General features: G+C 46.5%; 2 protein-coding genes across 4 annotated transcripts; both read left to right on the forward strand.

The window, feature by feature from the left end:
- The first annotated feature begins 68,512 nt into the window (after positions 1 to 68,512).
- On the forward strand, positions 68,513 to 95,074 carry XPNPEP2 (X-prolyl aminopeptidase 2). 2 transcript variants are annotated; one of them, XM_030306201.2, is made up of 21 exons: positions 68,513 to 68,835; positions 71,380 to 71,456; positions 73,048 to 73,158; positions 74,303 to 74,366; positions 75,298 to 75,402; positions 75,647 to 75,733; positions 76,652 to 76,798; positions 79,769 to 79,870; positions 80,541 to 80,622; positions 80,908 to 81,103; positions 81,742 to 81,831; positions 83,069 to 83,178; positions 83,936 to 84,013; positions 85,075 to 85,146; positions 87,402 to 87,462; positions 88,672 to 88,741; positions 89,258 to 89,362; positions 89,804 to 89,863; positions 90,358 to 90,434; positions 92,948 to 93,037; positions 93,652 to 95,074. In XM_030306201.2, exons 1-21 carry the CDS (start codon positions 68,787 to 68,789, stop codon positions 93,844 to 93,846), a joined length of 2,028 nt encoding a protein of 675 aa, XP_030162061.1. In that variant the 5' UTR covers positions 68,513 to 68,786; the 3' UTR covers positions 93,847 to 95,074. The 2 variants fall into 2 exon arrangements, with proteins under 2 accessions (XP_030162061.1, XP_030162062.1); XM_030306202.1 differs by lacking the exon at positions 73,048 to 73,158 and having other exon boundaries at positions 68,555 to 68,835.
- Positions 95,075 to 103,244: 8,170 nt separating this feature from the next.
- SASH3 (SAM and SH3 domain containing 3) lies at positions 103,245 to 118,142 on the forward strand. 2 transcript variants are annotated; one of them, XM_030305120.1, is made up of 8 exons: positions 103,245 to 103,454; positions 110,101 to 110,196; positions 110,911 to 111,057; positions 112,559 to 112,697; positions 113,931 to 114,079; positions 114,232 to 114,441; positions 114,592 to 114,742; positions 115,292 to 118,142. In XM_030305120.1, exons 1-8 carry the CDS (start codon positions 103,398 to 103,400, stop codon positions 115,480 to 115,482), a joined length of 1,140 nt encoding a protein of 379 aa, XP_030160980.1. In that variant the 5' UTR covers positions 103,245 to 103,397; the 3' UTR covers positions 115,483 to 118,142. The 2 variants fall into 2 exon arrangements, with proteins under 2 accessions (XP_030160980.1, XP_030160981.1); XM_030305121.1 differs by lacking the exon at positions 110,101 to 110,196.
- The last annotated feature ends 5,540 nt before the right edge of the window (positions 118,143 to 123,682 follow it).

A 123,682-nucleotide genomic window follows, 5' to 3' on the forward strand; every position in this document is an offset into this window, starting at 1 on the left:
CCCCAAGGCCCAGTGAGCCACTGAACCTTTCTACCTCTTACTTTGCTGGTTAATCTTATCTAGACTTATATCAGGTGGGATATTATCCAATCCCAAATCTGGCACCTTTTTGTGCTGAGCCAGAGCAAAGACTGTTGGGGACTAGGTGTAGAGTCTATGCCAGTTTGGTTATGGACGTGGAGCTCTGAGACAATGAGGTTAAAGTCAGGAGGATAATCTGGGTCAGTTTTGCTTCATCCCAAATCCAACTTTGTACCCCTAAAGTGATCAGAGTTTGGCACCAACCATCACATGGGTTCTAACCCTAGTCACAGACCGAGATTTTCTTGGTTTCTCTTTTCTTTGCCTTTCATACATTTCCTGAATGCATAAAGAGAGAGTATAATAGTGTACCAACCTTTAAAAAGTAACACTATGGGGGGAAAAAAGGAAGAAAAAGAAAAGCAGCCATTTTACAGAAAAATCCCATGTATTAGTTTCCCAAGACCATTGTAGCAAATTACCAAAAACTTGGTGCCTTAAAACAACAGAAATTTACTCTCTCTCAGTTCTGGAGGCCAGAAGTCTAAAATCACAAAGTCTTGGGGTGCCTGGATGGCTCAGTCAGTTAAGCATCTGACTCTTGGTTTCGGCTCAGGTCATGCTCTCGCCATTGGTGGGTTCAAGCCCCGCATCAGGCTCTGCGCTGACAGTGTGGAGCCTGCTTGGGATTCTGTCTCCCTGTCTCTGCACCTCCCCTGCTTGCTTGCTCTCTTTCTCAAAAATAAATAAATAAACATTTAAAAAATAAAATAAAATCACAAAGTCTCTGGGGGTGACTCTTTCCTTGCCTTTTTCAGCTTCCAATGTGTCTCCAGGCATCCTTGGATTGGGGCTGTATCATCCTCCCATAACCCTCTCCTCTTCTGTTGCAGTAACCTCCCTCTACCTCACTCTTTAAAGACACTTGTCGTTAAATTTAGGGCCCACCTGGATAATCTGGGATGATATCATTTTGAGATCACCAAGTTAGTTACATCTGGAAAGACCTTTTTCCAAATAAGATTACATTCACATGTTCCAGGGGTTAAGATGTAGACATATCTTTTGGGGGGTCACTTTTCAACCAACTATGCCCCACTACCTCCATTCACATCCCTGGCATGTGAACAGGTTGAACTTTCTGTCAATTTTACCTCTAAAGTCTGTACACTCATCTAGGTTTCTACTGCCCCAACCTCATTCAATCTTTATCATTTCTACACATCACTGTCCATAGCAGTGCTATGGTCATGATGGTCTTGCTCTTCTTGAAAACTTTCTGTGGGCTCTGAGGATCAAGGCCCAATTCTTGTCCATGGTCTGCAAGGCCCTGCATAATCTAGTCCCTGTCCCCCTTGCCAGACTCCTCTCTTACCTCTCACCCCCTTTCTGTCTGTAATTCCATGTCCGTTCCTGTCACAATGCCTTCCCAATGTTCTCCCTTCCTCTTGGAAAACTCTCTACCTCACCCTATCATCTCCTGACTGACACCCCTCATCCATCAGCTCAACTCTAAGGTCAACTAACTCTTTCTCAAGAGATGCTTTGTCTGGCCTCTCAGCTGTCCCTGTAATGGCATCTCTCATAGTTTGCAACTAGATTTGTGTTGCATCAGTGTCTCTCTGCCTCCCTCCCCAACTCAACTAGACTGAGCCCCACAAGGGCAAGGACTGCAGCTGTCTGGTTTCATCATTATGTCTTCAGCATTCAATCAGCGTCTGATGCATAATGGGTGTTCAGTCATTATTTGAATGAATATGTGAATGGATGAATGAGCAAATGAATGGATTAATCTGAACATTTGTGTTCTAATCCCTCAAGTTCCTCTCCTAAAAAATGAGAGAGGGGAGCCTGGGTGGCTCAGTCAGTTGAACATCTGGCTCTTGGTTTTGGCTCAGCTCATGATCTCACAGCTCATAAGTTCGAGCCCTGCATGGGGCTTTGTGCTCACAGCTCAGAGCCTGGAGCCTGCTTCAGATTCTGTGTCTCCCTCTCTCTCTGCCCGTCCCCAACTTGCACTCTGTCTCTCTCTCTCAAAAATAAATAAACATTAAAAAAATTTTAACATTTTTTTTAAAATGAGAGAAACAGTGTCTATCTCATGGTGTTGAGTAAGAATCAAAATGAAATAATGGAGAAGGGGCTTTATAAACCATGAGGTGCCTTAGTAATTTAAAGAATCATTATGATGTTGGCAGATGTAAGCAGCTTTTGGGGGGATGGGGAGGTGCACTGCACATGGTGTAGGTGCAGCTGGAGAAATGAAGGTGGAGATGAGGTATGATACTTGACATCTACATTCCTCTGAATAAGAAGGGTTTCTGTGGCTTTGCTGTGTAGGATAAAATTACAAGAACACTCAATTCTCCTGCTCCAGACTTGAAGCTCATAACTTATCACCCTCTGGGATCAAAAGAAAATGGTACTCTCCTCAGGTGTAAATGTTGCCTGGAGTCACCCTGGGCCTTTAGAGTTTTGATTGTCTTCCTTTAAAGCATTAAAGCATCTGCTCCAGGTGCGGGCTGAGGATAGGGTGACAGCCTCCTGGGCTGGGTCTATCTCCACCAGTGCTTCCCCACAAGGTGATCTATCAGCTGTAGCACATTTAAGGAGCTGCCCAGCTGACAAATGACTTTGAAGCATGCCCCTTGGCTTTTCATTCTTTACCTTCTTGGCTTTCACTACTAATGGGGCGGTGGGGGGGGCTGGGGTGGGTGGAGAGTATCACCCCCTTCCTTCTGCTCCTCTAGCACGTGCATCTAAAAGGCATCCCTGGAGGCTTGACATTTCAGGTCTTTAGTTTCTTACATTTGATTTCCCCAGACCCCATCAAATCATAATCTCCTTTCCTGCAGGGAAGGGACACTTCCACCTCTTCCTCCATATCCTCTTAGCTCCTTGCATTTGGGTCAAGAGACCGAAAAAGGCATTTCTCATTTCCATCTTGTCTTCCATTGTTTTCTCCCCTGGGATGTCTATGCATTCAAGGACCTGAGATACCTCACTGGTCTGGAATGTCCACAGCAAGCTGATCCTCTGAATCATAGACTTAAAGAAATTGGAAAAAGCAGAACTCATTAGGCTGTCATTTCCCGTTTCCTCCTCTACCCTGGATGTCTTCCCACTGGCTTGCCAGTGTGCTTCTGTCATTCCACTGGGCTTTGAGGCTCTGTCTACACCATCCCAGAAAGGTGAAGAACAAAGGCATGTCTCTGAATAATCCAAGCAAAATCTCCAGTTTGGTCCCAATGATTTGGACATCCTAGTATGAAGCACTATTTTGATACAAAGCTTCAAGACAATTCCCTCTAATAGGTATAACTGAAGCTGTAAAGGACCTTGCAAAGATCTACTCCTTTTTTGTTTATAGCTTTATCGAGGTATAATCGACATACAGGAACCTGCATACCTTGCATGCCGTGTACAAAAAGTGTACAATTTGCTAAGTTTTGACATATACGTACCCCCATGAAACCATCACCACCAAGTTTCCATGATTCCCTATAATTTCCTCTTGCCCCTTTGTAATACATCATTCCATCTACCCTCCAGTGCCCCATCCCCAGGTAACCACTGATGTGCTTTCTGTTACTATCTAGCTTGCATTTTTTAGAATTTTATATACATGGAATAATACAATATGCACTTTTTTCTTTTTGGCTGGCTTCTTTCACTCACCAAAAGTATTTTGAGATTCATTAATGTTGTTGTATGTATTAATAGTGTCATATGCATCAGTAGGTTGTTTCTAATTTTTGACTATTGCAAAAAATGCTATGAACACTCATGTATGTATGATGACTAATCATGTTTCATGTGCTGGTTGGCCATTTGTATATTTTCTTTGGAGATATGTCTGTTCAGATCCTTTGCCCATTTTTAGTTGAGATATTTGTCTTTTTATTGTTAAGTTGTAAGAATTCTTTATATATTGTGGAATAATATGTCTTCAATTCTATTGGGGATATGCCTGTAAGTATTTACCTGAGTCATATGGTAACTCTATTTTTAACCTTTTGAGGAACAACCAAACTATTTTCCAAATCAGCTGTACCATTTTATAATCCTACCAACAACATGTGAAGTTCCTATTTTTCTACCTCACCAATACTTGTTATTGTCTGTATTTTTTTAGCCATCTTAGTGATGTGAAGTGATACTGTGGTTTTGATTTGTATTTTCCTAATGACTACCAATATTGAGCATCTTTTTTAAAAAGTGTATTTATTTATTTTGAGAGAGACAGACACAGCAGGAAGGGGGGAGGGGCAGAGAGAAAGAGGGAGAGAGAGAATACCAAGCAGGCTCCATGCTGTCAGTATGGAGCAAGACACAGGGCTTAAACCCATGAACCATGAGATCATGACCTGAGCTGAAATCTAGAGTCAGATGCTTAACTGACTAAACCACCCAGGCACCCCAAGCATCTTTTTAAAAAAATGTTTAGGGGCACTTGGGTGGCTCAGTCAGTTAAGCTTCCTACTTCAGCTCAGGTCATGATCTCGTGGTCTGTGAGTTCGGGCCCCACGTCGGGCTCTGTGTTGACAGCCTAGTCACTGAGACACTGCTTCAGATTCTGTCTCCCTCTGTCTCTGCCTCTCCCCTGCTCACGCTCTGTCTCTCTCTCTCAAAAATAAGTAAAAACATTAAAAAATAAAATTAAAAAAATTTTTAAAAAATGTTTATTTATTCATTTTGAGTAGGGGGGAGAGGCAGAGAGAGAGAATCCCAAGCAGGCTCCATGCTGTCAGCACACAGCCAGACGCGGGGTTCGATATTATGAACTGTGAGATCATGACCTGAGCCAAAATCAAGAGTCAAATGCTTACCCAACTGAGCCACCTAGGTGCCCTTATATTGAGCATCTTTTAATGTGCTTTTAGGCCTTTTATCTTCTTTGAAAAAATATCCATCCAAATCCTTTGTCCATTTAAAAACTGATATATAACTTATATGACATAAAATTCACCATTTTAGGGGCACCTGGCTAGCTCAGTCGGTAGAGCATGCGACTCTTGATCTTGGGACAGTGAGTTCAAGCCCCATATTAGGTGTAGAGCTTTTTTTTTTTTTAAATCACCATTTTAATGTGTACAACTCAGTGGCTGTTAGTATAGTCACTAAGTTGTGCAACCATCACCAGTATCTAATTCTAGAACATTTCCACCACCCCAAAAAGAAACTCCATATCTATAAGCAATCAGTTCCAATTTGCCCCTTCTTCTACCTCCTGGCAACCACTAATCCGCTTCATATCTACATGGGTTTGCCTTTTCCATACATTTTATATAAATGGAATCCTATAATATACAACCTTCCATGAATGGCTTCTTTCACTTAGCATAAAGTTTCAAGGTTTGTCCATGTAGCAGCATGTTTCAGTATTTTTTTGTTTTTTATGGTTCAATAATATTCCATTGTATGGATATACTACATTCCTTAATCCATTCATCAGTTGTTGGACATTTGAATTGCTACCACTTTAGAGCTGTTATAAATAATGCTGCTATAAGCTTTATGTACAAATTTTTGTGTGAATATGTTTTCAATTCCCCCATGATGTATATACATAGGAATGGAATTGTTGGATGTTATGATAAATTTATGATCAACTTTGTGAAGAACTGCTAACGTGTTTTTGATAGCAGCTGCACCATTTTACATTCCCATCAGGAATGTAAGAATGTTCTAATCTCTCCACATCCTCCCTCAAACACTTAATGTAGGAGTGTTCTAACCTCTCCACATCCTCCCCCAACACTTATTTTCTATTTTTGTTTTTATTATAACCATTGTAGTAGGTGTGAAGTGGTAACTCATTGTGGTTTTGATTTGCATTTCCCTCATGACTAATCATGTTTCATGTGCTGGTTGGCCATTTGTATATTTTCTTTGGAGAATGTCTGTTCAGAGCCTTTGCCCATTTTTTACTTGAGGTATTTGTCTTTTGATTGTTAAGTTGTAAGCATTCTTTATATATTGTGGGATAGTAGAACGCTTATCAGACATATGATTTGCAAATATTTTCTTTCATTGTGTGCATTGTCTTTTCACTGTCTTAAGAGTGTCCTTTGATGCACAGAAATTTTTAATTTTGATGAAGTCTAATTTATCTATGTTTTTGTTGGTTGCTTTTGCTTTTGGTGTCGTACCTAAGAAACAATTGTTTAATACAAGGGCAGAGATTTACACTTATGTTTCCTTCTAAGAACTTTATACTGTTACTTCTTACATTTAGGTCTATGATCTATTTTGAATTAATTTCATACATGTTGTAAGAAAGGAGAGCAAGTTCATTCTTTTGCATATGGCTGTGCATTTGTTCCAGCACCATTTGTTGAAAATACTATTCTTTTTCCCATTGAATTATAAACAGTATTGTTTTAAAATTTCAGTTTCCAATTGTTTGTTCCTAGTATATAGAAATAAAATTGATATGCATGTATCAATCATGTATTCTGAAACATTGCTAAAGTTGCTTATTGGCTCTCATAGCTTTCTTATAGGTCCCATTAGATTTTCTAAGTAGATGATCATGTCAATTGCAATTAAAGTTGGTTTTACTTCTTCCTTTTCTATCTAGATGCTTTTTGTTTCATTTTCTTGACTTTTGCACTGGCTAGAACTTCTAGTAAAATGTTGAATAAGGGTAGACATCCTCATTTTGCTCCTGATCTTAGGGGGAAGGAATTCAGTAATAACATTAAATGTTATGTTACCTATAGGTTTTTCATGATACCATTCATCAAGATGAGGAAGTTTCCTTATTTTTCCAGCTTGCTGAGAGTTTGCCTTAGGAATGGATGCTGAATTTATTGAAATAAACATATGGTGGTTTTCTGGTTTTTTAAAATTTCTTAATATGGTGAATTCCATTGCTTGATTTTCTCATGGTAAATCAACCTTGTCTTGCTGGGATAAACCTCATTCAATCATGGATGTATTCTCCTCTTAATATATTGTTAGATTTTATTTATTAAATTGTTGTATCTATATTTATGAGAGATAGTAATCTGTAATTTTCTTGTTATATACTTTTCTGGTTTTGTTATCAGTGTAATGCTGATAACAAACATAGATACAAGTAATGGGGAAATATTCCATCATTTTCAAGGTTCCGGAAGACTTTGTATAGAATTGGTATTACTTCTTTAAATGTTTCACAGAATTCACCAGTGAAGTCATCTGGTCTTGAAGTTATCTTTGTAGTAAGGTGGTTAACTATAAATCCAATTTTCTTAATAGAGGGCTATTCACAATGCCTATTTCTTCTTGAGTGAGTTTTTGTATTTTATGTCTTCAAGAAAACTGTCCATTTCATCTAAGTTGTCGAGTTTATTGTCAGAAAGTTGTTCATGATATTCCCTTAGTATCCTTTTAAAATCTGTAGAATCTGTAGTTATATCACTTCTGTCATTCCTCATATTAGTAATTTGTGTCTTCTTTTTTCTTTTCCTGATTTTCCCTGGCTAGAGATTTATCAATTTTATTGATCTTCTCCAAGAACCAGCTTTGGGTTTCATTTATTTTCTCTATTGTTTATTTCTTTTCTAGTTCCTTGGTTTCTGCTCTGATCTTTATTATTTCCTTTCTTCTACTTACTTTGGGTTTAATTTGTTCATCTTTCTCTAGCCTCTTACAGTGAAAGCTGAAAATCATTGATTTGAGACCTTTCTTCTTCTCTAGTATAGGCATTTAGTGGCATCCCACAAATTCTGTTATGTTGTATTTTAATTTTCATCTATTTCAAAATATGTTCCAAATTTCCTTTTGATTTTTTTTTTGCCCCATGGATTATCTAGAAGTGTATAATTTAGTTTCCAGGTATTTGGTAAATTTCCACAGATCTTTCTGTTATTGGTTCATGATTTATTTTTTTAATTTATTTAATGCTTGTTTATTTATTTATTTATTTATTTATTTATTTTTAGCGTTTTATTTTATTTTTGAGACAAAGAGAGACAGAGCATGAACGGGGGAGGGTCAGAGAGAGGGAGACACAGAATCTGAAACAGGCTCCAGGCTCTGAGCTGTCAGCACAGAGCCCGACGCGGGGCTTAAACTCACGGACCGCGAGATCATGACCTGAGCCGAAGTCCGCCGCTTAACTGACTGAGCCACCCAGGCGCCCCAATGTTTATTTATTTTAAGAGAGACACAGAGAGTGAGCAGGGAAGGGGGAGAGAGTGAGGGAGACATTGAATCCAAAGCAGGCTCCAGGCTCTGAGCTGTCACCACAGAGCCTGATGTGGGGCCCAAACTCATAGACCAAGAGATCATGACCTGAGCTGAAGTCAGGTGCTCAACCGACTGAGCAACCCCGGTGCCCTGGTTCCTGATTTAAATTAATTGTAGTCATAGAATATTCTTTGTGTAACTTGGACTCTTAAAATTTTTGAGACTTGTTTTATGTCCCACAGTATGGCCTACCAGTCTTAGTAAATGTGCTTTATGCTCTTGAAAATGTGTTCTGCTCCCATTGAGTTGAGTGTTCTATAAATGTCAATTAGGTCAACTTGCTTGATAGTGTTATTCATATCTTCTGTATCCTTGCTGATTTTCTGCCTACTTTTTCTGTCTCTCTTATTGAGGGATGAGTGTGAACTCTATGACTACAATTGTGGGCTTTTCTGTTTCTGCTTGTGGTTCTGCTTGTGGTTCTGTCAGCTTTTGCTGCATGTATTTTGAAGCTCTATTAAGGGCATGAATATTTAGGATTGTTATATCGTCTTGTTGAATTGAGCCCTTTATCACTATGAAAGAACCTTCTTTTTTTTCTCATTTTTTAAATGTTTATTTTTTGAGAGAGAGAGAAACACAGACAGGGGTGAGTAGGGGAGGGGCAGAGAGAGATGGAAACATAGAATCTGAAGCACGCTCCAGGCGTGGAGCTGTCAGCACAGAGCCCGACATGGGGCTCGAACTCACGAACCTCAAGATCACGACCTGAGCTGAAGTCAGGTGCTTAACTGACTGAGCCATACAGATGCCCCAGAACCTTCTTTATCTCTGGTAATGATTTCTGCTTTAAAATATACTTCATCTCATATAGCAATTCCACATTTCTTTTTATTAGTGTTAACATGGCATATTTTTCCATACTTTTACTTTTTTAATGTATTTTTAACTGTATAGTTAAAATACTTTACTTGTGGGCAGCATATAATATAATTGGTTCTTGTTTTCTTATGCAATGTGACAACCTCTGCCCTTTATTTATGTAGTTAAACCATTTACATTTTATTTGATTATGGATATAGTTAGCTTTAAATCTATCATTTTGTTATTTGTTTTCTATTTTCCCCATCTGTTCTTTGTTTCATTTTTTCTTTTTTTCTGTCTTCTTTGAGACTAACTGGATTTTTTTCATTCCATTTTGTCTTATTTTTTGGTTTATCACCTATAACTCTTTGTTTCAGGTTTATAGTAAACATCTTTTTAAAAATTTTTTAAATTTATTTTGATAGAGAGAGAGAGACAGAATATGAGAGGGGGAGGGTCAGAGAGAAGGAGAGACACAGAATCCAAAGCAGGCTCCAGGCTCTGAGCTGTTAGCACAGAGCCCCACGTGGAGCTCGAACCCACAAACCATGAGATCATGACCAGAGCCGAACTGAGACGCTTAACTGACTGAGCCACTCAGCCACCCCTATAGTAAACATCTTTAACTTAATCAATCTTCAACTGATATATACCACGTCACATAAACAATAAAGACTTTACCATAGTACATGCCCTTTTCTCCCTTCCCAATCTTTGTGCCATTGTTGTCATAGGTTTTACATTTACATATGTTATAAAACACACACATGTTTTTTGCTTAAACAGTCTAGTATCAAAGATATTTATATAACTTTTAAAAATCTTCTGGATTTACCCATGTTGTTATGACTTTTAGTGCTCTTCCTTCCTTTGTGTAAATCTATGTTTTCATCTTCTTTCCATTTCTTGCAGTGTGGGTCTGCTTGTGATGAATTCTTTCAGCTTTTGTATGACTGAAATGTCTTTATTTGGCCTTCCTTTTTGAAAGATATTTTTGCCTAATATAGAATCCCTGGTTGACAGGTTTTTTTCTTTCAGTACTTTCAAACTTTTGCTCCGTAGCTTTCTCACTTGCATTGTTTACAATGAGAAATCTTATCTTTGTTTCTCTGTACATAACATGTCTTTTTTTCTCTAGCTGCTGTTAAAATATTCTCCTTAACACTGGCTTTGAACAATTCAATTATGATGTGCCTTGATGTGGTTTTCTTCAAGTTTCTTGAACTTGGACCTTTCTGAGCTCCTTGGATGTCTGGGTTTATAGTTTTCATTAAATTTGGAAATTTGGAGGGGGTATCATTTCTTTAAACATTTTTCTGTTCCCACCTGTCTCTTTTTCAGGGACTCAAATTATATTTATATTAGGCCACTTGAATTTTTCCTGTAGCTCAATGATGCTCTGTTCATTTCTTTTCATTCTCTTTTCTGAGTGTGTTTCATTTTGAGTCATTTCTATTGCTAAGTATTCAAGTTCACTAGTCTTTTTTTCCTGCAATGTCTAACCCGCCATTAATCCCATTGAAAGTATTTTTAACCCCATGTGTTGTAGTTTTCACCTTTATTGGTTTGATTCAGGCATTTAAAAACATCTTCCATTGTCTCCAATTTTGAACTTATGGATACAGTTACAATAATTGTTTTAGTATCCTTAATTACTAATTCTAACATCTATGTCAATTCTGGTTTGATTTCAATTAATTGATTTATCTACTCCTTATGGGCCATGGTTAACTGCTCTGTCCATGCCAAGTAATTTTTTTTTTTTTGGATGCCAGACATTATGAATTCTACCTTGCTGGGTTCTTTATATGCCTGTATTCCTTTACCAGTGCGATTTTGTTTGTCTGGACACATTCTTGGTCGTTACAACTGGGGAGTGCTATTGGTATCCAATAATTAGAGGCCAGGTATGATGGTAAACATGCTACAATGTTCAGGACAGCCCCCACAACAAAGAATTATCAAGCTCAAAATGTCAGTTGTTCTGAGGTTGAGAAACCCTGCTATAAATATTCTTGAACTTTATTCTGGGACTCAGTTAAGTTTCTTGGAAATTGTTTGATCCCTTTGGGTCCTGCTGTTAAGCTGTGTTAGATGAAACTAGAGTGGTGCTCAGTCTAGGGCTAATTATTCCCCAATACAGAGGCAAGACCCTTCTGTGTACTCTACCTAATGTCCCAATTTTAGCTGATTGGGAGCTGGTATTATTCTCAGCCCTGTGTGAATTCTGAGCACTGTTCACTCTAGTCATGTAATATGGTTCTCTCCCCAGTATCAGACAGTGTCCTCACAAATGCTCATGAACCTACACAGAGTCTGTTCCATCCCTTTTTCACCCCCAGTGCCCAGCTCATGTCAGGATGTCCTAGAGATACCTCAAAGTCACTCTTTCTGCTCTTACTCCTACCTCCAATCTACTCCTTTTGTATCTCAGGAAACGGTGCCAGTGCCCTAACCTTGAAATCCAAGACTCAACCTCCACTCCTGCCCCATCGTCACCCCGCCATTTAATCGGTCAATTTGGTTTTGCCAATGTCTCCTGCATTCTGTTCTTACTTTCCACATCCACCTTTTCTGCCCTAGCTTGGGCTATTATCATCATAGGAGGGCTCCAACTTGCACCTCCAGCATTCCCCACTACTCCTCCAACACACACCCCCACCCCGGTACCACAGAAGTCGTTACTACTTATCAAGCAGGCCAGGCCCTTTCACAACTCTACGCTTTTGCACATGGTATTCTTTTTGCCCGAGATACAGTTCTTCCCTTCTTTGTCAAGAAAACTCCTCGTCCTTCAAGAGCCAGCTCAAAAGTAACCTCTTCTGTCAAGCCCTGCCCTCTGTTCTACTGTGTCCTGTTCACACTTTGTTAACAAAGCTGATCACATCTGTTTACACTGCTGTCTATCTCTCCCACTAAATTCCCCCTAGGAATCTAGCAGTCCCTGTAGGTGCTTGCTATGGACAGAGTTGTGTCCCTCCTCCAAATTCCCATGTTGAATCTCTATCCCCCAATGTGACTGTATCTGGAGATAGGGTCTTTAGGAGGTAATTAAGGTTAAATGAGGTCATAAGGGTGGGCCCTAATCCCATAGGACTTGGGTCCTTACAAGAGGAAGAGATGTGTGAGAACACACTGGGAAAGTGGCTGTCTGCAGGCCAGGAAGAGAGGCCCACCAGAATCCGAGGATGCTGGCACCTTGATCTCGGACTTCCAGCCTCCAGACAGTAATAAAATAGATATCTGTTGTTTAAGCCACCGGGACCCTGGTATGTTGTTATAGAAGCCAGGCTGGCTACTACACTGCTTAATACATGGTGAATGCATTTTTGAATGAATGAGAAAGAATAAAATAGAAGAGGGAAGGATGGAATGAATGGGGAGAGAAGATGAAGAAAGCTAGAGACAACCAGAGAAGAATAAGAAAAATTAAGGAAGCAGGAGAAAGAAGGCAGAGGATGGACACGAGCTCATGAGGGATCCAAATAACCTGTGGAGACCATGTCCGTGCCCCGGAAGCCATTGCCAAGATGGAGGTGGCTGAGTACAGGCCCCAGGGCAGGGGAGGGGCTGAGCATCCAGGCACAAGATGTTACATAGACTACATGTATATATACATAACAATATCCCCCTAGAGGGACCAGGTGGTGCTTGTCTCAGAAGCTTGCGTCCCCCAGGAAAGGACCTGGCTCCTGGGGCTTTTGGAGGGAGGCCTGCGGGCTCTTTGGCTGGGCAACAGCTGGGTGCCCTTGCTTCCCCAGTCAAAGGTGGCTTGGGTCCACACGCAGCTGCAGGAGAGACCAGGAGAGTGTTTACCCAATGGCCCGAGTGTCCTGAGAGGACTCGGCTTTCAGTTACACAGCAAACAGCTGGCTCCGGACGGGCAGCGTCCTGGGCGCTGCGAACTGGCAGCTCCAGCGATGTTTAAGCCTCGACCATGAAAATGCCTCCTTCAGCCCCCGCCCTCCCCCGGCTTGGGGGGTGGGGTGTGTGCTCACTTACGAGCTGGGACCTGACAGGTGGCGTTTTTCAGGCGCCCGTTCTGAGGGAACACCCCCCACCCCCACCAAAACGAACACGAAGTTTTTTGTCGCCCGGGGCTTGTCGAATTGGTTTCAGATTCGGCCACCCGCTGCAGCAGACAGCGGCTGTCTTTCCAGTAAGAAGACATTTCCTGGCGGGGAAGCCGGACAGACAGGCGGCGGCGGCGGCGCAGAGCAGTGCCAGCCGCCCTGGAAGCGAGGGCCTCCGTCCGCCCCAGGAGGGCAGTGCAACGCCCGCCTCCCGGGGCCCGCGCCGCGGGATCCGCCCTCCTCGCCGCGCCACCAGCCCCAGGGGCCAGTCTCCGCCGCCCGCCGGGCAGGGGCGAGGGCACCGTGCCGCCGAGCCTGGCCCCTACCCCCGACGCTCCGCCCACCCGGCCCAGCCTGAAAGATCAGGGCTACCGGGCAAAACAGGACCCACAGTTAGAAACCAACCGAATAATAGACTTGGAACACATTTGAAGACTTTTTTTTTTTTTTTGCCGGGGTGGGGGGTTTGGAGGGATTTGGGGCGGGGCAGGGTAAGGGACTGGTGGAGAGAGTTGCAGGGAGCCGCTCATTGCGACCGGTCCCCCAGTGCAAGCTCAGTGCTTGCGATGCTAGCAATCCTCGCTAGGCCCAGCCGTTGGTCGGGTGCAGGGACGTGACAGGACCGCGAGGGCTGGTTCTTTATTCTATTGTTCCCGCTCATCAGAAAGGGCTCCCAGCAAACCCATTCTGCTAGTCCCAGCTTTCCCGCTTGCTTGGAGACCTCTGCTTTGCTGTTGCTATTCGGGACGGGGTTTTTTGTCCATGCTAAGACCTTATTTACAGTATCTACACTAGGATGTTGACCCCCCAGACTACCAAAACGCTGAGCCAGCCGTTAGGTGGGGACGTGTGGCAGAGTGGAGGAATGGAGATTTGCTCCTACCCAAGCAGCCACACACTTCCCCGGAAGCACCCCGAAGTTCACACTCTGCTGCCTGACTCCTTGGCAGTGCTTTTCAAACATTGTTACTTGGAGGAGACACTTGGGGTCCTTATTAAAATGCTTCTTCTTCTTCTTTTTTTAGAAAGAGAGCGTAAGACCCCGGGAGAGGGGCAGAGGGAGAGAGAAGGAGAGAATCTTAAGCATAGAGCCCAACGTAGGGCTCTAGCCCACGACCCTGGGATCATGACCTGAGCGGAAATCGAGGATCAGAAGCTGCAACCCACTGGGCCACTAAAATGCAGATTCTGATTTAGAAGATCTGGGCAGGGCCTGATGTTCTGCATTCTTCACGGGCTCCCAAGCGATGCCGCTGCTGCCTGTACCACACTTGGAGCCAGACCAAGGGGGTAGATCATTGCTTTTAACTGCAGCTGGGTATTAAAATCACCTGGGGAGCTTGAAACACTTGAACTTCACTAAAGCGAAAATCTTAAATGTTCTCACTACAAAAAAAAGGTGCCTGGGGCGCCTGGGTGGCGCAGTCGGTTAAGCGTCCGACTTCAGCCAGGTCACGATCTCGCGGTCCGTGAGTTCGAGCCCCGCGTCGGGCTCTGGGCCGATGGCTCAGAGCCTGGAGCCTGTTTCCGATTCTGTGTCTCCCTCTCTCTCTGCCCCTCCCCCGTTCATGCTCTGTCTCTCTCTGTCCCAAAAATAAATAAACGTTGAAAAAAAAAAAAAGGTGCCTATGTGAAGTTATGGATAAGTTAACTCAATTGTGTTATCATTTCACAATGTATACCTATATTAAATCATAAACCTTTACAAACATCATGTTGTACAACCTAAATATATACAATTTTTATTTCTCAATGGTACTGTGATAAAGCTGGGGGAAAACTAATTAGGCCAGGCCCCACCCCATGCTCCCCCCCCCCAGATAGTTTGATTTAATTGGTCTAGGGTAAGATTTGGGCTTTTTCTTAAGTAAGCTTTTCAGGTGATTTTTATGGGCAGCCGGGATTGGGAACCACTCACCCAAGCGGCTGTGAGGAGGGACATAGGCTGTAGCCAGGGACATTGATTTCATACTGGGCCCAACTGTATGGTTATGACCAAATTAAGAATTCATTTTGTGATCAATAAACATAATTGGTCTGTATGGTTTCAAATACTTCGTTTTACCTCACATTCAATCATCAAATATTTATTGAGGCATTGTATTGTACTGGGCACTGTGCTAGCTACTAAGGATTCAGCAGTGAATAAGATTGACATGGAGCTGACAGTCTAGTGTTATTATGGACAGTAATCAAATAATCACCAAAATAAATGGAAATGTACAATTGACTGAGCGCTAGGAAGGAAAGAATCTGATTTAATGTGTACATGGGGAGAGTAAGGGCAGGAAAATGAAAATTACTTACCTGCAATCTGGAGGATGAATTGTCACTAATAGGTGAAAAGGCTGGAAGGAAGAGAGAATGTTCTAGGCAGAGAGACTGACAGTTGGGCATGTGGCCAGAATGTAGTCAGGGTTGTCATGGGGCAAGATGAAGCATGAAAGGCAGAGAGGTACCTATGTAGATCACAGGTTCCCAGAAAATTAACATCCCCAGGGGACTTTTAAAAATATACCCATGCTTGGGTTCCAACCCTGAGGTTCAGTTTCACTGATCTGGGGTAAGAGTTGTGCACCCTACAGACCCTGGATAGGAGGGGTCAAGGCTGAGCTCTTCCATGAGTATTCAGAGGGTAGGCTTCTGTGCTGCAGATTAAAATTCAGATCTTGGTGCTCTGGATACCAACAGCATTAACACAGGTAGAGGAGTTGGCATTTTGTTTTCAAAATGAACATGCCTGCCTTTCATAGTGCCTAGACAGAAGGCCAGCGCCCACCTCAAGCTGCTAAACTGCTTAGGAGCAGGGTCAATATGTTCCTTAAAGAAACAGCTGTGGATCAGCTCAAGTGTTTGAACAAGTATGCAGATGAAGTTCCAGAATATTGGGTCTTGGAGTGTGAAAACACATTAGCTTGGACGGCTGGAGGATGTGATGTTTGAGTAGCATGGCCTTGAGGCTGGGGCTGGAGCTGAACCAGCATTTTAGCCAGAGGGAATGACAGAGGTGAAGGTAGGAAGGTGGGAGATGTGCAGCGCTCCCAGGGCACAGTGAGCAATCTAGTTTGGCCAGTAGGGGTGTTTGGAAGGAGTTTGAGACCCCACTGCCTGTTCTGATCACACTGGTCCTACCGCTCATTTGACAAACCACTTCATAAACACATCATAGGGTTAGAAGGTGAGACTGTTGGGAAGGGGGGCATTCCATCCAGGAATGACTAGAAAGGGCCTGCTCTGTCAGCCTGAGGCTCAAAGATGCAAATGTGTAGGCTCCCTTTGGAGGAAGTCACCTAGGAGGACTGGCACCACTTGCAACCAGACTGTGTGTACTATAATGTGGGGCTTGTGGCCTTTTTGTGTGTGCCACAGACCCCTTAGCAGTCTGGTGGAGCCTACAGTCCCCTTTTCAGACTAATGTTTTTAAGTGCATAAAATAAAACATAAAGGATTATGATTGAAATCAATTATGATGAAATACAGCTAACAACATATTTTTAAAATTTGTGCCTCATTACTAGCACGTGAAATAAGATCTAGCAGTAAGTCTTACAACAATTTCAAAATAGTCATGAGCATCTTGATATTTTAAGAGATCAAACTTCGCTCAACTGTGATATGAAAATATGTGTGAATTCTGTTGGGGGTCCTCTGGTATTCTGGTGCATTTTTGCCTGCATTCATGATTGAAAGAAGTGCTAAAATATAGTTTAACAAAGAGCAGATACAAGGGCGCCTGGGTGGCTCAGTCGGCTAGGCGTCTGACTCTTGATTTCTGCTCAGGTCATGATCTCACAGTTCCTGAGATGGAGCTCTGCGTTGGCCTCTGCGGTGACAGCACGGAGCCTGCTTCGGGTTCCCTCTGTCTCCGTCTCTTTCTGCCCCTTCCACGTGCACATTCTCTCTATGAAAACAATAAATAGACTTTTTTAAAAAAGAGAGCAGATATAAACATGCAATTTTCCCTGTCCAAGTTCATGAACCCTCTGAATTCCAATCACAGACCCCTTAGAAGGCTAGAGGCCCAGGTTAAGGACCCACAGATACCCATCTATGGGAATGGCCCTTTGCTTCAAGTTGCCTCACTGCAGCTCTCATTTTGGGGGCAAGGGGTGGAGCTGGAGATGTGGTTTCAGAATCAGCCTGCCATCCTGCCGTCTCTCCTCTACACTCTTAGAGCCTATGTCATTTGGTTTTCTTCTGTGGCAGGTGGAGGACTTTTCATCTCCAACAGTGTTCCTCTTTCCACACGTGTCAACTGCACATCTGCTGAGTGCAGGGCTCTGTGCTATGTCCCTCGCCACCAGAATCGGGGGCCACAGAGAGATAGCTATTAGTAATAATACCTACACTTGCCAAACACTTTTTAAATGCCAGGTACCTGCTGGCACTTCATTCACTCACTCATTCATTCATTCATTCATTCAATAAAGATTTACTGAGTGCCTGCTCTGTGCCAGGCACTGTTTAGGGGCTGTGGGGATGGCAGGGAATAAGACAGCTAAACTCCCAGCTGTCCTGAAGTGTACACTCTAGAGGGACGGACAAACTGTTATGCAGAGTAAATACGTAAATGACACAGTATGCCAGCTTGCTAGATGTGCTACGTGCTATGGAGAAAAGCGAAGCAGAGAAAGGGGAGAGGGAGTACCTCTTGGGAAAAGTGGGGGCAGTGTCAAACAGGGTGACCATGGAAAGTCTTACTGAGGAGGTGGGCATTTGGGACTAGACCTGAAGGAAGTGAGGGGTGAGCCTTCGCAGGGATTTGGAGGAAGAGCATTCTGGGCAGAGGGAACAGCTTTGCCAAGCCCCTGAGGCTGGAACACAGAGGAGGCCTGTGGGCTGGAGGAGAGGAGCGAGTGGAAGAGTGGTGGGAGAGGAGGGCAGAGGGGAGGTGAGAAGGCTTGAATGGAGCCACACACCCCCACCCCCGGGAGCGCTGCTACAAGACAGTAGCATTATTCCCATTGTCAAATGAGGGAACTATGGCTCAGAAAGCTCAGTGCCTTGAGTAGTGAGGGGCAGAGCGGAAACGTGGAGGCCTCACACCTCCCCCTCGCCTGGCTCCAGGCTCAGAGAAGGGTCAGCATGTTCTTTATTTCCTTCTGCTACTTCCAGGTTCTTGACAAAATATTGTCACCTCCCAAGGACCGAATGCTGCTCTGCGTACCCCGCCTCCTCACTGTAGCCACCAGCATCCACTTTACTTTGTGAGCACCTGCTATGTGTCAGGTACCTTTTCAGATGCAGAGAAGAAAATGATGAATAAGAAAAGTCCGCGCCTTGCTCCCATGGCGCTTTTTATTCTAGTGGGTGGGGGAGACAGATGAGTAGGAAAATAAAAAAAGAAAATATTTTTTACGAATAAGAGCCATGCAGAGAGAAGAGAGTGACAACTTTATAGAAGCTGACTAGAGAAGGCCTCTCTGAGAAGGTGACATTTAAGTTGAGATCTGGGGGAGAACATTCCAGGCAGAGGGAGGTATTGGGCTAAGGCAAAGGTGGGAAGGAGCTTGGCATGTTAGACAAACAGAAGGCAGAAGGACAGGGAGTGAGGCAGAGCACAGGAAACCAGGTCGGCAACACAGGGACCAGCTTGGGCAGGGCTCTGCAGGTCAGGAGCACAGAGAGTCCACTGCAGTGACAGAAGCAGGGGGAAGGACACAGTAAAGTTGATATTTTCAGATCCTGCTGACTTCCCTATAGAGAATGGATAGGTGGGAAAATCAGGGGATGGAGAAAAGGTGAAAAGATTTAGCATATGTTTGGAGATAAAGTCAACCAGACAGGCTGATAGATTGAACGTAGGACATGAAGGAAAGCGTGGATTCAAAGATGGCCTCTAACTTTTCGAGCCCCTTTTGGAGCAGCTGTGTGGATGGCAATGCCATTTGCAGAACTGAGGAAGGCTTTGGGGAAGTGGCTTTGGAGGAAGTTGTCAAGAGTTCTATTTTGAACACATTAGCCTGAGACAGTAATGTCAAATAGGCAGTTGGATTTGGGAATCTGCAGTTCTAGAGAGCAGTCTAAGCTGGAGACGGAGAGTCAGAAATACAGAAACATTGCCACTGTGTATATCCACCTGTGCCCAGCACAGTGCCTACCATGTGGTAGATGGTCTATTTTGGTTAGTTGGTTGAATGAATGAATGAATGAATGAAGTGTGTTCTTAGAGCTTTGGAATCAGACAGACTTTGGTTCAAATTTATTTGGTTCAAATAAATCCTGCTTCTGCTACTTACTAGCTTGACCTTGAACATGTTATTAAACCTTCTGGAACCCCAGCTTCCTTAGTTGTAGAATGGAGAGAGCAACAATACCTATTCCACAGCACTTACTGAATAAGCCATGAAAGGTGTTTAGCACAATCCCTGGTGCATAGTGAGCATTCAGTAAGTTGATGGCTGTTATAGTCAAAGCATGATGTAGGGCCCCAAGCGACTGGCTTGAAGGGACATTTCAGAAGGCAGTCCTAGGGGGCGCCTGGGTGGCTCAGTCAGTTGAGCATCCGACTTGATTTTGGCTCAGGTCATGATCTCAAGGTTCATGGGATGGAGCCCCGCCTTGAGCCCCAGGTCGTGCTCTGCCCTTACAGTGCGAGACTGCTTAGGATTCTCTTGCCCTGCCCCTCCCTCCCTCCCCTCTCAAAGTAAATAAATAAACGTGAAAAAAAAGAAAGAAGTCCCAGAGAGTGGATCAATATAGCTGGGCTGTCAGGTGACAGGCAGTAAGCCTGTGTGGTTAGGTGTTGTCCTATTCAGCCAAACTGTCTGGGTTCATAATCCTGGTTGAGCCACTTACTAGCTTACTTAAACTCTATGTGCCTTGGGGTTTTAAAAAGTTATTAATATTTAATCTCCAAAATAAGGATAATAATAGACCTACCTCACTGAGCTGTTGTGAAGGATTAAATGAGATAATCCATGGAAATGTTGAGAACAGTGCCTGGCTCGTACCAAGGGTTCAATAGGAAGAAGCTATTATCACAGGGACTCGGGAGGGAGGGAGCTGCAAATAGGCTTCAGCTGTGTCCTTGACCTCCCTCCAGAGAAAACCCTAGCTGACAGCAGAGCCCATTTCAAATAGCTCAGCCATCCTAAACTCTCTTCCTATTCTTCCTCGGCCACAGCCTTCCAGTTTTTGCAACTTTCTGAATGACGCGTGAGCCTTTGCCAGTGTTGGTGTGGAAAAGGCCAACTCCTCCACTTGAGGACCTGGAAACACAGCCCCCTTTCACTCCAGGGTAGGTGCCAGCCACAGGCTACAGGCAAAGGGAGTCCAGGTCCCTGAGCTGTCTGAAGTTGTGTAGGAGCAGAGAGAAATAACCAACTGCAACAGTCCCAGAGGGCCCCCGGGCTTCTCTTCTACTTAAATGCTCCCTTTGTTGCTAAGAAGCAAACCTATCCCATCCCCACTGGCACCAGCCTGCCCATTGTTTTCCTAAAAGACCATCCCAAGCCAAGATCTAGGACTACCTCTGCCTTACAGAAATGGCAGCCTGGAGATGCCATTGCAGTGGGAGTATCAAATAACCCAAATTCTCCACAGCTAAAGGCTCTAGAGCAGAGCCTGGGGTCAGGTGTCCTGGGTGGACCCATAAAGGGCCCAAAGGAAGTCACTGGAAGAACTTTGCCTGGCTTTTCCCCTGCACTCAGCTACCTATGCTGATTACTGCTCAAGGCCCTGACATCTGAGCAATGGGCACAAGGCTAATCTAATCTCAGCTCCATTTGAGCAAAGTGGTGAGCCTCATGGCTTTGTTCCAGAGGGGGGAAAGCATGAAATATCCCACCAGGAAGACAGAACAGAGATTTGATAAATAGCTGGTCCTTCAGGTACGTGGAGGTGGATATGTGTGAGGTACAAAAGGCCAGAAGCGCCCTCTCTCCAAACAGGAGGGGCCTGTTTGGTACTTTGCCACTTTCGGCTCTGAACCTGCTCAGTAGACTGCCTGCCTCTGAATTGCCCAACTCTCCCTCTTACTTCCTCCCCTTGTCAAGTATCTTCTCAGGGCCTCTCATCACCTCAGTGCTCACCTTTCACTTGGCTGAGAAAGAGGAAGAAGGTTTCCTCACCCCTGCCTTCAACTACACATGCTTCTCTCTAGAACCTTCTCTCAGCATGTCTTCTACTCAATTATTCTCCATTTGCTTAAAGATAACATTCTACCTTCTCTGAGACATATCACCACAGAGGAATTTTTAGAACTAGAAAGGTCTTTCTAAATCATTTCATCCTAATGTCTTGTTTTTACAAATAATGAAATCAGAGAGAAGTTTCTTGCCCAAGGCCACACAGCAAATTATTGGCAGGGATAGACCTAGGAACCCATTTCTCCCCACTCCCAAACCAGTGTTCTTTGCACAACAGTACTTTGCTTTCACCAACCTCATTTGTCACCAAGCCAAACCTTGTGACTTAAGACAATAGCACTCATTTTATTATGTCTCATGGTTTCTGCAGGTCAGGAATTGGGGAAGGGCTCAGCTGGGTGGTTCAGGCTCAGCATCCCTCTTAAGGCTGTGGTCAGAGAGTGACTGGAGCTGGAAGAGTAGGGGTGGGGAGGATGGGGCTGGAGCAGCTGGGAACAGCCAGGCATCTCTCTTTCCATGCAGTCTCAGAGTCTCTTCATGTGATCACTCCACGTGAGTTAGTTTGGGCTTCCTGATAGCATGGTGGCAGTGGAATGAATCACAGAGTGGCTCAAGGTTTCAAGAGTGAATGCTGCATGGGATGCCTGGGTGGCTCAGTTTGTTGAGCATCTGACTCTTGATTTCAGCTCAGGTCATGATCCCAGGGTCGTGGAATTGAGCCCCACATCCAGGTCCATGCTGGGTGAGGAGCCTGCTTGAGCTTCTATCTCCCTCTGTCCCTCCACAGTGTGTGCACACATGCATGTTCTCTCTCTCCCTCTCTCTTAAAAAAAAAAGTGTTCTGGCAAACAAGGTGGAAGCTGTAACCTTTTATGGCCTAGCCTCCAAAGTCACCTTAGCTTCACTTCTTCCATAATCATGAGCCTACCCACCTTTGACAATAAGGACCACAGCCCCTGTATCTCAATGGGGGCAGTGCCAAAGTCACATTGTGAGCAGTGCCTGATGGAGATGTTGTTGCAGCCATCTTTAAAAAATATTATCTGCCACCCCAGTCTTACTTCCCACTTTTCCCTCACATGAACCTTCTGCTTCAGCCAGCATGGCTCTTCAGTCCCTTCAGACAAGCCTTCTGCTGTCTTTTTGTTTGTTTGTTTTTTTTGTAGTTTGGCTACCACCAGGCCCCTGTCCAGGTTGCCCTCCTTTTTTGTCCAGTGTCTTCTTAAACTTTTTAAAATATTTATTTATTTATTTTGAGAGAGAGCATGAGGGACAGACAGAAAGAGAGAGAGAGAGAGAGAGAGAGAGAGAGAGAGAATCCCAAGCAGGCTTGGCACTGTCAGTGCAGAGCCCAACACAGGGCTCAATCTCATGAACTGTCAGATCATGACCTGAGCCAAAATCAAGAGTCAGGCATTTAACCTACTGAGCCACCCACGTGCCCCTCCAGTGTCTTCTTTAAAGTTCCCTAAAGACTCCCTTGAGCATCACAAGTAGCAGTTTTCACCCATTCAAGCCACACAGGCACTTGCATGTTCAATAGGCACCTGGTCAGGGCCAGTCTGACCAACAGCTGTGGGTTTCCTCAGCTGGGCCATAAACATCTGGATTCTGTTGGCTGATTCTCAGGTTCACATAGCTTCTGGACATAAAAGGTCAGACAGAGAGGAAATGTAGTACAGTGTCTCTTCTGAAGTGAGCCCAGGAACAAACCAGATTCTGAACACAAGGCCCTGGAAGTCTGAGGGAGGAGGGGAAATAAATAAAATGCATTGGCAAAAGCCTTTGGCTGGGAATCAGGAAATCAGGGTCCCTCCACCAGCTTTCTGGCCAATTTGATGTACACATGACCTGAGGCAAACCCCTTAATTCCTCAGTGGGCCTCAGTTTCCCCACTTCTGCAACATGAAACCTGGAGTTTGCCCTTTCTACTTTGTGATGAGCAGATAAAACATGGGAAGACCACTTGAGGGCAGAAAATACTTTTAAATGCCAATGATTCTGGTATTTGTTTATTTTATCAACTACCACTTCCTTCTTCACCAGCTTATAGACTCTAGGGAGTGGATGAGTTGGTGAGTGAATGGTTATGGATATTGGTCAACAGCCCTTCCCTAGACACATATGGTAGGATTTAGGAGGGCAGGGCTTTGCAATATGACAATTCCCCAATCTCTGAATGGCTCATGCTTGGCAGGAGCTGAGGCTGAGCCAAGGGCTCAATTAAGAGCTAACAATTTCACCCTGTCCTGCTCCAACACCCCACCCCAGCCTATTCACACTCCCATGGAGTGTGCTAGTGCCACGTCTGAAAGCAGGTACACCCTCTTCCCCCCAGTTAGAAAGTTAAGCTACTAATTAGCTGTGTGGCCTTGGGTGAATTCCTTCCCTTTTCTGAGCCTTGTTTCCTTAGAAAACAATGGTCTCATCACCACCCCCGCTGCTGGAGAAGAGTTTGATTATTTCTTGGCTTCATCATATCTATTGTGCAGGGGTGGCATGTGGTCTCTATGGAGCTGGAAAGCATTAAGTCAGAGCAGCCTTCATCAAACAATACATGGTTTCCCCAAAATAAAGGGTGCCCCCTAGGCTCCTTCACCTCATGGGACCTAAAAGAGCCAGCTGAGGCTGAGTGTGGGCCCAGGTGTGAGGAAACCAGAGAGGCCATTCTGATCGTGTGATGTGACTTTATCTAAATCAGAGAATCTCAAACCCTTGGAGCCAAAAAGCACTACCAAAATCCTCAAGCAGAGCAGTTGTCAGCCTGCAAAATAAACTGTCCCAGATGACAATCACATGGGGGACCCACTGCCACTCCAAGGTTTGGGACAATTCTCTGTCAGCTGAAACTTCCTCTCTCTTCCTCCTGTTCTAGAAAGCACACCACTTCTCTCAATTTATGAGAAGTACTTGCACATGTGCACAAAGGCTGGTGGTCACAGCATTGTTTGTAAGAGGGAGAAACTAAAAGCCACCTAAATATCCACCAGCAGGAGATTGCTTAAATAAATTATTGGATAGCCATAGTATGGAATGCTACGCAGAGATCTTTTTAAATGCAGCAGGCATAAATGTGTGGATATAGGAAATTACCCATGACATATAGTAAAGTGGAAAACACAAGCTGTGGAACAATATGTATGATACAATATATATTTATACACAACTATCTATTTCTATAGGTACGTTCATATGCATGTAATGTATGTACTGTATATACGTTAGAGTTGGAGATGGAGTATAGAGTTGGAGATATAGAGACACAGAGATTTATTATGAGGAATTGGCTCACATAATTATGGAGGCTGAGAAGTTCCACAATCTGCCATCTGCAAGCTGGAGACCCAAGAGGGCCAGTGGTATAATTCCAGTCTGAGTCCAAAGACCAGACGACGAGGGGAGCCCATTGATGGTCTAAGTCCAAATCTCAGGGCAGGAGAAGATGAATGTCCCAGCTCAAGCAGACAGGCAGAAAGGGAACAAATTGTCCCTTTCTCCACTTTTTGTTTTATTCAGGGTTTCAGTGGATTGGATGATACCCACCCACATAAGGAAGGGTGATTTACTTTGCCAAGTCCATCAGTTCAAACACCAATCTCATCTGGAAACACCTCCACAGACACACCCAGAAATAATGTTTAATCTGTGCACCCCATGGCCAGGTCAAGTTGACATATAAAGTTACCCATCACAGTAGGCAAGTACATGGATAAAAGCTTAGGATACCCAAAACCCTTAACAGTGATTACCTTCAGAAAAGGAACTGGGATGAGAAAGAAAGCTCAAGGAGTTTTTCCAAAATACCTGAATAGTCTGGATTTTTCCAACATGAATTGATTCATCCATTTATTTGCTAATTAAAATGCAATTTAGGGGCACCTGGCTGGCTCAGTCAGGGGAGCATGCAACTCTTGATCTCGGAATTTTGAGCTAGAGCGCCACGTTGGGTGTGGAGATTACTTAAAAATAAAATCTTTTAAAAAATTCAATTTAACAATAAAGCATATGAAAAGGGACACAGATTAGTGGTCGGGTTACAGGGGGTTACAGGGGGTTGGTTAGGGATGGCAGGAGGGAGGGATAGGTACAGCTCTGAAGGAGTAGCACCAGGGAGTTCTTTTAGGGTGGTGGTTATACAAATCTATACACGAGATAAAATTGCATAGAAGTATACCCACAAACATGCACACACATGAAGGCATGGAAAACCTCATGAAATCTGAATAAAGCCCAGCTACTGATATTGTACCAATGTCACTGAACTTCACTGGATTTGATATTGTGCTGTAGTTATGTACGATGTTATCATTGGAGACAGCTGTATGAAGGGTACACGGGACCCCTCTGTACTGTTTTTGCAACTTGTGAGTCTATAACTATTTGAAAATAAACAAGAAGGAAGAGGCACAGAGATCTTGTTGAATATTTTGAGGTGATGGAAATGTTTCCTGTCTTGAATGTGGTGCTGCTGGTTACATGTGTATACATTTGTTAAAACTTATTGAGCTGTAACATGTGACAGGATGAATTTTAATGTATGTAAATTATGCCTTAATAAGCCCAATTTTTATTTAAATGTTTATTTATTTATTTTGAGACACGGAGAGAGAGAGTGTGTGTGCATGTGCATGTGTGAGCAGGGGGAGGGGCAGGGAGAGAGGGAGAGAGAATCCCAAGCAGGTTCCATGCTATCACCACAGAGCCCAACACGAGGCTCACTCTCACAAACCATGAGATCATGACCTGAGCTGAAACTAAGAGTCAGATGCTTCAGTGACTGAGCCACCCAGGAGCCCCACTAAACCCAATTTTTATAAAAACCTCATACCAGAAGACAAATGGGTGACAGTGATACTGTTGTATCACTTACTAACTTATGAACACAAGGAAATCATTCACAAACTTTTACATTTTGTTGTTAATAAAAACTTACCCTCAACATGCTTCACAATAGCCAGAAATGCCTGTGCTGGGGTCCCCATCAGATGACCAGCCTCCTCCAGTGACGAGGGGTCCCTCAATACTGCAGCCGATACCAACTATAATAGAAAGTTCTGTGTAAGGCTACTGATCAGCTGTGTGGCCTTGGGTGGATTACTTCCTCTCTCTAGGCCTTGCTTTCCTTAGAAGCAAATGGACTAGATGACCTCTCAGGTCCCCTCTGGCTCTAACATTTGAGTTGTTAGACATTGGGATTTGCCTCCTTGTGACTATTGACCTGGTTCTGCCTCCCGGAGGCACCCAGAACTTGGCCCTGTGAGACATTAATAGCCAGCCCATCACACACTAGAGGTTGGCTCCCCTGCCCTGTACATTCATTATCTTCATAGCACATAGGCAGCATTGGGCAGGAACTAAGATCACAGGATCTGCAGTTAGGCAGCCTGGAGTCTGACCTTGGATTCTGCCACTTCCCAGAGCCTTAGCATACTATCTGTATAAAGGGACTAATAGTACCAACTTGAAGGGGAAGGGACATGGGAGTAAATGAGGTAATGTATATAAATTGGGCTGTGTTGTAGGTAGAGTAATGGCCTCCCAAAGATGTCCACATCCTAACTCCCAAAACCTGTGATTGTGTTAGGTTACATGGCGAGGGGGTATTACACTTGCTAATCAGCTGACTTTAAAAAAGGGTGATTAGGAAATTGTCCCAGATTGTGTAGATGGCCTCAATATAATCATGAGGGTCCCCATAAGTCAAAGAGGGAGGCAGGAAAGTCAGATCCAGAATTGATGAGACATGAGAAAGTTTCAATCAGCCAATGCTGCCTTTGAACATGGAAAGGCATCATAGGCCAAGAAATGTGGGCAGCTTCTAGAAGCCAGAATTGGTTAGGAAATGGATTCTCCCTTAGAGCCTCCAGAAGGAACACAGCCTTGCTGACACCTTAGTTTTAGCCCAGTGAGACCCGTTTTGGATTTCTGACCTCCAGAACTGCAAAAGGACACATCTGTGTTGTTTTAAGCCACTAAGTTTGTGGTATTGTTAGAATGGCAATAGGAAACTAACACAGGATGGCTATGACCCCCTCCTGACTGGTATGCCCATACCCACTCTTACCTCACTCCAATCTGTTCCTTATAATGCAGCCAAAATGATGTTTCCAAGACTCTTATTTAACCAAACCACATCTCTTAATACAACTCTTCTCCATGTTCTTCAAATGTGCCCCAGGACCTTTGAACCTGCTGTCCTGTTTATTTAAAAGGTGCCATGGTCCCCTGGGTAACATTTAGTTACCTTCATAAATTGGCTGAGAGATGAAAATGCCATTTCCTCCAGGCAGCCTGAGCTGGTCCCTGGTCTGGGTCAGGTTCTCTGGATAAGTGCCCTCAGAGCACATTACACACCTCTGCAGCACTTGTGGGTTTTAAAATAAATATATTTATTTATCTGCCTTGGGATGTATTGCCTACCTTTGCCCAGTAGACTATAAGCTTCCTAAGGGCAGGATCAGTATCTGTCTTACCTTGCCTAGCCAGTGTCTGGTACATGGGAAGCAGTTCATAAGTGGCGACATTTATCACTGTTTTATTTCTGAATCCTCATTGTTCTGGTCACCCCGAAAATACTTTCTAGTTTGCACTCCTCTTTATTTTTTTACATGTTTATTTATTTTGAGAGAGAGAGAGAAAAAGAGAGAGAGAGAGCACAAGCAGGGGAGGGGCAGAGAGAGAGGGAGAGAGAGAATCCTAAGCAGGCCCTGCACTGTCAGCACAGAGCCCAACGCAAGGCTCGATCCCACGAACACTGAGATCATGACCTGAGCCGAAATCAAGAGTTGAATGCTTAAGTGACTGAGCCACCCAGGCGCCCCCCCCCCGGCTGTCCTCTTTAAAATGTGGTGCCCCTACCTTGACCTAGTCCTCCAGGCGGCAAGAGCATCACAAAGTAGAAGTTGAATATGCTGTCCCTGCTTATTGAGGGTATCCCACTTCTATTAATGCAGCTGAAGTCTGTGTTCCTTTATTACTAACCCATCACACCCTCAGCTTGAGCTGAACCTGGGGCCATGAAGACCACCCATCTGCACATCCCAATATTTGTTTCCATCAGAACATGTGTAACTAAAATTTTGTGCTTTCCTCTCATCACCATGGGATTCCCTCCTCCAGCTTTGCAGTCCTTGTCCCGACCTGGCTAAATCTTCCTCAATCCCAAGTCAGCCATCCACCATATTAACTAGCCCTCTCAGCCTCATATCATCTGCACACCTGTACGATGTGGTCCTGTGCCTGCCTCCAAGTCCTGAATAACAACATGGAACAGGGCAAGGCTATGAACAGGGCCCTGGAAATGCGGCCAGAGGCCCCCTGGGCCTGCCATGCATTGCAGGGTATTGAATCAGTAACACACACCGTGCCTAGGTCAAGTCTTGGCTTTACTACTTTTGTGGCTGCGAACCTGAGAATAACAGTATATTTGTCTCCTAGGGCCACTGTAATGAGATACCACAAACTTCGTGGCTTGAAACAACAGAAATTTATTCCCTTACAGTTTTGGACGTTAGAAGTCCAAAACCAAGGTGTCTGCAGGGCACATGCCCCACTGAAGTCTCTTTGGAGGATCCTTCCTTGCCTCTTCCAGCTCCTGTTGAATCCTTGGCTTACAGTGGCATAACACCAATCTATGCCACATGGTTTTCTCTGTATGTATATCTGTGTGTCCTCTCCTGTTTTTATAAGGCTATCAGTCATTGAATTTAGGGCCCACCCTGCTCCAGTATGACTTTAACAAATTACATTTGCAAAGACCCTATGTTCAAATAAAGCCACATTCTGAAGTTCTGGGTGGACAGAAATTCTGGGGGAGACACTGTTCAACCTGTTATAGGTAGCAATACTTTCTCACAACCCCTTTGTGAGAACCCGGCAAGATGATAGACAGCAGGGCTTCTCAAACAGTGAAGTGCACACAAACAACATGGGGATCTTGTTAAAATGCAGATTCAGATTCAGCCAGCCTGGGGTGGGTCTGCATTTCTCACAAGCTCCCAGGTGATACCCTTGCTGCTTCTCAACGCTTTGAATAACAAGGATGTAGCTGTAAGAGAGCGTTTTAAAAACAGGCATCTATAGGCTTATTCCATTTCTTTTGTAATGACCTTTTCTCACGCTTTGGTTCCCCCCCCCACCTGGCTGTCCAGCAAACTGTAGAAGATAGAAAATACGTTTTCATTTGGGCTCCCCTCAAAAGCAGACTCAGAGACAAGGACTTGGGTCTAAGTAGTTTATTGGGGAGGTGGTCCTGTGAAGCACACATTTGGAAGTAGGGAAAGAGAAAAGGGAGAGAAGCCAGTGAAGGTCAACCTAAGCGTGGTCCCGGGGGCAACTAGGGCTCCATCCTGTTAGGGACTGGACAAAGCTGTGGAGACACTCTTCAGAACTGGCTCGATGGATGGCTGGAATGGGGTAGGGGGCCTAGGGCATTTTCCCACTGATTCCTGTTCCCCCAGGTTGCCCTGGGATCGAGTTCCTGTGTCCAGAGGGGCAAGCTCCCCAGGCACTAGAGCAAGCCTTCCCTCCAATGGAGAAGCTTCAGGCACTGGAGGTAGCACTCAGGGAAGTGCTGCAAACAGCCTCCTCCTGCAGCTGCAGGTGACCTCAGCTGGGCTGCGGGGAAGAGGGAGGTCACCATCATCTGCTTCAGAAGACTTCCAGCGTTGCATGTCATTTGTGTCTCTACCATTCTATTTTCAGTACATGAGCTACCCAAGCGAGCTCTCACTTACAATTAAGATTATGACTGTCATCCAACCCCAGCGGACACCTTTCCCACAAGGGTGTCTTCATGGGCGAATCTGTCGATGGCCTGCGGAAACCCATGAGTGCCTTGCCTCTCCTCCTGGGTCCTGCTTCTGCGAGGCTAAAACCATTTACACTGTGGGCATGCAGTAGGGAGCACTTGCCCCTGGGGTAGTGCAATTATGCTTCAGAGTTAGCTTAGGAAGGGAATACTTCCCTACCTTCACTAAATCCAATTGATCCCCACCCTTGACATTCAGTGTCAGGTTTCGTGCATACCACAACCCTACAAGCTAATTGCTCTGATTGTCTTCATTTTATAGCCAAGGAAACTGAAGGCCAGAAAAGCTAAGTCACCTGCTCAAGGTCACTCAGTAAGTAGCAGAAGTGGAATCCAAATACAGTATCTCTGATTCACTGCACTCTGTGGGTTCCATAGGTGAAACTAGGTAGTAGGCCCCAATGAGATTTAAATATAAATGCAAAGTACACTTCTATAACAGTTTATATGATGAGAGCAGTGAGAAGAATCACTTTTATTTGTACACAGCTTCTAGTCTTAGTATAATCCATGGGTCCATTAGGATGTGACTCTTTATTTTGAAAAATAAGTTATTGCAAGTAACATACATTTATTCCCTTTTATAAGTCTGTGTGTATTTACTTTTCTTTGTATTCACCAAGATAGATGGATTTCTTAAAGTTTATTTATTTATTTTAAGGGAAGGAGAGGCAGAGAGAGAGAGAGAATCCCAAACAGGCTCCACACTGTCAGCGCAGAGCCCAATATGGGGCTGGATCTCACAACTGTGAGGCCATGATCTGAGCTGAGATCAAGAGTCAGACACTTAACCAACTGAGCTACCCAGGTGCCCCTAGATGAAGTTTTCTTAGATAATTGGTAAATGAATAGAACCAGACTCTAATAAGCAAAAGATACCACAGAGAAATAAAATAAATATCCAATGACTTAACATCAGTTTAAAAAATTTCACCATAGGAGCGCCTCTGTGGCTCAGTAGGTTAAGCATCCGACTTTGGCTCAGGTAATGATCTCACAGCTTATGGGTTCTAGTCCCACATTGGGCTCTGTGCTAATAGCACAGATCCTGGAGCCTGCTTTGGATTCTGGGTCTCCCTTTCTCTCCACCCTTCCCCCCACCCACAGTCTGTCTCTCTCTCTCAAAATAAATAAACTTAATAATAATTTTTTTGTTTCACCATAGAATTTCCTCAACCAGTGATTTTTCACAGTGCATCAAATATAGGATTCCACTCCCACACACATTTCAGGAACACACTTATTCAGAAAATAAAAGAGCTACACCCTCCTGTATATTTGGGGCCATTGTCCCTCCCTTTCCAGGCTGTGAGCTCCCTGAGAGTGGGGATGGTATCTTCAGTGTATTGATTTCTCTGCACATCACATGGACTGTAGGTATGAACATGGAGAGGTCTTGAACCCCTAAGTTTGAGTAAGTCAGCTCTTGGAAAATGAGCCAATAAGCTGTTGGAGAAGAAAGAAAAGAGAGAATGTGGGGTGGGAAATATGAGTTTTTCTGCATTTCTTCAACTCTGGCTTATTTCTGTTTTTGCACACTTAATCACTCACTGCAGAGAACACAGAAAAGAAGAGGCCCCAGTCTCTGCCTTGAAGGAGCTGATAGTCTAATTGGAGAGACAAGTGGAACACACTGGAAAGAATTCATGTACAATACAAGAGAGCTGAAGAACAGTGTGAGAGCCTGAGGCTCTGCCGGAAAGTGCTGAAGGGGCTCCAGGGAACAGAGAGATAGTAGGGCTGAGAGCAAAGTAGATGGCATGAAAAGAGCACTGGGCTGGGAGTCAGGAGACCTGGATTCCAGCCCAGTTCATTTCCCAGTCCTCTGTGTCACGCGGTACATCACTTCTCTCTCACAGACCCACCCTCTGCCAGCTTACACTGTAGCAGGGAATGTGGGGGCCAGAACTCCTACAGATGGATCTGATACCCCAGGATCAAAGAAGTGCGTTCATTCCCTCACCCAACATCTCCTGAGTACTGTGCCAGGCACTGGGAGGCCAAAGTCAAAGAACTATGCTGAACTAGCTGCAGGTTCCCAAAACCACCCTGTTACTCTTGCTTTTTGCACATGTGCTTATATTATTCCCTCCCCCAGCATCACCAGTCTCATTTTATCTATCAGGAAAATTATGGACCCTTCAAACACCTGGCCAGGAATCAATTCCTTTGTGAAGACTTCTTAGTCCTAGCTGCTATAACACAATACCATAGGCTGCCTAGCTTAAACAACAAACTTTTTTCCTCATATTTCTGGAGGCTGGACGTGTGAGGTTAGGGCACCCATCGTGGGCCAATTCTTGAAGACCCTGTCCCTGGTTTGCAGATGGCCATCTTCTTGGTGCGTACTCTCATGGCAGAGAGGAGAGAGAGACAGGAAGCAAGCGCTCTCCTGTCTCTTTTTGGAAGGACACTAATCCCATCATCAGGGCTCCATCCTCACAACCTCATCACCTCCCAAAGGCCTTGTTTCCTAATACCATTGTATGAGGGGTTATGATTTCAAAATATGAATTTAGGGAGAACACAAACCTTTGGTCCATAATGACTTGCCTGAGCTCCCTGTCTACCCTCACACCCCAGCAAGCTTATTTACCTCCCCTCTGCACTCCTAGCAGCCCATTCTATCAGTGCCCTCTTACACTGGACTGAAATGGTCTCTGCCTCCTACCTGGCTCTCCAACTCAACTACAAGCTCCTTGAGGACAGGAACCAAGACTTAACTTTGTTCCCTGTAGTGCCTTAGGGCTGAGCCTAGAGCAGTAGCTCCTTCGGTATATGTCAAATCTCACAGAATCAAGTCAAACTGAGAATAGGATCTTCAGCTCCATTAGATAATCACCCTAATTAGAGGGAGAGCTGGAAAGCATGACCAGTTTGGGGGCTTTGCTGACTGTGACAGACCAAGAGGTTCTAAGAGACATTTTACCAAATGGCATATTAGAGAAGCATTTACACTGGAGACCAATGATCTGATACCACCCTCTTTCTCAGGCTCCAGTTGAAAACCTAAACTCCAGAGGGGCCCACTTTCAAAATCAGGACCAGCCATAGTTTGGCATCCGCAAAGCCCGCTGGGTTAAAGATGCCCATTGTCTTAATTCAAGCTGCTACAACAAAAAGACTATAAACTGAGTGGGTTACAAACATTTACTTCCCAGAGTTCTGGAGCTGGGAAGTCCAAGATCAAGTTGCTGACAGTTCAGGCCTTCTCACTGTATCACTGGGGCAGAAGCAGAGGGAGAAAGACAAGAAACAAACTCTTTCCTGTCTCTTCTTTTTTATCCTCCCGTCTCTTCTTATAAGGGCACTAATCCCATCATGATGGGTCCACCCTCATGACTTAATCACTGCCCGAAGACCCCCATCTCCAAAGGTCACCACATTGAGGACTAAGGTTTTAACATATGAATTACAGGAGGGACACAAGCATGCAGTCTATAGCACCCATCATGTTGCATGCAGGCACTGCCCCCTCCGGAGGTGTGGAATGCAGCAGCTTGGCACCACAAGTGAGCAGAGCGATGAGGCTGACTGGCCCTTGGTGGAGTAGCCTTCAGCTCCTGCTGTCTGTCTCCCTTATACTCAACCCATGCTCTGAGCAGAGGGAAGAGGCAGAGAAAAATAATAATAGAAAAATCATGAAAAATCATGAACAGAATAGACGGCATAGTCTACATGCTTGCAGAGCCTGCAAAATAAATAGAACACTCCAGAACTCAGGGTCCCTTTGATTGGTTAAGGCAGAAGTCCAGGCTAATGAGGGCAACAGTGTGGACCCAGTGTGGACCCAGCCGGTGTGCTTTCCACTGTTTTTGAGTCACAGGCTTTACTCTTCAGGACCTTGCAAATCAGCACAGGGGACAGCTTGTAACAGCTCATGCCAGCCCAGCCATTTCCACCACTAGAGCAGAAATATGGGCATACAGGGCAACACAGTCACTGTGTTTTGGTTCCACCTTTCTGTACTGTCTTGGAAGTGAGGCAAATGTGACCCTTCCCAACCAGAATAGCTATGAACACCACAGGTTAGCCATCTATATTCCTCTAGGGGGCAGCTTGAGTCAGTTCAGCTGGGATAAGGAGGAAGAACAGAGAAGAGTGCCCAGTGGAGGCCGGGCATGTAAGACCCACTCCCTCCTTCCACTGAGACACCATGATATTGTGGCAAGGGCCAGAAACTGGAGCGGGTATGGGGAGGGGGATCAGGACCAGCACCCTTCTGCACATAATTACTACCCCATCTTTACAACACAGGAAGGCCTGGGTCTGCATTAAAGCCTGTGATGAGGAAAACAAGCAGATGAGAGAGGGAACAAATATCTGGGATAAGCTTCTAAACCAGTGTCTTTGCAAGTGCCTTGGCTTGTTTATTAGTATGAATTTCCATGCCCACTGCCACCCTGTAGTTCAGGGCTCCAGAGTTGGCCTGTGGATAGGATTCAGGCTTAATCTGAAACAGTCTGGTCTGCGGCTGGCAGCCCAGCACAGGCCCCATCTCCAAGGCCAGGCCACATGGGCCCACATGCTCAGCTTCATTAACACCAAACTCTGAGCAACCAGAGTGACCAACCCCATGCACAGTCTCCAGGAATGTCTTCATTTAAAACTTTGTGAGATGCCAGTAAAAAGCACACTAATGAAATCCACAGATGAGCTAAACCTGGACTGTTCAGAATCAGCCAAGACTGAGACTGAGTCTCTAGAGGGACTAAGAGGTTAGAAATATAGCGAGAAAATAACCCAGGGAAATTCTGCCTGGACAGGGGCCAGGTAACCTCATGTGCACACTGCCAGATTCTCCCACAGCTACCAGGAGGCAGGAGGGCTGTGGAGAGCAGCAGGACTCAGGGAGACAGAGGGTGGGATGTGGCAGGGGCTTGGGGGAGGTGGCCCCACCCCAGTCATTTGGGGGTAAGTCTGTAGAGACAGCCCATGCAGCAGGGAGTAGGCTCCTGTCCATGTGGGCCTAGAGGGAGTCCAAGAAGGGCTAGGATGACCAAAGGGTTTCTTGCAGTGGGGGAAGAGCTTTAGAGGCACTAGGCAGAGTGTTTTGGGTGAGCCATCCTTGAGATAGTTTTGCATAAAGAATAATAGTTTTGCATTCTGGTGCCCACATGTCCCCTGGGGTGCCCCACAGAAAGCCTATACCTTGGGAAGAACTTACGTCAGCAGAAGATGGCAGTGGTAAAGCCTCTAGAGTCAGGCAGACTCTAGGTGTCCCACTCCTAGACTTCCTAACTTCCTTCAGGTTCAGTTTCCTCATCTGTAAAATGGGATGATATTTGACCTTCCTCACAGGGTGTCCTGAGGATCAAATAAGATAATGCATAAGAAGTGATAAGCACAGGTCGTAGCACACAGGGTCAGCCAAGAAGAGGAAGAGGAGGAGGAGGCAACCAAAGACTGTGCTCCAGAGCCCTCACCATGGTGTCCTTCTATAGTTCTTCCCCTGATAGCCCATCCCTTCTGAGGCTCCAGGCCAACCCATTCTCTCCTGAGCTTGAAGAAAACTGCCTCTGCAAACGTTGCTCTCTGCCCAGCCTCAGTTGCTGGAAGAACTGCTATTTCTACATTCATGACCAATCATGTCAAATCGCTTACTTCACTCACAACTCCTTCATTAATGGAGTCCACCAGACCTTTAGCCAGAACTAAAATTTCGAACTTTGAGATTTTTCTTAAAGATTCATAAAACAAGTCATAGTGTGTCATTTGTGAGTAACAGATAATATCTAAATGTCTGGGCTTGTTACCTTTGGTTGATGTGGTCTCTATGGGGACCAAAACTGTGGATTCCATCCCATCGTGGACCACTTTCTTTTATTCTAGCCCTAGCTATGGACTAAGCCCTAACTGAATCCTAACTCTGGCCTCAACCTGAGCTTCCAACTTTAGTCTGCCTGCTTCAGATGGAGTATGAGAAAAGGTCAGGCCAAAGCTACCCCTGGTGTTGGAAAAACAGCCTAAAAACATCTCACATGAATGGCACTGGCTTATTGATTTGTTCTCTCCCATTTATCAACCCTCACTGAACCTGAAGCTGCACAGAATAATCTCCTCCAAAGAATGATAGAGGCTTAGACCATCCCCTCTGGGCACTTGTAGTCCCAAGCTGGTCATGACAATAGCTAGGAGTGCAAAGGCAATGTATTAATGGATAAGATGTTCTCTCTTGTTGGATCAAGACTCAAGGACCTGGAGGGGTAGGATGCCATTGTGAGGATGATCCTGGGGTGGGGGGTGGGGTGTTCCCAGGCTGAACTGGGTACAGAAAGTATGTTGCTGCTATCTTGTAGGTCCAAGAAGTCTTTCTCCTTTCTCAGTGCACTCGGGTTATGCCAATCTCCAACAAGGGAGCCAGAGGTGGGTGGGTGCTGCTGGTAGGACCCACTGCCTGGGAACTTGGTCCAGCCCCTGGCACGGAGATGTGGCCTCCATCTGGACTGTCCCTTATCATGAACAATATCAGCATGACACTAGGAAGTATCCTATTGGATCTTCCAGGCCAGCCCCAATTTCTAATATGCAGGCCCTTGTTCACAATATGTGTCCAGAGTTTTGGGTCAGAACTTGTGTTCCCCATAAATAAGCCTAGAAATGAAATGTGGAGCAGCTGGCTACAGCTAGCTCTTGTCACCTCAGTTATTCTTGTCATCTCAGCTCTTGTCACCCAGCTAGCTCTGGACACCTCAGTGTCCCCTCCAATGCCAAAGTCTTCTCCAGCCAGCTGCAGGCAGCTATGTTCTTGCTCATAACTTCTTTTAAATGAGTCCTTGTGTCTAGCTACTTAAGAGTAAATCCTCTCTCCCCATCTGCTGCCTAAGGAGCTATGTCTCACCATCAGGCTGGGAGTTTTCATTGGTAGGGCCTGCCCTTTCCTCCTTTTTGTGCACCCACTGGATACTCTTTGTTGAGTGCTTATTATGTAGTAGACTCTGAGCTAGGATATTGCAGTAAACAAAACAAAGTTCCAGCCCTCATGAACCTGACATTCCAGTGGAAGACAAAGGGGATCACTGGGAGGGGAAACCAGGAGAAGGCACTTGTTCAACCAACACGTATTGGGTACCCACTGTGTCCCAGCCTTTAGACTAGGTCCCAAAGGCATGATAGCAAAGCAGACCTGGTAGTTGGCCAGGAGGAGGCACCAACCAGGTGAGCGTTGTGGCCACTTTTCACAGGAAATGTTTTCTCTCAGTATCCTGGCTGAAAGTAGCTCCACTGGCCCTGTTCAACTACCCACTACCCACCGCCCCATTCCTTCACCCTTTTCCCTATCACAAGCAGCACAGGTCAGCTGAGAGCTCAGAGGGAGCCATTTACACATACGTCTACAAGAAACCAGACTTAGTATTTCCTTGAAGGCCAAGGGAAGGAGGAGTTAATTTCCAGGCTCATGTCTGAGCAAAGGGAGTAGAGCAGGGAAAGAAACAGCAGCAACCTTCCTCTGCGGGTATTGTTAACATCTCTACCATGTGCACTAACCACCTGATGGGTGGGTGAATCAAAGCCCACAGCCCCTCCCCAGTGGCCCCCACAACCTGCTTGCTCAACACTCCAGCAAGGTGGAGGTCTGGGACCCAGGGCCCTACTCTGGAGCTGGAGGAGGCCCAGGCAGATTGGCCTGGAGTTTGGTTGAAAGAGGAGAAACAATTGCCTTGGGAACAAACCATTGAGGACTGTTCCCGGGCAAGGAGGCAAGGTGGCAAGGTAGAGATCTCAGAGGCCCCAGTGTTGGTGCAGAGGGCACAGTGATCCACTGCTCAGATCGCTGACAGCCTGCCACATGGGGGCAGAATTCACTGCCAGCCGCAACTGTTATGCTTTTGTATCTATGGTGGTGCTCACACCAAAGCCATGTTTCCCCTGGGCTGCCCCCAGCCAATGACTAAGGCTGGCAGCAACACCAGTCTCAGCCCATTCCTGTGACATGGGACTCCTCCAACAGGCAAGCCTTGCTGAGGGATTTCCCATCAATCTGGCCAAGACTTTCTCAGAACTGAGCTACAGTGTGAGACTCTTCTTACCCAGGCCTCCTTCCTTTCCTTTCTCTTTTCTCAGATGTCAGTCCTGCATGGTGGTAGGAAGGTCTTCCCGCCCACCTCTGCTCCTGCCTCTGTATACTTCACAGATGATCCCCCCAATAAATCACTAGCACATTTAACCCCATCTTGATGTCTGCCTCTCAGAAGATCCACACTGGCAGAAGGCAAAGATCCTGGGGGTGGGAACAAGGAACCTAATAGATGCATATGCCCCCTGCAGCCCAGAAAGTCCAGTACCTGCTAGCATGAGAGCATTGTTTCCTCAAATCTGGGGAAGGAGGATGAGAATGGGCTCTTCTCTCATGGCCTAGAAGGGGTCCCAGCCACACACAGCTCTGTCCCACTGAGGAGAACTTGCACCAGCTCTCCCTGGCTCAACTCAGAGGCCTCCAGTTTCCTCAAGTAGAAGTCTTGGAAAATTCTTGCCCAACGTGTCAAAATATTTATTCATTTGAACTCAAAAAAAGAAATCCAGATGTACCTCACTTTACCCAAGAGCTGTGTCCTTGAGAAGTGGAGAGCAAATTAAATTTGGGAGAATCAGAGCCTATTGTCCACACCCCAGGAGGCTCACTATTAAAAAAGAACTCTGCAGTACATCAGAGTCAGTCAGCATGCCACATATCTGAGTTGACAGCAAAGTTGACAGGACAGCTGATGAAGAAGAGTCCCCTTTGACCTGCCCCAAAGCATGTTTCCAAGGTGGGTATGCTGTAGAGAAGTTGAGCAAACAGTAATTGCAGCAGGTTCCTGGCCTTGGGGGGCTCCCAGCACACAGGGGAGATAGCATCCAAATGGAGAACAACGATAGGCCACAAAGGATGAATTTGAATGATATCTGCACGGCGATGCCATTGCTAGTTCACTAGCTCTGAAGCAGGAGTGTATTTAGGCAAGAATAGTCAGGTAGGACGCTGAGGCTAGGCACCTGGGACAGGGCTTCGGGCATCCCCACCACCACTGCACAGACTTGTCCCCTTCCTGTCTCTCTCTGTCCATCCCAGTTGCTCCATAGTCCTCTCACTGGGCTCCCCGGGCCTGGCCACATGGTTGGCTGCCCAGGGAGGCCCTGGCGTGGTTCCCAGTGCCAGAGTTGGGGGTGAAGATGTGTGGGCTGGCTGGAGTGTGGCCAGTCCCCAGGGCCCAGCTGCAGGGCTGGCAGAGATACAGTGGCAACTGCTGCTGCCTCCAAAATACCAGTTGAGGTTTTCTCCTACTTTGGGGTTTAGAAACAATCTCCAGTTCTATTATGCCGTTGTTTTGCCCTAGTTTTCCTTTTCTTTGTAATAATGTTTATGGTTGTGCCTGGAGGTGAGACAGGGAGGGCAGACAGGAGCCAAAAGAACAGTGAAGTCAGCAGAATGTGCCCTGTTTGGGGGGGGGGGGCAACTTATCTTCCAGCACCCTGTCCTCCCATCCCTGGGGATGGCTTACTCTCAAGGATGAGAACCAACAAGGCTCTTCCCCTATCCCATTTCCCGCCCCCCCTCCCATCACGATTGCCCTAGACTGTAGCCCATTCTCTCAGCATCTAGCTCTCTGCTGGTAAACAAGACCAGTCACTCCATCCTGAACCACCTTCTCCTCTCATTGGACTTCCTCTTCCTGGATGGTCTCACCCATTCCATTGGCACAGTTATCACGTGTATGTCATAAACTCCACATTTATTTCTCCAGTCCCCAGCTCCCCTCTGAATCCCACATCTACATATCCAATTGCCCTCCCCACTTGGGTGGCTCACAGGCACCTCAAATTCCACATTCCCACAACTGAATTCACCATCTGCACTCCACCCAGCCACCAAATAAACAACACAACCCTCCAGAAAAGAAAAAAAAAAATCTTTTCCTGTCCTGGTCTCAGTGAATGGCACTAGCATCCTTCTAGTTGTTCAAGCCAGAAAACAGGGGGTCCTCCCAGACTCTGCCCTTTATTTCACCCACAGCCCACATCCAATCTGTCATCAACTCTCATCAATCCCACCTCCGAACTAGCTCTCAAATGTTTTCACATCTCTTCAGTGCCACTGACCCTCTTCTAGTTAAGACCACGATCAGCTCATTCAGAGACAACTTATATAAACTTTAATTTGTTTTTCTGCCTCAATATTTTCCTCCCGCCCATCCAAGAGACCACCAGGTGGCCACCAGCTTTTCCTTAAAATCAAATATGATCATGTCTCTCCCCTGCTTAAAAATCTCTACTGTGACTTCTGCGTCCAATCATGTTGAGGTAAATTGTATCAGACTTTTTCTCCTAACATGGAAAAAAACTAGAAAGCTAAACAAAAGATATGAAGAGATGTTTTTAGACTTTAAACAACAATCAGTGCAGAACGGTGATCCTTGAGAAAAGGGAAACAAATGAAGTGAAGTCTATGATAGCCTTTGGTTTCTGCCTGAAGGCACTTTCTGGACCAGGGTATGGGACAGGGAACCCCCAGGAAAGCTTAGTGGTCTCCCACAGTTAAAGAGAAAGACATGGGATTTGCAAGGCAGAATTCTGGAAAGGAGGGAGCAACACAGAAAGAGTTCCAGAAATCTACATAGGGATCCTCTTAATTGGGTTGCTGAGTACTAAGTTATACGCATGTAGGGCAAAATTCCACAAAACAGGCAAGAACTACCAGAAAGCTGTAAGCTGAAGTTCCCAGAACCCAGGGCATTCAGTAGAAGCCCCAAGAAAAGTTGTATCTTAACAGTAGGGATAAACCAGTCCTAGAATAAATGCTACTCTGGATCTGTTGTAATGAATCTTAAAAACAAGTCTGGAAAGGTTCATGGTGATAAGCAAGTAACTTAATTGCCTTCCAGAACATAGTTAAAGGAAGACAGAAACTCTAGATACTTAAGAATGAAACATTCACATTCACCTAGGATTTAATTTTTTAAAAAGGAAGCAAGAAAATGTGCTCTTCCATAACCAGGGGAGAAAAGTCACTCAAAAGGAACAGCCAGAAATGACAGAGATGATAAAATTAACAAACAAGGACTTTTAAAACAGCTATTATAAATATGCTCAAGGATTTAAAGGAAAACATGAGGGGCGCCTGGGTGCCTCAGTCGGTTAAGCGTCCGACTTCAGCTGAGGTCACGATCTCACGGTCAGTGAGTTCGAGCCCAGTGTCGGGCTCTGGGCTGATGGCTCAGAGCCTGGAGCCTGCTTCCCATTCTGTGTCTCCTTCTATCTCTGACCCTCCCCCGTTCATGCTCTGTCTGTGTCTCAAAAATAAATAAACGTTAAAAAAAAGTATGAATATAGTAGGGAAAGAAATTAATATATATCTATGTATATATTCACACCAAATAGAATTTTTAGAGGTGAAAAATATAATATTTGAAATAAATAGTTCACAAGATGGGCTTTAACAGATTAGATAATGCAGAAGAAAAGTTCAATGAGTTAGAAAAAATAACAACAGGGGTGCCTGGGTGGCTCAGTTGGTTGAGCGTCCAACTTCAGCTCAGGTCATGATCTCAAGGTTCCTGAGTTCAAGCCCTGCGTTGGGCTCTGTGCCAACAGCTCAGAGCCTGGAGCCTGTTTCAGATTCTGTGTCTCCCTCTCTCTCTGCCTCTCCCGCACTTGCACTCTGTCTCTCTCTCTCTCTCTCAAAAATAAACATTTAAAAATTTAAGCAAAAATAAAAAATAGCAATAGAAGCTATTTAAAATAACTCACATAGGGAAAAGTGGCTGATCCAAAGTTAACAAAATGAATGGGTAAGCAAAGAGTGGTATACCAAGACACTGGAATATTATTTGTCCATAAAAAGGATCAAAGTTCTAATCCATGCTACCACATGGATGAACCTTGGAAACATTATGCTGAGTGAAAGAAGCCAGAAACAGAAGACCAGAATGTACGTGATTCCACTTATGTGAAAATTCTAAAATAGGTGAAGCTATAGAAACAGAAAGTAGATTAATGGTTGCTTAAGAATGGGGCGATAGCTAAAGAGTGTGGGGTTTCTTTGGAAGTGATGAAAGTATTCTAAAATTGACTGTAGTAATGGTGTGCATATCTACGACTATACTAAAAGTCATTGAATTGTACTCTTTAAATGGGCAAATTGTATGGGATGTGAATTATATCTCAATAAAACTGTTATTTAAAAAAACATTAACAGGGGCGCCTGGGTGGCTCCGTTAGTTAAGTGTCTGACTTCAGCTCAGGTCATGATCTTGCAGTTCGTGGGTTTGAGTCCTACGATGGGCTCTGTGCTGACAGCTCAGAGCCTGGAACCTGCTTCAGATTCTGTGTCTCCTTCTCTCTCTACTCTCACCTCATTCACACTGTCTCTCTCTCTCAAAAATAAATAAACATTAAAAAAAACATTAACAGAGCCTCAGTGACCTGTGATTCAATATCACATGGTATAACATATGTGTAATTAGAGTTCCAGGAGGAACTGGAGGCAGAAAAAAAATATTTGAGCAAATAATGGCTAAATTTTTAACTATTAACTATAGATCCAAGAAACTCAACAAACCTCGAGAATGTAGAAATGAAGGAAACCAAACTGAGACACATCATAAGAAAATTGTTGAAAACCACAGATATAGAGAAAATGCTAATACCAGCACTAGAAAAAAGATGCATTATATACAGGGGTGCCAAGCTAAAGATTATCACAGACTTCTCAACCAAAATGTTGCAAACCAAAAGATAATAAATTGACATCTTTAAAGTATTCAAAGACCTACACTACAATAAATATTAAAGGAAATTCTTCAAGTTGAAGGAGAATGATCCTGGATGGAAACTCAGATGCACAAAAAGCAATGCTGGCTGCCATAAATGATAAACATGTAGACAAATATTAAAAGACTTCCTTTCCATTTTAAAATTTTTCTATAAAAGGTAATTGACTACAAGAGGCACCTGCCTGGCTTAGTCAGTGGAGCATGAGACTCTTGATCTCAGGTTGTGAGTTCAAGTCCCACATTGGGTGTAGAGAGATTCCTTAAAAATAAAATATTTAGGGGTGACTGGGTGACTCAGTCAGTTAAACTTCCAGCTTCAGCTCGTCATGATCTCACGGTTCGTGAGTTTGAGCCCCTCATCAGGCTCTCTGCTGCCTGCACAGAACCCACTTTGGATACTCTGTTCCCCCTCTCTCTCTGCCCCTCCCCTGCTCATACACACACTCTCTCTCTCTCAAAAATAAATATTTAAAAATAAATAAATAAATAAGATAAAATCTTTACAAGAAACCCAAAGGGGTAACTGGCTACTGAATGCCACTAATTGTTCAGTTTATTTTTTAATTTTTTAATGTTTATTTATTTATTTATTTATTTTGAGAAAGAGAGAGAGACAGAGTGTGTGCAGGGGAGGGTCAGAGAGAGAGGGAGACACAGAATCTGAAGCAGGCTCCAGGCTCTGAGCTGTCAGCACAGACCTGGATGCAGAGTTCAAAGTCACAAACCACGAGATCATGACCTGAGCTGAAGTTAGACACTTAACCTTCTGAGCCACCCAGGGGCCTCAACTAATTGTTCATTTAAAATGGTTAATTTTATGTTCTGTGGATTTCACCTTAATACATTATTTCGAAAAAATATAAGTGACTATATAAAGCAAAAATAACAATGTATTTAAGGGTTTATAATATATATAGAAGCAAAATGTATTACAACAATGCCACAAAGGACCAGAGGGGAGAAATCAAAGTATGCTGTTTTAAGGTTCTTGTACATGAAGTCACATAATTGTATTTGAAGTGGTTTGTGACATGTTAAAAAGGCTTTTTTTTAGCCCTGGAGAGGGGTGCCTGAGTAGCTCAGTCAGTTGAGCGTCCGACTCTTGGTTTTGGCTATGAGGTCATTATCTCATAGTTTGTGGGATCGAGCCCTACATTGGGCTGTACACTGACAGTCTGGAGTCTGCTTGAGATTCTTCTCTCCCTCTCTCTCTCTGCCCTTCCCCTGCTCACACTCTCTGTCTCTCCCTCTCAGTCTCTCACAAAATAAATAAATAAACTTAAAAAAAATAAAACCCTAGAGCAACTGTAAAAAAAATACTAGCTATAGCTAAATAGCTAATGCTGGCGATAAAATAGAATATTAAAAGATTTCAATTATTCCTTGATACTTGTCCCTCCAGGAGGTGGAGCTTAATTCACTCCCATTGAGTGTGGGCTGATTTTAGTGACTTGCATGTAACAATAGAATTTGAAAAGGGAAAAACAATAGTTTACAGTGGAGAAATCTGAAAGGCATACCTTGACCAAGTAATCAAGGTTAACATCATCAGTAAGTCATGCTGATGTCACATACCCCCCTGATATGATGGATAACAAGGGCACATACCTCTATGGTATCCTTCCCCAAAATCTATAACCACAGACTAATCAAGAGAAAACACCAAACACTAATTGGGACATTTTACAAAATACCTGACTCATAGTTCCCAAAACTGTACAGGTCATCAAAAACCAGAAAATTCTGAGAAACTGTCATAGCTAGGAGAAACCTAAGGAGACATGATGACTAATTGAAATGTGGTATCTTGGGGGGCGCCTGGGTGGCTCAGCTAGTTAAGCATCCAACTTCAGCTCAGGTCATGATCTCACAGTTTGTGAGTTCGAGCCCCACATCAGACTCTGTGCTGACAGCTCAGGGCCTGGAGCCTGCTTCAGATTCTGTGTCTGCCTTTCTCTCTGCTCTTCCCTTGCTCATGCTCTGTCTCTCCCTCTCCTTTGAAAATAAATAAACACTAAAAAAAAGAAAGAAATGTGGTATCCTGGGTGAGATTCTGAAACAGAAAAAGGCATTAATGAGAAAATTCAAATGAAGTCTATAGTTAGTCATATTATACCAATGTGAATTTCTTAGTTTTGATAAATATGCCATGTTTATGTAAAATGTTAACATTAAAGAAAATTGGATAAAAAGTATATAGGAACACTCTGTACTATCTTTGCAGCTCTTCTGTGAATCCAAAATTATTTCAAAATAGAAAGTTTCTAAAGAAAATACCCAATCCAAAAGAGGGCAGAAAAAGAGAAAAAAAGTTAGTGAGGTATAGATGGGAAGAATAGAAAACAAATAGAGAAATGGATGACATAAACCCAACTATATCAATAACTACGTTAAATGTAAATGTACTCTAAGCAGTACAGTTAAAAGTCAGAGATTATCTTAATGTATGAAAAACAAAATTGGCTTCATTTTTTTTTACTCTCTATGGGAAGCATCTTTTAAGTATAAAGACACAGTTTAAAACAAAGATGATCAATAAAAGTACACCAGGGAAAGAGCCACCTGGTTGGCTCAGTCAGGAGAGCGTATGACTCATGATTTCAGGGTCATGAATTCAAGCCCCACGTTTGGTGTAGAGATTACTAAAAACAAACAAACAAACAAACAAACTTAAAAAAAATATATACCAGGGATGGTTACATCAATTTCAAAGTAAGCTTCAAGACACAGAATATTACCAAGAGTAAAGACATTTATAATCATAAAAGGGTCACTTCATCAAGACAATATAACAACCTTAAATGTGTATGTACCTAACAACAAGCTTCACAATACATGAAGCCCAAACTGGCAGAACTAAAAGAAGAACTAGACAAAGTCACAATTGTAGTTGAAGAGTTCAACAGTTCTCTCTCAATAACTGATAAAACAAGTAAACAGAAAATCAATAAGACATAGGAGACTTGAACAACACTATCAATCAACTTGACCTAATTGACATGAATAGAACATTACACCCAACATCTGCAGAAAACACATTCTTCTCATGCGCACATGGAATATTCACCAAAAGAAACCATATGCTGGGTCATAAAATGAGGCTCAGTAAATTTTAAAGGACTGAAATCATATAGAATATGTTTTCTGACCTCAACAGAATTAAATTAGAAGTCAATAACAAAAAGATGTTGGAAAATCCTTAAGTAGTTGGAAATGAAATGACACCCTTCTAAAGAATCCACGGGTCAAAGAATATGTCAAAAAGGAATTGGAAAATATTTTTAAATGAGAGAAAACAAAAACAACATATAAACATTTGTGATATGCCTCTAAAACAGTACTTATGGGGAAGCTTATAGCACTCAATATCTGTATTAGAAGAGAATGGTCTCAGATCAATGACTCAGCTTCCAATTTAAGCAACTAGAAAAAGAAGAGCAAATTAAGCCCAAAGTAAGTAGAAGGAAGGGAATAATAAAGGTAAGAGCAGAAATCAATGAAACAGCAAAACAGAGAGAGAGAGTGAGAGAGAGAGAATCAGTGAAACCAAAAGCTGGTGCTTTGAAAAGACCAAACTCACTGAATCGCATGCTTTTAATGGGTGCATTTTATTGTCTGTAAATTATACCCAAAGAATGGATGCTTCACAAAGGATGACAGACAAATGGCCACTAAACACATGAAAAGATGTTGAACATCATTAGTCATTAGTGACATGCAAATTAAAACCATCATGAGATACTAGCACACACCCATAAGAAAAGCTGAAATTTTCGAAAATAACAATACCAAGGAGATACGAAGCAACAGGCACCAGCAATTTGTATATAAAACGGTACAACCATTGTGGAAATCGGTCTGTAGTTTCTCATAAAATTAAATATAAGCCAAAGTTTCAGCACAGTAATTTCACTCCTAGGTATTTTTACCCAAGAGAAATTAAAACATATGCCCACAAAAAGCTTTGTACAAAAATATTCAGAGCAGTTGTATTTATAAAAACCTCAAACTAGAAATAGCCCCAGTGTCCAGGAATGGGTGAATAGATAAACAAACTGTGATATATCCATATAATGGACCAATGGTATGTTAATACAATGGTATAGCATGTATACATTATAATTAGTATCAATATGGAACATATACTATGGTATATTAATATAATGGATATTCAACAATAAACAGAAACAAACTACTGATACCTGCTACACCATGGAGAACCTCAAAAGCATTATGCTAATTGAAATAAACCAAACATAAAAGACTAGATACTGTAATATTTCATTTATTTGAAATTCTAGAATAGATAAAACTAACCTCAGAGTGACAGAAAGCAAGACAGTAGTAGTCAAGGGTGGGGAGTGGGAGTAAAATTAATTCCAAAACTCTTCAAGGAAAGTTTTTGCAGTGATGAAAATGGTGTAAATCTTGATTGCATGGGTGATCATACATACTCAACTACTCTTAGGGCTCAGAGCCTGGGAAAATGCATTTTATGTGGCCCCTGTTTATAGACACTATTTGAACCATCCAAAACCAGTGTGTCAGTATCATTCTGGTGGCCCAATTTCATGCATCTGTGTCAAAGAAATACTTCATTGCTCCACTGGCTTCACTACCCTCTCAGAACTAGGTACCAACCAAGAGTCCCATAGGTGAGAATCCTGGAGTTCTTTGGGACACCTGGTGGGCCCCAAGCATGGTGGGGGAGGAGTCTAGAGACTCAAAAATTCCTTGAAGGGGAGAAACATGTTATCATGTCCCTTGTCAACCTGGGACCTATTGTGTACTATGGGCAGCCCACCCTGATGATATTGCTGGCCATGTCTGCTCCCAGGAACTAAAAGGGAACTTTGAAAACGTTAAGGAAAGTGTTACAAAGCACAGAACTCCCCCCACTGCCACGGCAAGATGCAAGCCATAGGGCAGGGGCTCCATTTGCCCAGGTCCAAGGTGGTACTGATTACATGAGTATATGTATTTATCAAAACTCATTGAACTGTACACTTACATTGGGTGCATTTTATTGTATATAAATTATACCTCAGTAAAGCTGAGAATAATTACTAATGGTAAAAAAAAAAAAAACCCTCTATCTCAGATTCTCAGGGCCCACTTCAGATAAAATCAGGTGGTTTTTTGTCTGGACACTCTGGGAAACCCTTATCTGTTGGTTCTCATTTGCCTATAGGATCAAATCCAAGTCCTTTAGGCTGACATACAATTGCACTTCCTCAGTCCTGACCTACCCTATCAGCCTTAGCTTCTGATACTCCTTTCCCTGCCCCATGCTCCAGACACTGAACTTCGAACCAATCCCTATTGCTGAACTTCGAACCAATCCCAATCACTCTCCTTTGCAATCTTGTGCCTCTACATACTAGGTTTCCCCTGCTTGAAATGTCCTTCTAGAGCCATGCCATCTCCAGCCCAGGAATTCCCACATATCTTTCAAGGCCATCTGGCATGTCATATTTTTCTGTGTAATTTTTTCCCTAACCCCCAAACAGAGTTGGATGATCCCTCCTCCCCAGTACCCCCATGAGTCTTGGGACACAATTTTTATGACTATGACACTTGTCAACAAGGAACTTTCAGTACCTGTCTTCGGGTTTTCCTATACCAAATTGCAAATTCCTCCAGGGCAGGGACCATACCTTCTTCAACTCAGCACCTAGCATAGTGCGTCTCAAACTGCTGAATAAATGAGTGGATCAGTGAGCCGATGACTATATCTGTTCCCTTTTGTGACTCTTTAATGGGAGGCTTTGTTGGAGAGTGTCTTCACCACAAAGAGTGAACCGTAAGCAAGACATTTTATTTTTTTAACTTTTTTAAATGTTTATTTTCGAGAGAGAGAGAGGGAGAACAAGTGAGGGAGGGGCAGATGGAGGGAGAGAGAGAATCCCAAGCAGGATCCAGGCTCTGAGCTGTCAGAGCAGAGCCCGACATGGGGCTCAAACTCACAGACTGTGAGATCATGACCTGAGCCGAAGTCAGATGCTTAACTGACTGAGCCACCCAGGTGCCTCAAGCCAGAAATTTTAAGAGATGACCCAGCACAGAAAGGAGGGGTATTTGGCCAAGGGTCCATTTTAACCCCTCAGATGATGTCCCTGATGTATTTCAGCTTGTCCAGGATCTGTATTTGTGAGATGGTCAGGGCTAGGCCTCAATCTGTGGCCAGCACTTGTTAGACACCCACTGTCATCACCATCATCATCACTATCTTTTAGTGGACACTTACTATATGTCAACTGTTGACACTTTTTTATATTGCCTCATCTAATCTGCACAATAACCCTGGGAGAAATGTTGAACCAACTGGATTGAACCAATATGAAATTGGCAATATTCAACCTTTCTTAACTTACAAAATGGCATTTTCATAGGGTTCAATATAATATTACCATTCCTTTTTTGGAGCTGAGGAAACCAAGGTTCAAGGAGGTAAAGTCCCTGGCATACATTTGATCATCTAGTGAGTGGTTGAGCCCAGAGTTGAATGTTCATGCATCTGACTCCAGAGGTCAGGCTATTTCCTTCACACTGCTTGGCTTCCATCAGCTGATAATTCCTGCTATGTCAGTCCACAGAGGCCAAGAAGTTAGACAGGGGGGACCTGGCTAGGGTTCCAAACACTCTTTTGCAAGGGGGGGATGAGCTGTCTTGCCCTGCAAATGTTAGCCTTTACGAGTCATGTTTCCTTTTTCTTTTTTTTTCATTGGTTCTTTCCTTTAGAACCCATTTCCTCCACCCATGTGTGCACATGTGTGCCCTCCCTCTCTCTGGCTTGGAAGGGAAGAGCCAAGCAGCTGACTCACACACCACACCACAGTTGCCTTGACTTTGTTCACGTAGGCTCAGCCACTTAAGACTCTTGCCCTAGCCTCAGTGCTGTCAGTCAGCACCCAGAGAAGCCACTGCATTTTCCCCTCCACATGGAGATGACTGGACTAAGTGCTATTGCCCTGGGGAAAAACAGCCCTAAGAGGTTTGTAGCAACCGAAGTCCAAAGTCAAAGGTAACACCCGCATCTTAAAAAAGCATAGGCAGCAGTGGGGAAGTCCTACCAGCTGAGTCTTTGGGCCTTGGGCAGAACCAGCAGCAGGTGGTAAAGACCTCAATCCCATGAATATCTCCCCTGCTCACTTACCAATCTCTGTGAGCCACTTGCTTGGACAACAGACTTGGCAGTGTTGGGGGCTGGGAAGAGAGGAGATATGGAACAGGATGCAATGATACCCACCCTCCCCCAAGAGAGGCTCACAATGATCCCAATTCCTGGTGTGATGGCAATGACAGGGCATTGCCTGGGGCACAGCTGAGTAAAGAATGGAGACCATGGCAATGCAGACTTGGGCAGACCCTTAAGCATTAGGTGGGCATGAGGGGTCTGGCTGGGGAATGGAGGAAGAGACTAGGAGTTCAGGCAGACCCCCCATTATGTTCTGCCTTGAGATGAATGCTGGTGGTTGGTCGGAGGAGTCAGGCTGGCTGGGAGGTGGTCTGAGGCTACAAATCCTGGGCCACAGGAGGACAGAGGAATCCAGAAGGGCTACCTCCAAGAACTTTAGAAACCTCTGGCCTTTCCTGGCACAACTAGAAAGACAAGCAAATTCCCCTCAGGATCTTAATAAAATATAGTTCAAAGGCTTATCCTCCTGTTTCCTCTCTCATGAGGGGGCTCCCTGAGATGCCTCAAAGTATCTGGGGCAACAGGAGGCCAGGGTTCTAGTCCCGTCCTTGCTTCCTTGAGCCTTCTCCTTTCTAGGCTTCAGTGTCCCCATCTGTACAGGTGATAAGGCAGGATAGGTAGAGTGAAGTCATAGTTTTCAAACTTTTTCAGTTTGGAGCACTTTCTTTAGACACAATCTTGATGTGGCAGCTCAACACGTAACACACCTGAAAATAGAGCTGCTCAAGCCCCTTCTCCTCCCTAGGGGTTTTGTCAGAATCTTCATGGTACCTCCCATCCCTGGGTTAAAGGGTTTTAAAGATCACCGGGTTAGAGCAGTGGTCCTCAGTCTTGAGCATGCACCAGCATCCCCTGGAGGGCTTGTTAAAGCATAGATTGTTGGGCCCCACCCTTGGGGTTTCTGATTTTGCACATATGGGATGGGGCCAAGATTTTGCACTTCTAACAAGTTCCCAGGTGATGTTGATGTTACTTGTCCAGAGACCACACTGTGAGGACCACTGGGCCACATTACATCTACAGACTTTCTATGATTCATGTCAAATCATTGAATATTCACATTAATCCACAACAGATAAATTTTCTATGATATTCAAGCATGGGAGAGCATGCAGCATTGTGCCTGGCACAGAGTGGACACTCAGAGCTGGTGGGATCTAATTCTAAATGCCCTGCTTATAAGTCTCTTTAGGTGTAAAGCCGTGCTAGTGGCTGCTCAAGGGATTGATGGAGGCATAAGCCTTTCGTTTAATGAACTTACAGTCTGTCATGGCCACTCTATGCTCTGGGAAATATAAACCCCACTAATTCCACCAAAAGAGGTTATTTCATGTTAAGCATTATCCTTTCTAGACATTCCCTTTTTTCCAGGGGAAACTCCTTGGGAAGAGGGTAGCAGTTTGGTCCCTGACCACTTAGTGTTTCCCATGGGTAGGGAGCACAGCTTTTATCCTGTATGAGCTCTTCCAGGGCAAAGACCTTACCTGTACCATTCTTCCCATCACCCTCCATGGCTCCTAGCCCACTGGCTGGCCCAGAAGGCATTTGATACAAGTTTGCCAAATAGAATAAAGGAAGCACTAGAGCCCAGGCTGGACTCAGCCCATGCAGGCCACCAATTCCCCTATCATTCTTGGCTCAAAGCCCCCATTCCCAGCCTCTGGTCACTGGGGACTTTGGAAGAGCATTCAGGAAAGGGACATCTCCAGCCATACTCACTTGGGATTGCCACCCTGGGGGGTTTTGTGAACTAGCTCCAGAAATGTGTGGGGTCTCCCATTCCCAACATCCTCCTTCTCAGCCTCGATACTTTCTTAAATAAATTGGCACTGACCCTGATGACAGACTTGATCATTTCCTTTTGCTCCGTGATTGTGCTAAGTGACTGCCAAAGGCCCTGTTCCTGAATAGTCAGCACATTCCTCAGGACAGTGAGTGGGAGCCCATCTGCTCCCGTGCTTCCTTTCCTTTATTGTGCTATTTTAGCTTCAATTTCCCATTTGGACAAGAGTATCTTCCAGACGCTGGGGAAGAGGAGAGGGTGGAGAGAAGCGTCACAGTTTTCCTTCATTTTTCATTCATCTTCCTGGTTTCTCTGGAAAGAAATAAACAATAATCATACGATGTACCCAGCACTACTCTAAGCTCTCTACACGTGTTCATGCACTTAATCCTGATAACACCACTGTGAGGATGGTACAAATATGATCTCCATTTCCTATATGGGGAAACTGAGGCACAGAGCAAAAAAATGACTTGGCCAAGGTCTCACAATATGTGACAGAGCTGAGATTGAACCCAGGCAGGTCTGGCTCTGGAGGCTGAGCGCTTCCCCACTGGCTCTACCACCTTGCAGGACTTGGATTCTTGAGGCTCTAGACCTGGGCCCAGGGATATCTGAGGCCACGCCCTCTTTCCCTCTTCACTGTGTGTCAGCAGGACCTAAGGTCACTTGCATTAAAAATGGAATTCCTTGGGGCACCTGGGTGGCTTAGTCGGTTAAGCGTCCAACTTTGGCTCAGGTCATGATCTCGTGGTTTGTGGGTTTGAGCCCTGTGTCAGGCTCTGTGCTGACAGCTTGGAGCCTGGCACCTGCTTCGGATTCTGCATCTCCCTTTCTGTTCCTCCCCTGCTCTCACTCTGTCTCTTTCTCTCTCAAAAATAATTAAAGACTGAAAAAAATTTTTAATGGAATTCCTTGCATAGCTAAAGGTGCCCCCCATCCCTTGCCAATGACCCACTCATTTAATGTCTGAACTCCCAGATCCTAGGCCAACAGGAGAATGCGGACTCTACCTCAGGGTTAGTTGCATGGGGCTGATATAATAACGCAAAACCGCTTTGGGAATTGACTATTCATTGTGTGCTCTTCTTCTTATGCATTGCTTCAGAGTCTCACAGAAACCATAAAGCAGGTTTCAGGGAGGAACTGAAGCTCAGAGATCTCCCAGTAAACCACAGACCTAGCACTTGTGCACTCGTTGCTACGCTAAATGTTAAATAAGTAGGCAGCATTCACTGAATGTCAGGTGGTATCTAAACATTCTCTTGCACTGAACCATTCAATCTTCACAAGAACCCTATTAAGTGGGTACTATTATTATCCCTATATCCCTATTTCAAGGATGAAGAAGCTGAGGCATGGAGAGGTCAAGTAACTTGTCCAAGGTCACACAGTCAGGAAGTCATAGATCTGGGATTTGAACCCAGACTATTGACTTACACTGTTGGATCCCTGATGTATGCTATTAACCACTACACTATGTTACCTCTTGGCATTGAGGCCACCTCAGAGCCCTTGAGGTGCCAGGTTATCATAACCCCCTCCACTTCTTCTTCTCCTTTTCTCCCTGCTAGTCCAGATGTACTTCCAAATAACCATGACTGGAGGCTCTGGAGTCAGACAATCCAAGGTTCAAATTGCAGCTCTGTAATTCACTAGCCGCGTGAACTCTCTTTCTGTGCCTCAGTTTCTTGATCTATAAAGTAGGGATAGTAATGGCAGTGATCTCATAGGGTGGTTGTAAGCACTTAGGTCAAATAGGGTAGATTCCCCCATCACTACCACTGCCTCCTCTTCTCCAAGCCAGCTCCAGCATCCTGCAGGGGGAAATGGTGCTTCACGCCCTTGCAGTTATCAGTTTCACCCTCCGTGTCTGTCTCTTCCTGTCCCAAATGAAAGACAGCCTTCAGCTACAGATTCCCTAGGCTTTTCAAAACTTGGTGATTACAATTCCTCCCAGGAGATCAGAGAAATCCATTTCCCTAGCATTCTAAGCAGGAATTCTATTGTCATTTGGTAACTCAAACATGGCCAAGGTGGCCCAGCCCATCTCCTTTCCTCTCCACCCTTAGTATAGGCCAAGAAGAGACACTTTGCTGAAGCATACTGAGTGGCATGCCATGGCCAGAGTCTCCCAGAAAGAAATTCACAATAAAGAAAGACGCCCATTTCAAATATTTATTTGGAATCTGAGAATTCCTTGCTACACCAGTAACTGTGGAAGCAAGCTTTTCCTTCTTGCCTTCTTTACAGAGAGCCTATAAGTACTGGATAGGGAATACGAATTATCTGGTATCTTTTTCCACCTTCCTCAATGTTTTTGTCCTATAATTCTAGTCTTCTCTAGTTGTCTAGTGCCTTGTGTCTTTAACTCAGTGGGTAGAGCACAGGGCTACCCAGGAGCAGGCAAGGCAGTCAGTATTAGACAAGGAAGGCCCCTTCACTTAGTTCTTCATTCACAGTCTGAGCCCTAACCCTGGCCTCTGACCGTCCTTAATCTCCACAGGTTGAGTGTGCAATTGCAGGATGAGGTAACTCAAACCTAGAGAGGTAAAGCAACTTGGACTGCATCACACAGAAGCAACCTTCCATCCCAGCCATACCCCGACCATGAACCTGCAGCCCATGTTTTTAGCCTCAAAGGAGTAGACTACAAGCATTGGGATGTATCGGGGCAAAGGGATCCCTATGATTAAGGTTCCAAACTCAAGGACAGGTGAGTGGACAGCACACTTTTGTCCCTGAGGGAGAACCCACTGTTCCAGTCTTCCTAAAGTGAACCGGGGCTGTTAAAAAATTTTTTTACCCAGGAAGAGTGATTTGAATGATGAAAGAAATCAATAAATTGCTATTGAATGTAGTCCAACCTCACTTACTCAAACTAATGGAGGTAGCCCTTCAAATTAGTGAATCATTTGTATTGTAGGTTACGTGTAATGAAATGAAGCTTTATTGCTTTGAATAATTCACAGTAACTCCAAGTAGGCTGACAAATCATAGCCTAATTGAGACTTGCCTTAATGTAAGGAAAAAAAAAAAAAAAGAATCCCCAGCATCAATCATTTGTATGCAAATGGTGCTTCCAAAGGAGTGACAAAATTTGCTGCCTAGACTATGGAAAAACCAGCACATGGAGTCCGTTTATTCAGATGGCTCTTTCTGCCAAGAGTGGGCAAAGTAAGGCCAGGTAGGGCCCAAGCCTACTCATTGTGCTCATGAAGTGTCTTCTAATGAGGTTTTACTGTAAAAGGAAACAATCGGAGAGTGACCTTAGAGGTAGCAGGTGCAATCCATCCACTCATGGAATAAAAGATGGTTTGGGAATACTGTCACTTCCTTTCATTTTTTTTCCCTAAGAAGACGTTACACGAAAAAAAAAGTCACCAAGGCAAGTCTAGTACCTCAGTGCTTTGTCAAAACCCGGAACAAACATTCAGGGAAAAAAAATCTGAAGGTCGAGGAAGGGAAATAAACAAGAAGAGTAAGTAAAGCATGAATCATCCATTACCACCTGATGGCTCCTTAAAAATAAAAATAAAACCATGGAAGGAAATAGAGTCCATGCCACAGTTTGGCATTTTGCTAGAGGACCTGGCACAGACTCTGTACTCTTTTATTTCACAGAAGGAACTGACCTTTGGCTTCTGCCTTAGATTGCCTTTTCCTCAAGGCCTCTCAGAGTTCAGGGTTAGATGATGCTTGCCCAGCGCTGGCACCCACTTCTCTCTTGGACACTGGGAGAGAAGATGGGAGAAGTGCATTTTATCTACATGTGTTTAATTACTTTCGCCTTGTTTCCCAAAATCTTGGAAGTAGCTTACTACAATAAAATAATGATAAAATAAAAACAGAGAGTCATGACCAGGAGAAATATCAATAGAACTTTTAAAAATCAAGTGTTAAAAAAACACCAAGGGACGTATAGTGGTGAACTACAAGGAACTAAAAAAACAAAAGCAGAACTGAGATTCAACCAAGCTTGGTCCAATGGACCATCTCCTGAAAGAGCACAGGCTCCCCAGATGGACCTATCTATAAAAGTGTGATCCTGGGCCAGATATCTAATTTCTCTGAGCCTCAGTTCCTCATCTGAATCATGGACCTAATAATAGATATTATCTATTCCATGGAGTTTTATGAGGATTCAATGTCTGTAAACCACTGATCCCCACTACCTGGCAGAGGACAAATGCTCAATAAATGGTAGATATGAGAATTGGTATGAAGACAACCTCACATTATGTGATACAAAACATTTACCCATGATGGCATGTTGTTTGATCCTCACACCAACCAGAATTTGGGCCCAGGATTACAGGGAAAGGAGAGCAGAGGAAGGGGGCAGTCCTTACTGGAAAGTTCCATCAGGAGGTGGTATTCTAGCTGGATCTTTTGAAAGATAGGTAGGATTTGAGGAGATAGAACTGAAGTACAGATTAGGAAGAAGATGGCAGTTTATAGGAATGGTAAGAAGACCCTCCCTACTAGGGTATAGGGACAGGTAGGGAATAAGGGTAGGGAGGGGAAGATGAGGCAAGATGGGCTCATGGAATTGCTTGACTCTAGCCAGATGGTGAAGGAATTTGGACCCCATTGGACAGGAAATGGAGAGTCATTCAAGGATTTTGAGCAGGTTGAGCAGGGGAAGGATGTGACATGTTGAAAGGGATGTTTTCAAAGGTGGAGTCTGTCTGCTGCTGTCTGCTATGTGCAGGCTGGGGTGGGGGGTTGGGAGGAGGCAGGGACTGGTAAACCAGCTGCAGTGGCCCAAGGAAGAGACAGATGGTGAGAGCTCATGCTTAGGCAATAGGGATGGAGAAGACAGGAGATTCCACTTAGGGGAACCTGAGAGAGAATGTTTTGTAATCTACATGTTTTTCTTCTAGACTCAAAATTCCATGAAGACAGGGACAATGCATACCTTGTTCATCCCTGTGTCCCCCAGGATTTAGCATAGTGTTTGGCACATAGTAGGTGTCAGCAAGTGCAAAATGGATGATTGTATTCATGCATTCCTCTATACAAACACTGAATAAGAATGTTTGCTTGCTCAACAATAAGCAATAGCACAAGGAAAACAAAATAGAAGATGGCCCAAAAAATTTCATTGATTTAACTTTCTTTCACTTTTCCTGGACTTACACTGACAGTCTGGTGTAGGCATGTAGCCCATAAAAGAGCCAGAGCAGGCTGGGGAAGATGCCACCTAAAGCAGAATTCACACAGGCCTGTATAGGAAGCAAACCAACCACACAATCCCACAGATGGTTCTCACAATATAGGAACATCACAAAGCAGGTAAATTATGGATGAGAGGAGGTTTTTTTTAATGGGGGTATTTACCTTACAAAAGAATTAACTGAAAATCCATTTAAAGTGACAAACTGCCTTGCTATTATATTTAATTTGGGACCGGAATTTGACTTACTGAAACTGCATTTCCATGCAAGACAATGTAGAATAATGACAACAACCCGGATTTGGGAGTCTGGAGACCTAATCCTTGGTCTAAACTAGTAGCAGATTAAGGTGGTTAATAGCACAGGTGCTGGAGTCAGGCTGCCTGGGTTTGCATCCTGGCTATACCTTGGACAAGTGTCTTAGTTTTTCTGAGCTTCAGTTTCATTATTTGTAAAATGTGATAATACAACATCTGATTCTGCTTCATAAGGTTATTGTGAGGGCTAAGTGGGGTAATGTATGTAATGTGTCCGGCAGTACCTGTAAAGTTTCAGTAAGTGTTAACTTTTACTTTGAATCCTAATTTAGGTAAATCATTTCTCTTCCTCTGGGCCTTGGATTCCCCATGAGCCTGAGGCTTTTTTCATTCTTACCTTAGGGACATGTTCCTTACCTATACTACAAATTCATTATCTAACACACATAAGGGTATCTCCATTCTTGAGAGTCCCTAGTTGATAACTATGCCCTTAGAAAGACCATTGGGATTCTGAGAAAAGAGAGAAGGCCCAAGCATACACAAGACTAAGATAGATGTGGTTTCTTTAATATACTTTGTAAATATCCCAACTCAGCTATCACCCCTAAAGTCTAGCCCCTTCTGCCCCTCCCAAGCTGCCCTACTTCCTTAATCACCTTCATCCCAGGCCCTAAGGGAGAGCAAGCCCAAGAGTACTCCTCTTCTCTGAACAGCTTCCCCAGCCCGCCCTGCATTTAGAATTAGGACCCCAAGTTCTTTAGGTTTCTCTTCCCCACCCCCCACTCCAACCCAGGGAACTACAATCAGAACAACCTCTGCTGCCCTCTGCTGTCTGGCTCCAGATATGCTGGCTCCAGTTAGGTTAAGTCCGCTTCCAAGCACCTATCAGTTTCTCCAGCCCCTATCTGCCACCCTGACCTTGAGAATAAAATGCAGTGTCTTCAGTGACACACACACGCTCCCCTAATCAACACAAATACACACACAGTCTTCCCTTATGCAGACCCCACATACCCAAGCTATAGCTGGTGTGGTCCATGAGTTTGGAGCTGTTGTCTTCAGCAAAGAAAGTGAGCTACTAGAGCCAGCCTTATTCTGAGTCTCCTTCTTAAACATTCCACCATCATTTTTTGAGCATTTGCTCTGTGCAGGGCACTATGCTAAGTGTGGCACATGCATTATCTTACTGAATCCTGGCAACAACCTTGCAAGTAGGGGAAATTATTATTATCCCCATTTTACAGATGAACTGAGACTCAGAAAAATGAATGTCTTGCTTAAGGACTCAAAGCTAGTGTGTGGGAGAGATGTGGTAGTTGTTACAGACCCTACCTGGTTTGTCTGTCTCCATTCTCTTCTTACCAAACTAGCCCCCACACCATGGCCAGTGGTTAAGAACACAGACTTGGGAGTTAGATCTGGATGGTTCTAGAAGCTCACTTTTTTCAGTGAAGACAACAGCTCCAAATTCATGGACCACACCAGCTGTGACTTGGGTAAGGCAGGTCTGAATAGGAAAGGCTGTGTGTGCATTTGCATTGATTACGGAAGAATGTAGATATGGAAGACACAATGATCTTTAGATACACTTAGGAGGTGGAGATGACATGACAAAATATGGCGATTGATTGCATGTGAAGGCAGGAGAGAAGAAAGGGTCTGAAATAAGTCTCAGGATTCTGGCTCAGACAAATGGGTGGATAAGGATGCCAATCATTGAGATAGGAACATTGGAGATGATTGTATGAGGAATGTGATGGGATGTAGGGGAAATGAAGAGATCCATTTTGGACATGGTGAGTGTGAGATATCCAGGTGGAGGTGGTCAGTGGACAGTTAGTTTTATGAGTCTAGAGCTCAAGAAAGAGGTCTGGGCTGGCATCACTTTGTAGATGGGAGATTTTCTAGAGAGAGTGAGATGCAAGAGTAAAGAGATTGCTGAGGCCAGAGAATCAATATTGGAGGGGAAGGTGGAATAAAAGAAGTGTAGGTGGAGGACTAGGGAGCAGCAACCACGGATACAGGAAGGAAACCAGGAAAAACTATCAAGGAAGTCAAAGAAAGGGAAAGTTTCAAGGAAGGAAGAGTTCTACCAGATCAACTACCACAAAGAGATCAGGGCCCTTAAAACAGTCCTTTAGATTTTGTCATTAGAGGGCTGTTCTGGAAACAGAATCCTGAGGGCTATTGCTGTCTAAAAAGAAAAGTCACCTTAGGGACGCCTGGGTGGCTCAGTCGGTTAAGCACCCAACTTCAGCTCAGGTCATGATCTCACAGTTCGTCAGGTCGAGCCCCACATCAGGCTCTGTGCTGACAGCTCAGAGCCTGGAGCCTGCTTCAGATTCTGTGTCTCCCTCTCTCTCTGCCCCTCCCCGGTCACGCTCTGTCTGTCTATCTCTCTCAGAGAGAGAGAGAGAGAGAGAGAGAGAGAGTTAAATAAAATTAACATTAAAATAAATAAATAAACATAATAATAAAATAACATTAAAATAAATAAGTAAATAAGTCACCTTAAAACCTAGTAGCTTAAAACAACAAAAATCATTGTATTAGCCTATTATCTCTCATGGTTTCTATGGGTTAGGAATTCTGGGGACTAAGTGGTCTGGCTCAGGGTCTCTCGTATAGTCACAATCAGAGTGGCTGGAGCTGGAACTCTGTGGGGAAGAAGGTGGCTGGAGCAGCTGGGAGCTGGCTGAGCATCTCTCTCTCTTCATATGGTCTCAGGGTCTCTCCAAAATGCCTCCTGAATGGGCTACCTTGAGCTTCCTCGTAACCTGGAGGTCTCAGGGTAGGCGGACCACTTACATGGCAGCTGAAGGCTTTGAAAGTGAGGACCTCATGTTTCCATACACCAACAAAAACAATCCACAAAGAACTTAAGAAAACAATTTCATTTATAATAACATGCAAAAGAATAGCTATTAATAAATATCACCAAGGAAGGGAAAGTCTTGTATACTGAAGAGTACAAAACATTGCTTACTGAAATTAAAGAAGGTCTTGGAAAGACATCCTGTGCTCATGGACTGGAAGACATAATATTGTTAAGATGGCAGTATTCCCCCAAAGTGAGCTAAAAATCCAATGCAATCCCTATCAAAATTCCAATGGAGTTATTGTGCAGAAGTGGAAGCTGAGCATCAAATTCATGTGAAATTACAAGTGGTCTTGATGGCTAAAACAATCTTGAAAAAGAAGAATAAAGCTGTAGAACTCACACTTTCTGGTTTCAAAATGTAAGTGTTTTCAAATTATAAAATTATAAAACCCGTAGAAGAAAACATATAGATAAATCTTCATGACCTTGGATTTGGCAATGAATTCTTAGATATGACACCAAAAGCCAAACAACAAAAGAACAAAATAAATAAATAAATTGGATTTCATAAAAAGTATAAACTTTTGTTCATCAAAGGACATTACCAAGAAAGTGAAAAGATAACCTACAGAATGGGAGAAAGTATTTGTAAACCATGTATCTGATAAGGGTCTAGTGCCTAGGATACATAAATAAGTCTCACAAATCAACAACAAACAAACCAACTTAAAAATGGTCAAGGGACTTGAATAGACATATCTCCAAAGAAGACATACAAATGACCAACCAGTGCGTGAAAAGATGCTCAGCGTTATTAGTCATTAGGAAAATACAAGTCATAAACATGAGACCACTTCACAACTATTAGTATGGTTATAATTTTTAAAAAGGAAAATAACAAGCGTTTGAAAGGCTGTGGAGAAATTGAAACCCTTGTGCGTTGTTGGTGGGGAATGTAAAATGGTGTGTAAAATAGTTTGGTGACTCTTTGAAAAGTTAAACGTAGAATTACCCTGTGACCCAGCAATTCCACTTCTAGGTATATACTCTAAAGAATTGAAAACAGGTGTTAAAACAAAAACTTGTACATGGATGTTCATAGCAGCAGTGTTCACAATGGCCAAAAGGTGGCAATAGTCCAAATTTCCATCAATGCATGAATGAATGAATTCCATCAATGCATGAATGAATGAATAAATTGTGATATATCCATACAATGGCATATTATTCAGCCATAAAAAGAATGAAGTACTGATAATGCTAAAATAGGGATGAATGTTGAAGACATTATGCCAAGAGGCTAGACACAAAAGGTCACGTGGTGTATCATTCCAGTTATATGAAATGTACAGAGTACATTCTACAGAGACAGAAGGTAGATTAGTAGCTGCCAGGGGCAGGAAGAAGGGGGGGGATGAGTATGGGGTTTCATTTTGGGGGTGATGAAAATGTTTTGGAACTATACAGAGGTGCTGGTTGCACAACATTATGAATGTACTAAATGCTACTGAATTGTTCATTTTAAAATGGCTGGCTTTGGGGTGCCTGGGTGGCTCAGTTGGTTGATCATCTGATTTCAGCTCAGGTCACGATCTCACAGTTTCGTGAGTTTGAGCCTTGCATCGGGCTTGCTGCTGTCAGCACAGAGCCCACTTCTGATCCTCTGACCCACTCTCTTTCTGCCCCTCCCATGCTCAACCTCTCTCTCTCTCAAAAATGAATAAACATTTTAAAAATTAATAACTAAAACGGTTTTATGTTATGTAAATTTTACCTCAATTTCTTTTTAAAGGAGTATTTCTGCAAACAAGGCAGGAGCCATACTGACTTTTCTGATCTAGCCTCAGAAACCACATGGTGTCATTTTCACCATATCACAAAAATCCACCCAGCTTCAAAGAGAATAGACATAGTCCCCATGCTCAGTGGGAGAACACCTCAAAGGTCATTGGTGACTCTAACAAGAGCACCTGTCGTGGAGTTGTAGGGGTTAAAATCACGCCACAGTGGGCGAGGGTCTGGATGAAAAACTTGACAAGAGGGCATAAAATGCCTGAGTCAATGAAAAGACATGGTATGTTCCAGAATAAAAACAGCCAGTCTTACAAAGATAGACATTCTCTCCAGATTAATCCATACATTTAATGCAATCTCAACTCGAATCATAACAGAATTTTGTAGGGCTTGAGGAGCTGATTTTGAGATCACCTAAAGAAGAAACTATGCAATTATGACAAAGAAGTATTTCAAAAGACAGAGGAAGGGGTGCCTGGGTGGCTCAGTAGGTTTTTGGCTCGGGTGATGATCTCATGGTTGGTGAGTTCGAGTCCCACATGGGGCTCCATGCTGACAGCATGGAGCCTGCTTGGGATTCTCTCTCTCTCTCTCTCTCTCTCTCTCTCCCTCTCCCTCTCCCTCTCCCTCTCCCTCTCCCTCTCCTTTTTCTCTATCCCTCCCCGACTTGTGCATTCTCTCTCTCTCTCTTTCTCAAAATAAATAAATAAACATTTAAAAAAATGAAAAGGGGAAGAAAGCCTTGCAATACCAGCTCTCAAAACAAAACATAGACTATAGTAACTAAAACAGTGTGATGTTGGCACGAACAGATCAATTGAACACAACAGAGTCCAGTACAGCCCCATGTAGGCATTGAAAATCAATAAGGAAACCTATACTAATCAATAAATGATGTTGGGACAATTAGTTGTCAAATTAGAAAAAGAAAACCATACTACTGTTGGATCTCTACCACACATATCATATCCAAACTCCAGATAAAATAATGACCTAAAACACACATGTACACACACACACACACACACACACACACAAATCTAAAACTCTGTAAGAAAGTTTGTGGGATAATATTTTCTTTTCAAGTAGGTTACAAATCCTAGAAATTATAAAATCATATCTTGATATATTTTTTTACTACATAAAACTTAAGTCTTTAAAATGAAAGACAAAGCTAAAAGGGAGAAAATATTTGTGGCATATAAATATCTACAATATGGCAAAAATATAATGGAGAAAGATGTAAAATATATAAAGATCTTTTTAAATCAATAAGAAAAAGACAAATAACCCAACAGGAAAATGAGCTAAGGAAAGGAACATGTACTCAGAGATGAAAAAATAAAAGGCAAATAAAACATATAGAAACATACTCAACCTTCAGTGGCAATAGGGTAAATACAAATAAAACAACAAGTGACAAATTTTCACCCATCAAGTTGATTAAAATTTTAAAAATTCATGCTATCTGTGTTGATTAGGTTGTAGAACCAGTTATTTTCATACTCTGTTAGTATGAGTGTGATCTGGTGCAGCTTTTCTTGGATGGCAGTTTGACAGAATCTACTGAAATGAAAAATGCACACTTTCCACTTCTAGATGTGGATCCTAGAGAAATCTTCCTATGTGTGCAAAGATTTTCAGTTCACTTGTTTGAAATAATGCAAAGTCAGAAACAACTAGAAGGTCCATAGGTCATGGAATGTCATGGAATGCAGGGAGTTTAGGAGTTTGAGGACCAGGATAAAAATCTGGAATTGCCTACGAGGGCAGCAGGAAGGGGAACTGAACCAGGACAAGTAAAAAGGATTGCCAAGTAGCAGCAAGAGTCCTGCTGATATTTGGCACCATGAATTTGGAGTGACTCCAACCCACAGGGGTGTGATATTTTCTCCTGTGAAGAGGACAGATAGTTCAAATGCCTTGGGGTTCACTCATTCATTCAACAAATATTTACAGGTACCTACTAAGTGCCAGGCAGTGTTCTAGGCTCTGGGACACAGCAGTGAACAAAATAAATAGAGTCCCTACTTTCATGGAGCTTGCATACTACTGAGAGAGATGGACAAAAATAAGCAAACAGATAATAATATATTGCCAGGTAAATGCTCTGAAGGTAAATAAAGGAGAATAAGAGGATAAAGAATGACAGAGGCCCTGTTCAAATAAGAAGATCAGGGGAGGTCTTTCTGCAGAGGTAACATTTGAATGAAGGTCTGAATGAAGTAGAGTGAGCCATGTTGATATCTGGAAAAAGAGCATTCCTATTAGTAGGAACAGTGTGTACAAAGGCCCTGGGGTAGGAGTATGCTTTACTTGAACATGGAGATTGGCAGGATGGATGTAGTGGAAGGACAAAAGTACAGAAAAGCTAAATGTGCTAATAAAAGGGAAGTTGGGGTGATGGGTTATGTTATCTTTACCAAATAAGGAGGGAAGTGAGACTGGGGATGCTGATAAATGGAGACAAAGAACATAAGTAAGTGACAGGAAGTTTCGGTGAGGTAAAGAAGCAGGTATAATAGAAGTGAGAGAGAGAGGACTACTGACAGAAGGACAAGAGGATGTGGTCAGAGAATGGGAAGCTGGAGTTCAATATATCAGAGCATGGCAATACCCAGTGATGACAGGGCCCGAAATGTTACTTTTGGTGTGGTCTGGGCAAACTTCCCGGATGAAGTGACACTTGAGGTGAGACTTGAAGGAGAAGGAGTTCACAGGGCAAGAGAGCAAGTAAGGACATTCTAGGTGGAGAAAGAAGAACAGGCAAAGGCCGTGTGGTGAGACAGGACATGATGAATAAGCAAGACAGACAGAAGGGCACTGTGTTTGGAGCAGATGCATTGAGGAGAGAAGCATTAGCTGACAGAGAAGTGAAAAGGGATCAGGGTACAAAGAAGACAGATGGTTGGGAGAGTGCCCAAGGACCACCAAATAGAGACTTAAGTGGAATTGAATGGAACCTTGGTGAGCCACAATGGTACTGTAGCCACATGTCCTTCAGTAGCACAAGGCCTCTGAGGGGGCAGCACAGGTTTCTAACATGACTAAGCTTAGCACTCATCCAGGGCTCAAGGTCTGACTCACTCTGTGCCCACAGAACTAATCTAAGCTAACTGGCTCACAAGGAATTCCAGCAAGGCCCACTGCATCTTGCTAACAGAGTTCCTGTTCCATAACCACCATCTTATTCCATGAGGAGAAGGAGTCTGCTGCTGGAAAGGAGTTGCCTGCTGAGTCCTCCAATCACAGCAAAGGGAAGTCCCACCCTACTGTGAGGGGATAAACTCCCCTCCTGCTGCCTGGCTGAGAGTGAGGTTCTGGGTCTCATCACAACAAAGACCAGCTTCTATGAAACTGAATCTTGCCTCCACCCTCTATGACCACCCCATGTGTATAATACACACATACACACACCATGCAGCCCAGGTAGGGCTTGTCTTTGTCAAAACAGGGCATATATGATATAATGGCCACCCAACAGCACCATGGCAGCCTTCTGGGGGCTAGAGAATTGCTTCCATCAAGGGCATTCCTTCCAGGTTAGGGATGGAAGGCTAGACCACATTGTTGGGATTTATTTAGCATCAACTCACCAAACTTGTATTGAGCCCACTCATTGCTGGACTGTGTCTTGGGTGCTTTGGTACATCCAGTAATTTGTAAAAGCAAGCTTGTGCCCTCAGGGATGGGTGACCTAGAAGGGTAGAATCAAGAAAGCAAAGGGTTAACACAAATCTTTTTAAATAGAGGCTCAAACAAAATGTTATGGGAGCCCCCAGTATGGAGGGATGAATTTGAGGGGAAGTTCAGAGCATGGTGGATGAGGTGACTTTTGAACTAGACTCTGATGAATGGAGACAATGTGGCCAAGAAGAGATGGGTGATGAGGCATATCAGGGAGGAAGGAGATGACCACTGAACTGGAGAGATTGAATTCTGTCCTGAGGATTGGGAAGAATGGAGGAACTTCAGATGGGGGCAGCAGTGAGGCCCAATGGAGGGAACAAGGGCTGTGCAGTCCCCCAGGCTCAGGTTTGTGTCCCAGCTCTGCCACTGATCAGCTTGAACCTGGGCAAAGCCACTATTCTTCTCTAGCCTGTCTCCTCTTCTGCAGGTGAGGATCCCACTTGTCTCCAAGCATGGTTGACAGACTTGATGGAATGGTGGGAAGGGGCTATGCCCACATGGCCAAGGGCACCCAGTCTCTCAGCCTCTGAGGTCATATGAGCAATTAGATCTGAACTCTCCTTCCCATCTGCATAACTGCAAGACCTCAGGTCCCCTTTCAACGTTTCATCCTCAGTAGTATCTTGAGACATCCCCAGCAGGGTGTTTGGCCATGCTAAGATCCCCACTTGGGTCTCTGACTTTCCTGCTGCCATGGGGCTGCTCCATGCTCTCTCAAGCTGCTGTTTATGTCATTACCACCAGTCAGATGCTTAACTGACTGAGCCACCCAGGCGCCCCCAGGTAGGTGCATTCTGATGGAAGTTAGGTAGTCATTGTTGCCCAGGGAAGGCAGATCCAGGTCAGAAGGCAGGGTAACAAGCTTGAGGTGGGATCAGGGCACAAAAAAAGAGGCATGGACAGGGAAAACTCTGAAGAACAAATTCTCCAACTTCAGAAATTGGGCTTTAGGCTAGGCCTGGGCCTCAAAGTGAGACAAACAGAGACAGGAGGCCTGTGCAGTCCACAGCAAGACTCCAGTGACTTATGGTTCTTCTAAACTACTTTGATACAAGGACTCTCAGCCATTCACCCTCCCCACCCTGAATCATTTCTTTCTACTTCAGGCCTGTTGCCAACTTGAGTTCAAGTGCCCCAAACTGATGAGTAAAGACATTGCTTTTGAGATAAAGAGATAAACTGAGGGTGAAAGCAGGTGAGGTCATCATTGTCACCAGGGCCAACACAGGCTCCCTGGAGACAGAACCACAGGGCTGAGTACTGTGTGCAGCCTTGGTAGCCTTCAAGACCATCCCTGGGCAGAGTCCAGAAGATGGGGGAGGGATGCCTGCTTGGTTTATTTGCTTCCAGGGTTGACACTTCAGCCCAGCTGATCTTTGCTATAATATTAACTGCCATTTCAGCAGTGTTGGATGCCAGGGGTAAAAAGAACAAGGTACAGATGAGACCGGTTACATATTTGACTTAACACTTACATAGCACTTACTCCTCACAGCAAGCATGCTGAGAGCTCCACAAACATGAACTCATTGCTAAAAATTTAGTCTTGTTATTTCATAGGCAAGGAAACTGTGGGCTCAAAGAAGTGAAGTCACTTGCCTGAGACCACGCGGCTAGTGGGTAACAGAGCTGGGATTGAAACCTTGACAGTCTGGCTCTACTGGTGAAGGCAGGGCTGTTGGTCCTACAAGGCTATTGGGGTTCCTCCTGTGCATGGCTCCATCAAGTCTACCAGCCTGCCCTTCAGGGTGGCTAGTGCAGTTCACAGGGGAGTAAGGGCCTTTGCTGGGACATTTCCCCAGTCTTCTGGTTCCTGGGAATCACGTCATCCCCATTCATGGAATGGGGGTGGGGAGCCAGGGATAAGACAGCGGGAGCATCAGCAGTCCCAGAGCCACACAGGGTTCTCACAGTCTTTGTCCTTGGTCTGTCTTCTGAGGCTGTGGGCTCTGCTTTTATTCCTGGAGGTGGAGTTCACTGAACCTCCTTCCTCATTTAAATTCCCCTCCTTCAAGGAGTCCAGCGAAGGCCCCCTTTCCCTCCTCCGAATGGGTCTATTTAATTGTATTTGGATGAAGTATTTGAAAGCCACCTTAAACTTGTTGCAGATGTAATCAGAGTGTAAATACATTAAAAATAAGATCAAAAGGAAATGTGTGGTTTGCCTCTCGGGACCGTCAAGCTAGACAAGTACCTGTCCATTGGGTCTGTTTGTCTCTCACAAGTATTGCTTTTTCTGGCCAAGTGCTCTAGAGGGCATTTTTTGGGAGCTGTTTAGGCACTGTGCAGCCAGCTGCCCTCTGATGCCTTGGGTGTGGACACAATGCTGGCCTCAGCTTCTCCACTTCCCCTGTAGGGACTCATGCTGGTTAGGAGTGACCTATACTGCAGGGGAAGCAAAGCCTTGTTCTAGAAGCTATGGCAGAAAGGGCATGTCCAGTTCACTAAATTTGTCTTCTGGAGACCCCCAAACTCCCCTTTTTGAGTCTTTTTCCCTCTTCAGTGGCATCTCCTGGCCCGTCCAAATGCGGTCTTCATTCTGTCTCAGATATGTGGCTCAAACAGCCGAATGGAACCCCGCCATCCCAGACATCCCAAGAGAAAGGCAGTCTTCGTCTCTGCCAGTGACTGGCAGCACTTTTACAGAGTGGGCTCTACTGAGGGGACTCACCCCAGCTGAAGAAAGTAGCTCTCCTGCTGTAACGAACTTCCCCCTTCCCTGAGGGGTGCAGCGGGGCTTCCCAAACACTAGGGAGTGAGGACACTGGCTTTTTCTGAGACAAGCCAGCTCAGAGGAGGAGGAAAGATAAACATTCATCTGGGAGCAAAAGTGGGGCTGTATCCAGAGCCTGGGGTGGGGAAGCTAATGGGAAACAGCTTGCTGGAAGGAGGGGGACAGAATTCGGGAATGACTGAGACGTGCTGCTGCAGTGGGGGGCGGGGAGGAGCAGGCTGATTGAGACCAGCTGCGGCTCCTCTGCCCAGAGATCTTTGGACTCTGCACGGGGCGGGCTTGGAGAGCTGAAGCTTCCCCACCCACCCGGATTCCCGACTCCGGTCTCCCGAGTCCAGTCCGAGTCCGGAGCCCTCAGATACAAAAGACCAGAGAGGGACTCACCATCCACCAGCTGGACGCCTCCTCCCCATCGCCAGCCCCCACCCCCTGACTGCTCCTGTCCTCGGAAGGCCTGGAGGAAGAGGCCAGGGAAACATCCCTGCCTTTTCCACCCCCCCCATCCTTCCATCCACCCAGCACCGGCATCTGGAGACCCCATGGCCCAAGCTCACTGGGGATGCTGCCCCTGGCTTGTCCTCCTCTGTGGTATGTGCATCCTGGTCCTTCCCTCCCATGCTGGGAGGGCAGGTCCAGCTGGAGAGCAGCTCTGGCCTCTCCCCTCTGGGTTCAGAAAGGGTTGGAGTGAGGGCTGGGGCGAGGTTATCTCTTTCTCTCTTGGTCCTTCTCGCTGTCATGAGAAAGAGGAACCCCAGAGCCAGTCCTCAGGGCCCTAGAGAGTCAGATCAAGTCTGGATTGGCACCTTTCCATTTCCACCTGTTAAAGAAAAGATGATTCTGGCACTTGTTAAAAGAGTATGGAAGACTTCATTCAAAATTATTGCAATAGGGGAGAAAGATCAGGCTCAACTCTGAATACAGCAAAGATGGCTGAGGACTTAACAGCCAATGAACAGAGTGAAGGGGAAGTGGATGGAAAATTACTAAGAGGAGACATCAAGGGTAGGGGAGTTCTTGCTAAGCCAGCTTCATAGGATTCTTACTGAACGCAGGCCAGGGTGAACAGATATCAAGGATGAAGGCTGAGGAATTTGATCAGATAGTAAAGGTGATCAGATATTCAATCTCTAAATTGACTTAGCAAGATTCTTATTGAGGACTGAGTGACACAGGCCCACCAAGGACCAGATGGACATGGAAAGCCAAAGTCAAATTCTAGTGAAGAAGAGGCTCTGAAGAGCATAACTAAAGTTTGGTCTTTGTCACTCCCATGGTGTCCTGTTTGTCCTCTTTGGTTACAACTAGATGCCCAGCTCAATGCCCTCCACACCCATTCCACCCCCAGCCTTAGGGAGGCCTCGCTGCCTTTGCGCTCTATCAGCAGGACCCCGCTCATTCAGTCGGCACCCACTTCCTGAGTACCTCCCCAATGTTAGGCCCTGTGTCAGGGAACACAAGCCTGACCTTGGGAGCCACAGCCTTGGCCTTAGAGAACAACAATCTGGGTGTTGAGACAGACATAGTCTGGCTGAGTCTTGCTTCTTATGTTAGCATCCTAGCATCACCATTTTGCCAAATATTTCCTACAGAAATGGGAGTTCATTATCTTAGATCAACAGTATGGGTTGCAACTTCCCCTTGAGTTTATGAGACCAACACAGCCATGCAGGACATTTATAGTGTTAGATGCCAGCCACACTCCTATCTGTAACTCAAGCCACTCAGAAGGTAAAAGTATAGTGTCTCCCCACACCCAAGCCCTCATTACTCTCTGAAGAGATCCATCCTAAAAGTGGGGCTGGAGGGAAGGACTATCAGAGACCATTGGACTCTCAGGGCTAGACAACCCAGAGCCTGTGGGACTTAGCCCAGTGTCTGGCATTGAGTAGGTACTTAGGAAATGTTTGCTCAGTCAATACTGGATGACTCCTTGGGTCACACCAAATTTGGGACCCAAATTGGAAACTAAGTCTCCATATACTCTGTCCTTTCTGTGGCACTACCCTTCCTATGGTTTACTTTTGGTACTCAGATGACCCCAGTTCAAATCCCTGCTCTACCACTGACTCACTGTGGCAAAACTTGGGCAAGTTACCAAACCTATTTGGGCCTGAGCTTCATCATCTATAGAAAATAGACAGTAATGTCCACCTCACAAGCTTATTGCAAGTATATAATGAGATACTATAAATTACTGAGCTTGGGATTCTCTCTCTCTCCCTCTGCCCTTCTCCCCCACTCAAGCACTCTCTCTCTCTTTCTCTCTCTCTCACTGAAAAAAAAAGATTCTTTCTCTCCCTCTCCCTCTACCCCCTTCCCATCTCTCTCTCTTTCTCTCTCAAAAAAATGAGCCTGAAATGAGAGCCAGATATTTGGGTTGTAAGAAATGGTACAAATGGGCCTTGAATTTAAGTAAACTCAATATAGGGGCACCTGGGTAGCTCAGTCAGTGAAACATCTGACTCTTGATATTGGCTCAGGTCATGATCTCGAAGTAGTGCAATTGAGCCCCAAGTTAGGCTCTGGGCTGAGCACAGACCCTGCTTGGGATTCTCTCTCTCTCTCCCTCTCTCTCTCTCTCTGCCCCTCCTCCTGCTCATGTGCACAAATGCGCGGGTGCTTTCTCTCTCTCTCTCTCTCTCTCTCTCTCTCAAAATAAATAAACATTAAAAAAAGAATGCTAAGGAAACCCAATATATATAAAACTAAATGTATAGAAGGGTAAAATGAAGGTGGGTTGATTATTTAACGAGATCCTCTAGAGAATTTCAAAGAAAATTTGATTACAAAATTTTAATTTACATACAACTTTTCCAGTTTGGTAAACCCTGAAAAGTCCCAATTAGATTAGAAGGGAAAAGTTGATTTAATGAGCACTAAACCCCATGCAAAAGTGGCAATCACTTGTCAATGAAACAGGTTTCTTTGATTATGACCCAGGGTGCATTCAATTCAGCCTAATTTCCTATGAAATGTGATTATTTTTATCCTAAGGTAGAGTTGGACAGCATTGCTTTTTCAAAGGATGGAGGCCCAGTGGGGACAGGGAGCAGGATTGGGGAAACATGTCCCTGTGCTCTCTAGGAGCTAACTGGTCTCCAAGTGACCCTGGATTTTTCTCTTGGTTTCTAGCTTTGGGTGCCTGGGGCCACCCAAAATCAGTGGACCTGAAGGCAGAGGACGTGAGAAACTGTTTAATCAGCCCTCCGGTAAGGCCCCGCCTCAGCCCCGCCCCACAGCTCCCATCTTCTCCCCATCCCCCATTGGCTCAGTTGCTAGCCTTTGCCTCTACCCACCTTTCTCCTGACTTCCGGACTCTGGGGCCACAGTTTCTGATTAACATCCCTCAGGTCGGCAGCACATTCTCGGGTGTCTGACAGGCACGCCCCATCCTTCCCTCCCATCCATTCCCACAGCAGTTTATCTACTTCCGTCTGGGTTTGGGCAGCCCCACTAGAGGGAAGGAGGAGGGGCAGGAAGGAGGGTGAGGGGCTTTAGCTAGCCTTGGCTGACGCTGGGCAGAGGCAAGGAGGAGGATGGGAGGAAAGAAAACAAAAATTCTAAAGTTACAGTGCAAAGGGAGGCACAGAAGGGAGGAGAGAGGAAGACAGAGCTAGAAAGGACAACGGAAGGGTGAGAGGGCGGCCTAGGGTGTGACTACAAGAGAAGGCATAGCATATTGGAGCTGAAAGGTCTCAGCTTCCTAGCTGGAGACCAGAAGATTCTTTCCACAAGCCTCAGGGCCAATGGGGTACATCTGCTTGCAATGTCAAGTTTATGAGACCACTGGGGAAGTCAGGTGGGTGGGCAAACCATGTTACTTTTATATTAAAACAGACATGGATATATCATTAAGTAGAAGGCAAACAAAACAAAAAACCCACACTTTTTATTTTATTTTTTAAGTTTATTTATTTCGAGAGTGAGAGAGAGCAAGCACACACGCGTGCAGGGGAGAGACAAAGAGAGAGGGAGAGAGAGAGAATCCCAAGCAGGCTCTGCACTGTCAGCACAGAGCCCGATGCAGGGCTGGATCTCACAAACCTGGGCTGAAATCAAGAGTCAGCTGTTTAGTGGACTGAGCCACCCAGGTGCCCCTACCACACTCTTTATTTTAAAGATAAAACAGCCTTTAAAGAAATGGCTTAGAGGGGATCTTTCTGGACAATATCCCAAACTTCTGGGGGTACTCATTCACTCTCCTCTGCCATTTGGGACCAGTAGGTGGAAACTTGAAAAAGTCCCCAAGGTAGGGTTGCCTGGTGAAATACAGGATGCCCAGTTACATCTGAATTTCAAATAATGAATAATGTCTTAGAATAAGTATGCCCCAAATAGTGTGTGGGACATACTTATACTAAAACATTATATGTTGCTTATCTGAATTTCACATGTGACTGGATGGGCATCCTGTATTTTTATTTGCTAGATTTGCAATTCTGCTGCCAAGGTATCCAAAGAAAGACTGTCCTTCTAGCCTGGCCCAGTGCCAGGGCTCAGATCCCTGCACCCATGCCCCCATCTGTGACTCAGTTCCCATTATTGTCACAAGGAGTTTCTCTCCAAGTTCTTCAACACCTACATCTCCTCTCAGCCCAGGCACCTTATTCTAGACTCACCCGTAACATCAGCTGCCACCCCTTTCCTCTGCAGGCTGGTCCAGCCTGGACACACCCAGTACCTGCCTAAGGCGGGGGTGGGGGGGCTGGTGACTCCTCTGGATGCTGGGGCTCAAGCATCATTTTCTCTAAGCAAGGTGTGTCTCTATGTGTGTCTTGGTGTCTTCCTGTCACATGTTAGTACCTTCCAGTTACTGTGGTCAATACCACAGCACAGCTCACAGCCCTCCGCCAGCAGATGCACATCCAGAATCTTTTTGCCTACATCATCCCTGAAACGGATGCCCACATGGTAAGGGACAGCTCATCCCCCACCCGTGCCCTCTGCTATCCTGGGTCAACCACCAATGAGAACAGGGTACAAGTGAGAGGCTGCTAAGGCTCAGAAGATGAAGGCAGAGAAAGGATTCAAAAGGCAAAGGGAAGGAAGTACAAGGCTTGGACATGTGAGTTTTAGGGCAGCTGAGAGAGTCTATTCCTTTACATAGGAAAGAAGCCATCACCAAATCTCCTTGCCTCCAGACAATGAGACTATAAACAAGTTCAGAATCAATTTTGATCAGTCCCTAGATGGCAGATCCAGAATGAATATCTAGGGCACTCCAGCCCTAGGAGGTTAGAGCGTGGGCTAAGAATCGGACCGGAAGAATTCTAAGTTCCCTTCCAGCCCAGCCTTTTCCATAACCTGATGGATGGAGCATTGGAATGATCCAGAGTCCCGGACTACATGAGTTTGGAGTGTAGGCTGGGGGAAGGGAGCAGACAGGAAAGAAGATGGTCTGAACAAGAACTGCTTTTCCCAAAGCAGCACCCCTGCCAACCCATCCCACCCTTTCCCCACCACCGGCTCTGCCTCCATCCCATCCACCTTTTGAGCACTAGCCCGTTTGGAAGAGAAGGCATTTTCAGTGTTAATAAGATTGCTTGAACTGGTTTTCCCATCTTGGGTAAGTATCTCAACTTCTCTGAGCCTCAGTTTCCTCTTCTGCAAAACGGAAATAATGAGATCTGTCTCAAAGGATTATGATGACCAAAAGACAATTATGTGTAAAGCCCTCTGCAGAAGTTATTTATGGTGTACTCAGTGTACCATACTAGACGGGGGAGGGTGTGGCGACAGCTAGAGGGGAGAAACCAGAAGAACCAAAAGACATGATCCCAGACAGCACAGAATTTTCATTCTGACCGGGGAGACAAGAACAAGCCAGTTCTGGACTATGGGATTGAGACTCCAAGAGACACAGTTGTCCAAAGGAAGGGAAGATCCTGAGATCTGGGGGAGTGACAGAGGACTTCCTGGAAGAGGTGCCCAGTGTGCCTGGGCTTGTAGGACTTGTTGAATCTGACCAGACAGAAAGAACTGGGATGTGGTTGGGGGTGTTCCATGGGGTCTGACTCCATGAAGAAGGCTAACAACGGTGTTGTTGATTTCCTAGAGTGAGTACATCGGCACACGTGACAAGAGGCGTGCGTGGATGACAGGCTTCACAGGGTCTGCAGGTGACAGCCATTACCCTGCCTTTATTGCTTCTGTTGGTAGACCCAGAGGTAGTCACAGATGCTCTAATATGGCCAGTTCTCAGAAGCCAGGACCCCAAGACCTAATGTTCAGTGGTCCTGTCTCCCTTCTACCTCTCAGAAAAGGGTCGCCAGGGTATACATCTCATAAACCACCAGTCACACTTCTCATGAGGCAGAAGGCAGGAGGCTTTCTTCCAGTGCTTGCTGCCAGACGTAGCTTAGCACACCCTGGGCTCCATTTCTGGAACAGCTGCCACTTCCACATCTAGCCACTAGGGGCCCGCTGATTCCCTTCATACATGGCTCACCTGGGGACAGTTTTACTTAGTGGGTTCTTCTCAAACATCACCTCACATGGCCAAATGAGTCGCAAACAAAAAAGCACTTTATGGGATCCCAGTTTCTGAAGGGGCCCCCCACTCTGATCCTGGCCCCCTGAGTGAAATCCACGCTTCCCTTGCTGATCCTTAAACATTCCTCCCCTAAGCTTCAAGCTTCCTTGCCTTACTCATCTTTGCCAAAGATACTGGGTTTGGCTTCTCTGCCTGTCCTCAGCTAAGCCCCTGGCTTAGTGTCCCTATCAGCCACTGAGTCTTGATACTAACTACCACACCATCTTTCCTGAGAGCACCTACATGCAGCATTGACTCTTTTGGAAGGCCAGAAGCAGACCCTACTTGTCCCTCCTTAGGTGAGGCTCTCAACACAGAGCAGAGATGCCTGACCCAAGCTGGCTTCCCCCGACGCTCTCCTTAATGTCTCCTGCCTCACTTCTTGTAATGGAGGAGGGAAGTTCTTTCCGGAGACCCCTTGTGACATTCTCGGAGCCAGTACCATATTGCCCATGCACTAACTAAGGCCACCATCCTCACCTTCACCCTCAACTCCAAATTTCTCTGTTCTGTCCCAGGAACTGCAGTGGTGACCATGGGGAAAGCAGGTCTCTGGACCGACAGTCGCTACTGGACCCAGGCTGAGCGGCAGATGGACTGCAACTGGGAACTACATAAAGAAGGTAAAAAGGTCGCATGGATTTGTCCCCCAAGCTCTGAAATCTAGACTAGGTTCAAGAAAGTACAGGTAAAAGGATGCATGAAAGGCCTCTATGGGAAACTTGGGAAATCTCAAGCCATCCCTCACCTTTGAAGCTGACATCAAGGAGGACATACCTGGCAGGATTGTCACAGACAGAAGCCTGACTGGAGAGCCTGAGACTGTCCCTGGAGGTGACTTTCCATTCTTTCCTGTCTTCCTCTTAGTTGATACAGCTTCCATAGTCGTCTGGCTCCTCACTGAGGTTCCTGCTGGAAAGCGTGTGGGTTTCGACCCCTTTCTCTTCTCCATTGGTATGTTTTTCCCTCATTCCTGCATTTGTCCACAGCAACAAGGGTGACTCAGCCCCTCTGGGATGTAAAGAAGCATACCTTCGTAGAAGGAGGAATAGGATGACTCTAAAGACAGAGTGTCTCAAGTTATAGTTGCAGAATATTTTGCAACAAAGACTTACTCATGGACTGTGTAATGTAAATATATTTAAAAGAATGAATGCAGATTTTTTTTTTAAGTCATGAGTACAGAGCCCCAACCTAGAAGATCCAGGGAATCATTAAGTCTAACAGACATAATATATATCTAGCAGACAAATAGGCCAGGGTGTTCTTGAACCCAGAACCATCCTCTGTGCTCTGAAGCTGTACCAATTATGGCACTAGAATCACTTGGGAGCACTCTTCTGAAAGGCAGCTTGGAAGGGTCAAAGAAGTTCAGTGAGCTTCTGCACAAAGAAGCATATTCCCCTCCCCCCAGGATCATAGGTCCCTGAGCTCTGGGACCCCAGCCAGCTGGCCAAGGGTGGGGTCTTCACAAATATGTACCAAAAGGTTCCCCCTTCAGAACTGGCTTCTTTGCCAGCCTTTCCAATGGTGTGAGCATCACCATTCTTTGGACTGTGGCACTGAAGCTCAGTTACAATGGAAAGTACTGAGAAGAGGGCCCCATAGCCATTGGTGCTTAAAAAGATAAACCTAGCCAGTTGGCTGTGGGCAGGGTTGGGGTGGGCCCAGGGCAATTAGGCTTTGAAAGCAGAACAAGGAGGCTGAGAGGACATGCTCCAACAGAACCAGACTGCTTGGACCTGCTCTGAGCAGCTGGGCTTCAGCAGTGGAGTGGGAGGCAGAGCAGATAAGGACTAACTTTGCCTGAGTCACAGTTTTCCCTGAGGTGCGAACAGGCAGGGGACAAGTGACTGCTTCCTGTCTCTGCAGGTTCCTGGGAGAGTTATAACATGGCCCTCATGAACTCTAACATAAAACTGGTGTCCATCACACCCAACCTTGTGGACCAGGCATGGGGGTCAGAGAAGCCTCTGGTTCTGAGCCAGCCCATTTATGTCCTGCAGGAGGCATTCACAGGTGATTCTCTAAGCCCCTTTTCCTTCCCAACTTGAAGCAACACAGGTCCCCACTGCTGCTCCTTTGGGTGAAAATTTTGTCCTAGGAATTACCAGAGCAATGGTTCTTGAACCTTTGTGTGCACCTGAATTGCCTGGGATGATTATTTAAAAAACAGATGTCATCTCAAAGAATCTGAATCAAAAGGTCCTCAGACCATATTTAGAAAACACTGGAATAAATAGTGTTAGGACTTGAAGACAGAGGGAGCAGGAAGGGGATTTGAAGACAGAACAGGAAGTGAGGAAACAAGGGAATCAGAGCAAGATGGGGAAAAAAAGAACCCCACCCCTTTCAAGAGAGGAAAAAACATGATATGAGTTGCTTGTGCAGTAGTGGAGACTGGTTTATATTGATTCATTCAAACCTGGACTTCTGGCCCTCCTGTAATAAGATGTCTGGGGTCAGGTGGGCCGGGCTGACAAAGGAAGTATGTAACTAAGTTCAGGGTCAATCCATGGTACAACTTAAGGTTCAAGTTTTGGCCAGACCACAAAGGAAAGTTGACTGACCCCCCAAATTCTAACATCAATAGTTTTCATCTTGACCTCATTGATACCATCTAAATACATCATAAAAGAACAGCATGCTCTAGATTCTGTTAAGTAGCAACTAAAATCCTGACCATGATCAGGCTATTGATTATGAATCACTGTCTTGGACACCACCACCCCCTACCTCCCCAGGAATTCTGAACAAGCCAATGGACTTGGATTCCTAGCAATATTGGGCAATCTGAGAGGCCCCTTTCCACACACAGGTCCGTGCACATTTCTTGCTTGAAAAGGAGTCAAAAGAGCAGGAGGGAAATTTCAAAATAGCAAGGATGATGAAACAAGCTAAAACTGCCCAATTTTCTTTATCTGTTCTGGTATAATTTGCAGAATCATTCTGCATCTCACAAAAATTTTAAAGAAACTTGCTATCCAGGACTGTACCATCATAAATAATACTCATTCCATTCAGATAAAGAAGAGAGCAGTTATGTCGGGAAGGGGAGGGGATAAAAGGGGGAACCCTTCCAAGGGACTGAGAGTTCACATGGGTTTTAAAGTCACTTCCCACAAGTGACAGGATGCTAAGCTTCGTAGGCTGCTTGTCTTCAAGGAAAAGCCATCCAGAGCCAGAACTGGGCCTGGCAGCCTAAGAACAGAGTTCTTGAGTCACTAAGCTTACAGAGACAAGAGAGACTTTCTCTCCAGCAACTGATAAGCTTTAAAGGGGGCAAAGGGCAAGGAAAAGAACGGGAAAAGTTAATTATTCCAAGATACCTGTATGCATCAGACAATTTAAATTTGCCTGCATTTGTTGTCACAAAAATGTATCACATTCATGAACCTGGACAAGATAATTCTAAGGGAAAGGAGCCAGAGTAGGCCCCATATTGTATGGTTCCATTTGTATGAAATATCCAATATAGCCAAATCCATAGAGGCAGAAAGCTGATTAATGATAATTAATAAGTTTCCCAGGAGCTGAGGGGAGAAGAGAATAGGGAATGACTGCCTAATGACTACAGGGTTTTCTTTCAGAATGATAAAAATGTTCTGGAATTAGTTCTGGAATTAGACAGTGGTGGTTGCATAATCTTATGAATGTTCTTAAAGCCACTGAATTGTGCACTTTAAAATGGTTAAAATGATACATTTTGTGGTATGTGTATTTTACCACAATAAAATAAAACAATCATTAAAGAGTATCATACCCAAAGCTTTGGTTCTTGTTGGGTAGTTTTGCCTGTTTGCATAGTTTTTTTAAATGGCATTAAGTTGCTTATGTTAATCTCTGAGCCCAGCTAGGACCCTTAATGTTTATGACCTTCTGTCAGCAAAATATGAGCTGTGCCTCAGAACAGACCCTTCATGTGCATTACAGAGACTAGGGATAAAAGATGAACACTAAAGTCCTAGAACCAGGACACAAGCATCCTAGAAAGGACAGCTCTGTGGCACAGAGTTTAAGGACAAGTCTGGGGACTGACAGTGTTAGCAAGATAGTCCAGTGTCCATATAGATTAGGAGGGTGGGCCATGTAGTCAAAAAGACCTGGGTTGAAATCTCTGCTCCACCCCTCCACCCCTTGCTACCTATGAAATCTTAGACAAGTCACTTTACCTCCCTGAAGCCTCAACATCCTTATCTGTAAATGGGTCAAATAAGAATTAAAACAATGTTCAAGGACCCGTGTCTTATTAGGCACCAGGTTACTTCAGAGTAGAGGCTCTATCATGACCCAGCCTTGTCCCTTTGCCCTTCAGCCAAGGCTGCTCTCTTGATCTCTGTTCTGAATGCTTACTTATGGGTCAGAAGGTTACACCAGACTTACTATACATCAAGACACCATTCTATGTGCATTACAAATATTAATTCATTTGATGCCCAAAATAACCCTATTGATTATTTATATATAGCAATACTGCTATTATAATCCATTCTCATTTTACAAATATGCAAAATAAGACACAGAAGGGTTAAGTGATTTGTCCAAGATCACACAACTAGTAATGGCAGGGCCAGAACTTGAACCCAGTCAGCCCAGAGAGTCCATGTCCTTAATAATTACAGAAGTGAGAGTTTGTTTGAAGACAGTGTTCTATTGCTTTTAAAGAAATGGGAAGGGGTGCCTGGGTGGCTTAGTTTGTTAAACAACTGACTTCACCTCAGGTCATGATCTCACGGTTCCTGAGTTTGAACCCCACATTGAACTCTTTGCTGTCAGTGCAGAGCCTGCTTTGGATCCTCTGTCTCCCTCTCCTTCTACCCCTCTACTGCGCTGTCATGTGCTCCCTCTCTCTCAAAAGTAAATAAATATTACAAAAATTTTTAAAAAAGAAAGAAACAGAAAGCGATTGCCCTGAGGGAGCCCTCTCAGGAACAGAGTGCCAAAAGGAAAGTATGTTGCTTATGCTTTCTTTGGCTCCTTTGCTTCAAGGGAACACCTGGCAGAAGAAAGTATCTGACATCCGCAGCCAGATGCAAAAGCATCCCAAGGCACCAACTGCTGTCCTTCTGTCAGCGCTTGATGAGACGGCCTGTGAGTGTGGACTCATGGACACGGGTGGGCGCCTCAGTCCCCCCAAACCCCAAGCCTCTTGGACCTGCAACCCAGAACTCCTCCCCCAGTCACCCTATCACCATGGGTTCTGAGAGCTCCATGGCCATGGTCTGTGGGAACTAAGAAGGCTAGGGGGCAGGAGATCATGTCTGCTTAATAAGAAAACCAGGAAGCCCAGAGCACGCTGTAGGCAGCCCACAGGCCATCAGAGGAAGGGGCTGAGCACAACGGCAAAGGCTGTCCCATGAAGGGAAAGGGGCCCAGCTAACACCTGCCATCAGCCTGGCCAGCAACCCAAGAGCATTCAGACTCCCAGCTTTCGCACCTGGTGCAACCCTATTCTGTCCCAGTGTGGCATAGGGCTTCTTACCTGACCCTGGCTCTGGGCTTCAGATATTCTGGGAACCCACTGGAACTGTGCTGGTTGCTGGTGGGGCATCTTCATTTTTCTGGGAGAAAGGGGGGTCCATTGCTCTCATCAGCACCTCAAAGCCCCCCTCCCCACCAAACTGAGAAACTTTCAGAGGCAGATGTTCAGGCACACTGCCGGGACTCTTTGGGGCCCAAAGCAAATGGTGGGGCAAAGGTGTGCAAGTCCTTGCCTTGGGCAGACCAGCCTCAAAGAGACCCCATCAATTCTCTTCCCCAGGGCTCTTCAACCTTCGTGGCAGTGACATCCCTTATAACCCCTTCTTCTACTCCTACACACTGCTCACAGACTCCTCTATCAGGTATGGCTTTTCCTTGGCTTGCTCTCCAGGACTTCCTCCAACTCCCACCCCTTGCTGCTCTACCACTTACACGGCCCTGGTACATGGCCTTCCCAGGAACCTGCTGCCTACCTCCACAGGATCCTCTAGGAAGCCTGCAGTGGGCTTTTCCTGACCCCTTGACCTCTGTTCCCACCTACTCCAAATATGGTTTGCTTGGTTCTTTGCTGGAGTTCCTCTGACCTCCAGGAAGTGCATCAACCTTAGAGACCCTCAGGACCCTCCTCATCTTCCGTCCCCACCTAGGTTATTTGTAAACAGGAGTTGCTTAAACTCTGAGACCCTGAAGTACCTCAACTCCAGCTGCACGGGCTCCATGTGTGTGCAAGTTGAAGATTACAGCCAAGTCCGTCACAACGTCCAGGCCTACGCCTCAGGAAACGTGAAGATCTGGATCGGGACCAGCTATACTACATACGGGCTCTATGAAGTGATACCCAAGGTAGGTTTGCCAGGCCCCAGCCTGGGCCAGGTTTGCCAGGCCCAGCCTAGGCCAGGCATCGTGCCTGCCCCTGCGCCAGCCCTGATAAGTTTCAACCTAAAGTGGGGCCACAGCCCCTTGGCCATTCAGGCAGTTGGTCAGTCCCCTTCTAGGCCTCCCTAAGAAGAGATGGAAAAAGAGGGAGCAGATGTCTGTCCACAGAGAGCTCAGAGATTGTCAAGGAGACTAGAGAGGGAACAGCCTAGTAGACCAGAGGCTATGAAGCCACCAAACCTGAGACTGGGTCTTGGTTCTGCCCTGAACTGGCTGTGCAATGACCTTGGACAAGTGACTTAGCCAGTCCTAACCTCTGTTTCCTTACCTGTAAAATGGCAATAAGAGTCCTGACCTCAGAGGACTTTATCTGAAGAGATTTAGAGGAGATGGTCCATGTAAAGCCCGGTGCCTGGCACACAGCAGGCACTCAACAAATGGTAGCTGTTATGACATAATACATGCAGGAAACTCACGTTGCTAGATTAGCCCATTGACCATGTTGCTTGATTAGCCCAGGAAAGCTGGGCTTTCCTGCCAGTACTTTTCAAACCCCACTGTGCCCTGGAGATGGCCCCATACCTCTTCCTCTCTGCCCATGACAGGAGAAACTCATAGAAGACACCTACTCCCCAGTGATGGTGACCAAGGCGGTGAAAAATAGCAAGGAACAGGCCCTCCTCAGGGCCAGCCACGTAAGTCACAGGAGGACTAGCCTTTTGGAAACTCCTGATTTGATCAATCAGAAAGGAGCCTGAAGAAGCTTAAGGAAACAGAGAAGTAGACACCAAACTCCTGGGCACCCATCTGGGCTTCATCCCTCATGCCCAGCCTGGTACAGTGGTTTAGGGCATGGGCCCTAGAGCTAGAGTGTCTGAATTCAAATCCCAACTCCTCTACCTACCTCCTAGCTGGGTGACTTTGGGCAAGTTGCTTCAGCTCTTTGGGCCTCAGTTACCTCATCTGTAAAATGAGTACCATAATAGTAGTCTACACTATAGGGTTGTTGTGAGGATTAAATAGATAAATATATATGCTATACAATATATAATATGTATAAAATATATAAGTAACTTATAATTAACATTAATTATAATATATAAGTAATATAAAATATAATCTATAATCATATATACATGTGTGTACATATATACATTTATATGCATAGACTATGTGTATACATATGAATGTAAATATATACTTATATAAATAAATGTATATAAATATATGGAGTATATAAATACATAATTGTATACATACTATATACATATATAAACATAATTAATAATTATGCAAATATAATTATATTGAATAATTATATATATGTGTGTATATATATGTGTGTATATATATATATATTGCTTTGATCACTGCCTGGCACATTCCAAGTGTTAAGTAAGTGTTAGCTGGCCTGATTTCCTCACCCTGGCAAGACGATAGCTTGCTCTTTTGGATATTCCTGTTCAAATTAGAAGAAATGCCGCATTTTACAAAACTTTCTTATAGATAATTTTAAACGTATACAAAAGTAGAGAAAACAGCATAATGATCCCCACGCACCACCTCTCTGCTCCAGCCCTCTTCAGCTCCTGGCATTTGGTCTACAACTCCAGGTTCGTTGCCTACGCCCCCACCCTCCACTGCTGGCTGGTTTTAAACCAAATCCCAGATATCATAGAGCGTCTCCTGTTAACACCCTAGTATCTCTAAAAGAAAACACTTAGGAAGTGTCGCTAAAAGATAAGAACTCTTTTTAAAACATAACTACACTGTAATCACATATAAACTTTAAGAATCCCTTAAGATCATCAAATAATCAGTGAAACCCTCGAGTTTTCAAAGCTCAGCTCCCCAGCAGCTGCCTGATCCCCTTGATCCCAGAGCCCTGGCTGCGATCCTGCTGCAGCCCTCTCCTCTGCTTGCCCACTGCAGGTGCGGGACGCCGTGGCTGTGATCCGCTACTTGGTGTGGCTGGAGAAGAACGTGCCCAAAGGCACGGTGGATGAGTTCTCGGGGGCAGAGCTGCTCAACAAGTTCCGAGGGTGAAGAACCACTGCTGACATTTTGACCATTTTTAAGGGTGGGGGTGGGGGCAGGGAGGGGCACCTGGTCTCCTTACTTCAGTGGGAAGACTCTCTTTGTATTTGGGGGACCTCTCTGGAACAAGGAGTAGCAGGTTTTGGCGGCGGCAGGTGGGAGGGGGTCGGGGAGCTGGGCAGGGCGGGTTGGATGACAGTGCCTGGAATCGCTGGAAGCGGGACACCTTGAAGGGCCACAACCCATCAGTGCCCCCTGGTGTCTGCTTCAGGCACAGACCCTGTTTCCCTGGGGGAGGCTGGCTCAGGACAGGTATGGCTCCTGGACCGCTTAAAAGTATCAAGTTAGGGAGTGAAGTTCCCTGAGGGCACGCATGGCCCAGGCCATAAGCATACTGTAGGTTTGAGGTGCAGGATGCTGCTGTGGGGCTGGGGAAGCTTTCAGACACAAGAAACTAGGTTTCTTCACTCTCACTTTACCATAAACTCACTTTGGGACAATGGGCCTTGGATTCCGCATCTGTAAAATGGGGGAGGAGGGGGACAATTGGTGTCTACAGCCCCTCCTTCTCTGACCTTGAATGCTCTATAACTGACAGACTGGAGCTTGGGAAGATGGCACCAGGAGGTGGGGCTGGGAGAGCCAAATGGAGTCTAGCTGAGGTAGAGGCAGCCATAACCTTCATTTGCCCTGATTAGATATGCTGGGTCCAGCCTAGACCCTGAGCCCATCCACTGACCATTCCTGCCATGTACTTTTCAGAAAGGAACAGTTCTCCTCTGGACCCAGTTTCGAAACCATCTCTGCTAGTGGCCTGAATGCCGCCTTGGCCCACTACAGGTACTTCAGGAGAGGGAATTTTCTAGGGCCCTGTAGGGATGGGATCCTGGGGTATATGCAGGGGCTGGGGGTGTGAAGGAAGGAATGCTCTGGGGCCCAGGCCCACATTTAAGGTTTGAGACTCTTTAGCACTGTGGAGGCTATGATGGGCAGTGGAGCTCAGTCAGGGATTGGGAGTCTTCTTGGAGTTAAAAGGCCTGAGCAGTTTTCCCCACAAAAGGCTGAGACTTTGTGAACACACAGGGCTGAGGGATCTGGAAGGGAGGCGGGGCTGCTGGATGTTTTTCCTTGGCTTCCTGCGAGTTGTTTATATTAGCTAATTCTTAAAGCTCTCGAGTACATGGGGAGAAAGCCCTGTTCACCCAGCCTGAACCAACTAAGGAGGGCCCAGAGATGGGCTAACCAGATGTTTGGCTCCATAGAACACAAACACCTGCAGGCCAGCCTGATAAAATTTGGGGGCCCAAACCCACCAGAATGCCTCAGCCTGGCATGGGCACAGCAGGAAGAGATCAGATGTCCTCCATGGGCCAGCCTGGCCTGTCCCAGAATTCTCTCCCCCAAAGTCTCCCAAGCCCACAGCTGCCTTGGCCCAGCCCCTTCTCCCCTCTAGAGAGTAGCAGGGTAGGAATTCCTTGGCCCTACCAACTCTTGCTCTCTAGCCCCACCCTCGAGGACTCTCCCTTCATATTCCCTGGCTTCTCAGCGGTCACAGAAAGAAAGAGAGCACTAGACTGAGCATCTGGGTCCAGGCCGAGCTCCTCCCCAGCTTTACTGCATAGCCTCCTGCAAGCCTCTTGGCTTCTGTAGGCCTCTTTCTCCCTTATGTAGAAGGAGACGACTGCACTGGTTTGCTCTCTGAGGCTCTCCAGGCTCCTGCATTCTGGGTTCCTTCTTCTCTCTCTTCCCAGGGACCAAGGCTTTGCTTGGTGAGGTATAGGACAAGCAGGTGTGTACTGAGTACATTAGCAGCATCACCTGAGTACTCTTCCAGGGCCCTTTGGGAAATAAGGGGTGAGGGGGTTAGGCTACTCCCTTCTCAGTGGCTCTCCCCTTCCTAGTCCAACCAAGGAGCTGCACCGCAAGCTATCCTCAGATGAGATGTACCTGCTGGATTCTGGGGGGCAATACTGGTATGTACTCCCCACCCTGCCCTGCCCGAATAGCTCAACACAGACATCCTGGGCTGCCTAACAGCTGGTCGAAGCTTTCCCTTCCTGGGTGTGGATCCTTTGTATGAAAAAAGAGAGCCCTGGATTGAATGACCCTGAGCATTGTTCCCATGTTCATACTTGCGGATCCTTGCACGGTGGGAAACACAGAAGCCAAGTCATTGGGGCTGCCCGTGCAGCACCTCTGGGAGAATCAGAAACATCTCTCCTTGCTCAAGTGAAGTGGTTTTTTTTTAATTTTTTTAATCTTTATTTATTTTTGAGAGAGAGAGATGGAGTGCAAGCGGGGGAGGAACAGAGAGAGAGGGAGACACAGAATCCAAAGCAGGCTCCAGGCTCTGAGCTGTCAGCACAGAGCCTGACGCGGAGCTTGAACTCATGAACCATGAGATTGTGACCTGAGCCAAAGTTGGATGCTCTACCGACTGAGCCACCCAGGCGCCCCAAGTGAAGTGTTTTTTAAGCCTGCATATTATTACATAGTCTGAACAGCCATGCTTAGCAGCCCTGCCTGGCTGCACAAACACTGTACTCACATTCTCACCTACTCACGCACACACCAGCAGCATGCATCCTCCCTCAGCCCCTTCTCCCCACCCTGCACAGATGCAGTGACCATGTCAGGTTGGGGGTGGCAGCCAGATCAGGCCTCCACAAGCAGCAGGTGAGGAGAGAAGCACCCTCAGAGGGTGCCCAGAGCACAGTTGAAACAGGGCACACCTATCAGCATGGGTATGTCTGTGAATAGATATGTGTGAGTGACCATGTGTAGGGTTATGTAGGAGGGCACTCTCCCCCACCCCTGCTGCCTCCAAGACTCCACAATCTGTGCGTCCACCTGTGTGCTCTCATTGAAATTAGTATATAACCACGGAGTGACTGGTACCCCTTTAGATGTGTTACCCTTGTACAGTACACAATCTGAACACGCAGACATGTCAGCCATGCAGAATAGGCTAACTAACCCCAGTTTTTCCTAATTTGTGACCAATCGTTCACACAGGAGTTGAGATGAGATGAGTCAGTAGATTTTTCCCTTCTTATCTAGGAAGCAAGTGGATTGTAGAAAAGCTTGGGCAGGATTGGCGGGGGGCCAGGGGTGGGCAGGAAGGGGTATGCCGAACTGATGGAAGAGCGAGGAGTAGTTTCAGTTTCCCATTCTCTATCCTGTGGCAATGGTGCATGTGCCAGTGACAAAGGCTCTTCGCTTGCTCTTAGCGCAGCTCTGGGAGCTAACCCAAGAGCTCAGCCTAGCAGGCTTCCCTCATCACATTGTGCTCATCACAGTCTGGCGTTGTGCTACTGTGTACTTGAAATGGCCAATGTGCAAAGAGGAAGTGAATTTGAGGGGCGTTGCTGGATTGGGGCATGCTCAGAGAGGGTGAGGCCGGGGAACTGGTCACCTCACTTCCTCTTCTCCTCTTCTGAAGAAGTCTGCCACACCCTGTGACCTGCTCCCAAGGAGGAATCCCCAGGGCCCTGGGATTCTCTCCCCTCCCCCTTCCTAGTGGTGACCACAGGGACCATCTGGGGGGAACAGCTGCTGCTGTGGTTGGGAGTCAGACTTTTTGGCTTCTGGCTTCAGTTTCCTGGGACTCTGAGCAAACCCTTGTGTGAGATCCATATTTACAAGGAGAGATCTGTGTAGAGAGTCAATGCTTGCTCGAGGCCTGGCTTCACTGAGCCTCAGAAAGGGGGATGGCTCATGGCCTCAATTGCCTCATCTGGGAAATGAGGATAATGAGGCCCCCTCTGCTACCCTTCCCAGGGAGCTGCAAAAGTGTTTTAGAAATGGTAAATAACTATGTGAATGTGTAAGAATATGATGATCCCTCTGAACCTCAGTTTCTCCACCTGTAAAAATGGGACAGTCCCCTTCCTCCTGCCTCCCCGAAAGCCTGGTAGAAAATTTGCTTGTAAAGCTAGGCTGACCCAAGAAACTCAGATTTGTAAAACAGCCAAAATAGGTGGGATGGGGGTGGAGTATGTATGTGGGAGATCAGAAATGTCAGACAACATAGTGACTTTGAACTTCATAGCTTTCAGAGTCCCTTTATGCACAGAAGCTGAAGATGGGAAATTGACAATGGCATCTATGTTCTTCCTTTACCCCTAACCCACCTCACCACCACCCCACTCTTACCACTCAAACCCCAGTGGGAAACACACGGGAAGCACATGGCCAAGCTGTATATGCTGACTGTCCTTCTCCACAGGGATGGAACCACAGACATCACCAGAACGGTCCACTGGGGCACCCCCTCTGCTTTCCAAAAGGTAAGAATTGGACCCAGAATACCCCTACCCACCTTTACCCAACGGACACCCAAGCAATCACTCCAGCAAGAACCCTTCATTTTACGGAGGCTAAAGCTGAGGCCCAGAGAGGTTAAGTAGTTTGCCCAAGGTCACACAGCAAGTTAGTACCAGAAAACCCAGTGCTCCTGGCTACTTCCCCAGAGATATTTCAGGCCACCAACAGGGCCTCAGCCGAAGCTTATCATCATCCCATTTCAGTGAATCAGTGAACAAATATTTATTCAGTGCTGTCTGTGTGCCTAGTCCCGTGCTCAGTAGAAAAGAGGAAAAAAACATTCCAGGCAGAGAGAAATTGCATGAGAAGTCTCAGAAGCGGAGGTGGAAAGGAGCTGAAGGTTTTCAGAAAGCAGTGAGGGCTGGCCCACATGGAGAAGAGGCTGGGACATCCTCTATGTACACGGAGGGGAGGGTGCTCTAGGTGGCGAGGGAACAGGGGGCCACATTCATGCTTTCAGCAAGTCGACCGTGGCTTGAACGTGGTGGTGGAAATAAAGAACAAACAAGAGCTGGCCAGGCCTCAAAGAGCTCAAGTTTAGTGGGTTGAGTCCAATGCCCCAGGCTGTCGTGCACAAGATGACAAACCTGTGTGCTTGCGTGCCCACGTGTGTATGCATGTGTGTGATGAGAGGACTTACCACATTGCCACAAGGAGTGAACAGGAGAAGAGGTTGCTGTCAGCCCACCTCCCTCCCTTTATCCGCAAACAGCCCAACCGAGCAAGGCTGACCTGCCAGATTATGAGGCCCCAACCCAAACCTGAGGCCTGAAGGAAACTCAAGGATGATCATAATAGTAATAAGGGCACTGATCTGTATTTGAACATTTACTGTTTGAAGCACCTCATGTGCATAAGTGGACCTACTCTTCCTAACAGCCTTACGAGCTGGTACTGTGATCATTCCATTACAAATGAGGAAATTGAGGGACAGGGTGGTTAAAGTAGCTTGCCCAAGGTCTCAGAGTTTGTGAGTGGCTACGTCAGGACTCTAGCCCAGGGGTTTGCCTCCCAACCCCGTACTGTCAGGCCTCAGCCCACCACCATCTATAAGCGTCCCTGTGGACCAGTTAAAGAGAACCACATGGACCAAGCTCCAGCTTTCAACAGGTCCCCCTCGGAAACTCCCAGGATCCTCCCCTTACCACGTTACCTCTCCCTCTCCCCATCAGGAGGCATACACCCGTGTGTTGATCGGAAATATCGATCTGTCCAGACTCGTCTTTCCTGCTAATACATCAGGTGGGTTTTGGAAACCAGGCTGGACCCAGAGCCTCAGGCCCTGATTTCTCTGGACCCAGACTGCCACCCTAGAAGGCTAGTGTGGCAGAGATTATATCACCATCCCATCCATTGTATAGATGAAAAAAATCCAGCCCAGAGAGTGAAAGCAGGTTGCCCAAGGTCACACAGAGGATTACTGGGAGAGCCAAGCCTTGAACCCAGGCCTCCTGACTCCTAATCTAATACTGTAGCTCAGTGGGGTAGGGGAGGCTACTGTGGGCTGTAGCAGTCATGGGAGGACTCCTAGAGGAAGTGGGTGTCTTGATGGATGGGGAGAAATTATAATAGAGTCATCAGTCTAGGTAACGTAGGTACAATGTAGGATGTGCTGTAAACAATGCATGCTAATCTGCCTCTCAGGAGCCACTCTCCACAGGTACCATCTTGGTAGTTGACTCTGGGACAAGACAGCAGGAAGGGGCCAAGCAGACAGTTGGGGTCCAGCTGACTGACTGGGGGCTATCTCTCTTCCAGGGCGAATGATGGAGGTGTTTGCCCGCAGAGCCTTATGGGATGTTGGGCTGAATTATGGTCACGGGACAGGCCATGGCATTGGCAACTTCCTTTGTGTGCATGAGTGTAAGTGTCTCTTCGGCACTTCCCTGGGCTCCCCGCCCCCCACTTCTTGTGAAGGAGATAGAACATTGCATAGGTATGGAAATGACCGAGACCCACAGAGATGCAGTGACCCACCCAGGGTTAACCAGCTGGTGGGAGGTGATGCTCCACAGGGTAAGTGAGAAATCCTGACACCTGGCCATTCCTGCTGCCTGCTTGGCATCTGGGAGGGCCTCAGAGAGAGGAGTGGCAGGTCAAGGCCTAGCGGCTGGCTGGCATAGACACCAAAGTAATAAAAAACAGAGCCAATGTGGTCTCTGTGCCAGCCCCAGGTAGACAAAGATGTGGTGGACAAGTGCTGCTGGAGAAAGCCCAGTTTCCCCAGTTGGTCCCCAGAGCCTGCTAGTTTCTGAGCTGGAGAGTATGAGAGGGTTGACGCTCTGCCTACATCTCCTTTTCCAGGGCCAGTGGGATTCCAGTACAACAACATCCCCATGGCTAAGGGCATGTTCACCTCCATCGGTATGGCTCTCAAGCTCTTCCACCCCCTCCCCCGCCCAAGACTAGCCCAGGACTACAGTTGAGGGAGTGCCAACCTTCAGGGAACATGCCAGGCACAGACCCACTGGGATCCACCACTCCCAGCACCAAGTGGATTGTCATACCCAATCCTAAATCCCTTCAGCTCATACCCTCATTTTGCCCTTGGGAGTCAGTTCCTGACTGTACATCCAAACACTGGAGACTCCAATCAAAGGTGGGGAAACAGGACAGTAGCACACAAGGAGATGGGGGTGCCTCCAGGATCCAAGTGAGCTCTTAAGTCTTCTCTGCTTGGCTACAAGGCCTGGCAGGTTGCCTCTGCGTGGTCAGTGAGCATCTACCCAGTGGTGGGTCTGCCTGAACCAAGGGACAGCCGGACAGCTGGGCACTCCAGCCACTCCTCAATTTGGACAGGAAACACAGGCTTGGGTCCTCCTCCTGCTTAATACCACAAGCATCTCTGTGTCTCCTAGAACCTGGTTACTATCAGGATGGAGAATTCGGGATCCGTCTTGAAGATGTGGCCCTTGTGGTAGAAGCAAAGACCAAGGTAAAGTGCTGCTGAAGCGGCCTAGAGCTATGGACGGCACAGCAGTGACTTTGGGCTGCATGGGGTATAAGGAAGGTCAAAGGAGAGGGGCATTAAATAGGCAGGCATGAATTCATTTGAAGTTTTCCTGGGCTCTAGAAAAATTCCATAACTCAGAGTTTCTCAAACCTGTTTGCACAATAGAATATCCGCATCATCAGAAGAGCTTTTTGTTTTTAATGCCAGTGCCCAGGTCCCACTCTAGACCAAATGAATCTGTGTCCCTGCCCTAAATCATTGGTCCTCAATGCACATAATAATGGCCAGGGGAGTTTATTCGACATGAAGATTCCCTATAATAGCAGCCAAAGGGGATAAAATTCTTACATATAAACTTAAAAAGACTTATATGGAGAAAATCTCTACTGAGGGACATAAAAAAGATTTAAGTAAATGGTGCTCTCTGGAAAGGAGCCTCAGTATTATGGAGATGTCATTTCTCCCTAAATTAATCTATAAATTCAAGACAACCACAATTTCAATGCTAACTGGATGCTTTTGTGACTTCACGAAATGATAGTAAAATTTGTAAAAATAAACATGCAAAAATAGCTAAGTAGATAGGAAAATTCTGAGAAAGGAGAGCAATAAAGGAAACTAGCCTTTTCAGATATTAGCACAGACTCTGAAGCTACTGTAACTAAAACAGTATGGCACTAAAGATGTAACAATGAAACAGAATAGTCAGTCCAGAAACACATCCTCTAATTTCTACAAACAAAGTGAGAATTTAATTTATAATAAAGCTGGCATTTCAAAACAATAAAGACCAGAGACATTTTATAAATGGGCAGGGGGGACAAATGGCTAATCATTTGGGGGTTTATTAAAGTGAAGAACCTTACTCTTATACCCAAATAAAATTCTGAATTGATCTCAAGATTTAAAGGTAAAACAATAAAAGATCTGGAAGAAAATCTATATAAATTCATTTATAATCCCAGGGTGGAAGTGGGCCTTTCTATGCAAGACCTGGAAGCCATGAAGGAAATTGATCAATTAAATTTAAAACTGTACGGAAACAAGACCATAAACAAAGTCAAAAAATGTATGACAAACAAAGCACGTATAGCAAAGAAAGGATGCGTTTCCTTCTTTCACCATGAGCTTTTTACAAATCAGTAAGACAAAAATAGGGAAAATGGGGGGGGGGGAAGCAAAGGACACGAAGAGGCAACTCACTAAGATCAACATAAATGCTCCATAAATGTGAAAAGATGCTCAACTTTATTCTTAAAGAAATACAAATCAAAACAACAATAGAATACCATGTTCCACCTGTGTGATTGGCCAAAGTGAGAGATTTTGGTGATACCCAGTACTGTTGAACGTATGAGGAAACGGGCCCTCTCACACTGCTGGAGGAAATACAAGCTGATACAATCTTTCTGGAGAAGAGCTTCACAATATCTATCAAAACATCTATTTGAAATGCCTATCCCTTTTGTCTCAGCAATACCTCTGCCAAATATGTATCTTCTGGATATAGTCCCAAAACGTCACCAAACTGTTTTATACATTGATGCTGATTGTAGTACTTGTACTATGGTCATAGTGAAAAAGAAGTGGAAACAGATTAAATATCCATTCCTGATTACATAAATCATCATCTGCATACTATAGACCCTTACGCAGCCCTCAAAAGAGACTGAGGTAGATATCTTTGTGCTAATATGCAGTGCTCTCCTATGTTCCCTTTTAAGAGGGTGGCGAGCAGGTGCAGAAAAGCAGGTGGGATCCATTTTGTGTGGATCCAAAAAAAGGTAGGATCCATTTTGTGTGGATTAAAATACATACATACACACATACACACATACAAACCTACGTACTGTATATGTCTTAAATGTTTTCAGGAAGGAAACCAGGCAGGGAGGAGACTTTCAATTTTTATTGTGTATCCTTTTGTAGTTTGAACTTTCTAAGCACAAGCAAGCAAAGGATCTCTGGGAAATGGGAATTATAGACTCTTTATTCTTCTTTATATTCATCTCTATAGGTAGGTCCATTGATAGATACAAAGAGATGTAGCTAGATAGAAATATATAGAGATATAGATTACATGGATAGATATAAAAACTTAATAACTTATCTTAAAATTATTTAAATGTAGTTTCCCAACCCTGTACTAGAGATTCTCACTCCAGTGGTCTGGGGGGGGGGGGTGGACCCTGGAATCTACATATTTAACAAGCCCCCTCAGTGCTATAGATGCACACACTTTGAGAAATACAGACCTAAGTCTAAATTTTAGGAATCCAGATGGAAAGACCAAAGGTGAGGTGTTAAGTGATAGACTGGGGTTTGGGGAGGGTCAAGGGGACTGTAGGATGTTCAGGCCTATCTTGAATCTCAAGCTTGACAAGTGTCAGTTCCCTGTGCCCATGGCTTGAGTGGAGTATTCCCTCCCTCCCTTCAGCCTACTACCTTCTCCTCACTCATTCTCCTGCTTTCCCACCTTCCCTGTGGCATCCCAGTACCCCGGGTCCTACCTGACCTTTGAAGTGGTATCCTTGGTGCCCTATGATCGGAACCTCATTGATGTCAGCCTGCTGTCTCCTGAGCAGGTAAGTGATCCTCAGCGCTTTGATCTTTCAGCCCATGAACCACTGACTGACTTCTTCCCAACCCTGGGCCTCTCTTGCCTCTTCTCCCTCTACCCCAAGACCCTCTGCCACTTCCCCTCACCTGGGAGGGTCCACGCTGTTGGCATTTATAGGCACATCCTGGGGCATCCCTCCCCTACTCACCAGAGACCCCAAAGCTTTTAGAACTCTTTGGTCAGACCAACCTACCCAACCCCCAGTAGTGAACTCCTGGGGAGTCTCTGCCACCTCAAGTCCTAGCATAAGCCTCAGTCCCTTCTTCTGTAAAATAAAGATAATTATGCTTGCCCTACTTTCATTCCTGAGCCACTCCCATCTGCCACCCACCCCATGAAAGTCACTGTGACACAAAACAGCCACTGTGGTGAACTGCCTCTAAAAAGGCCCAGAAAATGCCTGTGGCCTGAGGATGGCTAGGGACCTGTGGGGTACATAAGGGTACTTGGGCTGAGGTGGGCAGCTGCAGTACGACAGCAGGGGCTGGATGGCACCGAGGTCTCACCTTTTGATGAAAAGATCTCACCTTTTGGCAGCCTGGCCTGGGGAGGTCCTCACCCCCCTCCTTCCCTTTGCAGCTCCAGTACCTGAACCACTATTACCAGACCATCCGAGAGAAGGTGGGCCCGGAGCTCCAGCAGCGGCAGCTGCTGGAGGAGTTCGAGTGGCTGCAGCAGCACACGGAGCCCCTGTCAGCAAAGGCCCCACATACTGCCCCCTTGGCCTCTCTGTTGGCAGTCTCCTCTCTGGCCATCCTTGGCTGCAGAGTCTAGAGGCTCAGACTCCCTGGCCAACCCTCTAGCTCAGCTCCCCTCATGAGCTCCCGCACCACCCATGCCCCAAGAGCCCTTGCCAGCCCCTTGCCTGAAAACCACTGCCCTCAGCCTCCTTCTCCAGGACGAAGTTCCACAGACACAGAGCTTCTTGGCCCCGGGCAGGCCCCCTCTGGGCTTGTGTACCTCACCCTGGGCTCCCAACCTTAGCCCTGGGATAGGAGAGCTAGCTAGTCCCTTTCCTCCTGTAAGCCCAGTAGGCCTAACCTATCTACAACTTGGCAGAGCCTCTTATCACTGCCTCCCCCCCAGCAAAAGACCACTATAAGGCAGTACCCTAACCCCCGGGGGGTCCATGACCCTGGGAGAGCCCTACCCTATTGCCACCCTTTGGATATAGCCAGAGTTGTTCCCACCCTCACTGACTCCTGACTTGCTGGTCTTTCCACACCCTTGAAGCTGCCTCTGACCACTCCAACCTGTCCCTGGCCCACCAGTGCCCTCCTGGCGGCAGTGCACAGGCTGAAGGAACCAGGGGGGCCTCCAGGTTCCCTGCTGTGCCTGTAGATAGAGAGTAAGAGAAGGTGGCTGAGTGTTCTGGTTACAAACTGCAACCAGGAAAACTAGCCAGAAAAGGGGCACGTACACCAGCCTGCCCCACATGCGAGCCCATCATTTCTAAACTCTGGGTGGGTTCCATGCCATTTGACAGGATAGGGAGTTAAGCCATAAGACTTTGGCCACCGGGTAGGAGGGCATGTAGGGAACATTCTGGAATATGACCTTACTCAAAGTTGGGAACAACCTGAGCAGCAGCGCTCAGTCACTATCCCAGACTTCCCCTTTTCACTTTCCAAAATCCAGCCACGGTGACAATGCTGTTAAATCCCCCAGCATCCTTGGATGGTCTTTAACCTGTGTGGGCTGGTTTAACATGTGTAAGTCTGGTTTCCCCATTTTACAGATAGGAAAACTGAGCTCCAGACAGGTGGGACCTCTCCAAGGGCACACAGTGTTTGGCTGGGACATGGTGGGGCCAGAATGCAGTGACAGTCCAGCTGTTTTGCCCTCTGGCACCGTGGAAAATCCCTGAACATACCTCCAAGTTCCCTGAGCCCGCTGTTGGGGGCAGGGCAGAAGGGAGGGAGGCAGAGTTTTCTTTGGTCAGCCCTGCCGTTAGCCACCTGGGCTCACATCCTGCTTGGTGCTTAAAACAGCATGGCAACGAAGCCTGCCTCTGGGTTTTGCATTGTGTCTTCTGTGTTGCTGGGGACTGCTGTTACCTGTGGCTTTTGTGGTGGGAGGGGAAGGGGAGGGGGTGAGGTGGGGGGTAGGGACATGAGGCTCGCAGAAGCTCGGTTGGGGAGCACATGTGCTTGAGAATGTGCATGTGAGCATGCGTGCGGGTACGTGTGTGAACATTCACATATTTGCGTGCATGTCACGCCCAGCCAACCGCCTCCTGCGCTAAAGGTCAGATAGCCTTTAGGAGAGGATGGAAGGGAGCCCCATGCTGTGAGACTTGTCAAATGTAGTCCAGGAAAGTTGGAAGCAGCACCCTTGCTCAGCAGAGCACAGTGAGGGGAAGGAGAGAACCAAGTTTCCAGGGCCGAGTGCTGGGCAAAGGCACCAGGCAGAGTGCCCCCGCCTATGACCACCAGGCCTAGTTTGCTAACTGTGACAGTTACCACGACTGATGCTTGCATCCAAAGACCCCAAGTCTGAGCCATCCTCACTGAGAGCCTACACCCAACAATGGGCCTCTATTTGCTGAGTCATTTGCTCTCTCACCTGGTCACCCCACAAAGACAGCTTACTAATAATAAAATTAAAGTGGTCACTGTCATCATCATCCTGACCGTCATCAATACTACCAGGCACTGAGTGTTTAGTATGTATGAGGCACCGTGCTTTATATGCACTTTAAAAATTGTTTTATTTTATTGTGGTAAGAACAGTAAGCATGAGATCTACCCTCTTAATAAAATTTCAAGTGTACATACAATACATTATTGCATTTTCCCACTTAATCTCTACAACCTTCAGGAAGGTACTTTTATTATTCCCGTTTTTCTTTTTTTTTTTTTTTTAATTTTTTTTCAACGTTTTATTTATTTTTGGGAGAGAGACAGAGCATGAACGGGGGAGGGGCAGAGAGAGAGGGAGACACAGAATCGGAAACAGGCTCCAGGCTCTGAGCCATCAGCCCAGAGCCCGACGCGGGGCTCGAACTCCCGGACCGCGAGATCGTGACCTGGCTGAAGTCGGACGCTTAACCGACTGCGCCACCCAGGCGCCCCTTATTCCCGTTTTTCAAGTGAAGGAAATGAATGAGGCTTATAGAGATTAACCAACTTGCTCAAGGTCACTCCTCAAGGAAATGAAACAAGCAGGATTCAAACCAGTCAGATAACCCCAGAACCCACTCTCTCAGAAAAGGGCAGGTCGTGTGGTGCTCACCATCTTACATATGAGAAAACTGAGGTTCAGCCAGGATCACAACAGCTGGTGAGTTGGGACTGACACCCAACTGTTCTCCACACCATCCTGCTTCCTCAAGGCCTGCCCACCAAGACCTTTCCTTTCGAGCCCAGATACTTGCTTCTGGGGTTCTGGCAGGCCATAGCAGTAGTGGGGGGGAGGGGGCAGGGAGCCAGACTCAGCCCAGGGCTGCTCACATGCTCCCCTTTCCTTCCTTCAGTGCAAGACCCAGGGCTCTGCCTCATCTCTTCCCTTAACTGCCCCTTCCAATCCACCATCATGGGGTTGAGAGCCCTGTCCCCAGAAGCATGGCTCTGCCACCCAGGTCCTCCCTCGCTGGGCCCCAGATAGTCAGCACACTGAGCACCCCGCTTGAAGGGCTTCTCTGCATCAGGCAAGGAAACATTCAGAGCCTACACAGCAAGGCTAACACACGCAGCAGCACTTGAGAGATCATTAGGAATTGAAGATGAATAAATGCCCCATTGGAAAAGCCCCTTTTCCTAGGAGATGGGATTCCAGGCTTCTAATTCCAGCTGTGCCAGCTGTGTGTCTGTAGGCAAGTCACTCTCTGGTCTTCAGTTATCTCTTCTGTAAACTACCTATAACGCCTTCCACATGAACTTACAGTGAGCCGCCCATAAGATCCAGATGGGACAACACTCTGTGAGCCAGGAAGCCAGGCAGACAGCAGATGATAATGCAATTATTATTCACCCAGCATGAGTTCAACTCTTGCCTCACCTTTGGAGGTATGTAAGGAAAAAACTGGGGATCCAGATTTTTTTTAAGTTTTTTACTGTTTTTTATTATTATTATTTTTTTTTTTTTGAGAGAGACAGAGGCAGAATGCGAGTGGGTTAGGGGCAGAGAGAGAGGGAGACACAGAATCGGAAGCAGGCTCCAGGCTCTGAGCTGTCAGCCCAGAGCCCGACGCGGGGCTCGAACTCACGAGCCTTGAGACCATGACCTGAGCCGAAGTCAGACGCTCAACCGACTGAGCCATGCAGGCGCCCCTGAGGATCCAGATTTTAGATATAACTCGTCGAAACTAGACAGGCTTTTGACCAAGGATCTAATTTGTGTTTTCCCAGCTATGCTTCCTAGCGCCTGGGGTTCCTTACAAATGCCAGAAGGACTGCCCCAAAAGGCAGAGCTCCTGTTAAAAGGCACCCGCATGGGCTTCCCACAAAACTGTATTGGAAGTAGTCGCAGGACCACCTTCTGGGTGACCAATCTTGTGCTTAGAAGAGTCCTGGACTCCGCTCTCACCATCTTGAAGTTTTTAAAAAATTTTCAACAAGGGGCCCTGCATGTTCACTTTGTACCAGGTCCCACGAATCCCATAGCCAGTGTGGACTAGGAGCTCCATGACTAAAAACAAAACAAAACAAAACAAAACACAAACACAAACACAAAGAAAAAGTGGGTTTCATCCCTTTGATGTACAGATGGGGAAATGCAACAGCAGCCCAGATAAAGGAGGGAATTGTCCCGGGTCACACAGCCCAGTGGGGCGAAGTCAGGATTAAATTCCCAGGATCCTGACTCAGCTCTGCTGCTGCTTCTCTTGCATTCAGTGTGTTCTTCCATCACTCCCTACTGCCTCTATGGAGCAAACTGAAGCCCACGGAGATCTGTTTCAGGTCACACAGTTGTGATAACAGTGGTGATGATGGGACTGAGCTACATTTTTTGATGATTAAATCCTTTTTGGAATAGGTAAGAGCATGGGTGAGATCATAGGTACATACATACATACATACATACAATATACACAAAGAGTCTAAGTGGTGCATTTTTTAAATTATAACTAAGCCAGTCCTGTCTCTTGCCGGCCAGCTGTCTCCAGCTCCTCATGAGCTGGGACCACGGAAGGGGTGGAGCTGGCTGCCCTCACCCAACTAACCCACGTCAGCAGTGAATTTTACCAACTCACTGGGCACTTCCTCAAATCGGTGGTTAGAACTCTTGGTGCCAAAAAATATATAGAAATATGAAAGAATCAATGGCAACCCTTTCCTCCCTGTCCCTCCCTGGCCTCCAAGGCTCTCTGGGCTGGAAGTAGGAGGTGCTCCCTGACCCCGCCCAGCCAGCCCTGGCCCTCGCACTGGCCCACCTCCTCACTTCCTTGTTTCTTTGTGAAACAGGAACTGAGCAAGCAGCACAAGTAGGGTAGGATGGGTGGTTGAGAAAACCCCAGTGGTCCATGGCTAGGCTGTGAAGCTGAGAAGCTGATTTCCCTCCCAGCAGTCCTAAGTAGTTCCAGATTCTCTTGCTTGCCACACCTTCTGTGTTCTAGAATAGCTGGGGCTGAGGGACCCTGCCCTTTGCAAGCTGAAGACATTCAGGATATGGACCGCAGAGTCATGCAGCAGAGATTCAGATGGGGCTCAGATGAGATATGGAAGCAGGTGCCAAGACAAGAGGAGAAACTGCGAGTGGGGCCTGGAGTGAACTTGACATAGCCCCTCCTCAGGCACAGAGCACTTTGTGTGAGCTCTGCGCTGGACTGACTGCGCTCTCTCTAGACATGTAATCTGGGTAACTCTGCTCTCTCTCTCTCTCTCTCTCTCTCTTTCTTTCACACACACACACACACACACACACACCAGGCAAGGTCCACCTTATCACTGTCTTCACAAGAGCTCATTGCCAACGTCACTTGCCCAAGGTCATGCAGCCAGTAAGTGATCTATGGCTATTTGAATGCAGTTCTACCTGACCCCAGTTCTGGGAGGTGTCTCCTGCTCTGCCTCTTCCCTAGACAATCATCCCCTAGACTGCTCAGCGACTTTTGTCCTTGTAACATTGGGACACAATCCTAGGCAGAACAGCCGGGTCCCTCCCAGTCTCCCATAGAAACACCTGCAGTGAGTAGTGAGTGTGTTTTTCTCTGAGCACCAAAGCCCAGCCTCTCCTTCATGGTAATTGCCACAGCTGCCTGCAGGTGTTCTTTGTTTTTAAACCGGGACCTTATCATGAGTTCAGAGATTCAGAGATGACTTTCCCTCCCATCAGCCCCTGCCGTCAGGGACTCCCCAGTGCTCCTACAGCTGCAGGCTCTATATGTCCTGTCTGTGTGCAAGAGGAATGGATGCTTCCTGCCCACGTTGCATGCCCTCCTCTGCCCTTCTACCTGCGATTTTGCTCTTCTCACCCTCCCTGCCTATGATTACCACCATGAAATCTGCTAATGGGCTGGGCTTTCCAAGGTGGACTTCACCTTGGAAATGCCCAGGTATTTCCAAGCAGCCGTGTGGTGTCTGCTTGAACATTTCTAAACACAGGAAGCTCTACTACTTAACCAGGGTTGAACTAAGTACCATCTACATATCAAAAATGTCTCCCTCGGAAGGAACCCAAACCTTCCATTTGTCTGTTTCCCATCATTCCTGGCCAACCAGAATACATCCTTTCCTCTTCATGACAGCTGTTTGAAGTCGACTTGCTTCCCCACCCCAACCCAAATATTACAGGTGTTGAGCACTCCCCAGGTTGACAGGACTCCGCTACAGATCCTCCTGCACACACACTTAACCGGCCTTAGCTATCCAGCTTTTATGCCTGGAATCAGACCTCCAGATGCCCTCCCTTCCTCTTTACTCCCACCGCCTGCCACAGAGTATTATTTTCCACTGGATGTGTGTGTGTGGCTGGGAGAGGTGAGACTAAGAATCATTTTGAAGGTTTATCCAAATATAGATATCCCTCGATAGCCAAACTCTTACTCTCTGAAACAAGGATTTGGAGAGTAAGGGACACTTTCAGACATATCTCAGTCAAATATCACACCCATGATCTTCTACCGAATTAGAATCTCTTCAGGAGTGCAGGTGGGGGCTGCTCTATGTGAATGCAGCCTACAGTAACCTCGGTGTCTGGCAGTCCTATTGTCTACTCTCTGAAGGTTCAAGGGGATCTCACTACCTGTGGGACCTCCCGCCCCAAAACGTACACATCCCACAAAATAGCTGCTAAATCAAGGCTTTCCTGCCCCCACGTTTATACTGGTCACATCTTTGCCATAAAAATCCCAGTTTAAACTGCTGATTTCATGGGGTTGTGTTGGGATGAACTCATTGGGCCAAGAACAAGCACTGGGCAAATGTGAGCTTGCCTCCCCACCTAGGACGTAAGTTCGCAAGTGCAAGGGTCTTCGGAAGCTGTTTATTTTGTGTCTCCCCCAAGAGCTTAGCACAAGGTTCTGCACAGAGCTAGCTTGTAGATCCTGTCTGCCAGCCCATTATCAAGTTTGAGGTGGCCTTGTTCTCTGCACTACTGATCTGGATCACTTCTTTAGCTGAGAGCTCTGTGTACCTGGAAAGTAACCTATAAAATGCTAATGTGTTGCCCAGAAGGGAAACCTATTTAAAAAGTGTTTAGGGCCCATTAGCCAGCTGGGGCTTGACCTCAGGGGACTAGGACCCGGGCAGTCTGCCAGAAGCGAAAAGTTGGGGGAAGGCAAGTCCAGATGGAGGAGCCCCGGACCCCCAGAGCAGGGGCTGCCGATCAGGGGAGGCACATCTGAAAAGGAGACAGAAGGGCATCGCTGACCACACTCGTTCCCTTCTGTCCTGGGGGGTTTGGTCGCCTCTCTGCACTTTGATTCAGGTCCCCACCCCCACTCCCGCCGCCTTTTCCCAGGCCTAGGCGAGGCGGCGGCCCAGCGCCCTGGTTAGCTGGCTGCCTTTAGTCACTTTGCGGTTAGTGTGTGAGCTCGGCTCGCGGCCGGGGCTGAGCAAACAGGAAGCGGGCACATCCTGCGCGCCGGTTCGGTTCGGGGACGCGCCGTCGCGGTGCGAGCCTGGGAGCTTCTGCGGGGGCTCCAGCTGCGGGAGCCCCCGGTGCCCTGAGCCCCTGCAGCCCTGTGCCCACCCCTCGCCCCGCGGGGCCGCGTCCCCCACCCCTGCCAGGCTCCTTCCCAGGCAGCAGAGCCCGGAAGCGAGCTGGCGTGCGGAATCTGTTCAGGAGCCCGCCTGGCAGGCTGAGGACAGAGCCAAAGAAGGATGGTTTCAGCCTGGGGGGAAAGGACCGGGTCTTCTCTGAGCTCACCCCGACGGATGGATGGTCAAAGGGCGTGGGGCAGGCTGGGGGACAAGCGGGGAGGAAGTCAACAAGAACATCTTGGGAACAGGAGAGGGCCAGCCCAGGATTTCACAAGTGCTACAGAATGCAAAGTCTTAAAAAGATGCACACCTTTTACCCCGGGATGCCCCTTCTGGAAATCCATCCAAAGGAAAAAAATTGTGGCTATGAATATTTACCTTAAGGATGTGCAATGAAGAGTGAAAAAAAAGTTAAGCCAACCTGAGTTCATCAGCAAGGGTTTGCTGAAATAATCACGGTCCATTCATACAATGGGCTGCTGGGCAGCCATTACAAATGGCATAGTTGAATATTTCCTAGCATGAGAAAGTCTCAATGACACTGTATTCGGTTTAACAAGGAGATACCAACAGAGTTGGGGAAGTGTGACTTTTTTTTCATTTTTGATAATTTAAAAACAGTTTGTTTAGGTATGATTGACCTACAATAAACTGCACATTTTAAAAATGTATGATTTATTTTGACATATGTATACACCCATGAAACCACCACAACCAAGATAGTGAACATATCTATCACCCCAAAAAGGGTCCTTGTGCCCGTTCTGACCTCTCCTTCCCCTCCCCACCCCCTCAAACCACAGATCTGCTTTCTGTGCAGTATGATTTTTTTTTGTAAAATACGTATATAGAGAGACAGAGAGGTAGTTAAATGCTCACAAATAGAAAGATATTTATTCAAACAGTATGGAAGATAATTATGGAGAGAATTTTTAAATTTCCTCCTTTTTGTGTATCCACGTTTGCTAAATTATATATGATGAATATGAATTGCTTCTGGAATAAGAAAATCATTGAAGTTATTAAAATATCTGCCACAGATAACCCACAAAGTGAACATTGTAAACTTAACTTCACACGCATTCAAGAAATGCCTTGAATGGGACATTTGCTAATGGTATGAAGTTGCTTGTGAAATCATGTCTTTTTCATGGTGATGGCTGTTGTGATGACAAATATATGGGGGTGGTCAAGGAGTTTTGACTCCAGGCATGACTGCTGTGGTGAGGACGGCAGTCAGCATGGTTGTGGCAGTGGGGATGATAGCTATAGGGAGATGGCTGTAACCGTGACTGCAGATAGAGGCAGATGGCTAAGAGTTGTTGACTACACAGGTGGTTGTTCTAGCAAGTGGCTGTGGTAGCATTGGTAATGACTGCAGCAGTGACAGTGGTGGGGATGTCGTGATGGCTGTAAAGGGTGATGACTGTAGGAATAACTGTTGTAGGGATAAGATGTTGGGGCAGTGACTAGGTGGAATGTCTATAAGGGTGACAGCCGTGAGGCTGATGATTGTAAGCTGATAGCAATGGTGAGGACTGTGGGGGTAACGGCTGATGGTGCTGACTGTAGGGGTGATTGCTGTGGTGATGATGGCTGTAAGTGTGCTGATGATGGTGGGGATGACTGGTGGGAATGACATGGTTGTAGGGGTGGTAGTGGTGGTAGCAATGACCTTGGTGATGCAAGGTGACCAGGAGCATTGGCTTAACAGGCAGAGAGACATGGTCCAACTTCTGGCTTCTGGCTTCTGGTCAGTGAGATAAGAGGTGTGAGTAGGCCATATAATGTCCAGTTGATTGGCCACCTGCGGGGAGATGGAGCAGGATTGCTGATGATTGACATGAGATGGCATAGTAGGGACTTTTCTCTGCTTCTTCAACCTAAGAGCCGTCTGCATCGGAATCTCTGGAGACTGAAGCTGGGACTTCCTTCCTCCCTAGGGGCCAGCAGGGGCTGCGATTGCTGTAAGAGCAGGTCACGTGGCGGGGCTTCCTGTATGCTGCCGCTGCCGGGTGTCCATGGCCTGCACCCCCAAGCTGCCACTGCAGCAGTCAGAGTGGCGGCCAGAGGCTCGGTCCATGCTGTGCTCCCTGGACGGTGTTAGCGAGGCTGAGCAAGAGGCCTCGGTGTCTCGACACCTAAGATTGCAAGGACGGAGCGTCACCAGGTCGGAGGACCATGTTGCGCCGCAAACCCTCCAACGCCAGCGATAAGGAGCCCACTCAGAAGAGAAAGGTGAGGAGCATCTCTGAGAACCCACTCCTTCCTTCCCTCTGGTCTCTCAACCCATTCCCTCCAGGAATCTTAGAAGTGGGAAGAGCCAAAGGCCATACGTTGTGTCGGTAGGCAAGGGCCAAAGGGCAGTGGGGCAGGGGCCCAAAGGTTACTAGAGTAGCAGAACTACAGAAGAGACTTTCAAAAGCTAGAGAAGCAAGGTTATAGAATAGACTCTTAGAAGTCTGGAATTCTAGAATTCAACTCCACAACGATGGGATAGAGACCTAAAATTAAGGGTTAGAACCTTAGACCAGAATTCAAGAATCACAAAATATAATTCTCGAGTTGAATCCCAAGATTGTACTTAATTCTCTATCCCCTACGCTGGTCCTGCCACTACTTCTGCCCAAGCGTGGCCTCTCAAGAGCTGCTCAAAGAGCCTTGCTGGGCCACCCGGTTAAAAGCCATGATGCTCCTGGGGCCTCTACCCTGTGGCCATCGCCTGGACTCTGCCCCCTTGGTTCAGTTCTGTTGCAGCTCTCCAGTACCACAAGAGCGGCACCCAACTAGAGAGTGGGCCCAAGGTGATTTCTATACTCAAGAAAAGGGTTTCCAAAGCTGAAGTAGAATGCACAGGGTGTACAGCTTCTTCCCAGGTGGGGAGAAATTATTTGTGAAGACTGAGAAATGAAGCTGGTGAGATGGGAAGGAGGAAAATTTCAGTGGAGGGATTTTAAAGACCAGGAAGAAAAGCAGGTGCCATGGGCAGCTGAAATATTCCTCTTCCTGGAGCGGAGGCCCAATAGAAGATTACTTGAAGACTGCCAGATCTAGATTTCCCTAAGTTGGATTTGAGGATTTCTAGACTTATTCTTTGATTTGATTATAGGATTTTCCCAGGCAACCAGCAAGTACATCCCACACATCCAGCGGGATCCTAGGACCATCACAAAGCAGGCTTGAACCAGGTCCAAAAGGCCCAGGCCTAGCTCCCAAGCTACACTCTGGGGCCTCCAGACCCTCACTCTGCCCTGCTGTTTTCTCCTGGAGCTCAGCCCAGGTGCCCTACGGGGGAGCCTCTTGTCAGGGGAGCAGCTCCCAAGCAGAGGCCCAGCCAGCTGAAAGGCTGAGCCCTGGGGCACTGGGGTGTGCCTCCTGCCCCATCTCAGGTCCTGGGGTGGCTGCCACTTCCGGCTGTACACTCCCCACTCCAGATGCTCCTCTAAGGTTGCAGCAGAGGTGGGCACAGGCGGGTAGAGACTCATGAGTCTTCACACAGGCTCTGCCACCACCATCCAAACCCTGCTTGGCGCTCGGCCCAGCAGGCTTACCATTGGCTGCCACCCCTCAGTGAGCAGGTCCACTTCCCCTTGATCTCTGGTTGATGGGGGTGGGAAGCAGAGACTGCTTTAGACACTGCTGGGCCCCAAACCACAGGGGAGCTGAGCTGGACGAAAGGGTCTGAGAAAGAGCTGACACTTTGACAGTGGGACCCTGTGTACCCCAGAGGCACACAGAAGCCAAAAGTCCCTGTCTTCTTCCATGACTTTCCTTATCCAGATTCTGTTTGGTGACTCAGCCTCTGGGATTCCTGCCCCCCCCCCCCCACCTCAACAGGCTTCTCCCAGGAGAAGCAAGGCCCATGTGGCACTCTGAGGTCCATGTCTTCTAGGGAGGATCATCCAGGCAAATCCCAAACCACCCCTGCCTGAGCCTGGGCCAGCCTCCAGAGCCACTCTCCAAGCCCTGTACTGTGGAAATGCCCTTAGCTTCCAGAAGGTAGGGACAGCATCTTCCCCAGGCCTGGAGGTAGCAGCACAGCTCTAGTGCTATGACCTTGGGCGAGTCCCTTCTTCTCAATGGCTGAGGTTGATGTGATGGAGGGAAAACCACAAAGACAAATGAGGCTTCTCTCTCCTGCCTCTGCTCCTCATCCCAGGCCTGCCAAAAAAGAATGTGCTGGGCAGGGGGCAAGAAAGTGGGGTTGAAATCCTACAGGTTCTAGGTGTAGGACCTTGGACAGTTCATTGACCTTCTCTGGGCCTTGGTTCCTTCATTTTGGAAAAGGGGGATAGTTCTTGATCTGTGCATCTCAGGAGGTTGTATAGATCGCCTGGAACAATCAGTGTGAGAGTGCTCTGTTACGTGCATGCATGTGCACACAAGAGGGTGCGTGCTGTAGGCATGGGTGGGCATGGGGAGCATGCTGCAAAGAAGACAGCCTCAGTCCTAGCCCTGAAGTGGAGGCAACAAGACTTGAAAGCACTAAGAGCCTGCACCAAGGGAGGACTCACATCAGGTGCCAGGTGCTGCACGTGCACCCATATCTTAGCTTGTTTGCTTCGCATGTCAGCCTTGTGACATAGGAGCAGATCTTGTCTTTATCTCTGTTTTATGCCCAAGTCTCAGAGAGGTGAAGTGACTTACCCGAGTGCACACAGACAGGAAGCTGCAGAGCAGGGATCCAAGCCAAAATTTGTCAGTCTCCAGAGTCTTAACCCGTTCTCTTTACACCCTCGTGTCCCCCTACTGATCCCAAAAGCACTAGGAAAATCTGGTGAGCATAAAAGACCCAGCACACCAGTAGGAAAGCACACCTCTACATGACACCCTCACCAGCATACACTTTGTATTTCCGGTGCTTTCTCATTGCCCATAGGCTAACACCCAAGTTCCTTGGCATGGCTGGCAAGGGCCTTCCATGACCTTTTCTGCTCCCACCATACCCACTATACTCAGAATGTTTCTCTCATTCTTGCTTAAACTTTTCCCGGATCCTCCTGGAGAAATCCTGGCTCCCCTGCATGGAGCAACTTAAATGTGCCTCCTTCTCCATGAAGCCCTCCCAAGCCCTTCCTCCTCCATGCTTCCATCCGCTCTCCTGGAAGCTCCCTCCAAACACTGCCCACAGTTGCCATTACACTCAATCCATTCCTGTACTGGGAGGCAACTCCGTAAGCTCTGAGCACAGCAACACACACAGGCTTCCAGAGTTGCAGACCTGAGTTCAAACTCCTGCTCTTGCTGCTGCCAGTTGTGTGACTCTACCTAGGACACTTCATTTCCCTGAGTCTCAGTTTCCTCAGCTGGGCAATAGGGACATAAAACAGGACCGTGGTGAGGCTGGAGTGAGCTGGTATGCACGAAGTGCTTGGCAGGGTACAGGGTACCTGGGAGGTACTTAAGCCCTTTCTTACTGGACGCCCACATATGCACAGGTCAGTGCCTAGGGCCTAGGGGGTGCTGGGTATATGGCTGGTACAATGAAGGAGCTGAAAGGGTGGTTGCAGAGACACCCAGGGAAAGCCAAGCTTCCTTAAGAAGTAGGGGAAGAAGATGCCAATGGGGAACAGTGTGAGGCTCTGAGGGGCTGAGCAGGGGAGCCTTCCTACAGGGAGCAGCATCTTTGAAACTGGAATTGAAAAGCCTTTCTATGGATGTATAATATTCATTCAAAGAAGTGCATAAATTATAAGTGTTCCACTCAATGCATTTCTATAAGGCAAACATTCCCTCACAGGCAGCACCCAAATCAAGAAGCAAAGCACTTTCGGGGTGCCCAGCTGCCTCAGTTGGCAGAGCATGCAACTCTTGATCTTGGGGTCATGAGTTCAAGCCCCATATTGGACATAGAGCTTACTTTAAAAAAAAAAAAAAGCACTTCCAACATTCCAGGAACTTCCTTTATGCCCCTGATTGTCACTACATGCTCTCTTTTCCTAAGGATCACCATTATCCTGGCTTCCAACAGCATAGCTTAGTGTTGCCAGGTTTTGAAATTTCTATATGACGAACTATATAATGTACTCTGTGGCTGACCCCTTCTGCTCAACAGCGTATCTGTGAGATTCATCCATATGTTGGGGAGAGCTCATTGCTATGTACTATTCCCTTCCATGACTCTGTTACAATTCCTGTATCCATTCTATAGTTGATGGGCATGTGGGTTGTTTCCAGTTCCATTGGATTGTGAAGGAGGGGAGAAACTATGGCTGACAGAGAAGGGTGGAGTTTTCCAGGTGGGGCACGCCCTGGGTGAAAGTACGGAGGGGGTCAGAGGAAAGGCTAAGCACACATGGACATTTGCTGAGGGGCTGCTGTGTCAGCGCCTTCTATTCTCACAGTCACCAACGAGGTAGGTGCTCTTGTCTTCATTTTACCCACAAGGAAATGGAAACCCAGAGAAGTTGAACTCTTTTAGCTTTGCACAGCTGGTCAATGGCAGAATCAAGATGTGATCACTTGTGAGCTGACAGAGACTAAGGATCGGGGAGGTTAAATAACTCACTGAAGGTCACACACCCCCAGAGTTGAACTCACCAACATCTGATGCCAGAAAAGTAGCTCTTTCCAAGAGGCCCACATACTCCTCTTGGACATGGAAAAGGGGCCAACAGTGTATGGTACTACCTCCTGCCCTGGGCAGGACCCCCCCAGGAAGGTCTCACCCCTTCACCTGGAAGCCAGGTGGAAAATCCAAAGGGGCTCAAGGGTTTCAACCCATACATGGGTGGGGGGATCATTTCAGAGTCACCAAAAGGCTTTCAAATATTTGTGGTTGTCCCTCAGGTTGGAGGTAGGCTGGGCCAAAGGCTACCCTGGCTGGCCCCCACCCCTAGTCACCTGAAGAACATGTTTAGTTTTTTCCCTGTCCCTGGGTTGAGGAGTGGCCAGCAGGCCCAAGTCCCAGCACCACCCCTACGGCCATTTTGGATGGTTTTCCTCCCATTTTGAGCTAAAGCTGGGACAGAGGGGCCCTGACATAAGGTCTTGGGGGCCAAAGGCCCTCCTCCCAGCCCCCAGCTTGCAGATTAATGACAGGAAAAGGAAAGAACTGCGGCCTGGTGGTGAGTTTACTCTCCCCAACAAAGCCCACTTCCGGCCCTGTGCCTGCCCTCCTGCGTGCTTTCCTAGGCTTGCCAGTCCCTGGGGCTTCTAGGGCAACTCTCAGCCTCCTGGTCTGCAGACAAGCTAAAGAGCAGTGAAGGGAAGGCCATAATGGTCCCATCGGTCTATAAATAGCAGCCCAGCCTGCCCTCCTTGGGCCCAGGCCAGCCTGGTGCCCACCCTCTCTCTGTTCCCTCTTTTCCAGGCAATAAGAGGAGGAAGTTATCCAGGCAGCTGCATCCTAGCCATTCAAGAGAAGGAAATAAACAAAAGGTGGAGGAGAGAAGGGGGAAAAAAGGGGGGGGGAGAGGAAAGAATAGTGGGTGGGGAACACCAAGGAAGGAGGATGGAGGAGACGCATGGGAACCACAACAGTCACCCCGTGGTCATGCTTTCCCCTCCCCATGCCCACTCGCGCCCCCCTTTTCCATCTGTCCAGTGTAGCACAGAAGAGGCTTTCTGACTGAGGCTGTAGGTGCTTCATTCGGGCAGCCCTCATGGTGGTAGTGTCTGCTTGGCATGACTGCTGACCTAGTTTCTGGTCAGCTAGTTGGCTGCAACCTCTAGGAAGGTGTGGCCCCTGACCCTGATTGCCTATTTGCCTTTGGTCAAGACCCACCAAGAGAACTAAAATCCCCAGGAATCCTCACTGTAGTCCCCAGGAGTAGGGGCCAATTGTGTGTGTGTTGGGGTCAGGTGATACTGCCCCTGTCCTGGGGGGGATTGTCACTGGACCCCCCTTTCATAGGAAAGAGGATGTGAAACTTTCAGCTTTGTGTGGGTTTGGGGCTTCGGTTCCTCAAGCCCTTATCTCTGGTGTCTGCAGTATATCCCGCTCTATCTGTCTGGCCATCTGTGAACCCTGGTTCCTGTGTGTATCTCTGGTCTTGACTGTTGATCTTGATTCAGGCTCAGCCTTCACTTCTTGTCCATGAAGCCTGACTCTTTACCTGCCTGGCCCTGGTTTCTGGCTGCCATCTTGCCATGCTCATGCATATACAGTTAAGAATGCTCATTTCCTGAAAACAACCTCATCAGTGCAAACCACTGGCAGGGTTTAAAAGTCCAAGCACTGGAGCCAGCCCATCATATTAATATGCCGAGATGAAGAAAGAAAATGGCTGCTTTTTTTTCACTAAATTAACCCCAATAGTTCATGTCCCAAATCTGTTGGCACCTTCTACTGAGGGTTTCCAGATGCCAGGCCTAACTGATTCCTGGGGTGTGACTGCCTTGCTCTTCCAAGGACACAGATTCATCAGGCTGGAGACATCAATTGTGCCACTATCACTGTGACAGGGACACCATGCTTGAATCAGATCCAGGGCAAAGAGGCCGCTGTGGTGTTGGGGAAGGTTTTCTCTGTTATGTAAAGGTGATGCTATGGTCGTGCTGAGGTATGTCTCTAGTAGGAGATATGCTTTTGCCCAGACTCATTTAGTATTTCACTGCAAAATTCTGGAGCCCGAACTTCAGGTACCGGTGGAAATGTGGGCTTTGTCTGAGGCCTGGCTGAGGTCACAGGCTCCTGAGGTCTGGAGCTTGCCCTGGGGCCAGCATTCAAGGCTATTCTTGGCTGAAGAGCCGCAAGCAGCCAGGTACCTCCAAGTACATCTGGATGCTGCACCTCATTAGTTCCAGGTCCTCAGGGCACACGTGGGCCCTCCTAGCCCTGGGCTATGTGCGGTGCGTGTGTCAGTAGCAGGGGACAGCTCCTTGCTCCTCATTCCGCCAGCCTTTTTCCAGCCACTCATGGCGGCTCCTCTGCCTCTTCCAGCTCTCACTCCAGCGCTCCAGCAGCTTCAAGGATTTTGCCAAATCCAAACCCAGCTCCCCCGTGGTGAGCGAGAAGGAATTTAACCTGGATGATAATGTGAGTTGCTGAGGCTCCTCCTCCGGGGATCTGGCTGCAGGCCCCGGGTGGGGGGATGGCAGGGTGGGGGAAGAGGAGATTTTCAGACTGTTGAGGAAAGCCTGCTTACAGAAGGCCCGCCCTCCCACCCACCGAAATTCTGGGCCCCAAGAACTCAGCCACGTTCTTTTCAATCGCAAATTACAGTGGATCCTAGAACCATACAGGTTTGAATGGCGCAGGTACACTTGCAGGCAGATTTTTTTCGATAAACCCAGGACAGTACTGCAAATGTATTTTCTCCTCCTTGTAATTTTCTTAATACCATTTTCTTTTCGCTAGCTTACTTTATTGTAAAAATACAGTATGTAGTACGTATACATACAAAATATGTGTTAATCAACTGTTTATGTTATGGGTAAGCCTTGTGGTCAACAGTAGGCTATTAGTAGTTAAGTTTTGGGAGAGTCAGATGTTATACATGGATTTTCACCTGCAGGCAGCGGGGGTGGGATTTGACGCCCCTAACCCCCACTTTGTTTAAGGGTCAACTGTAATTATCAAATTAACTACAGATTAATAGGGCTGATCAGGTACAGGACTAGGAGGGAAGGGGATGGGGGCCTCTAACTTCCACCCCCTAATCCTCTGCCAGGACCTGAGGGCCTCCTTCTGCCCTCAGATCCTGGACCCAGGATCACCAGTGTCCCTGGACCTCCTCCTTTGTTGTCACAGATTCCAGAAGATGACTCAGGTGTCCCTATCCCAGAAGATGCCGGGAAGAGTGGCAAAAAGCTGGGGAAGAAGTGGAGGGCCGTGATTTCCCGAACCATGAACAGGAAGATGGGCAAGATGATGGTGAAGGCCCTGTCAGAAGAGATGGTGAGGCCTGTGGTCCGGGGGAGCAGAGGGGGATGGGGAGGACGGGCACTGCTCTGGCAGGGTGTGAGCATGACCACCTTGACAGCCACTGCTCAGGTGCCGTGCCTGAAGGCCTGATTCAGTACAAGAAGGAAAGTCATACAGAGGAGAGCTCACTCAGTCGTGGACCTGGCAGCAAGGCATAGTCCTGAGGGAGCAGGGGTAGGGTCTGAGGATGGATGGGAGTCTGGGTATCAGAAACTACTGGGAAAGGCAGCCCTAAGGAGGGGGGCTGCTAACAGGGAAATGAGACTGCCTGAAGCAAATTCATCCACCTCAACATCTCACTTGGAACCAGCGTCTGGGATTGGGAAGACTTGATTCGAAGAGGGGCCCCTGTGAGGGAAAGTAGAGAAGGCTGGCTCCAGCCCAGGGAGAAAGGGTAGGACAGACAGCTGAGGGGCCAGCACATGTCAGGAGCTGAGGTCACACAGTGGGTGTGCTGAGCTCAGGGCTCTTACAGAAGGTGCCCGGCCATGGTGTGCTCTATTCCGCCCGCACTGGCTCGTGCCGGCTGGGGCCAGCAACTGGCCAAATTTTCGGGAATTTTGTGAGTCAGATGTGAAACCCAAACACTGCTGAAAATGAGATTATATGAGTTTAGAATTAAACAAATATTACAAATAAGGAGACGACCGTCAATCTTCAGAACTCATAATTTCCCAACTCTTCTACTCTCTCTTACTATTCTCTAAGTTCTTGAGGGTGTTTGCATCTACAGTCTCTGTGTGGTGGCATTAGCCTATCTGGTGTGCTGCTCGGTCAGTGACTTCGTACCGGTGCCTCGACGTCGGCTGCCGCGGGGAGGATTCCCGACACAGGAATTGGCAACTGCTACGAATCGGGGCTTTTATTCCTAGGGAGCCGGTTGTGAAAGGGCCACCACCACACTGAGGTGTGGTGAAGTGGAGGAGCTGGAGTCACTCCAACTTGTTGTGGGTTCCTGTGTGGCCTTGGGGACGCTCCTCCCTCCTCCTCTGTAAACTTGGGAGGGTCATTGCACTACCTTTTGGTGTCACCGTGAGGATGAGATGAAATGGCGGGCAGGGCTGGCACATAGGAGCCCAGCGGAAAGCAGCTCGTCTCCAGCACCGTGGTCTGCTGGACTCTGCCCTAGCAGCAGCTCTCAGCGCAGGCTCGGGCACCGAAGCCCTTCCCACGTGTACGTTGGCACTTGAGGCTGACCAAGCACATTCACGTGAATGTGCAGAGTCCAGCAGACCACGGTGCCGGAGAGGCTCCTCATTCCATGAGGGAGGCAGGGCAAGGACTGTCATTCCCACTTCACAGAAGCGGAAACTTGGCCTCAGAGATGCCAGGCAGCCTATAAGCGACAGAGCCCACGCTCAAGCAAGGCCCCACTTCTCCACGGAGCCCAGGCCCATTTCCTCTGCACCCGGAGCTGCCCCGTGTGCGTCCCAGTCAAGGCCTCTCAGGGCTCCCTACCTCCCCTCCCCTGCAGGGAGACACTCTGGAGGAGGGCTCAGCCTCCCCGACTTCGCCAGACTGCAGCCTGGACAGCCCCAGCCCTGAGAAGATGGCACTGGCCTTTTCTGAGCAGGAGCAGGAGCTTCCGGCACTTAGCCGCCAGGCATCCACAGGTGAGTAGGGGCCAGAAGGGAACATCTGCTGAGTCTGGAGAAAAGGACTGGGTTAGGGCCATGCAGGTGGCTGTCTGGGAGGGAGGTGAGAGAAAGGAACCTTCACAGTTTACCTGCTGGGAACTTTCCGAGCCCTCTCACGTTAAATTTTCACAACAACCTCATGGTGCCAGTACTATCATCCCCACTGTATTGATGTGAAAACTGAGGCCCAGAAAGGTTTTCACTTGCCCAAGGTGACCCAGTCTTGAGCTCAGGTCTGCCTAGAGGAGCTGCCACTTGCTGTCTCCAGGCCCTGGAGGGGCCCAGGGTCAGAGGAAGAGCCCCATTGCCCTCTTGGACTAGTCCACCCCCACCCTCCCAAGGGGAGGTAGAGGCTACAGCGCCTGGGCCTCTGACGTCGCAGGCTGGCGGTGGGGGTAAAGGGTCTCCACCTGGGAAGACAGCCTCTTGGACTGCAGCCCTTGGTTTGCTGGGCTCAGGGCGCCACTTGGCATGTTCTAGATGTCTATGGGGTTGGACAGCCCCTCCTGGAGGAGGGGCTGCAGACTCTGGGCCGCAGACCCACAGAGCCACTGTCCTCACTCCTCAGGCTAGTTCTAAGTTCTATGCTCTTTCTCTGACTCCACAGACACCTCCCTGCCCCCACCAAAAACCACTTATAATGCCCTCCATCCCTCCCCTCCCAGAGAGAAAGAGCCTGTCTGAGTTTCCATGTGATGTTATAACCAGAGTCTTATTAAGTAGAGAAAGTAAAATATTAGTTTAGGGTGTGGTTTCTCAGGTGCAAGGTGGCTTCCAGGAGCACTAGAGTAGGAGTCAGGAGACTCAGAGTCTAATGGCCCCAGTGCTACCAATTGTAAGTTGAGAGACCTTGAGCTGTCAATTGTCCTGTCTGGCCTCAGTTTTCCTCTTCTGTTCATTGGGGTGTTGGCCCAGTTGGTCTCTAGAGGTCCTTCCAAATTGCTCATTCTTTAGTCCATGAGCCATTTCTCCTTCTGTGGTCAGCCATTTTCATGCCTGTGGTCCCAAAGGTAAAGCTGTGCTCCTGCAGGGTGGTAGAGGAGGTGGGTCAGAATCCCTTCTGCAGTGTGAGACTTGCCGGAGACCAGCATTCTTCCCCAGCATGAATCCTAGGGATTTCCAGCCACAGCCCCTGGAAGGTACCTCCCGGGTACTGTCCCAGCTGTCTTAGGACAAAGGTGACCCTCCTCCCTGCCCCATATCCTGCAGGCAGTGAGCTCTGCAGCCCCAGCCCAGGCTCTGGCAGCTTCGGAGAGGAACCACCTGCCCCACAGTACACAGGGCCCTTCTGTGGCAGGGCACGAGTCCACACCGACTTCACTCCCAGCCCCTATGACCATGACTCGCTGAAACTGCAGGTAAGGTTGGCATGTAGGCCTCTCCTGAGCCGGAAAGGCTGTGCTCATAAAGGAGCCTTCTTTGAGCCAGGGTACGACAGGTGTCCCTGGAGGCCAAGGGAATACCCCTCCCCTCTCCCCTGCTCCACTGTGCTCTCCTGTCCTCCCAACAGAAAGGAGATGTGATCCAGATCATTGAAAAGCCACCTGTGGGCACATGGCTGGGCCTGCTCAATGGCAGGCTGGGATCTTTCAAGTTCATCTATGTGGATGTGCTGCCTGAGGAGGCCGCAGGACCTGCCCGCCCCACCCGCCGACAAAGCAAGGGCAAGAGGCCCAAGCCCAAGACTCTGCATGAGCTGCTAGAGCGCATAGGCCTGGAGGTTTGAGCTGGGACCTGCACTCTAAGATCAAGGGAGGCACACTTGGCCCAGAAATGGAGGCTAGGGCATGGTCAGCTATGTGGGAAGGGGGGGATCCTGAGTGGGGGTGGCTTGTAAGTGGCCACACTGGTGGTCTGCCTCTGACCACAGGAGCACACGTCCACCCTGCTGCTCAATGGCTACCAGACACTGGAGGACTTCAAAGAGCTGCGGGAAACACACCTCAATGAGCTGAACATCATGGACCCACAGCACCGGGCCAAGCTGCTCACGGCCGCCGAGCTGCTGCTGGACTACGACAGTGAGTGGGTTTAGGAGCTGGGTGTGGGGGTGCCTGCAGGTATTCCAGGGAGGGGAGGCCTGCCCTGGCCCTGCCCTCTGAGCATACTCAGCCCCAGGACCCCTCTGCAATGGGAAGGCACTTTCCACACTCCAATTCCAGTCTCAGGCAAAGTTTGGCAACAGAGAGGTCTTAGGGATGATGGGGTCCAACTCCCTTTGGGGTCAAAGGGAGACTTAAGGCCAGAGAAGGTAAGGTATGTACTCAAGGCCTCAAAGCTGGGTAATAACAGAACCAGGAACAAGTGCAGCTTTCCCAGCTGCTAGCTGGGTGCTGAAGAAGTTTGAGCTCCTGGGCTGGGTTGCTGCCTTGGAAACCACTCCCACATGGTTCTAAGCCAGAAAGGGTGAGCAGGGTAGGGATGGTGGTGGGTGCCCAGAGGGAGAGACTGCCTATGGTAGACTTCCCAGAGTCCCTACCCCACACACAAGGGGCCCTGGGACTTTGGAAACCCCTCCCAGCTAAGGCGTAAGCACCCCCACATTCCATCTCCTTCCTTTGCCCCGGCAGCCGGCAGCGAGGAGGCGGAAGAGGGCACCGAGAGCAGCCAGGAGCCAGCGGCAAACACAGTGTCCGAACCCAAGGTGGACATTCCTCGAGACTCTGGCTGCTTCGAGGGCTCAGAGAGCGGGCGTGATGAGACGGAGCTGGCGGGCCCTGAGGAGCAGCTGCAGGGCCTCTCCCTGGCCGGGGCGCCTTGAGGCAGAGGCGGCGGCACAGGCCGAGGCTGGGCCCCAGCGGCAAACACTGGGGATGGGCCCGGCCTCCCACAGAGGCCCAGACCCCAGAGGACTGGTGCCGAGTCCGGCCCTGCTCCCCTAGCGGTGCCCAGGGCTGCGGAGGCCGGCCAAGGCCCTCCCTGTAGGCTTGGCTGGAGTGGATGCGGAGCCACCCAGGGTCATGTCCCATCCACCCAGTCCCCTCCCTCCACCAGCTACTGACAGCACAGAACTTCCAGGCACTGCCTGCTCCCAGTCACAGCAAGTGGGACACTGCGGGGCCATCCTACCCATGTCCCTCACCACCGAGGCCCCCAAGCCCTCCTCACCCTCACACCACTTTCCCCTGTCACACTGCTCCTGAAAAGGGGGCCAAGTCAATGTTTCAGGTACGTTTCAAAACCCTAGGGAGGCTGGCCATTTGAAAGGACCCTAACTCATCATGGGTCCATACAGACTTCCCCGAACAAGGCTTGAAGAAAGCCACATGGACCTTCCCCACATTCCTTCTCCTTAACTTTTTGAGAGGTCTGGCCACTAAATCGCCATCTGACTTAAACCAAGTGCTTTCCCCAATCAAGGTGTAGGACTGGTGAGGATTAGAGTGGATACTGCTGAGGACCTTGCCAGCTCTGACATTCTGTGACATTAAAAGTCTGCTCTCCTGTCACCTGTGGCTGAGGACACCAGTGGGGTTTACTGAGGGAGCTGAAGGGACTTTGGGCTCCCAAATGAAACGGCTCCTCCTGCTCATTCGTTCCATACCTCCCCACGTGACTCAAGCCAAGATACAACTTCCCCCAGCTTAAAACAATATGACCCTCCCTTTCCACTCCTGGCACCATCCAACGACACTTCCCCTGAAGGCCAATGGCAGATAGATCTGACTTCCAAGGACAGAACTGCCCCTCTGAAGCCAGATGCACGTCTGGACTCAGACTCGGCCCCCTGTAAGGGTTCTTAGAAACAAAGAAAGCATGAAGCTTGACACTGGGGAGTCCACTACCCCCAACTTTGCTTTCCAAGAGGTTTTGATGTACAGTTTTAGAACGGGAGGAAGCTTATCTGTTGGTGGGGGCCCTCCCTTGATGTCAATACCAAGTCTGTGCCCTGAATTCCCAGAGTAAACCTTCCCCAGGGTCCAACTGGCCTGGGGACAGGGCCCACTATGTCTAGGACGGCCTGCTTCGTGAACACACTTCTCGACCTACTATGAAGAATTTTGGTAAAAGCTACCTTGGGGAAAAGGTTTGGGTGTAAATATGAGGGGATGGAGGCGGATAAGTTGGCAGCAATAAACATAGGTAGAACTAATTACAGTCTCCAGTTATCTTTCCTATGGAGAGAGGGTTGGAGGAAGGTCACACCAGTATCCTTTGAAGCTGGACTCAGCAAAATGACCTCCAATGACCTTTCAGGATCATCTGTCCCTTCCCTGAAGATGCTCACTGCCCTTGATCCTGCCAACTTAACACTCCAGTTTGAAGCACTAACTGGCTCTGCCCTCCCTGTTAACCAGCAATCCTCAGAGTACAGGATCCCAGAGCCACAGGCCTTGCTGGGGTCTGAGAGTGTGGGTATCTATTTCCCTCTTCCTAGAATGGTTATTTAACAAGAGCCTTGAAGACCTACACCAGTGAGGAAGGGCCCATGCTAGGGGCTGTCCAGGGTCCAAAAGGGAGAAATTTGGATTCCACAGGGCCTTCCCTCTGAGGCCACCTCTTCTTGGACCCCATCCTGTCCCCACTGAAACTATAGAAACTCCTGGGAGGTGGGACAGAGACGACAAACTCCCTCTGTTTCTGCCTGCACGAACTGCACTAGGGATGGCAGACTGCGGTAAGAGCTGCCGCCAGAGTGAACACAAGGCTGCTCTGCTTCCAGGCTTTGTTCTCAGCTGTGCTCACACCACTGCCCTTAGTGGCTGTGGGCCACAGGCAGCTGCAACCATTATCCTCACCAGAGAAACCAGGAGAAGCTCAAACAGCCTCTAAGCTCCAATGGTACCGTGTACTTGCTGCCATTTAGTAGGCACCAACTGCGGTACCAGAAACCAAGCACTTGGCCTTTATTCTCACAGATAATCAATCTCCGAAGTACCCTGCTCCTGCTTCCCCCTGCCCAGGTACATGCCATCATCTTCCCACTTTACAGAGGAGGAAACCGAAGCTCAGACAGGTTGAAGAAGTTGAGTAGGGAGTCCGACAACCTTTCAGAAGCCTCCTGCCCTCCAAAGGGCAATCTGACCCTCTGTCATGTGCCTTTGACACCCTTTGACCTGGACATTCCCCTCCTAGGACTTGATCCACAGAAAGAGCCACACAAGTGCACAGATATATGGACAAAGACGCTCATAGCAGCTTTGTCTGCAAGGGTAAGCAATTGGAAGCAACGCAAATGGGGAATTAGATACGTTATAGTTCGTTCACATAATACTGTGCAGCTATTAATCATGACGTGGTAGAAAAATATTTCATAACACAGGGAAAAATCTTTGTGATTTTTTATTGTTTGATTACAAATTTTTAAATTATACAATAATGTACAAACATTCCTGTTGTAAAAGAAGTCTGTGCTGGATCATGGGGGGCGGGGAATGAGTACTAAAACATTATTTATAGGGTGATTCCATTTTTATTTAAGAAAAGGAAAATGTACAAAAGAATAAAGACTAGAAAGATCTGCACCAAATGGTTACCAATGAGACTAGTGTGGTGGGACGGGGGGAGGGAGGGAGAGAAGTGTCCACTTTGTACATTCTTCTTGTGTTTGGATTTTAAAAGTATCTATTACTTTATGTCTATTTAAAAAGGAACAATATTTTAAGTTTTGAAAAAAAAACTAAATCAATAGGCCCCAACCTCTGGCCTCCAATGTGGAGCAGTACCAAAGTCATTCTCCTGCTGTCTTTTGGCACAGGCTTCTGGAAAGGTGGGGAGTGGGGGATGAATAACGCACAAAGTACTTACAATCCACACAAACTGAGGGGACCTTATCAGAGTAGATTCCGAAACCTTTTAAAATCTTCGGGTAATACCTATCTATTAGGCCTAAGCTGGGGAAAGGAAAATATCAGAAAAAGCAAAATCAGACTGAGAAAGTGTTTTGAACTCCTCCCCACCCTAGGGAGGGGAGTGTGGAGTGTCTCAGAGCTATCAGGCCCCAGTTTTGTCTACAGGCTGGATACAGGCTGATAGCTATGCAAAGACTCCAATGATCACAAGACTTTGGGATAGGCAGCTGAGGAGGGGCAATGAGGAAATTGTACTCTACAGGCCAGGGCCTGAGGGATAAGAAAGGCAGGGCCAGGTGGGGCTACAGCCCAGGGCCCTAAGTGCCTCCATCAGGCAGGGCTGCCAGAACCTTTTCACCAGCCCATGGACATCTAGAAGATGCTAAGGGCACCCTATCCCAGCAAACCAAGGGCTGCAGTCCAATTGGCTGAGTCTTCTCAGCTAGAGACCCTCTATCCCTTCCCCCAGCCTAGTATTTCAGAAGCCTAGGCTCCCCTTGGGAGGGTGGGGGTGGGCTAGTCCAAGAGGGCAAGGAGGCTCTTCCTCTGACCTTGGGCCCCTCCAGGGCCTGGGGACAGCAAGTGGCAGCTCTCTCGGTCAGGCAAAGCCTAGCAGTTAAGAGTCCGGGCCAACCTGAGTTCAAATCTTGGCTTTGTCACTTAGCTGGGTCACCCTGGATAAGTCACTTAACCTCCTCAAGCCTCATTTTCCAAATCAATAAGGTGCAATAATAGTACTAGCCCCATGGTGTTGTTACAAAGATTGAATGAACTAGTGTATGTAAAATACTTAGTAGAGTGTCCAACACAAAATCAATGCTTGATGAATGATAATATATATCTGATCCCCCAAATTCACATCACCTTGCTACCTCCATTTCCCTCCATTCAAGGCCCATTTCACCTTGAATCCCTAGTTAGTGTAGTGACCAACAACAAAGGCTTTAGAGTTAAACTAAAGAGTCTACAAATCCTGACTCCACCGCTTACTAATTACATGACTTTAGGTGATTATATACATACACATTTCTTTTCTGTAAAATAAGAATAATAATAATTTATATTGCAATATATAAACACATCGAGCCAACACATTGCACATGCTAAATGTGTGCAATGTTATATGTTAATTATATCTCAATAAAAATTATTTAAAAAATAAAAATTGAATTTAAAAAAGAATAATGATCTAATAATACTTACCTCTTTGGGTTGATAGAGAAATAAATGAGATAATGCATATAAAGTTCCTGGCACATAATAACAATAAATGGTGGCTTTCTGACTTTTTTGTAACCTCCAGGGTACTGAGCTCAAGACTGGGTACAAAAGCCGTGTCGATATGTGTTTGCAGACTAACTGCGATAGCCCACAGACAAACTGATATCCCAGCTCCCAGAGGGTTTTGGGATTCAGGGTAGAGGATGCCAGCTGTGGTGCTAAGAAGCTGGTGATGGAAAGAAAGCCCACCTGAGGAGTGAGGGGAAGCCCTGGATCTGCCCCGTTCACAGTAGGATGATCAGTCCTAAACAACAGACTTACTTTAGGCAACTCCTTTGGACATCCATGGGCTACTAGAAGGAACAGGGTAAAGGCTAGATTCAAGAAGAAATAGAATCCAGCCAGTTCCTCCCCAGTTCAGGTTTTGAAGCAACTTCCCCCTCCCTGGCCCATCAGGGAAGCAGCTGGGGGAATCAGCACATCCCACCTGAATGAATCATCCCCCTTCTCACTCGCTGTCCCTATTTCTTTTTTTTTTTTCTCAGAAATATCTTTTATTGTTTGCTCAAATCAGTGTCAAAGCAAGGTCCACACTTGACATTGCATTGCTAATTTTTTTTCAATATATGAAGCTTATTGTCAAATTGGTTTCCATACAACACCCAGTGCTCATCCCAAAAGGTGCCCTCCTCAATACCCATCACCCACCCTCCCCTCCCTCCCACCCCCCATCAACCCTCAGTTTGTTCTCAGTTTTTAAGAGTCTCTTATGCTTTGGCTCTTTCCCACTCTAACCTCCTTTTTTTTTTCTTCCCCTCCCCCATGGGTTTCTGTTAAGTTTCGCAGGATCCACATAAGACTGAAAACATATGGTATCTGTCTTTCTCTGTATGGCTGTCCCTATTTCTAACAAGCTTCATTAGACTTCCCCAGGTACGTTGTGATCAGCTCTCCCCAAATCCCACAATGAAGGCTGTCAACTCCACAAATTCCCTCTCCTACCCGCCAAACCCTACAGCAGTGTGGTTTGACACAGTCCCCAGCCACAGCTTCCAACTCGCAGTCATAGAGACCTCCACACTCAGGTCTTTTGCATAAGTGGAGGCCATGGTGGGGTCATTAGAGACTAAGGGCATTAAAACAAAAGCTAAAAGAGGGTTTTAAAAGGAAAAAAGGACATTGATCACTGTAGTCTCAGTGAGGTCCAACACCTTCCCCCACCCTGAGTCAGGAAATTCACGATGAGGTATGAAGTTTCCCTGGCTGGGGAAAAGAAAGCCACAATAGAGGCTACCTTGGCTTCTCACACAACATTGGCCACATACTATAGTATTCAGCCAACAACACAATCAAGTGGGAAGGAACTGCCTCCCTTCTAGACTCAGCCAAGACTCCTCCTCCAGGAAGGCCCTAAATAAGTGGAATTCTATAGCACTTTATATGTAGGCTTCACATTTTCCTATAACTTCACAATTACCAATATAGCATTTGTATACCATTGCCTCTGGGACCTGCCAGGGATAGAGACAGAAAGAGCCCAGGGCAATGGCCCTCACAAAGGGACAGCCAAGTTGACTGTGGGAACCAGGCAAAGCAACTTCCTGACTTTCTGTGCTAAAGAAACCCAACCATCAGTTCAACCTAAGTGCAGGGATCTGGAGAAATATTTAAGAGATTTAAGTTTAAAACAAAAATCCACCACCCACCCCCACATCAGCCTGAATATATAGTCAGCCCTCTGTATGCCTAAAATGGAGACATCATTGGTAAAATTAATCCAAAATGGCAAAAAAAAAAAAATCCTGAAATCATTGCTGGTTCTTAACTCACAACAGAATGGGGTCCGCAATGCAATTTCTCCTAAAGTCAACCCCACCACACAGTTTTCAACAGGTACTTATTGAATATTAAATAAATAAATGAAAGGCTCATTTCACTCAAGTGACACTGGAGTTATTCAAACTCCTTTATCTGTCTGCACCTGGCTTATGTGGGAAAGCTCTCTGAACCGGGAGTCAAGACATTTGGGTTCTGGTCTGGGCTCTAGCAGTATATAACCTTAGGTAAGTCACAGTATTTAATTTGGTGGGAGAGCAAGAGCAAATGCAAGCACATTCCTTTCAGCAATGCCATTTAACAGAGCTTGGGTTTTATGACAAATAATCACCCTGTGTCTACTTTGGCACACAACTACAACCCTTTAGCCACACTGGAACAACCAGATAGCTGAAGATGGCCAGTGGCTGGCAGAAAAAGCAGACAGAGGAGCTTGAAGAAAGTGAAGGGGCATGGAATATCAAGGGAGGTAATTCTGCACCATGTTCCAGAGTTGTAAAACCACTTCTAAATCAGGGTCCCCTCATTTCCTGGCCTGTGGTTTCGTGTGAGCTCCAAGCTCTCATTTATTAATCAAGTAGAAAACCCCCCAATACCAGAAGAAAAAGAAAGGACTTGGGCAGCCAATTCCCAGAATACAATTGGCAAGAAACGCAAGAGAGAGGGGAGGTGCAAAAAATGTTTGACCTTGTTATTAACAAAAGAAATAGAAATGAAGCGACACTGAGACACCAGTTTACAACTATCAAATTATCAAATGTTTAAATGAGATGTGTTGAAGCAGGCTCTCTGATACACTGCTCACAGGACTAATGGTGACAGCTTTTCTGTAAAGCAATTTGGCCATATTTATCAAGAGCCTTCAAAAGAGCACTCCCTTTGACTCTAGTGATTCCATTTCTAGGAGTCTAAGGAAATGAATCACAGATATACCCATATTTTAAGAAGTTCATCACAACATTATTTACAATAATGTAAAATGAAACTCCTGAATGGCTGACAATAAGGGAAGGGTTATGTATATGTTATGGAATTATTTTCAAAAATTCCTAATGATATGGAAAATGCTAAGTTTAAAAAAAGCAGGATACAAAACTTTATTTATAGTTGAATTCCAGTTATCTTTTAAAATGTACATGCACGCTGGGGTGCCTGGCTGGCTCAGTCCGTAGAGCATGCGACTCTTGATTTCAGGGTTGTGAGTTCGAGCCCCATGTTGGGGGTAGAACTTAAGGTATATATATAGATATATCATATATATAGATATCTATATAGATATCATATATATAGATATCTATATCATATATATATATACACATATATATAGGTATATAAGATACATATATATAGAATTTTATACACACACACACATATATATATATATATATATATATATATGTCTAGAAAGAAACACACCAAAACATTAACAGTGATAATTATATCTTTCTTGGTGACGAGTTGATGGATAATTTTTAAAATCTTCTTGGGGCGCCTGGGTGGCGCAGTCGGTTAAGCGTCCGACTTCAGCCAGGTCTCGATCTCGCGGTCCATGAGTTCGAGCCCCGCATCAGGCTCTGGGCTGATGGCTCAGAGCCTGGAGCCTGTTTCCGATTCTGTGTCTCCCTCTCTCTCTCTGCCCCTCCCCCGTTCATGCTCTGTCTCTCTCTGTCCCAAAAATAAATAAAAACGTTGAAAAAAAATTTTTAAAAAATCTTCTTACTTTCCTATACTTTCCCAATTTTCAACAATGAGCATGTGTTGCTTTTAAAATTAAAAAGCACATTAAGTGTGTGAGGGGAGGAGGATGTTTGTTTATATTCTGAATTTTCCAAATATTTAGAGGTAGAAAGGGACTTTTGAGATAATATAGTGTTTCTCAGCCCTATCAGCCCCAATACTCCCTTGGAAGATACAATATTTTGTGATGCACACTTTGCCACTCTGAAATGATGACTTTCATAGTTAATATAACCAGCTTCTACACATAATTTCCAGAATAGCAATATAATACACTAATTACAATATGAAGGAGAAAAACAGGAAATTTGTTTATAATATGTATTTCAATACGCAAAACCTGGGCAAGACTATACTAAAAGATATGAAGTAGTC

The sequence above is a fragment of the Lynx canadensis genome, chromosome X, assembly GCF_007474595.2.
Source record: "Lynx canadensis isolate LIC74 chromosome X, mLynCan4.pri.v2, whole genome shotgun sequence".
In the NCBI taxonomy this organism is placed as follows: Eukaryota; Metazoa; Chordata; class Mammalia; order Carnivora; family Felidae; genus Lynx; species Lynx canadensis.

What these genes read in the sequence shown, in the direction of transcription:
- SASH3 (XM_030305120.1), top strand. Translation starts at nt 103,398, where the DNA reads ATGTTGCGCCGCAAACCCTCCAACGCCAGCGATAAGGAGCCCACTCAG. An exon ending in AGCCCACTCAGAAGAGAAAG is followed by an intron (nt 103,455 to 110,100) that starts GTGAGGAGCATC and finishes TGCCTCTTCCAG; the next exon opens with CTCTCACTCCAGCGCTCCAG. An exon ending in TAGAGCGCATAGGCCTGGAG is followed by an intron (nt 114,442 to 114,591) that starts GTTTGAGCTGGG and finishes CTCTGACCACAG; the next exon opens with GAGCACACGTCCACCCTGCT.
- XPNPEP2 (XM_030306201.2), top strand. Translation starts at nt 68,787, where the DNA reads ATGGCCCAAGCTCACTGGGGATGCTGCCCCTGGCTTGTCCTCCTCTGT. An exon ending in TCTATGAAGTGATACCCAAG is followed by an intron (nt 81,104 to 81,741) that starts GTAGGTTTGCCA and finishes TGCCCATGACAG; the next exon opens with GAGAAACTCATAGAAGACAC. An exon ending in CTGCTCAACAAGTTCCGAGG is followed by an intron (nt 83,179 to 83,935) that starts GTGAAGAACCAC and finishes TGTACTTTTCAG; the next exon opens with AAAGGAACAGTTCTCCTCTG.